At 41.7% G+C, this 113,689-nt stretch overlaps 3 protein-coding genes across 8 annotated transcripts; all 3 read right to left on the bottom strand.

The window, feature by feature from the left end:
- Positions 1-5,715: 5,715 nt before the first annotated feature.
- Positions 5,716-45,959, bottom strand: tbc1d1 (TBC1 (tre-2/USP6, BUB2, cdc16) domain family, member 1). Of its 5 annotated transcripts, none has more exons than XM_062387610.1 (23): positions 45,819-45,959; positions 44,336-44,972; positions 30,662-31,252; positions 29,277-29,366; positions 29,089-29,193; positions 27,861-27,993; positions 26,721-26,812; positions 26,067-26,204; positions 25,741-25,866; positions 25,379-25,527; positions 24,725-24,979; positions 23,624-23,740; positions 23,342-23,455; positions 23,059-23,189; positions 18,359-18,559; positions 14,225-14,386; positions 12,689-12,847; positions 11,099-11,199; positions 10,830-10,973; positions 9,747-9,906; positions 8,687-8,856; positions 7,314-7,490; positions 5,716-7,211 (listed from the first exon to the last, which is right to left on the bottom strand). In XM_062387610.1, the coding sequence occupies exons 2-23, from the start codon at positions 44,933-44,935 to the stop codon at positions 6,960-6,962; spliced, it is 4,167 nt and encodes a 1,388-aa protein (XP_062243594.1). In that variant the 5' UTR covers positions 44,936-44,972; positions 45,819-45,959; the 3' UTR covers positions 5,716-6,959. The 5 variants fall into 5 exon arrangements, with proteins under 5 accessions (XP_062243594.1, XP_062243595.1, XP_062243596.1 ...); XM_062387611.1 differs by having other exon boundaries at positions 26,076-26,204; XM_062387612.1 differs by having other exon boundaries at positions 26,085-26,204; positions 45,819-45,958.
- Positions 45,960-49,281: 3,322 nt separating this feature from the next.
- Positions 49,282-56,441, bottom strand: pgm2 (phosphoglucomutase 2). The gene is made up of 13 exons (XM_062388058.1): positions 56,284-56,441; positions 55,525-55,692; positions 55,113-55,304; positions 54,251-54,334; positions 53,912-54,105; positions 53,566-53,755; positions 53,353-53,450; positions 52,685-52,865; positions 52,439-52,532; positions 51,500-51,629; positions 50,850-51,042; positions 50,401-50,534; positions 49,282-50,071 (listed from the first exon to the last, which is right to left on the bottom strand). Exons 1-13 carry the CDS (start codon positions 56,356-56,358, stop codon positions 49,969-49,971), a joined length of 1,836 nt encoding a protein of 611 aa, XP_062244042.1. The 5' UTR covers positions 56,359-56,441; the 3' UTR covers positions 49,282-49,968.
- Positions 56,442-57,421: 980 nt separating this feature from the next.
- Positions 57,422-104,225, bottom strand: zcchc7 (zinc finger, CCHC domain containing 7). Of its 2 annotated transcripts, none has more exons than XM_062388636.1 (10): positions 104,145-104,225; positions 99,566-100,161; positions 97,924-98,155; positions 76,994-77,046; positions 76,593-76,730; positions 76,333-76,503; positions 73,926-73,961; positions 60,598-60,693; positions 60,177-60,294; positions 57,422-59,894 (listed from the first exon to the last, which is right to left on the bottom strand). In XM_062388636.1, the coding sequence occupies exons 2-10, from the start codon at positions 100,061-100,063 to the stop codon at positions 59,284-59,286; spliced, it is 1,953 nt and encodes a 650-aa protein (XP_062244620.1). In that variant the 5' UTR covers positions 100,064-100,161; positions 104,145-104,225; the 3' UTR covers positions 57,422-59,283. The 2 variants fall into 2 exon arrangements, with proteins under 2 accessions (XP_062244620.1, XP_062244621.1); XM_062388637.1 differs by having other exon boundaries at positions 97,936-98,155.
- Positions 104,226-113,689: the final 9,464 nt, after the last annotated feature.

Raw genomic sequence — 113,689 nt, 5'->3', positions numbered from 1 at the left:
GATCTCACTTTGACACATATTCCAAAGATATTTTTAAATATGTCAAAGAACAAGTGTAAAAATAGTTTTGTTATGGTCATGTAAACTTTGGTCTGATACTATTAGCCATCAATCAGGTTGTGTTTTGTCCAAATATATTAAAAATAAGACACTCCTATACTGAAAATGTAAACATCGTTAATGTTATTTACTTGTTTACAGAACTTTTTTTATCAACTTAACGAAATGTTTAGTGACAACATAGTAAAAAGACAAATGATAAAAATCCTGGATCTGTTCTTTAGAACAACACTAATGCAGTTTTCAGATCCGACCTTGGGTTCAAATCCAGGGAATTGGCTACGGAGTTTAAACACACACGCCTTTCACACCTGCACAACTCTGCACAGACGCGTTTTACAACAGCAATAAATCCTCGTCATTATTCAGGCGAGAGGTGGAGCAGTCTGGTGCAGCAGACAGAGGCTGGGAGTATTAGCATTCTTCACATCTGGCTGAATATTTGAGATAGACTGGTTTTGAATGACTTCTAACACTTTTTAAATGATCTACCGTTTGGTGATAATCTTGAATTATTTCATAGTGGAAGAACAGGCCTACAGGTGTGGTGAGGTGCTGGAATGAAAGCAGCACCGGTCTCCCTATTCTTAGTCAGCGCATCATCTACTTAATTTCAAAGCTGCTATTTTAACGTAAAAAATTTAAATCGACATCTGCATCAAACTATAATGGGTTCCTGCAGCACCATCCAGCGTCTGAGTTTGATGGAACTCGTTCAGGTCATTATTTTTTATGTCCTGCTGACAAATAAACCAACAAAGAGACACCACTGAAAACATGGAGGAGATAATAAATGCATCACGTCCCATGCAGCAGCAGAGACACGCTCGATCATAGGTTGAGGAGGAAAGAAAAAAAAAAACGTTCTTGATCTAAATCACTCGTTTGACACGGGTTGGTTTCGCTATGTAAACGTCCTTTCACTCCGATTCCTGCTTTAAAGCCCAGGCCGATGTCAGAGGGATGTGACTGAATGCAGCCGTCACAGTGTCAACAGGCCCGTTGTAATCAGGAGCCGACTTTACAGCCTGCAGCACCCTGAGTGATCCTGGCACTTAAGGTGAAGTAGCTGCTTATCAAGATTTAGTGCGGCAGCGCTGCTTGATGAGCTGTTAGCGACACTGCTTGACCTTTTGTTCTGACCAGCGCACTTTCATCTCAGCACTGGTGATGTGATGTTATGTCTCTTTACACAGCAGCGTCATTAATGATTACATCCACTTAATGACTATATACGCCAAATAAAAGAGTGAGGTCAATTTTGGTTGGACTAGAGGGAGACCTGATACAGCCTCATTATTATCATTGTTTTAATATTTAACCCGCAGGGCGGTGTGGCTCTATAGATTTCCCCCGTTCGGTCCAACACTGTGATCCAGTCTGGAATAAACCGAATCAAACCCCTGTCTTTTCCTCTAGCGCCACCAGCAGGCATCATCCAGTGAGATATCTTAAAAGCCACTGGATGGATCAGCCCTTTGTTCGACATTTTATTGTGTTTTTAATGGCAGTAAAAGCTACTGTAAGCTACTGTAATTACCAGTTTACAGTATGACAGCTTTACTGCAACTTTGGTTTATAGTATGATACAAAAGTTGGGTTTTACAGCATAACGTTATAACCATGGTAATGTACGAATATTTTGCAATAATCATTTAAATGTCATAAAGGTTAAATTAGGCTAAAAAAAGTCAAGAAAGCAAGACGTCTGTGAACGAGAGGTGAAAAGTCCACTTGCCAGAGATACTATGATCTAGTAAAGTGAAATTCATGGTTCCCAGAGGATGAGTCCTAATGACTTTGATCATCACCTCGCTTTGTTTCTAGCGCCACCATCAGGTTCAAGTTTGTAGTTTTGAGTTAAACGTCACAACAGCAACTGGATGTATTGGCACCAGGTAGAGCTCCTCGTCCCTCTCACCCCTGCTTGTCCCCTTCGACCTGCTGACCAGCTGGTGTTCTCAATAAAAGCAGATTACTGTAAGATCTGCTCAACTGTTGACACTCCACCCTGCCATTAGTGCCTCTTGAAAGGTGCTAAATAAATTCAATTCAAGTTGTTATTTAGGGGTGCTAGGGGTGGGTGGGTGTTCACTCACAATGCTGGTGGCCGTGCAGCGCCCAAAGCACACAGTGATGCAGCCGGTCTCCACGGTGCCTCGGTAGAAGGCGCACGTGATGGTCCTCTAAGCTCCCTTCAGCTTACGGAGGAAGTAGAGGCGCTGCCGAGCTGAGTTGAGTGTTGTCCTTCATATAGTCAATATTAATCTCTTTTGTTTTTCCCACATTCAGGGAGAGATTGACATCCTTGCCCCACGTGGCCAGCTGGTGTAACTAACTCCAAGTGGTTGGTGCTGTAGGTTGGTGCCCAGTCGTGGGTCAGCAGGGTGAACGGCAGGGGACTGAGCATGAAGCCCTGTGGGGCCCCTGTGCTCAGCGTGATGGAGCCTGATGTCTTATTGCAGATCCTCACATACTGTGGTGGGTTAGAGTGAGGGGTGCAGGCCCAGTTGGTCCAGTTTCCCAGTCAGCTGCTGAAGGAGGACGGTGTTGAATGCTGAATGAGTCTCTTTTGTCAAGGTGGGTGAAGGCAACTTGGAGGGCAGATGATATTGCATCATCAGTAGACCTGTTGGCCATAAGCATACTGACGGGGGTCCGGCATGTGAGGCAGTTGCCTCCCTCCCAAATATCTTTCTATATTATGATAGATGTTTTTTTTCTGTGATCAGATTTATATTTGTCATGCGTGAAGGCAAAGGAAATTAATCCAGCGCTTAAGAGAAACGATATCTACCTTGAATCCATGCATAAACGCATAATTTTACATATATACGTTAGTGGCTTTCGTAAGTGTCCTTCTGTGCCCCCCCCCCCACACACACACACATGGATGGAAAGGAATCAGACCTATAACCTCTGATATCACACTTACAAGCTACTGCACTGAAAATCCCTGTCAGGCTCCCTCAAAGTGTGTAGAAGTCAGGCTTGGAGGAAGGATTCATGCATGTGGTTGAGCAGGGCAGGGCAGGGCAGGGCTGAGGTGGAGTGTGGAGTGTGGAAGGGTCAACACATGCCAAGTCAAATAAAACAAAACGGCACAACCCCTGGCAGTGTGCTCCGCCTGGCAGAGAGAGACAGACACACACACACACACTCGCTGTTTACACACTGCACATGCAGCACTCTGAACTGAGGAGGGTGTTCCTGCACACAAAAAACTCCATGCAAGAAGCTACGGGATGTTTGTGCCCTTTTCACCCTGGAACAGCAGGAGCTCTGACACGGCAGGTGCACACACAGGAACACCAGTTCAGATCCTAGAGCTGTTGCAACACTGCGTGAACACCGAGGCCCTGACACACGCTCACAGGAGATGGGCAGGGCTGCTCGGTCAGGGGTTATGAAGCTGAAAGAAAATCCAGGAGCTCATCAAAGATTAGCTGCATCAGGCCTCTGTGAGGGCATTTATGGTCCGTCTGCAGGGCGCGGCCTCACACTGAGCAGTCATGCAGTTTACCTGCTGATCAGTCTCATTAGTCCGGGGAGGTGGCTCCAGCTCCTGGTTATTATGTAAAGAACCTGACTCCCTTTGTTGCTGCCTCATGGAAATCTCCATTCAGCTCAGTGTCTGGTTTGGATTAAGACGGCGGCTATGTATCGTAGAAACGGAATGATCTGCGTACGGAATTAATTACGGTCTTGACGTCAATAACAATGCGATTCTATTGTTGGAGAAAGTCTTTTGTATCCTACGACGTCTGAGTTCATTTAGAGGGCAGCATCTCTGTAGCTGGTGCAGAGCATCAGGTAAAGTAGGAAGAGAGAGAGAGGAGACTAGTGAATGGCCCGTAACAAAAAGAAAAACATGTTGTGTTCACATTTGAAAAGTGTGAACACAACATCCGACATAAGAATTCACAAAATAAATCACTATAAGCCGTCCAACCATGACATGACCCTTCTGGAAAGAAACAAAGTCAAAGCAAATGCTGCACATGTCATGTAATAATGTCTTTTGAGACTGTTTGTTTTTTCTTTGGTCTGATGGCAGATGGATTTGAACACATCACAATATGAACGATTTCTCATGGGTCATGTATTTTATCTTAAATTAAATGTTCATACATTTAAGGTTTGCATGTCTAGCCTGTCAGCAAACCGTTGTTCATTTCTTTACACATCCAGCACTTACACATTTACTTTAGGTCCTGTAACTGGCCTCTTGATGGATGTATGTTCAATATTTACTCTCCTTTTAGCACAGTTTTTTTTCTTAACCTCACCGCTGATCACTGACGTGGTGTGGCTGCTGTTTGTTGGTGAGCAGGTGGAGAACAGCTCTGAAATCGACTGCTGAATGTGTCAAACCAGCCCTCATCATGAGAGAGAGCCACGAGGTGCAGGATGTAAGACCACAACTAGACAGGTGCTAAGAGAGTGCATACCTACACCGAGGCTAACGCCCTATCGAGCCGCGTTCAAGAAAAAAACAAAACATCCTGGATCCGCCCATTAGCCCGGATCCGCTGTTAAATTCAATGACTTTGTCCTTGGGTTGTGCCAAACCCCCAAAAAAAATGTTATAGAAACGGTGTCAGTAGTTTAACCCTACAGACAGCCGTGAAAACATGGCCTCCTTGCATAGGTAAAAATGGGGTAAAAGAAGTGTACTGGCTTACAGGTGATAATTGGAGCGTCTCCTTTCAGATGAAATATATAAATCTGTCATAAAGATTTATTTATGAGGACTGTATTTAATATAGATATAGAGGCAGCAAGCATCTTGCCTTGAGCAGAAAGGTGAAATGCACCTTTCTGCTCTTGTTAAGCAGAAAGGTGTAAAATTAACTTTTATGAATCTTGTCATCTCTCTTTTATTTACAAATATTTACTGAACGTCAAAAGCTGCTGGATTAACCACAATTTGAGCAAAGTGCACCAACTAATCTTTCCAAGAAAATGTAAAGAGTATTTCGATGCAGAGGCGGACACAAGCAGCTGTAATGACTTGATGATAGTCATTTGTGTAGCTTATGATAACTTGCACAAAAAGGCAGCTCCAGCCTGAGCAGCTGGTTGATGAATGGGTGCACTGAGAAGATCTCAGAGAACAGGTTGAGGAATGGGAGGAGAAACGATTTCTCTGGGAGCTGTGTAATTGTATCCTCCTGTTACTTTGAGGAAATTCATTCTTGAACAAAACAAAAGGAAATCACATTGTAAAACCAGGGCACTTGGCAGGTAAGGCCAACATGTGCAAGGAAACTGAGACGCTTATACACAAATATGTTTTATAAAATGACAGGAAACTAATACTTCTTGTGTTATCGTGTACCTATTTGATTTTGTTGGTTCTGCTGCTGGAGGTCTGTCTGTTGCGTACTCATGCAGGGTAACAGCCACAACTTGCCCCAACATGCTTACTCTTCGACCTCAGAAGTTTTTGGAAACAAATACATGTCTGTGTTTTAAATACTGTGTACAGTACATTTCCATATGCCTGAAACCGTATATCAAGCCCAAGCATTCAAAGTGAGTGGCATGTTTAGACAAGCGATTGAACAGTCTACACCCGTCTGTACAGTCTGACACATGTGAGTTCATATGGTTTGCACACAGAGAAACAAAAAGAGGAAGCTTCAGATGTGCTGAAAGGATATGAAAAGTATTTTAAAGTACATAATGACAAAATTAATAATCAATAAAACAACAAAATACATGTGCAAGGAGAGTCAGGAGTAAGAGCGACACATCTTTACAGTGTGAATCAACACATTTGTTGATCGGTGAAGTGCACGAGCACGCAGACGCACATTCAGACGTGCATGTGGATACACGCCAAGCGGCAGCTCGGGCTGAATGAATTCAGTGTGTTGGATACAGTAAAACGATTTACAGCTGACAGACTGTCTCAGCTGCAGAGGTCTCCTGTTTGAAGTTTCGGACATTCGTTTGTCTCCCAGCGATAAATCAATCCAAAAAAAAAAAGGTCTGTTTTTTCCCCTCACTAGAAAAGTATGACTACTTTTTTTATAGTTTTCTGCTGAAACTGCATCTATTCACCTTCCTACACAAACGTGTTCAAGGGTGAATAACAGGATGTGAAATGAACAGGAGTCACGGAGTTACTCTTCCTGAAAGCTACTGAAACGAAAGGAAATTTGAAACCAAACTGTGGAAGGGTCTGTCCTCTGAACACGAGCACCACCATCCAAGATCATTTAAATTAAGTCCTACTCAAACTTTCTAACAGAAGATAACTATTTGTCATGAAGTTTATCTCTTCACCTGTCCCTTCGTTTCACTTTCTCATCCCACTTTTCTAAGAACATTTCATCTTTGTATTTGAGGAGTGTGAGGGGGAACAATAACATGTTGTTCTAGGATAACATCAGAGTATCTTTGTTTGAGCGTGTTTTACATGAATAGACTTTGGCTACTTTCGACACTATGCAGTTAAACAAAGGCATAAAATACATTCAGAGACACAAATGTACAAGTACAGGTGCAAATGTAACTGTATATTGTTTTCGCAGCAAGTGAGACAGTGCTATCTTTGGGGATGTTGGTCAAATCTCTCTTGTTCGTTTCTATTTGTTAGAGAGTTGGAAGAGAGCGTCTGTGGAGTTCTGGGATAATACTCAAGGGTCATACTTTATTTTCTTTCTTTAGATTATGCAAACTTTTTGTTCTTTCACCCGCTACTCTTCCTTGATCTGTCTCTCCTAGTTTTACTAAAAACATTCTGGAGCCTGGAGGAGGACAGAGGTACAGCTCATCTCAACGTCTCCCTTGACCTCCTCTTCCTGTTTCCTCCACAGCCAGCCCCTCCACTCATTGACCTTTCTATTTGGACATTTTATCATTTGCAGTCATGAACTCTCTGGAAGAGCCTACAGGTGGAGAAGTGATTCCACAGTCTGGTTGGTCGTTGCTGCTGCTGCTGAGGCAGCTTGGGGGGCTGTGTGTCCATCAAGGGAGCTTTGTATGCCGAGGCTGGTGAGGAGGTCCTGGAGCTGCGTGACCGTGCTCAGCAGCTGCTTCTTCTCCTCCTCCAGTGCAGAGACTTGCTCCGTCAGTCGACCCTCCGACTGGACAAACTCCTCCACTCGGCTCTCGAGGCTGCGCACGTGAGCATGAGACACCTGGTGGAAGACGACCGATCGAAGGGTAAACGTAGAGTCCACAACTTGTGTTCTTGCATAATACATGCGTGTATGTGTGTGTGTTTGTGTGTGTGTGTATACCTGCAGCTCCTCCAGCAGGTCGAGGTTCTGCTGTCGGAGGCTCTGATTGGTCCTCTCCAGCTGTGCAGCTCGCTGGTGCTGGTTGAGAGTCGGGGGCGTGTCCAGCAGCTCATCCTGCAGGACGTGGTACTCCACCTCATAGGCCTGGAGCTGCTTCGACACGTCCATCTCACAAACCTGACAGACAAACACAAGAGACGGTGGACTAGTGGCAGAAAGTTGAACTATGGGCAGAGAATCCAACGGTGGTCTCTGGTTCGACTCCAAGGAGTGACAACACAAAAACATACCTGGACGGACAACACCTGGATCTGTTCCCCACTGTCTAAGAGCCTACCCCACCCCACTGTCTAAGTGCTCCTGAGCAAGGCACCTTACTCCCTCAACACCTGCTCCCCGGGCGCTGTGCATGGCTGCCCACTGCTCTGTGTGTCCTCCTGTGTTCACTAGATGGGACAAAAGCAGAGAACTAATTTCCCCCAATTTGCATGTCATGTGTGTGTGTGCATGTGTTTGGGACCAATAAATGTATCTTAAATCTTAAATCTCTTAAATCTTAAATCAATGTGTCAATAATGTAATTCACAAATACACACAAGCGAAAATCTTTTTTTCTATCGAGTCCATAACAATGGGACGTATGGACAACCTGAAAACCTAATTTCACCAGCGCTGAATCAAAAAGACTATGACCAAAAGGTCAAGTGAAACTGGATTTTCACTTTTCACACGCTTCTGTAGTCCTGTACCTACATGCTGCATATTTCTACATCATTAAAAACATACAATGGCGAGATGTTCTTTATACAAGGCTCCGAACATCCGTTTTTTTGTGGTGCGACTGTGAGTCACATGGTAACGTACAGACACGTTTCAACACCCTTCTGCTATCACATGCAAATTATAAGGTGAACGCATACTTCCTTAACTATAGCGTAGCATGATAACATCTCAGTGCATGCGTTTGATGCAACAGACTTCAGTCGGCTCTGCCAACCTCCAGGCGAATGATGTTCAACATTATCACACATGTTAATGCTGAATGGTGTTATCTTGACATCAGTTTACATTGGCTCGCCTCTTAAAAACCACCTGATACATGGAATTCTGAAGCTGGATTACTGGAACCGCTCAACACGTGAGCCTGCTGTTGTTGACGTTCAGTAGTTTTCCTGTAATAAGCAGGAGGTGTGGCTCACACCATTTAGCCTCGTCACTCAAGGAGAATAGCATTCTCCATTTTCTTGTTTACTATGAACTATGATCTCTTAAATAAGATCAGGTCCATAAAAACAGGCAGAGACAAATGAGTCATTTTGTTTTGCTTTGTGTTGCAGTCACGAGTCAGTCACACATTTGTCTCCTTTTCTAACCTGGTTGATGGTTTTCTCCATCTGCACCAGGCCCAGGTTGGGCAGCGTGGTCTTGATGAAGTCCACAATGGACTCCAGGCTGTCGTGCTGAAGGATCAGAGGTTTGTGGCTCCTCAGCAGACTCATGGCCACCTTGAAGATGACCTCTGACCCCTGCAGGAATAACATGTCTGACAAGGAGGAGTTTGAAAAAATAACAATGAACCAGAGACAATAGGAATGGTGGTGACATGACATCTTTTTAAATGACGCAAGGTAAAATGAATAAATGACAGGTGTTGAATGGTGACTTAAAGGGCTTTTCAAATGATAGATGGTTTGACGTCAATAAAAATGTTTGAGTTAATACAAGTCAGGCTGAGTGTGGAGTGTCAGAATAGGTGTGTGTGCTTTGAACGCATCAGGGTGGAGCACCACTGCATTAGATCATACAACAGATTAAGGAATGGGAGTGGAGGTGCGGAGGCCCACACGTGATATCAAAAACTTCACAGTGATATAATGATGATGCCCTCGAAAACACAAACACACACGCACGCACGCACACACACACACGCTGTTATGCTCAGATGAACACAAGGAGCCACTGAGTCTGGTTCAGTGACTGAGCCCTGTCTCAGACATTTGCCATGAAAACAACAGTAAGGAGGAAATGAGGGAGAAAAAGCAAAGACATCGGTAAAGGACGCACACAAAGAGGAGGTGTGATGTGATTTACACCATGAGGAATGTCAGCTAAGAGGAAAAAAACACAACATCTAAGTGACTAACAGACGCAAATGTGTCTGGAATGTGGACGACTCACCATTACTGCCCTTATTTCCTAGAAACTGGACAGTTTTGATCATTATCATAAAGCTTCAGTTTACACTTTTACAAAATAAAAATCCACTCACGTTTTCACTGGCAAATGTACTAGTCTTTTAGGTGCATTTAACTTTCTACTACTTCTGTTTTGTTCGGTTTTTACCATGTGCATTTCCTAATTTTGTGTATGACTAGCTAGAACTAAAGTAATGTCTCTGAGTGTAGATACAGAGATACACGGACCAGTGCTTACCGAAGACTCTGGCCACAAAGCCGAGGGGGAAGTGCGAGGCGAAGGCAGTGAGGAACCAGGGGGTGGCGTATAAGCTGGGCCCGATTTCTTGCTGCTCCAGGTGGCTGTAGAGATCCCTGTGGTAGTCATGGAGCAGCCGCGACAACTGGTACATCTGAATCTGACATCAACAGATAGAATTTGTTTTACTGGTCTGACTGGAAGGATGTGGTCAAATGTATGGAGCTTTTGCTTTAACGGTTTTCTACATGGTTTAAATGTTAGTGGCTCACCAGATCCCATTAGGAGACCACAGGAACCGTTAATGGGCTGCCTTTGTTTTTTTCTACAAGTTCCTGATGCTGGTGTAGTATAAAGTCAACAACAACAATCTTCAAAGAAAGCTCATATATTCAATGTCTTTGGGTAACATGTCTCTAGTGAAGCCTTTTCTTCTGTAAACCTTCTGCTGAGTTCCTCAAAAAGTTAATGTTCCCCAGGGAAAATGATCAATGTGGAAATGATAGATAGATGGATAGATAGATGGATACTTTATCAATCCCGTGGGAAATTCAAAATGTGCCTTTTCACTGCAAGTAAAAAAACAATTGCACAACTTTTACATTAAACAATCCTCCCATCGCATGTACTATTTCACACATTGATTGAAAGACATCTTGGTATATAATTCAAGCATGTAACTGCTTATCACATTCTAGAGTTACAGTATTTTTGCAAAAAAAATGAAATCCAGCTCTCAACTATAAATCAAAACGTATGCTGTAGGTATCAATAACAAGACTCCTGGGTTAACCCCTCATGCCAGGTAAAAATATGGCTGAATTCTCATCCAAACAAAGCATCAGTAACCACATCTCAATGCCACCGATGGTGCGGCACCTTTTCAATCACTTTAAGTCACTTAGTTTAAACATGAGGTGTAAGCTGATCACTGGATCCTGAAAACTTAAAGGAGGGACTGAGATGCATCGCATTTCACATAGATGATGTGAGATGAATGCACTGATTGATGAATGGACCTATAAAAAGATTGTGTGTCTGTGTGTGTGTGAGTGTGTGTGTGTGTGTGGGAACTAATCTTACCTGCAGGATAATCATGTCAGGCCTGTACTGTTTACGAAGCCCGACATCATACATCAGAAATTTGAGCATGTTGAAGGCGTCCTCCTCCTCCAAGTGTAACAGCAGGACTCCAGCTATGAAGGACAGGCCCTGGCAGTAGCCCACCTACAACAACAACAATAACAAACTTGACATCCGCACACAGGGAGGGAGGCAAAACTTAAGACTGAAAGACAGTTGAGAGTTTAGTCAATCAAAAGATGGAGAGAAGAAAAAGCAAGAAATGATACCTCAGGGTCCAGCAGTGAGTAGGCTTTCAGAATGTTGTACAGAGACAGCTGTCCTGCCCCCAGCTGGGCTTGGAAATATGGATGAGTGGGAAATGTGCGACCTTGGACAAAAGAAGACAGTGAGACTTTATCTACATTGCAAAACATCTACACTATTTATAGTCAGTATGAAACACTATCCCACACAAGCATATATTGGGTGGCTAAGATCAACCTGATAAACGTCTAAAAGCACAATAACAGCTTTAATTCATTTGATTTACTTGTATTGCACCTGACATACTGCCTGAAAGAATCTGAATGAACTACAATAAGAGGCCAAAGCCTTTGGGTGTGTAGATGTGTTTGAAAGCATAAGTTCTGCCGAACTTTGCCTGGGGACCCTAGACTTCACACTTTGCCGTTGGTGTCGGGAAAGGATCATGTGGCAACCTGATCGAGGCGGGGATGCTTCCAAACATGTTCCACCAAAACGCACAAACAAGAATGAAGCTTTAGACAAAGACCTCATACCCTCCTGCTTCAGAGCTTAACATGTAAAAGCACATGCTACATCAACCTTTCAGAAATGACAACATAATGAGGGCCTGGTATCAGTAAAAGAACATTCTTAACATTGACAGGCTGGTCATAGGCAGATGTGTATGTGCTTGTGGCCTAGTGAATGCGGTCCTTGACTTACAGCGTGTGACAGAACAGCTTTGGGAAAGACAATGACTAACGTGTGAGTTGAGGGAAGGCACTTTATATTTGTGTACATAATGGCACAACACCCTCCCTCGCCTGAAGGAAAGTACCTGTGAGTGCGTAGTACTGTTATGAGTTCTGAATGTTAGGCGTGGGAGTAGTGACCTCCACAAGCCTTAATTCTAAACCTCCTTCCTCTTGCCTTACTTACAGTATATCAATAATGCGAAACATCTTCTACCAACAAAGTATCACAATGTGTTTTCAAACTAAAGAATGTAACAGCTTGTCAGCAAACATCACTGTACACGCTGTTAGCTGGCCCCACCCACTTTAATGTGGCATGAACATGATCATGATGGCAGATGAAAGACACAAGGTCAAATACAAAAACACAGGCGGTTAAGCACTACAGGGATTAATGTGCGGGTGGATGTGAATATATGTGTTTGTGGGTGTTAAATGGGTGGGGTGTAGGAACTGTGTGTGTGAGAGAGTGTTTGGGGTAGAGGTGTTTGGGAGCATTTGTGAACGTGTGAGAATGAGGTTCAAACTTTGTAAAGTACTCTGCAGACTCTCTGCCATTTTCACTTAATAAAACTTAAAGATTTTAAATGCATATTGGTCACAGAATCCATTATATAACAGTATAACGCCTTTTAAAAGATCAAACCTGTCTGTAAAACTAGATTACGTTATGTGTGTGCATTAGTTATGATGCACACACAGACACACAGAAATTACAGTGATATAAGTAAGTTTATGCAACAGGTATTCTTTCACTTTCCTTTCCATATGTCAGGTTACCTTCAAAATGAAGCATTTGAAAATGGATGTAAGTGGACAAATATTGTCTTTGTGTGTAAGTGTGTGTGCGTCTGTGTGTGCATCTGTAAGCATTACCCAAGTCTATAAGGATGGCATGTTGCTGCGACGTGAGCTGTTTCAGCAGCTCTTTGTATGGAGTGGGGTTGGCGGGGGGTCGGGAGGGCACCGTCTGCCTGAGCAGATACTGCTCGGAGAGAAGCTTCCAGATCTCGCCTCGATGCATCCTCGGAACTCCTGCCAGAAATGACATGGTTGAGGGAGGTAGAGTCGGGCGAGGACGTGCAAAGGTTGTAAATCATTTTTAATGGTCGTATCTGTCGTCAAAAACTGGTTTATTCTATTTTGTAGTTTCTGAAAAATGTGTCTGTGTTATGCAAATTATACGGTAATGTGTTTTCAAACCATAAAAACAAGGAGAAGCGGCTCAACTGTAAAAATGTCTCATGTCAACCCAGTAATTAGTTAGTCTGAGTGGCAGACAACAGTTTGAAAATGTAAATGTTTCTACATTGAATAGTGAGGGGAGCCATTGTTGTACAACATTTTCTCTTTTGCAGGGAGATTCATTCTTAAACTTGGATTATCTGATAAGTGGATCGGGTAAATAAGTAAATCAGAACCTTGACTTTACAATATTTATAACAAATATTTTCAGATTGTCTGACAACATTTTTTAGTTAATCCATATTATAATCCCATGGACTCTGATATGTGCACTGCTTAATTTACAAGTGGTTTGGTGGAGCATTGTTACGCATTTATTAGATTAAATTAGATAGCTTAGAAACACATATATTTTTTACTTTTAATTTTCCTTGGTAAGTTTCACTGAGAGCAAGCTCTCTATTTCGGTGACATCCTGTTCACAATCCACACTCATATGCACATTCACACCTGGATTCAACCCAGTGAGACCACAATCAAATCAGCAGAGGGAGGTTAAAGCTACAGTTCAACATTTTGAGAAATGCACTTAATTGCTTTTGAGTGATGAGTCAGATAAGAAAAGTGATACTGTGGCCTGGGTTAGGCTTAGCTTTGCATAAAGACTGGAAATGGCGTAAACACTAGGACTGTCTGCTAAATGGTCGACTTCACGGAACAATAAGGTAACTGTTTTTTTGTGAATAGAGCCATTTTCAGTCGTGTGATAAGATAAGCAGCAGTGGTGTAGCCTGTAGCCTTATGTGTAAGACAGACATGGGAGTGATAATTATCTTCTCATCTGACTCTCCACCAGAGAGCAGATAAGCTGGTTCACACAATTTCTAACTCTTACTTTAATAGCCTTGGTCAAGAGCACCTTGGTAATTTTAATGAGAGAGGTTCATCAAATAATTAGTATTATAATTAACTTGCTAATACAAATTTCATCAGCATTGGGCCTTTAAAATAGAGAGCCTGATTACAACCATCAAACTGTCAACATGTAAAGATCAAACTTGAGACGCTGACTTCTCCTGTCCTATCAGATGATGTGGTCAGAATTTAAGTCATAACTTGAGGCTGATAATAAGGAGAAAGGTTACTGAACATTTTCAGGTGATTTTGAAAAAGAACACACATTTAGAAGGGATACTGATACAGGCATTTGTGGAGCTAAATATGTACCTTGTGCAACAGCAGCATGTATGGTCTCTGTGTCAAATTTGACCCTTGCTCTACCAGGAGTTCCCATCATCTTCTCCCACACCAGAGTGACATCCTTCAGACATGGAGTGATCTCCTCGTAGTCCAGCTTCAGACGCTTGTTCTGCAAGTCGCTCTCGGAGGCTAAGAACATAAAAACAAGGACCACAAATGGGAATAATGACATACACACCCGTTGTTCTGTTACAACAGTAATAACTGTGTATAGGAGAATAGGTGACAGTGACAGTTGTATATATAAAACCATCACTTTGGCATAAAAGAGGATTTTAGATGACATCAAATTTATTTCATTAGTGAGGGTGTCATCATCATCATCTACAGAAATGTGTCTCAGTTGGGAATCCTTGGAGGCAAGCAGCGGCAAGAGTCAGCATCAGCTGGAAATGTGGGATAAATAACTACAAGAGTAGTGCTGCTGGTTAAGTACTGTGACCTGTAATAACCTTTATGGACACTGAAGGGACATCAAAAATTGTTTTAAGCACAACCTCGACACATTTAGTTGAGAGTAGTAAAAATGCATGTAAAATCATTCATTTAGAAATTGCATTCCTGCCCACAATTCAGTATCACTTTTCTTTTTGCTCCGTTTGGATATACAGGTGTATAGGGCCATGAAGTTTACATATAGTGTGTTTAGTTACATGACATGTAACCCAGTAAACTTAACACAAACGCACACAAACTTTGTTCCGTTGCAACACGCTGACACCAGTGATCAAAGAAGGTGAGGGCACACCCAGCACCCCCTCTTCTGTTGCTCTCTGTTTGACAACACCCTTCCTCTCTCCCTCCCCTAATCTCTCCCCCAACAGACCATCTCTTCTTCTCTTTCTCTTTCCTGCCAACACTCAACTCTTTCTTCTCAGTCAATCCCACATTTGTCTCATCTGTTAACCACGCTCTCCCTCTCCCCTTTCTCCCTCCTGGACGTCCCCACCCTTCCCCTCCATGTGTGGTGTCCACCCAGTGACCGAGTGCAACTTGGCAGAGCTGAACAGATTATGTCATCACTAGTGGACAGGAAGGAGACACTGCACTAATACCTTCCAGGAAACGTTAGGGGGAACTTCGCTCAACGCTTATATAACAGATAAAAGAAATAGCAAAAAAGCTTTAAAAACCAAAAGGAGGATAAGTGTTAAATTCAGTGCCCTGCAAAAGTTGATTGCTATACATAGAGGAAGTCCACAAACATCTCATGTATAAATGACCTAGATCTCAAGAGGTCTGAGTGCCTCTCATGAAATGCTGCATATCAGAGCCTCTGCAATCAAAGACAGAAAAGTAGCGGGAGGGACCTGAAGGGCGTATCGCGCATAATAAAGGGAGAAAACATGGACGGAGCAGATAGCTGACACACCCAGAGTAAGAATAGATGCTGTTGGAGAGGCTGTGGCTCTGCTGCCTGTCTTATCAGTTGTCTGGAGCAGGCAGAGTCTCGTCTATCAGGATTCGCCCCAACTGGCCCAGTTAGTGCTAAATCTCTCCGTTTCTCTCCCTCGCTGCTGCCGGAACACCCTGGTAGTGATCAACCCACAACGGGACAGGATACTCCACCCTGGAGCTGCAAAGATACACTCACACTGATGGAGGCGCGTGCACACACACTTACACAGCTGACCAATAAACCAGTCAAAAGTGAGAGAGATAAACTGATAGAATGGAGGACAGAGAGTTGTGCTCCACCCAGACAAATAAGAGATAGAAAGGTGGAGCGCACACAGTGGGAGGAATAAAACACAATTAAAACATGGACGCCAAAGAAAGACGTCACACGCTTGAGATGTGAATAGCGGCGTGTACAATGTGACCAAAACAACTTATCACTATTCTTAATTGTGTGTGTGGGAGAGGCTGAATAGAGGGATTTTCTTACATCAATATTTAACTATATTCCTCGATCCACACCCTACTGCAGAGGCATCATTTCTATCTGTGTGAATGATGAAGTGTTGCGTGTGTGAATTAATGTTTTGTATAGAGTGCACATAGTTATGGGTGTGACGCATAGGTGTGTGTTGATATGTGCCAACTAGGTCAGGACAGAACTGGTGAACACACCCTTAGAAGACAAAACACCCACGCACACAAACTATTTATTATATAACCTTTTCATTTGTGGTGGGTAAAAATATTCAAAGACAGAGAAACAGGTGTGTACTTGATTACCTAACCTGTGTGTATGCAAACCTGGAAAGGCATGTTGCCAGAGATGAGATTAAAGGAAGACGTGCTCTGTTATTTTGCTTCGACAGAAACCAACTCATTATGTTTCTTCAACAGCATTAGAAAGAGCTGGCAGCTGCTCTTGTTTTCATGGTGAAAGCCAAGAAATGCAGGCAAAGTTTACAAGAAAGGGTACCAGTAAAATCTCTTGTGGCTCAATAATATGTTTTTAATATGGCCGCATGCTTTACCATATAAACTCTCGATTACATTTCTTTTCCATTTTATGCAGACATTCTTAATTTAAGCTCACCCTGACTCACAGTAACGACTCATTGGTTGATCCATGTATTATAAGATTATCACAATTTGGTGTGGCGCTAATGTTTGTGTTAATGCCCATAATTAATGTGACATTACATTGTTCATTATAGTGAGTCAAAGAGTTTATGCTTTCATCTGTGTTTGTTTGTTAGCAGGATGCTGCAAATACTGCCATGGAAAGATGCAGTAAGGGTCAGGCGGAACCCATTGAAATTTGATATGGGTCGGGATCAGGGGGCAAATGCAAGAATTAATTTTTGTCAGTACTCAAAGAATTACATTAGAAAAATTCAGACATATATACAGTTTATATTAGCGATGTCAAACGATTAAAATATTTAATCGCGATTAATCGCATTTATGTCATAGTTAACTCAAAATTAATCGCGATTAATCCCAAAATTTGTATCTATTCTAAATGTCCCTTCATTTAATTTTTCTCCATCATTTTCTTTCCATTTTAATGCTCTATCAACATGGAAGTGTGCATTGGCTTGCTTTATGCAAATGTTTTATTTTATGAAAAACAACATTGCAAAACAGGGCGGTACAAAATAAAATTATAAAGTGTACATTTCAGGTAAACAAGGACTATAGTGCAGTTAAACCATGGCTTAATATTTTATTTTTTTCAAGTTTGCTGTGAACATAGCAGTCAGGACTCTTATTTCAGAAACAATGAACCGTAACAATTATGTTACCAATAAAAGGTAAGCCTACTACTTCTTTGCTTTCAGCCAGCTACTCAAACAGACAACGGCAAAATAACAAACAAACTAAATATACAGTTAAGTGTCGGCCTACTTTTAGATAAATTAAACAAAGAACTTTGTAGGGCTATTTGAGTCCTCCCCATATTTGTACATCTTATTTCATACATTTATGTATGAAATAAGATGTACCCTATTTTGAAATAAATATAAACATATAGCTGCAGCCTAATAGCTTAAAAATATATATTCTGGTTTGCGAAATATTAAAACAAAAAGGGAGAGCAGGTCAGATTGGAGCCGAACACAGATACTGAAGCTCGGTAGAAACCAACTGCAGCTTCTGCTCTGATCAAGAAGCTGAGGCGCTGATCTCTGAGCAGCTGAGACCAGAGACACTCTGTGTTTTCACTGTTTACATAGTTAAGAGGCAGTTAGTCACTCAACGGCTGCTTCACATGAACGAGCTCTGAAGTTCACTATGTCTCTTTGAGTGAGTGCGCGGGGGCGGACCCCGGACCGGTGCGCTATCTGGGAGCGCACACACACATTCGCCCATTCCTGGTACTTCATGACGGCCTGATATGATGATGTTTTATTGTGAATATTCAACCACCAACATGCAAAAGCGTGTGTCACACGGCGAAAGCGTGAGAGTTGGCAGCTCTGCGCAAATCTCGAGAGAAAAAAATTGACGCCGTTAAAACGTTTAACTGACAGCACTAGTTTATTACCGCAAATGTAATATATATAAATATATATAGACGTTGATATTTTGAGTGTGTGCAATTTTGTGCATTTCCAAAGAAAAGTTAGTTTCTTTGAGGTGTAGGTTTTTTCAGTCTGTATAGTAGCAAAGGTAATAAAGGTCCAAAAGCATCTGACTCACCCTGCAGTTTCTGGTTCTCTCTCTCCATCCTCTGCAGCAGGATTTGCTGCAGGATGGCCTTAGTCCACAGATCCCTGAGCTCCTCTTTGCTCCTCTTCGTCCTCTCCTCAGGCAATGCTCTCATGGACAAGTCTCCACTTCCTCCAGCTCCCCCCGGGCCCATGCAGACTCGACTACCATCACAACAGGAGTCCCCCCGCTCTGAAAGACACATGAGATTCCCCATTAGACACATTAGATTACACATTAGACACATTAGATTAGAGGAGATTAGGTACATTAGGTGCAGCAAAACAGACAATACAAGAATTATATGGATGATACAGATATCTGATATGAAACAAGTAGTATTCTGATTTTAGATCCACAGGTATGAAAAACAAATACTTGTCTGTATAACACTGCTGAATAAATATATATATATATACAGACATAAAACTGATTCAAATGGGAAAGGTTTTCGATTTAAAACAAAATGACAAAAAACGTAACCAAATTTAAACACCAACTGTTTAAAGTAGCTTCCATTAATTTATATTTTCAGATATTTGTATACTAATTTACAAATGTATGTTTTAGTACCGCAAATGTAATGCAATCCCACAGCTTTGTGATTTTGTGGAATGAACCTACATATGGTGATAGCTGGCACCATTACCAAGGTGGAAAATGAAAGACAAAAAAGGGGAAATGTTTACGGGGATAGAACTACAACAAATTTACTTTGGTATTTCCTGAGTCTAACATTGTCATCACAGCTTGACATTAATTGGTCAAATGGACAAAATGAAGAACCCAATCTGAGCAGTTTCAGATCCGGACACAGAGCTCATCATCGAATGAGTTAAAACCACAGAGGGGCTGTCTGACCTTTCCCTCTCTCTGTCAATCCCTCAGACAGTCATGCAAAATAAAAGGAAAATCCTAAACATAGATATATTTGACACAGTTGGGTGCAACACACACACACAAAGTAAAAAAAAGTGTTTTTGTGACTCCACCCAAAAGTACAGGGTGGATCCCAAACCTCAAAATACCCTGTGTTGTTTAGAGAAAGGACATAACAACTATCCAGATAGAGACAAACGCGTGCGCAAACACACACACAAAACCTTGTCATTACATAGACTTAAAATAATTTAGACTAAGTCTAACCTTAACATGAACTACTGGTGCTTAACTTAACCTTCAAGCGTTTTCACCTTAAAATGTCACAACATGAGCAATACCTATATAACACACACACACAACTATGTGACTTTGATGCCAATCTTTCCAAAGATTCTTCTCAGGAATTGTTTTAAATATGTAAACAAAATCATACACTAGAAACGTTCAAGGACAAAGCCACATACTTTACATGAAAACATTACATACACATTAGGCACACACACACACGCACACGCACGCACACACACGCACGCACACAAATGCTCACACACAAAATGATGTGTATCTTCTTCTTCTTCAGGGTTAAGATTAATGAACTCCTTTGTGTGTGTGTGTGTCATGGAGACTGTGAGGCATCTTGGAACCATGAGTCTCTAAACAAACATATGGCTCTTAAGTTAGTAGAGACATGAAGACATACCAGACACATGTATAACATAGACTCACACAGAAAAAAGGTAAATGCTTTTAACAGACTCATGCTAATGTTAAATAATCACAGACTGTTGCGCTGCGTTAACAGAGACTTTGCTTTTAGACGTGAGAAAAAACACACACACTTGAACCGCATGCACAAACTTATTCTGTGATTCTTGTGGGGACTCTCCACTGACATTAACTCCTTAACCCCATATCTTACCCATAACCAGATTCATTACTGTAAATGCTTAATCCCTCCCATCTCTCTCACACCCACACACACTCGCATTTGTACAAAAGTGGCACAATCCACTCCCTAAGCAAACACTCCACCTTGGCAAGAACCGAGTCCCAGTGCGCGCACACACAACATGCAAAGAGGGTCAACAAGGCTGGCGTTTTCCTCTGGCGCTGTCTGTGTGTGGACTGTCAACATGACCTTGACACACCGCCACCCCCTCAAACACACACTCACACAAATGCACACAAGCGACACACCCATGACCTCATGCATGTAAGCACACACATAAAAGTACACACCCAACTCCAAACCCAACACTGCATCGCATTTAGGCAGCACGTAGCCCATCGCACTAACCTACTCACTGGCAGTCGACTGTCGAAATAAACTTTAGGAGTAAAATGTTTTAGTTTTTTTATTAAACAAGGACAATGCACAAAAGATTTATCTCAAAATGAGATGAGATGATTTATGCCAGATTTAGCCATCAGCTAATTTCCATCTGTTAACGATTAGGAGAGCATGTTTAGCTGCTGTTCACCTGTTCCACTTGAATGGGTCATTTACACGTCTACACCCAAATAATCTGTGATCAAAAGCATATCCATTGCAATAATGTATTCCTTTTCATTTCCAGAAGGAGTTTGTACAGGAGTGAATAACTGAATGTTAATACTTATCAAGATGTAACTCAATCAATTCAAATCACTTTCCCTGCCCTCATAAAGGTTGTAAAGTTGCTGCTGAAAGTGGATCAGAGAGCTGATGATTGGATTAAATGGAAATGTTGCTGTGTGGCTGCAGTGTGTAGTTAAATCCTTGATGATGGATTTGAAAAGGTTAGGTTATGGCACCCCTCAGTGGTAGCATAAGCATGGCTTTTAAATCATGTAACATATAGAGTCGACTAAAACTCTTTGCTGATGCAGTTTTTCTTGTTTGACCTTTACACTTTCTTTGTGTGATTTATCTATTGTCCTTTAAAGTTCATATGGCAGCTACAAAATAAAAGTGCAGGTGAAACAAACATCTTGTGACAGAAAAGGTGCCGCTGTTTAATTTTCTGGTTCGATGCAGGTTGACACTCTGCATTTCCTTGTTACTGTATCTTCACATCACTGCTCAGTTCTTGAAATAACACATTCCTAACAAACACCATGAAACTAGAAGCAACAAATGATGTGTTCTTCCGAACTCACGTGGCTCTAGGATCTGAGGACATGCAAGCACAAGCATGATTACCACTGTCTGCACAGTCAGAGAGTCACATACACACACCTTCATGTGCATACACTGAGACTGCCAATTGATTTATATCACTAAATTGTAAAAACGCCCTTTTCTATTATACTTCATCAATCAAAAATAAGGCTGTCAATCTGCAGACCAACAGATTATTCTTACTCGCTCAAGGCATTCAAGCTTTTCCTCAAGCTTTCTTTCACTTCAGGTCATTTCAAAACTCCAAGACAAGCCCAAGATGCCACAGCAACTCATGTGCAGATCAATCTGAAGTCTAAAATTAAAAGGAACTTCATCAGCTAAATGATTCTGATTAATCTTACCAAGAGACAGGGAATTAAATAGCCAATAAACATGGCCTGTTTTGAATAATTTGATGAGATTTTCTCAATTTCCTTAATGTTATTTATGCATGACCTTTTTCTTGAGTCTTCAAACGTAAATTAGTTGTCGATTCAGATATTGAAGATCAAAACTAGTGGGGAATAATCAAAACATTTCTGCCAGGAGGACGATGATAAGAGCCAATTCAAGTTGATACAGGAATGAAAGAGGTTTGGTAAAATACATTCTCACTACCTTCCTCTTTCCTGAATAAACATGTACCATCATGTAAATGAGAGAGTGACACTAAGTGGAGAGGATTTGTCACTGTACCTCTGTTGACACATACGGATCTAGTTGGGATGTTTGACGAAGCCCATTTGAAGTGCTTTGCTCATGTTTTTTTATTGGAGAAGGTTATGAAGCATGCATGTACGCATTTGAGTACATGTGTTTACACGAGTGTCTTGACCTGGAACTTCCTGAACTTCCTGAGGAGAAGAGGTATTGTTAATTTCAACTGGAGCATGCAGAGTAATCCCTCTGCTTTGCTTGTAAAAGCTCTTACCTACACACAGACACTTAGACTCACCAAGTGCATTAAGCTTTTATTTTTGTTGTTTTAACAGGGAATTTAAAAGAGGCATGTGCAGTATTGTTTTGTAACGGTAAGCAAAAGGTCAATAAATCAGTGGAATTAAATAGTATCATAGAATTAGTTTTGTTTTCACTGATTAGGATGTCAACTTTATTTTTCCTAATTAGCCTGGATAATAACAATCATAATCATTTTATCCATAAAGTATGTCAGTAGTAGTAAAAAGGCAATACTAATAATTTAGTATTTGGGATAAAAAAAAAAAATAATAGACCTAATTTGTAGATCTAATCACCTTTGCCAAGGAGGTTCTTTTCATTAAGTTTGTGGATGGGTGTGACATGACCCAGGGAAGAACTTTAGCAAATGCTAAAGCAAATGCTCTCCAGGCCCCTTCTAGTATGACAATATTTATACCTATAAGAACACAAATTTTATTTGATGCATTTTTAGACTATTGTTAACTAGTTACATTTTAACAATCCTGCTCTATACTTTGTTTGTGTATTCAAATAATATGGAAACATACTTTTCGTTTCTTGTAAGAATTGCAAAATGCTTTTTGGGATCGACGCCTAATCAAAACCTGAACTTTCCATACGACTGATAAAGACAGTTAAAGTTAATGTCAGTGTCTTACTACGGGTTATGCAGTGTAGTACTTTGTATAAAGACAAATACAATTGTAAGAATGTGTGCTCTAACCGTTGGGGTCTGTATTTTTCTGAGGTGTGGCGACCCGTAGAAAGATCTGCTGCCTCCATGAGTGGCGGTGGCGCAGGGGGCTTTCACCCAACCAGCACGCCGTGGTTGATGTAGAGAGAGCTGCAACATCACTGAGAACACAAACACAAACACCCACAGAAGAGTTAACATGCACCATGATTAACCTTCAATCAGTCGGCCATAATGTGGGAAAGAAACACAAATTATTATTATGCTGGACACGCTAACATGGCATGATTCTTTGGTGTACATGTGTATGTACCTGCTCTTTGGCTGAGGACAATCAATCTCTTGGACAGGGGCCAGAAATGGAAATTTCAGAAAGTTAGGGACAGAGGAGGAGGAGTGGAGACGAGCACGAAGACCAACCAAAGGGCTGAGATGGAGAGATGGAGGTGGAAAAAGGTGGCACAACACATGATGAAAAGAGAAACTTGGGGCCAATTCACGCAGCCACATTTTGCATGAAAGAACTCAATTTGTGCCAACATAGAAAACAGAGATGATGTATGAGCTGAACAGAGATCCAGAGCAGGATTCTCACCTTCTCTTAATGAGCCGGGCTCCAGAAGAAGGGGAGGAAGGGTGATGAGGGAGCAGAGCAGAGGAAGTTGATGTGCAGGGAGGAACAGGAGGAAGGGTAGAGTTGGCTGAGGCATGTCTAAGGATCAGTGCAAATACAGTGAAAGGAAGAGAAAGAAAAAGTGCAAAGACAGTCACAGAAACTGAAAAAAAGCATGAAAACTAAAAAGAGGTGAAGAGAAAAAGCACAGAAAAGGGAAGAGAAATGTTTTGAAAGTAGAGCTTGGAGTTTGTGTATACGTGAGCAGCTATTAGTTAGAATTTAATCTGATTATCACAAACTAATAATAATCTGTAATAGTAGTTTATTGTACAAACTTCTACTGTTGTTATTTGTCAGGAGATTTTTTAAGCAGACATACAAGGGAGAAATTGCAGAGATCCAATAGGTTGATACTCATATGTTAAGAGACGTGGCTCAAACACTTACATAGCTGTACACTCCTCTATGTAGCTATCACTCCTATATAGTTACATATTCACATGCAAATTCCTGCTCATAGCCATTCGACATTGAACTACCGGGCTCATTTATGCTGCAATTACATACAAAAACAGATATGTCCAATTCAAACGATGTAACTGTCACCATTTACATTACACGGTTGTTAAGCAGTGCATCCACTAGAGGGCAGCGCAGAGTCAAGACTTCATTACATGACAACAACAAACATGACAACGGTGGAGGAGGTTGAGATAATATTCCTTTTGAGAAAGACGCAAAAGGTTCCGTCTGTCCCTTTGCCCACATGAAGAAAGATCATATAAACAGCTGTAGTTTTTTACCAACTCACTCTCCTCGAATAGTTCTTCCTCCTGTCTTTTGGTAGTCTCGTTTGAACTATTACTTTTCCCTAACGTCTCTTTTAAAACTAACAGGATCTTTACCAACCCTACAATTACAAAGCCACGTTGTACCAATACCCTCTTAACCAGGAGAGAAAGAGGTTTGTGAAGTTAGACAGTGTGACATCAATCTATTCAAATCAACCAAGCTCAGGTGTAAGGTATCTTTGTTTGTGCTGTTGTAGACACACAATGTGGATACAAACATACTCCTTACTTGCTTTGGTGTGGCGTGTCAGTGCTGACAGAGTAGTGTCGTACGAGCTTGGGCTTGGTAGCGACGGTGGCGTCCTGTGGAGTGTGATTTAGTGTGTGCACCGGTGAGTTCTCGAGTCCTGAGGAGGGGGTGGGAGGGTGGCTGAAGGTGCTGGCCCGTCGACGGAAGCCCTGCGGCTGCGCATCGCCAGGTAGAGAGGAGGAGGAGGGAGACATGCGGAGAGAGGTGTCAAGGTCCCCTGTTGAGTTGTGGCCCCTGAAAAAAAATGACGAGGCAAGAGAGGGAGTAGAGATCAACAATGTAGACGTAATCTGGTGATATATAACGCAAGCTCGTAAAAACGTCAGAGAAAGACCAGGACAGCATTGCATATTTTAGGCACGCCGTTGAGACTAATTCCGTTCAGTTGTCACACCTCTGCATTTACTGGCTGTGTCTGGCAGCTTCTCTTGCAGCTACTCATCTGATTCAACTCACCACCAGGTAGTGAACAGTTGACTGCTCTGTAGGCAGATGTCAGGACCCTACTTACTAGTCCAGGCTGAGTGTGACCAGGCCTAATGACAAGACACCTGACGTCCAAGTTAAACAGGTCCAACCGTTCTGAGCTGAAACATGAGTCAGTGTATGGTAAGTGCATTCAGGTGTGTTTACCTGAGTGGGCTGGTGGGTGGTAGCATAGAGGGGGACGATAAGGGGTCATCTAAGCAGAGCTGGTCCTGGCTGTTGTTGAAAGTAAAGATGGAGGAGCTGCTCTCACTTCCTTCACTGTTGTCCCTGCTAATCCTGGCTTTGCTGCTCCCCTGTCAAGACCACACACACACCAAGGTTAAGTAACTTTATGCAGGTTTTACATGTAACCACTACAAACCAGGATGCATTTTCATGCCTCAACATTTGCCACACCACCTTTTCTAGGTTTTAAGATGTAGTGGTAAATAAAATCTACCATTTGCATGCAAGTAATTATAGCATTCCCTAGACACATGCACACCCTTGTGCAGCAAAACAAGTACCTTCCAGATTCCCTCCAGGGACTCAGTGAGAGAGCGCTTGGCTCGGCTCTTGAACTGTTCAAGTCGCTGCCGGCTGCTACTCTGCTGCTGCGCCTGCACAGGAGCTGGAGCTGCCTCCTCACACACCTACAGATACATTGGTAGAGAAAGAAACAGACAGAAAAACCATGGCAGTGCCTGAGTTAGGGGAAGCCCACATAATACAGATACATGGATATCTGTATACATGGAAGAAAAATGCCTTTTTCCATTTTTGTCTTTCCTAGTTGACACTTTTGAAGAGATATAAAGCAGAGAAACTGCTGGTAGATCATGTGAGTGTGTACATGATATACAGTAGTTACTTGTTTGCTGCTGTCTCCAGGCAGTGTGTGCTGATGGCTCTTCTGTTTCTCCTCATACAGATTCCTCAGCCAGGCCATCACCAACTCATTCTCTTGCTGATCATTCTTAGGACGAGCCCTCTGCAACACACAAAAAAACATTTGGAAAAGCTGATTCATATTTGTTTAACACTGGCAAATACTAAAGGTTGTTATAAAAATCTGTAAGCCAAGAGAACACTGAACAGCTTTGCTGCAGTGTTGCAATTTGGCAGCTTCACCAGCAGATGTCAGCAGAGTAATAAAGAAATACTCATGGGCATTCATCTCATCTTCTTTATCCACTTCTAATAAAGTCTACTTTTACTCTACAACAACATTGGGCAATAAAATAATATCATTAGATCCAAAGATTATTATCAATGTACAGCTAATCCCATTGGTGCCTCTGTGAAGAAACAAAAAAGGGAATTGAGCCAAAGACAGAGACACAAATTGGAGTAAATACTGAAATATAAGGACATGAGAGACATGAGTCCCACATGGAAATCTTGTGATACCACAGTGTATCAGTCTTGAATGTACAACTTGCAAACTGAGGAATTCACAACTTGTTCTTCAGGTGCACGGACAGAACAGACAGAACAAACACACTACCATAGTGTTTTCAAACACTGATGCTTGCTCCTGATTATCCAGAGAGGCCAGATGTCTCTGAAGCTCCAGTTTGGTTTTTGATGGTTGTAGACCTGAAAAGGATAAGGTTTTAAAACAAATTAAAAAAAGCCTATTTTCACGACACATTTGTTTGATATATAGTATATGCAGGTTTACAGGGTATCCGTTTCATTGTTTCTTGATTGCATATCTATCTATCTATCTATCTATCTATCTATCTATCTATCTGGTGATGTATAGATAAATTGTACTTCTGCTATTTTTTGTGAGGATGTAAACACAGTAAACGTATCAACCTTGCCTCGTTGAGAACAGAGCCTTGTACACCAAAACAGTTGTCGAATTACCATTATTGTCAGTTATTTTGATTATTGAAGTTATTTACCAAATAAAATTAAACAAAGAACATTTCCAACAAAATGTGACTGCTTATTCATATAGAAAACAAGTTCAAATAGGGTTGACTATAATTACAATGAACAGTTGTATTTATACATCCTGATATTTGCCTCAAGGGGCTTAACTGATAAGGAAAAAAATTCCCCCCTCCTAAAAAAACATTTAAGAAGGGAAAATCCGGAGAAACCTCAAGGATATACAGAATATTCCAAAATGGAGAGACATGCAAAACTTTTCTAAATGCACAAGAAAGCTGTTTGGTATCTTGTAACTTGAAAACAAGGTAATCTGAATTGACATGTATTCTGCTGGAGGGCTCTTTTATGAAGTTATGAAGCTGACAACTGTGCTTCTTCTTCACTGTCAAGACCACCCTACGATACACAGACTCTATCTCTCCTTTCCTTCTCTTATTCACCTCAGCAAGTTGCAGATAAAATGCATTGCAGTAAGTATCTATACAATGCTGTAGGTTCATCTTTTTGCCACTACTTTAAAATAGTTAATTTCTTTACTGAATTTGAAGTGATAAGACGACCTGAAAGATATTAAGCTTGGCTTTATTGTTTTTTTAACCTTGGCAATTATATGGTGGTACAGGGTAACAACCTTCTTGTATTTCATTAAACTAATGTCAAATATATCTATCAATAGAGTTATTTTATTCTTCCCTATTTTTTCACTTTTATCTGTAGCATTAAAGGGCCCAGAGACACTGACCTTCTATCCTCTCACAGAGTCTGTGTAGCTGCTGCATAGGGCAGCTGTCGCACTGCTGGCTCTGGGTCTTTGCACTCTGCTGCAGGGCTGCCACAGAGAACGCCTGCTTCAAAGTCAGCATGATCTCATCCACCTGAAAGATCATAAGAACATCCCAATATGTTTTATTGTCTCATCACACAACCTTCAAAAATTTGTCAGTGCATTCATCAGTTTGACTCCACTGGTATTTATTCGTTCTGTTACTGTGCCTAGAGCTCACCTTAATCAGGGTGCGTATTTAATACAAGGGAGAAAGCTGGGTCTTTGTAGAATTGAACTGATAGAATAACAAATGTATCACAATAAAGAGACCATGTCACAATGAATTGGATATGCAGTTTTTTCTCCACAGGTTGTTTACTCTGGCAGCAGAGACCAAAGTGTCTCTTCATAGTTAAAGCTAATCACACTGCAACATTAGTTGTAGCTCATTACTACACAGTAGAATATATCCATTTAATGATCAATACTGTTTATCAACCTGACAGTCCATTAGGATCGTGTTGTCAGAGGTGCACCGTGAATCAGTGGAACAGAGTTGCCCTGAATCATGAGTCTGAAGCAGCATTTACTCTCCATTGATTGAAAACAAACATGGTGATGAATAGCTTTATGCTTGTGGCACTCAGAATTAAATCATAAGTGTTCCATTAGACTGAGTGAGCTGATCTGATGTGAACAGGGCATGTGAAGCACTGATAAGGAAATAAAAGAGAACCAGTTAGAGAGAAAACACCATCCATCTATAAATGGAGGAATCTCTGTCTGTCCGTCATCAGTATTTCAGTTTTCTCGACAACCACTCATCTGATCAACTACAAAGTAAAGGTCCTTACCTTACGAGAAAGGCAGAACTAAACTGCGAGGACAATGCAGTACCCAATTTACAGTGTGCACATGCCAACGTTTTTTGAAATGTTGATCTCAATAGGATTTTATTTAAATTTTTGCCCTGGATATTTTAAAGGGCATGATTTGAGGAGCCAGTTTACAAATCTGAGGCCATGGACACACACTAAATTTGACCGATGCAGGCTAAACATAAGCTGTTATTTTAGGTGAATATAAGACTAATAAACCTGATTCGTAAATTTTTAAGATTGTTAATACTCCTACCAGGTTTGTGCTTTGCCACCATATTTTTTAATTATGAATGCAGGTAAAAGTGCACATGACACCAACTCACCAGTGATTCGTCTGTACACTGGAAGATATAGCAAACAAAATGGCAGCTCCCTCCTTCCACCGTCTCTCTGCAAATGAACCCAAAGTGATCCACGTGATGAATACCCTGAAAAGATAAACAATATGGATTTAAAATCAAACACAAATATGACAGTTATAGACAGTATCTAGAATCATGGTGCTTTATACCTGTGAGCAGAAGGAGATTTCTCTGAAGGTCTTCTCTATGGCAATTTTCTTAGTGTCTGGACTTACCAAGAAGATCTGAGACCTGCCAACCTAAAACACAAAAGTAATAGTTAGACTCTATAAATGGACGTGTTTTAGTGCAGATGTGTCTTCGTAGGTGGTGTGTGTGGGGAGATTTGTTTTATTTCAGCTCAAAAAGTACTGTTGCACTTTAGAGCAGGAGAAATACTAATTCTCACCATCATAAGACCATGAGTCACCATCACTCCTCAATAAGGGATTCATAACAAGCAAGTCTGTTAAATCAAAGCATAGATAATCTCCACTCAACAAGTTCCTTTCCACTGTCCTTCAGTATCAAGTATGAACTACATAATCGGACTCTGGAGGAAAAGAGGGAATTCATGAGTCTCTTCAAAGCCGTTGAGAAACAATGAGACACGGAAGTCACCAGGGTGAGGTAATCCTGACTGCTATCTATGGCAGCAACAGGATGTCTCATCAATGTCAGCAATGTCCCTGCTTGTATCTCCTGAGGGCCACAGCAACAGGCACTGGTGGTTCCGGTGCCAGCGGTCACCATTTCCCGTCTAGAGGACAAACAGGAAATCTCCGGTTGGCAGCAGGTCACCAGGGTCAACTGAAGGTCAATCTGAGGAGCGTGACCAGGCTCATTTTGAGCAGCAGTCAGCAGTCGCTCTTGCTGAGTCATACGGGGATTTAGATTTTTTCTAGGCTTGTTTTTGAGGGAGTCCAAAATTGTGCTAAACTGCAATATTAATTACTCTTCTTATTTTCAACAGAGATGTCTGAGAGGACCATTGAGTGCAAGCTGGTAGAAGACCTTTCATCTGAAAAGCAGTGTTCTTTGTAACATTGCATTTGTTTAAAATTTGGAGCAAATCTTTCTAGTTTGATGTTTCTTGATTTAACCAGTAGTGAGCTCTGTAATTGTGTCGTATTGATGTGTTGAGAGAACAGTATTGTTTAAGGAATATTGATCCTGTTTTGAATGCCTTTCTACACTATATGACTTCATTATCTGACATCTCTGTAACCTCTTCATAACATCTCTTATATGGAAGGGAATATTCTTTTCTGATCATTAAGGCTTCAGATTGTCTCTCTAGCCTTATCATTTGTGAAGATGTCTTACAAAATGTGTTTTTTCAACCATATCTTTGTTGAACTTGACCTTGACCACTGATCAGCTCCAAAGATGTATCATTTGCACATACCCTCCCGAGTAATATTTATGCAGTTTGAACATTGGACCAAGCTTATCAGCACAAATAACCCTGCTGCACCATTCACACAATCATATCGTACTTCTCTAACTAACACATGTCAGCACAGTGTTTATAGAGTACATCTCTGACATTTACCATGAACAGCATGGTCCTGTTCTCCTGCAGGCTGGTGGGCTGTACTTCAGCGGAGCGTGTGAGTGCATCAGTAGTGTTGGTGTGAGAAATTTCAGGTGACAGTCCGTTCTCATCCAGGCCCTCTAGACTGGGAAAGCTGAGGTCTCGATGGAACAAGGCAGGCCGCTTGCCAGTAGTGGGGCTCCCAGCGGCGCCATTACCAAAAGCACCGCTCCCCAGTCCATTGGTTTGGAAGTTTAATGCCCTTCTCAGCCCACCCACCAATCCCCCACCATTTTCTCCTTTATCGGTTGTCTCTGAGCCATGTAACTGGCTGAATTTCTCGATGCACTCATCGATAAGGGCGGGCGGAGCTTTCCTGTGAGCAACGCTCACACGGCCACAAAATAGCACCTCAAACTTTTTAGCAAAAGCTGTCGGAGACACAACCATAGTTGGTGCTGTGGAGTTTGACGATGTGGAGAGATGAGAAGAAGATAAATCTGAAGAATCACTGCCTCCGGTGGACGGTTTCTTGGAAATGGTGACAACATCATTGTTGCGTGCAGAGCTCTTGCCAGCCTGCCTCAACGTACTGATGATCTCAGGGACCTGGAGAGATAAAGAGAAGGAGACCTATAACAACTATAAAGAAACATTGAGTGATTCCATATCACTAAATGTACAAATAGGAACTGAAGAAGAAAACAGATTGTGAGAGTGGTTTGAATAAGATAACATGAACATGGGACAAATACAACTTGACTATATTGTGCTCAAAGAACATTAGTCTTTAGGCTTGGCAACCCATGATCCAAAAAATGAAGTAAAGTTGAAACTACAATGATGTAGCAGCTGATCAGTCTTCACTAATTTAAAAAATTGAGGGGGGAATTAGTTTAGTTTTGTGATATTCTCCTCCTCCGCTTCTTCTGCCTGTGACTGTTTGTAAAATCCCTTTCACTACAGGAACGAACAACAACCTCCACGAGAAACCCACAAGCTAAAAAGGGCATGTTTTGACAAAGATTTGGATTGTGCAATCACATCAACAACGCGACAGTGATTGGAATGACAAAATACAAACAAGTTTTTTTATTCATGATAGCAGAATGATAATGGGTGCCGCCAGATCGTTCAAGCTAAGTGAGACTAGGATACATGCAATAAATAAGCAGGACACATTAGTAGAGAGGACCACAGCTCTGCCTTTATGTCCCGCCAAACGCTTTCTGTCAAAATAGCTGCTAGTTAGAAAAGGGGAAATGTCAAGTTGAAAAATTTGAATTAATTCAGAACAAACTCCTTTCATTCATAAACTGTTTCTTCAAATGCCATACAAATCTTATGTACTAAACTGTTGTTGTGTTACTTGGCTGTGAATATAGTTTATATAACAAAAATACAAATATATATAGGTCTTTTGTTTTTGCTGGACTGCTGTTGAGTGGACAGGCTAGAACAAATAATCCATAATTCTGTGCTCTAATTTTCATTCACAAAAAAAAAACAGTCCTTCCATGACTAACACAGGTTTTCCATGACCATTAAAGCAGTGTGCCAGTTTTAGACACAAACATACATTGGACTGAGAAATTGTAAAAGTGCTTAAAAAAAGGCTCGGACAAAAAGCAGTCAAGCTTAACCAAACCTTGAAGTTGCAAATCAAGCAACAAACTCTGATCAAAAATGTGCTTCAAATAGTCAGAGAGAAAGAAATGTGACTAAATACACAATTTACAATCCCAGTCAGCACTGACACGTTCCACTTGGTTTGATATGAGACATTAACCACAATCGTGTTATCTGCAACAAAATTTGTCTGAAAGGAATATGATAACAAGGACAAACAGAGCTCAATATAGCAGGGGTTTTGCCTGGTAAATAATAAATACTGCTACTGTGAAACCATCAGCAACACAGTGAAATAACATGGAATTCAGTTCACCACCAGTTTATTGTGTTCATCTATCTGTCGTTTTAGGGTCAATGGAGACCTGGAGCAAATCCGATCTGACAGTGGGTGAGAGGTTGGGTACATCCTGGCCAGGCCACTAATGTATTTCAGGGCCGACAAATAGAAACAAACAACCACTCGCACATACAGCCAATAGAGTCTCTAATTAACCTAACCCAATCTGCATGTCTTTCAACTGAGGAAGGAGGACAAATATTTTTGTTATAATGTCTTCATTGTCCTCTATGTAGCTCCTAAATGGAGAGTAAAAAAAGGAAAAAACACAAGAAGTTAGAAATTAGTCTTATTTGGAAGTTAGCATTAATGTTGGCCCATATTTATGGTATTATGAATAAGAAATAAAATAATTTGTTGCTCGTTGTTCCGGACGATAACGTTGCTATTAATACACTTAACAGCTGCACAAAACCACCACAACAAAAACAACATGAGTGACTGCAACACACTTTACGGTACACATGCTTCTACTATTGTGGTCCGAGTTTTCTGACCAGACAAAGGAACAAAAAGGAGGAAGCAGACCAGCAAAGCAGAAGCGGGGCTTGAGTCACACACCAGTGATGTCATTTATGTGGGATGCCTTAGCAGCTACTAAATATGCCTTCGCACTGGCACACTTCCATCCAGGTCCTGCTGTGTCTTGCCTCAGTATGAGGTGTGCTCACCTCTGCTCCTCATCAAAAAAACAAGTACTCCATTATCTGTAAGCTGCTCTGGATAAGTTTGTAAGGTAAGTGTTCAAGATGGCTTTGACTGATGAAATGACATCCACCTCAAACAGCTATAACATTGAAATGTTGCTTACATATAAATTAAGTGTTGACAACAAACCAATGATTTGACCTCTGTTCCAGTTAAGGTTTGTTAAAGTTATAGTGGTAATTAAGTGATGTCACCAATCTCAACATACCACCAGCAATAAAGCTACTGTTCATCACTGGAGGCCTCTTGCAACAGAGTCGTTCAGGTGATGGAATGTTTTCAAAACCTGCTCTGTCTGCTTCACATCAGTACAATTGTTTTGGAATTCTTTCAGTGGCATTATGTGGGGACATGACTCAACTCAACGAGATGTCAGTGCTGTGGGAGAAAATAAGCATTATTAAGCCTGAAACATGCTTCTGCGTTTTCACGGGCCCGTTAGCGCAAGAGCCCTTCTGGGTCCTTTACATGCTTATGTATCGCTTCTTACGTGCTTACGGGCGTCGCCCCATTTTTCTAAAATTTACGGCAAAGCTCCGCAAGCTCACTCAGCCCGCAAGGCTGTGATTGGTCTGCTCTACATCCCTTCTGGAGCTGCATTTCCGGTTTCATGCCCCATAATACAGGCAGAAACAACGGAATATTTTAAAAAAGAAGAAGAAGAATGTTGTTCGGTTGGAATCGTGAATACACTCTCTGCCATGGTTCACGTGTGTTTGTAATGGAGAACACGACTGGTAGAAGGTAAATAAACAGTCAACAACGATTGCCACACCCACAAAGAAGGCGTCTCTCAGGTCGCCTTCGACAAAAAGCATTACTCCGCCTAGTGTTCTGGCATGGAATTGCTTTGTAAGACGCGCAACGGTTGGGGAAGCATGAATGACAACGAGTCTTGCGCCACAGCGGCGTGAAAAGACGCAGACGCAGTCGCAGAAGCATGTTTCAGGCTTCAGTCATAAAGACTATTGAGGATTGGAGCAGTTTCAGGTATATACACACTTGTTTTGTGTTTGTTTCACTTGTTACTTTTATATGCAGATCCCGGAATATTTTCGTCAAGGAGGACCCATTGGAATGCCCCATTTATTTGTTGCACTTAACCAAACAAGAAGAAACACAGCCTCCCTCTTGTGGGATTTTAGATCGCATGTTGTCACTTTGAAATTAAAGCTGTGACATGTCCTGCTGTTCAGGCTCTTCCATTTACACACATTTACACAGTAATGGGACGACTGCCACCATGAAGGCAGAACAATGATCCCGTCCCAAACCTGGTTCATATATATACAGCAAGCGGCAGGTCAGGAATTTAACAAAAACTGCTCAAGTGCAGGCATGGAGGGAAATTAAAACCGTCTCTGCTTCGCTCTCATGTTCTCATGTGCAGCACCGGGTTGCCTATCAAATTCAAGATCTTACTGCCAGCCGGCAGCAGTGCCCCGCATATGCAGGTGGTAAGAGACAAGAGGAGAGCCTTCCTCTGGTCATCTGCACACCCTATGTAACGACCTCTGCAGCAGCTGAAGTTGTGTCAGTTTAGAGAAGAGCCGTTAACACAAAAAATGACAAAGTGGATTTGTTTCTCAACATTGGTTGCAAACTTTTGAAGAATCCGGAGCACTCGCTTTAGACTTCTTAATTTCTTTGACATTGGAAGGAGGTGAAGTTGTGCCAGAAACCCCTACTACAGTTAACATAACCTATTTAAAGGATAGGCAGACTTACAACAGTATGCCCTCTCTGAAAGCTTTCTAGGATTATTGTAAAAGCTTTTGTTCAAGGGAAATCCCAGTTGTTTTGTGACAAGACTGAGAAACCTGTGGTCGAGGGGGATGAGAAAAAACACAATAAACCATGCATTCCTTCTTATCCAGTTGGGCATGTAGCCTGGCTGCTAGGTCTGTCTGTCAGAACATGACCTACACTGCTCTGTTCTGCTTCAGGATTAAGCTACTGTGGATACATAAACAGATTCAACCTCTCATAAATGGAAAGACACTGGATATAAGGTCTTTAAATGTCAACAAAATGGAAAAGGTAAAGAGAGACTAAGAAACATAAGAAGAAATGAGAAAAACTTGCACTAATGCTGAGTTTCAACATGAATTTAAATAACAACTATTTGACCATTGGAAAATTTTGGTAAATTGTTGACACAAACAGATATTATCTCTGACTGACATATTTTCTTCAAGACATTATTCCAACCAGATATATGATCATCCAGGTGATTAATGAGATGTCATGACCCTGTTGAAACTGCAGGTTAAACAATGAGTAACACATACTTTCACTGAATAAAGTCTAATGTTGCTGACTGCATTACAATTATGCCAAAAATGGACATTTCCAATTTATTAATTTGTAATAACTTTGTGATTTAAGGCAGATAAACAGAAGACACTTGGTGATTCTACATGAATAATAACTTGTGCATTACACTGCACAACTCTCATGTCTTACGTGTTGCAGGAGGTAGATATTGTATTCATTAAACTAGTCAAAAATGATAAATTTAGCCCAAGATCATTTCCAAACTTAGCAGCAGAAAGACAACATGTTCTTTCTTTAAATACATCTGTTATTTAAAATGTCCCTCTCATTGGTCTTAAAGATGAGCTGAACATTAATCATTCACTGGCTTCTCTCACATGTCCTCAGCATCTATAGACACACTGTTTCTCACCCTCAAGCTTCTAGAGTCTACTTGCTTTTAATCATAGTGGCATGAGAGCGGAGTCTGCTATCTGTCCAGTAACAACAGACCTCTATGTGTTCAGCGTACCCCTCCTCCATCTACCCTTTCCTCTTCCTTCTGCTTTTTGACTTTCAGAAGCACTTGAACCGACTGATACTGTACAGTGACTCCCTGCTCACGCCTCTCCTCTCACTCCTTCACTCTCGTGTGTGTGTTTCTGGTGTTGAAGACAGAGAATTAGGAGGAGAAACACCATGAGGAGGAGAAGGATTGTTTTTTTCTTTCTGTCCTGGTCTAACCTTTTTTCTTGTCAGCAACCAGAACCCAGCTTCACTCCCTCTGCTTTGCTTGGCTCTGCTGCACCTTAACTTCTCAGCATGATGATGTTATCACTCTCCTCAATTTTCTCATACAAACACTCCCTATCCAAAATGCATTTTCACTGGAAATCCATTTCAGATTTACTCATCACACACATGCCTATTTAATATATATCATACCGAAAAATGTTCCCACTTCCTCATTTGAGAAAGGTAAACTTGAAAGCGATACATAGAAGAAACAGTCAATCAATCCATTAGATGATCAAGAGACAATTAACTATCACCAATTTGGATCAAATAATTAATAATTTGACTAGGTTGAATTTGAACATTGGCTGGTACTAGCTTCTTACATATGAAAAGCTTCATGTTTTTGAAATATGTTTGGGATTAGTACCGGTGGGCTGATCAAACATCAAATTGAATTCTCATAAATGTTCCCAATCTTTAGATATTTTACATTCATTTTACAATCTTGCAAATTAAAAGAAAATGCCCCAAAAAAATTCCTGGATCCACACCTAAATTCTATGGGCTCTTTTTTGGATCATATCCATCTTTCCACCAAGTTTCATAGAAATCCATTCAGCAAACCAAGAACAAATGGGCAGGGTCTAAAATATCCTCCTCATTATGTCATCATTCTTGGATTTCTTGTTCTAGTTCTTTCGCTTTATGTAACATCCCTTCCTACAACTTCCCTCCTTTTAAAGACTGCTGCTGGTACAAGGCTAAAAACATCTGATCTTGAGCTGAGGGTGCTAAGAGAGGATTTGCTCCTCAAAGAGCAGCTTTATTGCACAGAATCTTGCTCAGTGACACGTTTACATGAGGCTGATCTCAGACAGGAAGGCAGCTGGACACTGCCTTGGACTGTGATCCAGAGACTTGGCCTCTCACAGAGGAATAACACTGAACAAGCACAGCCTTTCTCACGAGGCCAGAATCACACAGAACTACTGTAATACTGAGCTCGAAAAGAAGGAAGTTACACAAGGATCCCCAGTAAACGAGAAGCTGCGATTCAGTCCAATACAAAAAATAAACTTTTCAGTGTTTGTCTAAGAGAGGAATAGGGTCAAAGGTGAGGATATTATATAAAGAGCATAGTCAGTTACCAGGAGCCAAAATATAGATGAATGTTCCTGAGACTTTAATACTCTCTAGCTTCATCTATTTTTCTCTACTGGCCCTCTAAGCTAACTGGTCTTCTGAGCTGTTTTTAAGGTTGACGGACTCTAAAGTCATGTGTCCAACATTTAGGGTTTTCCCCAAACAATGAGGAAAGCTAGTATGAAGAGACCAGACTCTGAGGCTCTACCCAAACAATGCAAATTTACAGATTTAACAACTTAAATGTAATTTTAACAGTTTTAAACAGGGCAACACCAACTACAGAGAAAATGACTTAAATTAATTAAATGTATTTCAAAACATACATTTCCCATGTATACACACTACTAGAGATACAAGGTAAAAAGAGGTGGAGAAATGCCACCGAACACCCACTGACATACCAGCCTTGGGAATCAACAGCTATGAGGAACCAACTAAGAATCCAGGTTCTGCACTTCCCATGGTCATGTGTCTAGGTCTTGTGCCTTGTGGACTGTAACCAGTGCTCAGCAAGTTCAAAGTTCAGGAGCTATGCATCACTGACAGAGGGTGAAGCACAAAAGAGAGAAGTGGGAAACTTTTGAAGGACTATGAAGCAGGAAGTGTAACTGAATGGCTGAAAATGGCAAACACATTGACATCGCCGCATATGGATTGAGCAGCCACTTCACAGCACAGAGACAATATGACAAACCCATTCACATGTGATAACAAGGACACTTAAGGGGCTTGTTGTGAAAGTGCAACGCTGAGTCAGAGCGAACTCTCGGTGAAGAATAAATTAGATCAGGAAGGCTCAGAGATAACCACAAGGCTCTCACCTCAGAGGACTGAGAGAGTCTGTGTTAGGAGTACAGCAGCTCTAACACTTACAGACAGGTGAGACAAGCAAAGTGAAGGACTGGCTTGTTTTTATTACAGTGTGGGTACTGTGTCACATGAATAGGGGAGTTAAGTCACATAAAAAAGAGGGAGTGGAAAAAGCATGTGAGACCAAGGGATTACAAGAAAAAGGGTACTGCTGAAAAATAAGGAAAGGAGGATTAAATATCCAAGCGGTTCAGTCTCCCACAGACGATTTAGGTGATCATTGACCCAAATCTCTAATCTAAGTTTGCCTGTTGTCCAAAATCGAATTGCTGCTGCCGCCTGTATTTTCCAGGCTGCGATGTACGGGAAAGGGGTTGTTTTATTAGAAAGGTGTAAAGTCAGCTCTTTAAACACAGCAGTCGGGAAATGACAGAGACTTTCTGTACATCAACAACTTCCATTCAAACCTAGTAAATAAGCTAACTGTTACAGTTTTTATCACAATCCAAAAAACAAGGAGAAAAAAAGCAAGAAGTGTAACTATCCTTGATATTCTGCTGTCTAAATTGTGACACTACAAGACAAGGCAAGAGAGAGCTTCTCTCAGACTTTGTGCCTGATACGGTATACATACATGACTAAACACCTCCTGTTCCTGGAGTGACATCTTGGGATAAGCACAATGACTCTGGAGGTGATATCGCCATGACTCACTTGCACACTCACTCACATACACCTACATTTGGCTTGTCTACACAGCTAAGCTAGGCAGACAGGATTTTTCCTGTAACCCAGCTTTCTACAAAGGGTTAGTAAAACGCTTCTTAACAGAACCACAAGCTCGAACAACGTCCAGTTGAAGAAAACAAGCCTGTTCTTTTACTTAACTGTTTCATTGTTTCAAAAACAAGGTCGAGCAACATCATGAGGTAGGAGGAAAAAGGAGGGATCCTCCCAGAGTGTGACACACTGTGTAGTTTCTCTGAAACATATGGGACTGAGCAAACTTGTCAGATGACTTTTCACCAATAAGTTCTCAAATCATTACTTAATCATTTAGATCAGTGACTCGTCAGTCAAATCGGACTTTACTTCATATAACATAACCAACAGCAGTGAAGCTTTGACAATATTTGTGACCCACTCATCCATACGCAATACTCTGCAATCAGTGATGATTCATTGATTGACAGAAAATAAGCTGGCAACTATTTTGCCAGTCGATTAATCAGTTTAAAGAAACTTTAAAAACAAAAATAACAAATATTTGCTGGTTCCATCTTCACAGACATGGGGATTTAATGATTTTGTCCATTGTATAACCTTGTAACCTGAATAGCTTTAATTTTACGATAAAGACTGTTGGATAAACAAAGCCAAAACATTTTGAGACAGGGTGTCAATCATTTTCATTCATCATTAATCATTTCAATCATGTTTCCAACAAAAAACGCCAAATATTCTCTGGTTTGCATTTCTCAAATGTCAAGACTGGCTGCTTTTCTTAAATCGTATCACCTAGTAAGTGTGAATCTATCAATACAAATAAAGTTAATATATCACATTGAGCTTTGGGCAAGTGTTAATGGCATTTTGTTGTAGTTTACCAACATGTTAATGGAGACAACAGTCAGCAGATCGATCAATAATATAAACAACCATCAGCTGCAGGAGTCAAAAGCCAAATGGACACGTTCTGCTTCATCCAATGTAAACACACTTTGATTCAAATCAAACGTGCCCCATGCAGAAGCCGAAAACAGGGCCCTGAATATTGACAATGAGCACTTGTTAGTCAGTTATGTTGTGTTGTGATGTGGGGACATCACAACACAACAGGTGGGGAGCACACAGCAGATCCACATGGTGAATAACTCTGTTACACCTGTGATTTACCTGGTCCAACACGCAGGTGAATGTGGCGTAAAGGCGAGAACGTACGTCAACTAATTTGCTTAATAAAAACAAAGTTTAATTACGGTGAAGGCGTCATTCGGCGTAAATATAGAGAAAAATACGTCACAGGACATGTTGCCTCTGCTCTGCTAACATTAACCACAACTTACTTATTTAACTTAGCTAACCGTAGCCTGAGCTAATTGGGCTAAAGTTGGCTAACTGCCCACTTAGCACGGAAACCCAACGGCAGAGCTCACACAAGAAACTTACGTCTCTCTGCTCCTGTTTGACATTGAACAATTTGAGCCGCTGGAGCCTCGCTTTCATCCCATCCGCCATAAACCTCACAGAGACACCACGGAGTCCGAGACGGAACTGGTCAGAGCCCGGGTCCTGACAGCGAGAGGCACTTCTTCTCTGTCATGACAGTGGAAAGTTGATTTCTGTCCCTGAAGCAAAACGTCAAGTTCGCCGCCCTGAAACGGAAGCACTCTTCGTTTGAACCTTTTCAAAGTAAAACGAACTCGTTCGCTTCATGCAGATTTTACTCGCTGTTTGGCGTTTATTGTGAGGGCAAATCTACGCACTTCCGTCTACATGTCGGCGAACTCTTGTTGGCTTGACGCAGCCTGGCTCCACCAATCAGAGGAGAGGCTGGTGTGGCAACAGTTCCTGTCCCGGGACACTCAAACTTCAACGTGAAGCTTATCTTCACTGGTGGGACTGAACAGCATCAACATTTCCTGTATTTCCTGTCATGGATTCCTCTGGGAAGCAGATGAAAGAGAGCTGGGAATGAACTTCCCCACCCTGAGGGTTTTATGTCCCAGTCCCGTGTGTTTCCACCTCCTGAGAGCAGAACCAATTCCACTTTATAATGGAGCCGCAGCATGTCAACGGCATGGCACATATAGACAAAAGTAATAATAAAACAGAAACGAAGAATTACATTAAGTCAGAACAGAATTTTATAAACATTAACTGTACTGTACTCATACTCCCTAAGTAACTGAAAAACAATAAAGTACTAGAACACACAGTAAAGTTCTATAAATAATAGAACAACTGATGCCATCAAAGTCTCACGTCTTCAAAATAATAATGAGAGAACTAATGTGAGACGTACCAGCAGCATTTTTGAAAATCTTTTATCACAAATGTAACTGGTGCAATTAAAGTGTGAATCAATTAATCAATCCAATTTATTCTGTTTTCTATATTTGTATTTAATTGTTAGCAAATTATTTTAATTGTCTAACCCACAGGTTTATCATATAGGATTCATTTAAATATTGAATAAACTTCTAATTAATATTTAATTAATAACTAATAATAAATACAACATTAAAATAACATAAGTAAGTACTCGTAAAAGTGATTGAATGGGCTTGTAAATGATCAGCAATGACAACAAAAGTTCACGTTTGACGACACCCAGTGGTTGCTGCTTCATACTGCAGGAGCAACAGGGGGAAAACCCACAGACCCTCTGAGACCGTTTCTGTCCCCTGACCCAGAAGGGGAAGTTCCTCTTTATCTCTGCTGTTCTGAAAATATGCACTACTGGGACATTAGCCTTTGTAGATTTTTTTTTTTATTACAAATAAAAAAATGTTGGGTGGGAAGACCTTTTCTTTTTAAGGCTTTCCTCTGTTTTTTACTTGTTCTTTAATACACACTTACATATCCTTATTAAATGTGTCAATTAAAGTAAAAAATTTGCTTGAAATGTTTCATAAAATATAAGGACCATTGTTGACATGATGCAGTCCCCAGCTTTGACTCCTATAGATGTCCACTTTACCCTAAAGAGAATCCCTTCAAAGCCTTTAAGGAAGCGAGAAGCAACGAACACTACTCTCAAAGTCAAAAACTCTAATCTCTCCATACAAATAGAGGATTATAAGAGCACGTCCACATGCACACATACATCTCAGAATTGGAACCCATTCTGCAGTCTCTGTTAGGTGGGACGGGGGTTCCTATCCTCCAGGCCACACTTTATAGTTGCCAACTGCATCTTTTCATCTACCTGCAACAAGCTTCACCAGGATGGCACTACTCACATGGAGGTGCCCTGACCCAGCAGAAGAAATCACAACAGCACTCTGCCACCACCTCTGAATTCAGCCTGTATTGGTGCAAATGCTCAACTTTCACTTTCAGAAATGTAATTTCATTATCACCTCCCCCACCTGAAAGTAACAATTATGCAGAGTGGGACTTAGTGGGTGTGTGGTGCAGTGTTTCCTGTAGAAAATGTTAAGAGATGTGATGGTGTGTGTGTGGTTTGGGTTGTGAGAAAACCGAGATACATCTAAATCCCCCTGTAGCTTGTTATTGGTTATACATGTTTGCTGTATAACACAAGAGGAACTTAAATTATTTGTACCTAACAATAAACTCATAAACTCAAGCAAGAGCAGCACTAACAACAGGTGGAGTATGATAAGGCCCACGGCGGTGCCTGGGGATTACACACATAATCAGCATGCGTGCAATAGTGTGTGTGTGAGTGTGTGTGTCTGCTCGTTGGAACCGAACTAGAGCGACAGGTGGTCAGACTGAGATCACCATCACAATTTTTGGAGGGGCTGAAAAAGAGTGCAAGATCAACACATACACAAAAACACACACACAAACACACAATCGCACTCACACAATCATATTATCAACCAAACAGGCACTGTGCCACAGGAAGGGGTTTCCGTGGTAACATGGCTCTGCATCCTGCTTGGTCGATATAACACAAACTCATTTGCTTTCAATCAAGAAAACTTACAGTCACACAAACACACAATCGGAACAAAAACCTACAAGCACACACACACACAAGAAAATTCCTGAACAAGCTTATGTTCAGATGCCATTATCTGTATTTGTGTGCAGTTACATCACATACAGTAAACGCAATGATACACACACACGCACACACACACACACACAGTTATAATTACATTATTCATGCTGGCTGTTCTTGTGTGTGAGGTCTACGCAGCTTTGTTATGCGAGTCCAGGCATGTGTGCATTTGATTCAGAGAAAGAAAAACAGATCCAGCTGAGGCTTGTTATAAAGTCTTCTGCTTTTCCCTGACTCATGTAATCTGTTTAATATCCTCCATCATGTCCAGCTCCCTGGCTTGGTCGGCTCTTTTGAGTCTGCGGTATGTTGGGCCTGGCATGCAATGAAGATGCTCTCAAATGTCACCAGCCCCATAACACCAGCTGCAGCTTTACAGTGCACACACACACACACACACACACACACACATACATACACACAAACAGGCTGCTGGCACAGGATGTGGAGGAGAGTTGAAAGGATTAGAGGTTAGCGCAAGGTATGTGACTCAGCAGACTGCGCCAGTGTGTTGTTTGTGGATTGGTTGTTGTTACTTTTGTTGTTGAATGGAGTTAAAGCCCAGTCTACATTAGCTGCTACAACACCGTGGCCACGTCCAGTGTCCGTTGGTGGGTTTGTCATGATGAATTCTGATAGGGCCAAACTAAAGAGCTCCGGCAGCTGTTTATCAGTAAGCATGAGGAGAAGATTGTTGCAGGGCTGAGTCATGTTACTCTAATCGTTATTTACTTACAGTATAAATGGTGTTGGTGTGTTTATGTTTGATGTGTGTTCTCACTTAATTTTGAAATTAGAGGTAACATTTTGTCTGTTAGAAAAAACAATGGAAAAGCACTGAACAGATTACCACAAAACTCCAGGGATTGTTTTACTTTCTTACTGTGAGATAGAGATAGTTGTGTATTTATTTATTGGATCACAGATGACTTTCTCTCTTTGCAGCTCTTTTAATTTTAAGCGAGTTTTTGCTGGTGTTCAAGATTCTTTTATCGCTGACAAATCCTTAAAATTGGTTTATATGTCACAAAATGTAGAGTGATGGTTCGGTCTGGAGCACACAGATATATTTAGAGCCTTCTTTACAATGCTCAACTGTTTAAAAATAAATACTCATCTCTACAGACCTGACCTAGATGGTTCCTGTCTACTGAAGCATCGTCTGAGTTAAGATTTGGTCGATATGTGGAGATTCTTCCACACTTATAATGTGAAAGACTGTTGTTGATGTGATTGTATTTTTGATTGAGTTACCCCTTAATATCATAAGTATAATCTCAATTTTTACCCACATTCACACGCCTACCTTGGTCTTGTCCTGGCACTGGAAGACGTAGCAGGCACAGTTCGGAGTCATTCGGACCAGGCAGCCAAAGCTGCTGGGCTCCTGGCTGTTGTGGATTAGTTTAGTGACCTGGTGAGGTTGACACTCAAACAGCAACGTGTGTGTGAGAGGATCCCAGACGACTCCCTCTCCCAGAATGGACATGCATCGCAGCCATGATGCTGAGACACTCAGAGAAACCTTCTGATGGGAGGTAGAAGAGTCCAGCTGTCCATCTGCAGGCCCTGCACACTGAATCCCCGTGCCCAGCTCCTTCCCTGCAGGCCGAGACCTGCTGATCTCAGCCACCACCCAGGGGAGCATGGCCATGGTCGTGAGGTGGTGGACCGGCCGAGAACCAATCAATGTCAGTTTGTATTGTATCTCCTCCTCTTCCTCCCCCTCTTCCTCCACCTTTGCGGTCCTCTCTGCAACTATCTGAGGACAGCGTGTAGAGGTGAGACGTGAAAAGGATGGACAGGACTGGCGGTTTGGGGTTAGATTTGGACGGGGTTCCTCAGAGATCCCCAACCTACACCGCTTATCTCTTCTGGGCTTCACTTCAAAGTAGAGTCCTTCCATGATTGAAGCCAGAGGAAGCTGATTGCCTCCACTTCAGCTGCAAAGACACCAGTTACAGCACGGAGACATTTGAAGGAAATGTTAGTTTACAGAAGCAAAACATAACAAAGAAAATGTTTATTATTGCTGCAAGTATGTTCCACTTTGTCATTCGTGTAACAACAGGGAAGTGTCCCCTGAGAGTTATGGTCGTCAGAGGGTCATTTAAAGGGTATATGACCAAATGACCACCTGGTGTTGTTTACCAAACTAGACCACTGCCATATAAGCTGTCAGTCTCAAGGACACACACATACACACATAACATGTAGAGTTAGGGTGATCACATTTGGAGACTGGTGTGTAAGACAGTGATGAGAGAGAGAGGAGCAGCTGACCTCTCCTGCCCTACATTGGCAACAGACTCACATTAGACAGTGGTGTGGCAATAAGGTTGGTATGTGAAATCAATGGAGAACATGCAATTACCTCTAGACATTAATATAGGGACGAGAAGAAAATATCTAATTAAACACCAAAATCTCTACAAAACCAGAACTCTTACGAACACACACTACTGATTAATAAACCCAAAACGAACGGCTGCTCACGCACAGGTCGTGTGTGACCTTGTAGAGAAAACCCTCCACTTTTAACAGCTGGGACAGTACAGGAAACATACTGGTTGTTGTTCTGCACCATAACACTGAACATGGAAATGAAAGCTGCATCGTATTGCCTATGGGTGCAGCCCCCAAATACCATATTTCACACGTAATCATCATTTTACGCACGGAACGAGTTATTTTTACGCACGAGGTTGCGCCAACAGCAGAGTGCGTAATGCGAGCTAGATAGGTATTTGAGGAAAGTCAGTATTATTAGTTGACTGCAGTCGCCTTACCTGTTCACCGTCCTTCCCGTTGCGTGAAGTGCTCGACAAAGGGTTGTAATGTTTGTCAGAGCAACTCAGAGACAGAGAGAGGGAGCTCCACTCAGCCACAGCTCTCTACACTTTGAGTTAAATATAGAAGACGACGCCGACACAACCTTCCTCCTCTCCTCTCTGTGCTCAGATGGAGCATGACAAGTGCATGCTGCCTGCACGCGCTGCAGGAGGATGCAGGGCTGTGTGTGTGTGTGTGTGTGTGTGTGTTTGTGTATGTGTGTGAGAGAGAGAAGGAGAGAATGAGAGAGGGTGAAAATATCTTTCCACGCGTGTGTGGACAACTGTTGTGGAGACATTTATGCTTGGGACCGGGGGAAGTTTTTTATGAAATTTAAAGGCAAAATTTGCTACTCTTTTATTATGACACTGATAATTTGCTCATAAGAAAAATTATTTTTAGAAAGTCATTGTTCATGGTGACCCCCACTGTCTGAATGTCAAGTTTCGGTGATTTTACTGAAGAATTATGATTTTACTTCTTCATTGTGGCACTCGTAACTTGCTCATGTTAAAAAAGTTAAGAGTTTACTGTAGATTGTTTGGCTACTTTTTCATTATGGCATTCAAAACTTGCTTTTTATTAAATATTATAAAAACAATCCTTGAGAGGTGACATAGGTAATTCCCTCACACACGTTCATAGTGACCCCCACTATCTGTATGATACGTTTCAGATGATCTTAGTATAGAATCATTATGGCACTCATAACTTGCTCATATTCATTTTTTTTTTAAAGAGAAAACCCTTAAAAGATTCTTCACCTCACTCTTGTTCATGGTGACCTCCATTGCGTGGAACTCAAATCAACTGTTAATAATGATGTCTGCCTGTACCGTATGACCACAAACAGACACGCATCATTTTTCAGAGTGCGGCTGAGGTGACCGGGTTTTCACAAACGAAGAAGAATGTCCAATATGTCAATAATCTTATATCCCCATCTTCACATCTGCACCCACATACACAGTTAGAAACCAATTTTTATTGACTGTAACTGTAACAGTGGAACAGTATTTTAGAATTCTGTATATACGAGGAAAAGTGAGGTGCAGGTTAGTCAACATCATTGAAATAATGGTGGTTAGTGGTTGTATACTTCACTTGGTGTGGATGCAACAACTGCTCATATAAAGTAATACGATTTGATAAATGAATACTCAGAATCTCTCCTTCCTTATAATCAAAACTTAAGAAGTTCAGTGTGTAGACTTCAGTGACATCTAGTGGTGAAGTTTCATGTTGCAGCTGAACACCCCTCACTTCATCCATCCTCCCCTCACAAACATAGAAGAGAACCTGAGGTGGCCTTCAGCTGTCATAAAAACTCAAACGGTGTTTGGTTTGTCCAGTCTGGGCTACTGTAAAAAACATGGTGGCCTAGTTAGAGATGACCCACTCCTGATGTAAATATAAAGTATTTTTTAAATAAAAAGGGCCCATTCTAGCAGTTTTGTGCATGAACGAACGCAAAAGAACGCGCTCATTGAACGTGTCCACCTCTATCAGAACGATGAACTGAACGCAACTCAATGACAAATAATGAATTTGAACGGTGAACACGTTCATATTGTAGCGTCCTCGCGTATAGACAACAGGAAACCTCTCTTTATGTGTAACTTTATTAAAGTCCAGCGAACACGACACACTTCTTGTTCGTAACTCCGACACTCCTGTCCTATGCTCCTGTCATCCACCACTGTATTGCTCACTCCCCTTCCTCATTCACCCGTGATACGGAAACTCATCAGCCAATGAGAGCCTGGCATCTCACAAAACCCTACAGCCATTGGCCTAGAACTATCACGTGCCCCACCCCTACCTGTCCACTGACCCTCGGGACATTTCAATACTTTCTCCTCAGGAGAGACGCTGTCTAAATCGAATGCTTTCACTATGTCGTTGCTCAGTGCCCGTAAACTGTCCGCGATTTAGCCTAACCGAAACCAACTAACTCGACTTCGCACTACGTTACCCATCACTCATGGCACACATATGCAGACCAAACAAGCAACGTATTCCAAGTGTTTTCTTCTCTGGCCAGTGTCTCGGCTCCGAACCACACAACTTGGTAGAAGGAAGCTTCATTGATCAGAGATCTGTTGAGCCGTATAGTGAATGAATCTGGAATCTTCTCTCCAAAAATATTCCCCCCCCCCCACTGGGCTATTCTTCAACATAGGTTTCATCAAGTACCTAAAAGCCAAAAATATAAAAGTAACTTTTAAGTAAGGCGGTCAAATATATGTAGTAAAGTAGAAAATATTTTCTCTGAAGTGTTTATCAAAAGCAGCATTAAATGACACCGACACACACACGATAATTTGTCCATCGTGTTGATGTGCTTAGTTCGTTGTGAAAACCATCAGCTGAAGTGGCCTAGTTGGTAAAGCATTCGCTCTCTGAAAAGCGAGACCCAGGTTAGAATTTCACCCCTTCCCATTTTCAAGCTGGCAATATGTGAAACTCTTAATATTGGCAGGATTTCTCCTATTAATTGCAAAAAATCTTACACAATGTTAATTTAAATTAATTAAATATAAAAACAGGGAAAAATTTAATTAATTAAAAAAAAAAGAAAAAAAAAAACTGCACGCACAATTCCTGCGCAGTGGGCCTCTGCACTTTTGGCAGCGCTTCTACCTCCGGTGCGTCTCCGGGGTTAGAGGATGATGGTGTGACGTTAATGTATTGTTTTTCATTGCATGTGTCACGTCATGAGAGATCAGTCTCCTATGTCGCCTGTGCCAGGAGCCGGTCACCAGTCACTGGCTATCTTGGCTCGCTGTCTGGCCGGTAACCAGCCGTCCGGACCGCTCCGTGAAGAAGGAGGAGGAGATGTTTCTTTACTTGGAATGCGGCCACTTCATTTCTCGGATATACAGCAGGAGCAACACTCGCATCCCCTCCAGTTGGTCCGTCACTTCTCCTTATAAACACACTTTAGCGTATTTTCCCACAACACCCTGGTCCACTACGTCACACACTACAACGTTCCTTAAAGGGGCAGGCCATACCTGCGACACAACAGCTCTCGGTCTCATATACAGATGCCAAGAGAAAGCAGAGACGCAGACTCAGCAACTACATCCGAGATCCGATGCACCTTATTATTATCTGAGGGATTTTTACACACTGTCTGATAAACATTCCGACAGTAAAGGCAAGGGGTAGTGATGGATAAGGTTTTCTTTAACAAGTTAAGTCTTTCATTCTCAGTTTCCACCTTTAAACTATGAAATGATCTGAACTACTTCAGAATTTAAATGGTGAACTATGAACGTGAACTATTCATGTTCACGTGTATGAACTGAACTTTGAACTAGTTCATGAGAGGTGTGAACTTGCACAAAACTGCATTCTAGGGTAAAGAAAACAACAACTCATACAATTTAGATGAAACACACTAGTGAGAACGTGACCAGGATTATTATATATTTAATTTCTGCCAATCGATCCCTTTCACCTAAATCTTAAACACTGAACTTTATATTAATATTCTTCTGTCACACTCTGTGTTATATTCTACTGTTAAATTTGATATCACACATTCAAAGTGTTTACAACATCGTGGTCACAACATCACACTTTCACCCTTCACTCATCTGTCGCTGTTCTTGTTAGCAGCCTTGTACTTGATGCTGAAGCAAAGTGTGGAATGCATCATGTTGAATACACGTGAATATACAGAAATCTGTGTATCCAACACGCAGTCAGGAAGTAGGAATGATTGCGGCTGTAAAACGAACATTTCTGATTTAAGCACCGTGATAAACTGTAAAATCTGCATCATGTGGCTGAGATGAAAACCTGACACTTGACACATAACTACACATTCAATACAGGTTGATGGCTAAACAAACTCAATCTTGGGTCATTGAACACAGATTATCCAAATTAAGGAATTCATCAGGAATATTCAGATCTCTATTAAGTTCAACTAGCAAAAACAAACTATGTGGTAGAATGGTCATCGATGTGGTTTTAGAGCTAAATACAACCTATATTTAACCAAGAATCCCTTCTGGAGCAGATAAGACATTGTGTGAAATGCTGGTCAGATATAAGCCACAACTAGTCCCGTTGTGTTTGTACATCTAACCAGTGCTACTCTGGTTTAGGCTGCAACTTATTTTTCTTTGGCTCGAAGAAGTTTTCAACGATGGCATCAACCAAGTCGTCCAGCTCCTTCTTCAGGTGCGTCACGTCACTGTTTGAGACACAGAGTGAGAGAGACATTATAAAACTATATCATGAGGTCACTGTTGAAATAACAAGGGAGTCCTATTATTGGTTTGTGAGTGATCATGAAATTGATTAGTCCGTCCTTTACAATGTGAGACCTTGCTGTTTGATATCATTGTAAATTTAATATCTTGTCTCTTGGATTGTTGGTAAAACAAACCAATACACATAATGTGGGTGGCCACTTACGTTTAATGAAATTGTGATTTTTATAATACAGAGAGAATCAATATATTCAGCCTTACAGACATTACATGTATGTCTGTTGTTGAGCTGGTCTCCACGGGGACCTACCTGTTACCAGGAGCAGCACAGAGCTCAGTGTAATATTTGATCTTTGGCTCAGTGCCGCTGGTCCTCAGGGTGGCCACGCCCCCGTTAGAGAAGGAGAAGGTGATCATCTGACTCGAGCTGGAGGTGGGAAGAACCTGAGAGACGAGAGGAGCGAGTGACACATGAACAGAAGGACAAACTGTTATTTGGAGTACCAGCTAATGTGAAAACACAATTTCAGAGTTGGCTTTCATAATCTGACTTCTGAATATATATGTTTGCCACTGCTGCAGCAATAACTGTCATCTGAACATCAAAGTTTATAAATTCAAGTTGGAAAATGTGAGTTTCTGAATATTGTATTTATTTAATTTCTCCATGTAGTCTCAGAGTACGTCACAATCCTCTGGATAAAAAGCATCTGTCAAATGAGTGAATGTGACAGTAGATAGACAGGATTGTGCTCTTACAGCCTTCTTATCAGGTTGGTTGCTGTCGTAGCCGGTGGTCAGGTCTCTCACGGCAGAGATGGAGAAGCGACCGCATTCGCTGGGATACGAGTCTTTCTGGCCAGGGTACTTGCGCAGGCGCTCGAACAAGGAGCGAATCACATCCTGGTCGTGGCAGATGAAGTAGGAGTTCTTACTGATGTGGTAGCCATACCTGACAATGACATGTGGAGAGAGTCAAGTGTGTTGAACGTTTGCATTTTTAATCTACAGCGATCAGTATTGAAGCGATAACTGGGCTTAGAGTTAGGATTTAATCCATTTGAGTTTACTATATTAGATAACTTCATTATAAAACTTACAAACGCGTCTTCTAACATCTTGCTGCTGCTGTATTTGTAGGAAATGCACTGTGCACTGCCGTTTTAATATGAAAGGGTTTATAAACACGTCGCTGCTGTTTGGGTAACATCTCCGACAGATCCACAAAACGAGAGAAAACTACCTCCAAGCCTTTTACACACAATTGCTCACAGTTTCAAGCAAACATGCGTTTAACACCAAAGCAAAAAGGAACAAAACGTTTGAAGGTGCCCCTGGTTTTAATGTTGTGGTTATAGAAATCAATGTCGGATGAGTACAGTGTGCGTATGTGTGTGTGTGTCTCTTACTGTTCATAAACATTAGTGAGCTGTTGAGAAAGGCCGACGTTCTTTGTGGCCAGATAGGAAATCATCTCTCCTGCTATGGCGGCAGCACTGACTCCATCCTTGTCCAATACACAGGGGCTACACATATACCCTGCAACACACAAACAGACACACACACAGACAGGCTTTCAGTTCATCCCCATTGTGCGTTTATATCCTGCTGCTGCAGTCACTTTACTAATAGTGAGCGCCCCAGCAAGTGATTCCAATTACAGCATCATAATCATGTTACATGGGAATGCCCTCAACTATGTGATGTTTTACGTCTGTCCTGTTATCCCCAAACGACCTTTAACCCAGTTCATCCTGTGTCACTGAGGACCAAGGATCTGATGTTGTCATTCTTGAACTGATATTAGTAAGTAACTCATAGATATACATTGAGGTGTATGATGTCTGCTATAAGCTTCAGTCTGCTGGAGTAAACTACAAAAGACAGAATTTGAAGACTGCTGCGTTTTCGTGGTCACCAACTGGAGCCCAAACTGGAGAAACTTCTTTGCTATAAGTCATAGTGGGTATACTGGCATCGTCAGGAGGATCCGTGAATCCTACTGTAAAGCTTCTATAGAAGGTAATGCTTCTGTTTGACCTGAAAGTGCAGGAGATCATCTCCTTGGTTTTGTGACTGAGGCCAAAATGTACCTCGGATCACTTCTGAACAATATGGTAAACTGTAGTTGGCCATCAACTGATTCCAAATTTACAAATATACTTCACGTGAATACCTTCAGTCAGATCAAATTAAATTGAACTTGTGACATCGTGGAGATCATTATCTGCACAACCCCTTTTTAATGTGATGCCACAGAGAATCTATAAAAACGGCTGTATCTCTGTAATTATGGCACTGGACATTAATGTGTGTGCGTGTGTGTGTGTGTGTGTGTGTGTTTCTACCTATGGCCTCTTCAAAAGCAAAGACGACACTCTTCCCCTTGTCCAACAGGTCTCTGGCTCTGTTCCCCATCCACTTGAATCCGGTTAGTGTTTCCTGTCCAAACAAGTTAGTGACAGTTAACTTGAAATGATTACAAAGGTGACGCCTACGTTCAGCTGCATTATTTACATCCTGTTTAGATGTGGTTTGCTGGTCTCAAGATTCACATGTGCGTGAAACTGCAGTGCTGAGTTGGATTGCGTTACCTCGAAGTGGAAGCCTTCCTTGAGAGCGATGGCGCGCAGTATCTTGGATGAGACGGTGCTCGACAGCATGTAGAGGTTTTTAACAGCATCGGCGTCAGAGTTTTGCTGTTTCCAGCAGCGGAACATCCACCAGCCGAGCAACGCTCCCAACTCATTACCGCTGAACACTCGCCACTGTCCGCTGACAGGGAATAAACAGGGAGAGACACAGGTTGATACAAACTCATTCTCCACTGCAGGTCATGTCCATAATTCCAGAAATGCATGAATTCTTTTTTTGAATCCATCTGAGAAGGAGTTCAGAATGTACAATTCCTCAGAAAATTACACACGATCGGGTTTTTTCCTTGGGGAAAATCCAATGTCAATAAAAAGAGGGAATTTAGTATTTTGTTCTCTTGAATTACTGGATATTGTTGAGTGAGGAGACGACTTTTAAACTGGATTTTAGATAACGATGCTGTTAAAATAATTAAAGGATTTTTGGTAGCTGGTATAAAAAACAAATGGTGTTTTATAAGGTGTAATTCAATTTCTCTCTCTACCTTGCCTACAGCCCTGGTTCTAACCTTTACAGCCCTTACATCCTTACAGCCCTACATTCAACCATTCATTCATTTGTGAGCATAATACAATCAATGCAATATCACCGAGACACAAACACACACCTCTCCTGCTTCTCAGCAATGGCCAGACGATCAGCATCAGGATCATTCGCAAGAACCACGGTGGCCCCCTCCCTCTCGGCCAGAGCGAACGACAGTGTCTGCAAAACGCACAAACACACATTACACCTTCAACCGAGACACACCATCTACTGTTCAGTGTATTTGACTGCATGTGATGAGTGATGGCGTCAACATGTGAAGGTCAGAACGTACCAGGACTCCCTTCCCCTCCTCAGGATTGGGATATTTGACTGTGGGGAACTCGGGGTCCGGATCTTTCTGTTCCTCTACAGCGTACGGAGGGCGGAGGTCAAATGCCTTGAAAGCTGACTGGACAAACGTGTGGCCAACGCCGTGCACAGATGTGTGCACTATTTTCACCTCCGAACTCTTGTTTATGTCCCTGCGAAGACAAGCTCAGTTAGAAACATGCCGGTTCTTTCTCCTACGACATGTCAACCTTCAAATTGGCCGAAAGTGACAGATGATGACTAGAATCAGATTATCTAATTGTACAGCACGCTCTTGTCTTCACTCAGGTGGAGTTATCTGCGAGCACCTGTGATGACAGTGTTTCTGGATGGCTTTGAAATATTGCGTGTGGACATCGTGGTAGGGGTCTTTCAGCAGAGGGCTCTTCAAGGCCTCCTCTGCCTTCCAGGACTCGGGCCAAGGCTCCAGGTTCTCCTCTATGGCTTTAGAGATTCCTTTGTCATGAGGAGACACAATCTGGGCACCGTTCTCCCAGTAAACCTGAGACAGAGCAGCAAAACACAGATGTGGCGGCAGATACAAAACAGAAGGAAGCCCAATGACACATGTAGGCCCATCAGCAAATTTTGAATTTGAATCCCTGCCAGAGGCATTAGTAGGAAAAGAAAAGTAAGAGAAGTTTTACCTTGTAGCCGTTGTCCTGTTTGGGGTTGTGAGAAGCAGTCACCATGATACCAGCACACAGACCCAGGTGGGAAACTGTGAAAGGCTGCAGGGAGGAGAGGAACATAATTACTACTGTATATATATATATAAATAAAGACATACATGGGGACATGAAAAATTGATTAAACTGATGTTGACGGATTAAAGAACAAAACGAAAAGGCTCACTGTCCCTACAAGGACACAATAGAAATTCTGAAAGGCCCCAGATATACTTCTTCATATGGCTGGTGGCCTGTGAATCATTCTGAATTAGTTACTCTAAGGAAAACTGCTGCAAATTTTATATCACTTGAAAGTAACCTGGGATCAGGACTCAATCTCTGGGCTGCAGTGAGAATATAGATAATGTTTGTCATTCTCTTCCCATAGAGTCCTTAAACTTAAGATGAATAATAATTATTAGATTTTTATTGTGAGAATTATCAATATCAACTGATCTTCTTGATAATATCTTTTGCCCTGTTGCCCCATCCCGGCACAGACACAAAACAGTGTTACTTTACCGCCACAGGTCTTCAACTGAGTGTAATCTAGTGAATCATATACACATTATGCAACGTTTAGAACAGCACACACAGGGGAAGGAGGCTTTTTGAATGGAGTTTGCCCTGCAGCTTCTGTCCCTCTGTCACTCGCTCCACTAACAAACATGACACCAGAGTGACTGATCGGTCACCAGGATATGGTTTCTTGTATGTACATACCACAGAATGTTTAAAATGTAAATGTGATACTTCTGTTTTAAGGTGTTCATTTCATCCAATTCTGTGGTGGATAGAAAAAAAGCAGAAAAAATATGAAGAAATAAACTTTGGTTACCACAAAAGGCGTCGGGACGATGTCAGAGAAGAGGTGCACAGGAACCCCTCGACTGATGAAGACCGCCGCAGCCAGGCTGGCAAAGCGCTTGCTGTTGCCCCCGCTGGGAGGGTGGGCCCGGGCATCGTAACCAATCACAACCCCTCGCTCCTTTAGGTTCCCAAGACTCTCCTCCAGGTAGTGACAGAAGCCCTTTCAGGAGAGAACACAAGACAGAACGTGCTGACGTGCAGTGGACATTTACCAGCAGTGACAGGAAGCCGGGGGGGGGGGGGGGGGGGGGGGGGGCAGTGATTGGTGGCATGTGAGCGAACGCAGCTCCGCAACCATGAGACTACAATCAATAATGTGACTTTGCATGTGACTTGAATTATAATGTGTGGAGGCCAAAGAAGTTTCTCCATTAACCGACCTGTGTGGTCTGGATGATAGTGAGGTCATTCATACATGAGATGCCAGGGCCCATGGCTGCTCTCAGGCCGGCCGTACCAAACTCCATCCTGGAGGAGAAACCCTTCCTCAGAGCCTCCACTGCTCCGTCCTTCACCAGCTCCTGCACCATAGACACTGTTTTGGGGTTCTGGGGAAGAAGATACACTGTGATTGATTCCTTTCATCTCTGATACACGTTTTCATCGAAGCACAATAGAAGCAGATATAAAGAATCTTTTAAATCAGCTGTGGTGCATTTGGAATATAAAAGTAAAAACTTTAGTGAAGAAGCAGTGTGGTTCAAACGATGTGTGGACTGAGTGGATGTGTGGACTGAGTGGACGAGTCCTGTGTCTCTTTTATGGTCACGAATGACTCTGTGTTGAATGGTCCGGTTTTATTCTACAGGTCTGTTATTTTCAGCTATTTTCCCCTAAAGCTCCTATAAAAATGTTTGTGATTCGGGAAAATTATTCTTATTATTGTATTGCTATTATAAGAATAATGCAGTGAACCCTTGCAGTGAGCCCTTGCTTCCATTTAAATTAATTATTAAAAGTGCATATTTCTCTATATGTTGTATTGCTAACTTGCCTGGATACAAACTAACATTTCTAAAACTTAACAAACAAACTTCAAATCTCTGTATACGTTAGAAAGTCTCATTAACCAATAGTAGATGATGAAATACACAATTTCAATGTCCCAGCACAGAGCTAGCTGTTAGCACTTAGCTTACCTTGTCATACTGCAGCCACAGACCGATCGCCTGGTCCAGATCCGCGTCCCCGGTTGTGGTCGAGCCGTTTTCCATTGTTCTACTCTAACCGAGTCCAGAAACCAGAGATCACAACATTAACTCACCCCGGAAATCTTTGCACCGAGGAACACCGGAACACGCTGTCAAGCAGTGGCAATTTGTCACCGCCCCTCGGGAACCACCCCTTGACTCTGATTTGTCAATAAGGGGGTGCGGCACGGGGATTGGTTAGGGAAGGGTGAAATACCAATCAGTAGGCAGAGGCGGGTCTTGGGCCGTGTGACAGGTGCGGGTGGAGGCGGAGCGACGTGAAGCGTCACGAGTTTCTCATCTGATGCCTTCAGGGACCGCCGCATTTGTGGTAAATACTGAGAAATGCCCACTTCAGGGACATTTCCTACCATAGACTGTTGACTAAATAACTTTATTCATAATCTATGATTCCATCGAGTGGACAAATATATAGAGCATTGACTGCATATGGTGTAAGTAAAGATTAATAAAATTGTGCCAGGGATACAAAGGTGAAGTAAAATGATATCTTTAAATAGTGGAAATTGTATCTAGTCAGTCTGTACTTAAATGTCAACACGGTGTTTGAAGTAGTTTTAATATGCTTTTTAATTGTATGCAATTGAATTATTCAACTCCTCCACAGAATATGTTTTGTATTAATTTGTACACATAACTTTGTTTTAAGTAATTTTAATATTATGATGAAATGTCATAGTTTGAACGAACTACAAGTACAGTTGCCTGCACACTTGTTAACATCAACTTAGAATTTCTATTTAATTGTATTTGATTTAATTTATTGAAATAAATGAATGTGGGGGTGACAATATGGAGATTATCCCTTCTATGTAAAAATGTATGTAAAACATGTGGTAAAGTCAAAAATTACAGCTTGTAAACTATTTCAATGGCCAGCGAAAAGAGACATTATCAAATCTGTACATTATAAAGTTAATTAATATTAATAATCAGTTAATACATTATAATATAACACTGGTCAATTACATATTCTACGTTCAAAGCATTGGGGAAATAATTCGAATAAAAAGTGATAAAACTGTAAGTGGGGATAATGGAAGCAAACTATGTAGATGTAGCAATCTGAATTTATAATCATTTGTGACTTGTGTTTGTTTATTTCCACAGATAAACAAGCAATAAGGAAACACTATGAACCAAAACAAGAACAAAAACCATCAGTGAGACTCTAATTTCTGGCATCAGTGCTCCTGAAAAGTGAATAAATAACTGAATTTGGGGAGTTTCATGACATTAATTTGAAAGCTTCTAATAACACTTTTAATTCTGATGGCATGGATATTTTTATATTGATAATGAGGTTATTTATAATCAACAGGATGACTCAGTTGTAGGATCATCTCTTCTTCATCATCAGTTCTAGTTAGGAATACAAACTAATGACACACTCCAGAGATGACAAAAAATCCCATTAGCTTATGATAATACAATTATCTATCAGAAAAGGCAGAAATTAAGTGACTGGAATCAAATGATTATAACGTATAATTTATAAAAATTATACAACGGAGAATGAAACGTGAATTTCTCATTGAAAGATTAAAAGTTGTACAGTAAATAAAAGTCTGAAATGAAAAACTTTCTCTTCCTGTATCACAGAAGTAGTCAGATGAAGCAGATTCCAGTTTTATTTTTCCACAGAGATGTTTGTTAACCAGTGTTCATGTTATCTCATCTTCCACTCTTTCATTGTGTGTTATCATGTTATAACATCGCAAAAATAAGATAAATAACTGAATTTACATAGTGGGCGTATAAAAGTTACAACCATCAGGGCTGCATGTCAGTGATCCCACAATAACTGGTGAAGAGACACAAATAAGCAGCTTTAAAAATATGTATAGTTTCTTCCTATTTTCTGATAATTCACTAATTAATGGATGTTGTTGAAAAATGACACCCTGTTGTTTCTAAATGAAGAAAGGATTGTAATCCAAAATTAGTTTTCAAAGAAATCCCCATCCTTTGGCTGCAACAACTTTAAAATGATGATCAGAGCAGAGGCAAAACACAATACTGTACTTCAATGAGCCATCTGTTTTTATTCAAATTCACAATGAGCAGAAATTCCTGTGAACAAATTGAAAGAATATGATAATGGCTACAACTCTTTTCTAACCATTATCTATTAAATTATCCATTGAATTAGGGTGCTGCAACTAAATTACTAATTCTCTCTTTATGTCTATTAGCAATGTTGTTATTGAACAGAATTACTGTTTAACTGTATGAACTCCTGGTGCTGGAGCCAAAATGTCAAACAGTGATTGGAACACTTCTTAAAAAGGTCATGAAGCCATGCCTCAGTTTAAATAGGCGCTGTAATTCTCACATTGACCACAGGGGGAAACAATGGAAAGGCCGCTCGGACTACAGAGTCAAACGGAGGAACACAAAGATGCCTGGTCATAGCAGGAAAGCACGGATATTAGAATAAAGATAAGTAAAGAGTTAAAGTTAAGATATTCTCCCCAGTGTTCAAGTCAGACTTGAATCTGGGGACAAAAAAGATTAACTTTCAAGTTGCCAAACTCTGATGCTTCATATTACTTAGATGAAGTTCCTCCACAGATTGAGGCCATGAATTTATCTCTTACATAAAATATACAGAAAGAATTTTTGATATTTTAATGGCCAGTGTTTATATCTTTGTAATACACATTGTAATTGGGAAAATATCCTTTAACAATGTCTCCAACCGAATCAAATGTCCCAGTAAATCAGTGAAGCCAATATGCTGTCAAGAATAATTTGATCATTTACATCTGTGCTTTTCCTGTTGTGACCTGTCCGATTGTGCACCATAAGCCGAACTGGTGACTGGAGCAGTGAGATCTGAGTCATGTGATAACACATTATCACCACTGATCATATGGATCACAGCCCTGACAGCCCCTTGACACCCACACCCCCCTCATACTGATGCTAACTTTTGCGTTTCCGTCTCTGTTTGATGATAAACAGGTTCTCATCGGTTGGATACATCGATGAATCATCGCCTTTTTGTTTGTGGGCGAAGCTTCGGGCACGATTTCTCCTCTTCCTGCTGCTCTCTCTGACCTCCTGCTTTGAGCCGGACCCCTTCTTCGCACCAGTTACAGTCCGACAGAGACGGTCAGGTCTGCTGTCTCTGTGTCCCTTGTTGGGGGCATCGTTTGTTTTCTTCATCTTTTTCCTCTTGCTCTTCTTCTCCGTGTTCTCTCTCTGGCCTCCTCCTCTGGGAAAGTCATCTGCTTCATCAAAAAGGTGCTTCTTTGACGGGAGCGGGTCTCTTGACGTGGGCACGGGTCTCTTGGGTTTCCACGGTTTCCCATTGCCAGTGCCTTGCTGGGGTTTGATCTTGTTGAACTTATTTGTTTTCGGTGCTGTGTCCCTCAAGTCATTGTCACTAAAAAAGATGTGGCTGCCACTGGGCTTGTGGCTGTGAGGGGTTTGCTGGTGGTTGTTTTGGTGGCTGAATTTCTGTCTCTTCTTTGGCGGTCCTGGTGTGACAGGGGTCTGACAGGTGTTGAATAAACAACCGTTTTTCTTTAATTCTGGGGGAAATACAAAAGCACAGAGGATTTAATGACTTATTTTATATTTTTTCTCAACATGCAAGGACGTAGCCACATCATCACGGACATGAATTAATGATTTTACTTATTGTAGAGAAGTAAGGGTAAGTATGTGGAGATCATTCTTGATATTGAGGAGGTAACAGATCCATGTTTAAACTGCAGCAGGTCAGAGATGTCAGCAGAGTTATAGATTCATTTTACCTTGAGCCACAGCTTAAAGAGAAGTTAGAACTCTAGTGTGAGTGAAAAGGGATTTACCTTTAACCCTCATCTTGAGCCTGTGCTGTCTGCGGTTGATGTCCTCCGCCGAGTCGTAGTGGTTGATGAAAGGGACGGAGGCAAACGACCCGTTGAACATCCTCTGTCGTGCGCATGTCTGAGGTGAACACACATGAATGCACAAATACACAAATATCACATATAAAGACGACAAATACATTTCAGTGATGTGATAAAATTGTGGACAGTACCATTAGTAACAAGAGGATGAGGACAAAAGATTTATTTTCATCTCATTTAGAAAGTAAGAGCAACTAAATATAAATAATGCTTAGAACTGAATTTTTTCAACAGTGATTTATCCTCTGCTAAAGAAACTTTGATTAATTCTACTCACAGAATGGAAAATACACATTTACCATTGCAGGATGTTCAATAAAAACCTAAGTGAGCGACTCACGTGTCCAAAGTGTCCTTTCCTGGAGCAGTTGTAGCAGAAGGCAGGAGACCTGCCATTGTCCTCTTCCATCTGCTTCACAAGAGGACCCGTCTTGTTCTAGGAATAAAGACAAATTATGTTTAAAAAGGCTGTCATTTGAATAAATTCAACATCACGGATTCAATATAACAGTGGTTTAATAGACCATTTGTCTCCTATTCTCCCTCTTTCCTGCCATCATTCCCATGCACTCTATTGATATGGGGTGCTGTGTATTGTCTGTGAATATGGGAGCTGATATAAACCAGATTACCGGGGCTATAGTTAGAGGCCTGTAATGACCCTGTATGATAAGTAACCGTCTGTGTGTGTGTGTTGGACATGGGGTCCCGTCCCCTATAGGCCAGTGTTCTGAAAGCCTTCCATGCTCCAGTGCCCACAGCAAATATACACCGATAAAGAGAGAGAGAGCATTTATTGCTAATGCTGCACGCACACACACACATGCATCATACTATTCTCTCTCTCTCTCACACACATACACACACAAACACACACAACACACACACACCTGCAAACACTCATCTGGCGTCCCCTCCCTCTGCCCTGATTCCGAGATTACAAATGATTTGTGTCCCATGTCATTTCTTAAACATAGCTTAGCTAACCTCCTCCTCCTCCTCTTTTCTTCTGCTCTCCCTTCTTCCTTCTCTCCTCCATCCCTCACACTTGTCCCCCCTCCCTCCTTCCCTCCTCTATCGCTCTCTCTCTCTCTCTCTCTCTCTTTTCCGCTTGAGCAGTTTTGCGGCAGAAAGGATGAATGCTATTAGAGCGTCGCGTCATTATCGGGTCAGACCGGCCGGGCCCATCTCCATCACAAAGGCCAGGAGATCACAGACCTCTTGCGTATGTGCGCACACACACACACACACACACACACACACACACTCACACACACACACATTAAAATACAAACAAATACAAAACACACACACACACACACACACACCCCTGCATGCACGCACGCCCTAAGGAGATCACAGTCCCTGTCTCAAGCCCCCCGACTTCCACCCTTCCTGCCCCTCTTCCCATTCATCTCTCATGTAAATTGGAAGTAGGTCTGCATGTGTCTCTTCCTCCCTGACCTTGGGCTTGTGTTATCTCCAAGTACTCTGATCCAGCACATAGACAGAATGAATGAAAGCACAAGAGAGGGAGAGAAAGAAGAAATGAAATCCCCTCCTATTCTCCCATCAACCTGTGATGGTTGTCTGAAAACCTGGAGTGAATGCGCGTCTGTGTGTTGTCTGCCTCATACAATATTAATTAACTGGAGAAAAAAAAAGCCTTCATCCCTCTCTCATTCCTGCTCTCTTCTTCATCCGGCGCTTCCTATCAGAGGCATCTAAATAGCTAACAGGGCGAGGGCCTGAGGGATCAAATCAGTTTGTTTCTTTTCTCAGGGGTTTGGAGAAGAGTCGGGCTGTGCAATGGAAGTTAACAAGACAAAGACGTACGCCAACATTTGGGGTGTGGTTTTCTCAGGTTTAACGTTGATTTAGCATCTAATTGCAATTAACTCTGAGAAAACACCAATGTTTGGATTTCTACTGGAATAAAAATGGCTACTCCTCTGAAAAGGTCACATCTCCAGAAACATTTATCAAAATTAGTTTCAGATTAAACCTGAAGGGAAACAGGCTCTGCCAATTTGAAGCCCTCCATTATTTGACTGCATATTTACTTTATTCTTCATTTCATAAGGTTTAAGCTGTAAAATCAAATAGTGATTTGGTAGAAAACAGGCAAATTAAAGTAACAGAAAATAGTTTTTGCTGTTTTGTTGTTTAGACACCTGTGCTGGTCATCATCTTTTGACTAAAGATGGAAACCATTGACCTACACTGTCACCAGAGAGCACTCAGCAGTTTACATCATCAGTAATGCTTCACTTGTTGTATTAACTTCTTCTGTCTTTATTATCTCATGTGTGAGTAATAATGATGATGCTGAGGTGAACTCAAAAATGTTTGATATTATGATATAATATTTTCTATTTTCCATTTCTTATAACCAAATGTTTTTTATGGCAAAGCAGAACCACTACTTGATTAGTAGTGGTTCAAATTATTGATTTTATCCTGTTTTATTTATAACACTGTCTCTGCTAGAGGCTTCTTAGGTTGCTTGATGTTATTAGTTTTTTGTATTTATGTCTTGTTCTGTGAACGTTTGCAGTAATCAATCTTATCTAATACCTCGATGGGCTCTCAGGGAGTGCACACCTCCACCAAGGATAATGCCCTATCACACTATGTCATAGTAAGTGAAAACAAATGCTCTAAATCTGACTGTTTATCCACCCCCTTATAACATTTTATAGAAATCAGTTTAGTAGTTTATGCATTATCCCAATAAAACAAACTTGATAAACGTGGTGGAGGGTAAAATAGTATCTTTACACTTTTTCCAATTTTCTTTTTAAGGCCCCAAATCTGTTCATTCTTGAACTTGTTCTACACTTTGCAGCATGGGGAGTTACAGTTAGAACATCTGTGTGTGTCTAACAGTCGTCTGAGTAGGGAGACAGAAGTAGAAATCCAACTCTGACTCGCTACCTGCAGATAGGACACGAGGAGCTTCTGAAGCTGTTCACAAACACCTTTCCATTCAGACAGACAGAGGACTCAGGCTACGAGGAGGACTCAGAATTTAGTTTGGGTGTGTTTGAGAAGGTCCTGAGGGCTTCACTGTGTGGACACAGACAACCAGCCATCCGTGGCCTCTCATGCATACACACAAACACATGGGCGCACTCTGTCTTACACACACACACACACACACACACACACACACACACACACACACACACACACACACACACACACACACACACACACACACACACACACACACACACACACACACACACACACACACACACACACACACACACACACACACACAGTGTTTTCCCACAGTTGTCCCTACACATACACTGCGTCTCTCTAAGCTCTCCTCTGCTCCTTGCCTTAGCTGCTGGTGGCAAAGCCGTGATAATCCTTTGGCCAACACAAAGCTCAGACTGTTACAGACCACAATCTGAAGGAACACACACACACACATTTATCAAACGCAATCCTAGAAGCAAACAGGCTTGTGTGTGTGTGTGACAGAAGAGAGGGGGTGGGATCTGAACAGTACGGGTGGTGGTACTGTGAGGGCCGAGGCCAGTGGCGCTGTTTTGCATATGTTATTGCAGCGATGGGGAGAGGTTTGCATATGTTACTGGACCCACTGGGGACCAACTCTGCATGCTTTATCATAGGAAACAGCCTCGCAACACAACACAAGACGACTGGGCTCATACCAAAACAAACAGACTCCTGTGTGTGCAACATGCCAGTATGTACATATTAGGTTAACATGGAGGGTTAATTAGACAGTTGTGAGTTAGAGATGAAATGGCTCGAAGGGGAACATGCAGCCGAACAGAAGCAGCGGATCAAAGCGTTAATACTCTTATTTTCATGTGGGAATATGAACTGTGCTGTTTCCAGAATTGTAAAGAAATTAATTACCATGTTTACTCTCACGAACAGGAAGGGAAAAATAAATCCTTCTTTGGAGACAGTTAAAAGTGGAGGTGTGCGTGTGTGCTGTTCAGGAGGAGGCGGAGGAGGAGGCGGAAGAGGAGGAGGAGGAGGGGGGAGAGCCCCTAAATAACCAGATGTGATTCCTGCCCCCTTTGTGTCTGTCAGTTCACAAAGACTCAGACCAAAGCCCTAACCCCGCGCTCTGCGAGGACTCCTACTCGCACACAGTCCAATTCCCAAAGGCTCGTCCTATCTCCTCCAGTCAATCGGTCTGGAGACAATCAGTAGGAGTCCTGATTTTCTCTTTGGAGAGAGGAAATTCTCCTGGAGTGTAATGATAATGTGATGCAGGGGTGAAAGGCAGCGGGTTGCCATCTCTTGAAGACACCCCCCCCCCCCCCCCCCCACCACCCCCTCCTCTAACAGGGGCAGTGACTGGAGGTAATCTGGTCACACCGTGGAAGACGGAATAGAGGATACAAGTTAATCTATTCAAATCCAGGCCAAAGTTATTCACTTTCTGTTCTTCGGACTCACTGCTGCGTTCAGAGAATTCTCTCTAGTGAGGCCGTGTTTTAAAAGATATTCCCAGCAATTAGACGGAGCCAACACATGTGGACATGAGAGACAGGGATTCAGATGTGCTATATACAGATGGACTGAGTGGCTTATGCCCTGGTCAGGATGGTAAACCCTGATTTCACATTTCAGCCAACAAATCACAAAATGACACACACTCACACACAGACACACACCTGCACAACAAAAATCGACACCATCCAGCTAAGCGGAAATGCACAAAGACCTGCAAAGGCTGCAAAACCTCTGATAACACTCCACCTGTGTGTGTGTGTGTGTGTACATTCCTATGGCTCTGCATGTACATCCAGCAGTGTATGTGAAGACACCTGTACCTAAGAAAAATCTGTGCAGTGTCCCTGTACTCCTCAGTAATGACAGTGAATTACACATACTCATATTTTTTATCTATTTATTTGATCTGTTTTTCTGTGCAAATATGCTGTGCAAATAATAAAATGAATATGTACCAGTTAACCATCATTCCCTGCCATGTTCGGAGCTGCTTTCTCCTTCATGAGCTGAACTACCAAAGTGAACTTGACTTTCTCTGCCCCCATGACCTTTAGCTGCTAATAAAACCCAAAATGAAGATGCACAGAAACCATTTTCTTTTACAAATGTACCTTCCCCTGCCTCCTGGGCCTGCACTGTCTCAGTCGGAGATAATAAAGAAGTGGGAGCCTTTTGAGACGGCAGAGGTGAGAAGACTGGAGGAATCTGTACCGCACAATGATGAGACAGCAAAAACAGCTTGCTGAATAGATGTGAATTTAAAGGACTTTTACAGAGCGCCGTTTGAATTGAGCACATTCTTGTACGAGGAATGACAAAAGGAGGTCGGCCAGGCAGAGGGAAGCAAGAAGAGGAATAAAGGTAAAAACTTAAACCTGTCATTTCAGGTTCAGCGGAAAGAACAGACGAGTTACAGACGGTACGGTTCATCATATCCTCCTGAGACCCAGACTCATTACAGTGATTGGTGGGTGGAGATGTGAATGAGCTGTTGCTGCTATAATAGATAAAGGTTTATTTTTCAATTGAAACTTTGTCTTTGGTTGCTTGTTTAGTTTCCATTCTTAATGTTGCTAGTCTGTGTCCTATTGTTTAAACTGTAAATATTATGACCTTATTAGTATTGTAATTGTACAACTAGCAATTTAAAATCATAAACCATAGCCACTGTCATCAGGTAAATCGTACTTTACAATGGGGAGAGGGATCATTACCATTGATAAACAGTACCATGTTTGTGTACATGTCAAACTGATAGAACTTCCTTCCTAGATGGATTAGAGCGCAGATTTCTATTTGACCACTGAAGGGCGCTACAACCCCATTTAAAAAGCTGAAAAGGGTCCCACTACAATTTTAGCAAATGTCACTAAAGAAGTGATTTCAGTTGATAAGAGTAAAGATCTACTCTGTCGTTAGCATTAACAAGTAAAAACCAGTTCCTTCTGAGGAGTTTTTTGAGAATCATTATATCTTGTATTTAGTGTCCTGACAAAGTTCAGCCTCAACTTAATGCACTGATTATTTTACTGTATTAAAGATAAACAGTTCTTATCTTATTTATATGACAAAATAATTTGTATTGAGCTACTTAAGTTTGTGGCGAGTCTTGTCCTGGAGTTCTGCAGAACAACATGATTTGAGCAGGACCAAGAATGAACATGGAACACAATGTACCACAGAGAACCACACGCTTCACCATTAAACTGAGCACATGACTGACATGTCTGATAGATGCAGAGATCATGAACATTTGGGCAGGGGCAAAAATAAACTCAATTGTATTCTATCAATTTAAATATATCATCAATTCCTAACCCTAAATATATTTAAACATAAAACAAAATCCCAATATCCCCAAAAATGCTAATGCTTTTTTTATTTTTATACATTTTTAACAGTGCACTACAGACTCCAAACACTGTAATAGTGATTAGTTTCGTTGTTCCTTGAGAGGATATAAAGTAAAAGCAAAACATGTTAGGCATTATTACACCATTGGGCCACAAGCCTGTAAAAATCCCCTCTATATGACAGTTACTAATACTATGTTCACTCTAAACATCTATAATGTATTTCAGGATCCAAATCAAAGAATTAAACTTCAACCTCTACAAAACAATCATTTCATTGAAACAGCTTGAACACAGCAGTGAGATGTCCTGCAACTGAGAGCACAATTAACATCTGGTCCTTTAAAATAAAATCTAAGTAAAAAAGCTGAAGAAGAATCAAACAGGTTTGTAAATGTGTTAGATCAATTATGTAGTGCTTCACTAAACCTCTGATTCTTAATGACTATTTGAAAGAGTTAAACCAACCTAAGAAGAAGAAAAAGAAATGCACAATATTTAACATTACGCATAATATTGCTTGACCTGGACAAACTCGGGAGGGCTACTTTGTCTAAATACTTTTTTCTAAGGAAATGTAAATGAAAAGAGGATTTTTAAGGACGAGCCGTCCTAACCTTGAGTTAACAAAGGCATGTGTGAATCGGGCATACAGCAAAGAACCTCCAGGAGAAAGACGGGGGACAATAAGCTATAAAATGGTAAAACATAGTAAATGGAAAGGAGAAAGCCAAGCAGTCAGGTGAGAAAAGAGGGATACCAAAGGGAGTTTAAGCAGAGGAGTTAAAATGACTTAATTTCTGTGTTGAACAAAAAGGTCAAGACAGTTTTCTTCCGGTACCCAGAGACACTGACACACACAACGACACACACACCCCTGTCCCTAGGGAAAAGATCGATGAGCACACACACACGCACACTAACACACAGATACCGCCTTGAGGAGAAAATCCGCTCGATACACACACACACCATACACACACACAGCCATGGGCAGAGCTACCGATCAATAAACACACGTACAGGTGTCACCGCTACTATCTAAAGAGAGGCCAATCAATGCTCACACACCACCACAGTACCTGTACCAATCAGCTGCTCTGCGCTCAGATTCACTCACTGCTCGCGCTCCCCCGTTTGATTCACTCCCCCCTGCTCCTTTCTCTCTTCTCCCCGCTCCACTCATCCTTCTGAATCGTTTACCTGCAGCCTCTCCAGCTTTCTGTAGCTTCCCCTCGCTGTCTCTTCTACAAACAGAGTGCATATCTGTTGTGCAGGCGAGTCGTATTAAATCTAATGTAACGTCACAGAACAACATCAGAGTTTCAAGAATTATAAGGTTCTCATTTGGAATATCTGAGTTTGTGCATGGGAGTACGTCTTCACTTCCTGCCGCAGCCAGAGGGCGGCGCTCTGGTCTTAACCCTGCACAGCAGGGTCCTGACAACACCAACAGAAGGAAAAAGTCACTTGTGACATGTGTGTTGCTGGCATGCACACATTTATGCATGATCTTTACATGCATTAATGCAGCCTGTGCACAGACAGAAGGTCAATAAACCTGCTCTTCGGCCTCTGCAGCTCAGTTTCTATCCATCCTTCCAATCGCTCTTTCATGACTTCCCTCTTCCCTCCATGTCCTCAAACCTTTTCTGTTAACGATTGTTATATGGCTCTTTTAGCTTTTATCGTCTTTCCTTTCAAAATATTTCCCCAAAAAACACAAACGTTCTGTTCAAACTCAATAACTGGGGTAAAAACTATTCATTTATAGAATCAGCAGTTTGGATCATTTATTTAATTTAATTAAAACAAAATTGACTTATTAATCCCTCAAATAACTAAAAAAGGTACATTACCAATGTGTTTGCACGCCTCCACCAACCAGTCCAGTTGCATTATCTATGGCTTGGTTGAATAATGTCAAGAAATGTGTTTTTTGACCTTTGGAACATAAAATGTCATAACTTTAGGCATTTTTGTTGAATTTTGTCATGATTGGCGAGGGACGTAAAACCAAAAATGGGTTGTGTGTCGTCACAGTGACCCTCAAACAGGATCCTTTCCTCCTCAAGTCCAAGTGAATCTTTATAGATATTGTGCTGACTAGAGTTGGACAGTCGGCTATGGTGAAATTAAAATACTGATTTATATTACCAATGAAAATAATTATTAGTTTCAGGTGCACGCTACATTCGTGTTATTTCTTTGTGTTGCATTTTTGTGTGTTTTATTGACACTGGCAACATGAAATCGCTCTGATGCTTTCAAGAACATTTCCAGTCAGAGAAAATCATTACAACAAACTTTAGGTGTCACCATCTCTGTCTGGCACTCACAGTTTCGCACAAACACACAACCATCAGCAGAAAGGAAATGAAACAATGCAGTGAAATGTGAAAAGGTGTGTTGGTGTGATCTTGAGCATGCATTGATAACAAAACTAACACAACCCCACATCCATCTTTGCTAAAAGTAAGAGCTTCACGGTTATGGGCATTCTCGGAAATTAGGGAAAAACCTAAACACAGACAGAGATGATGTTCGCTGGAAGAAATGTTAAAAACAACAGTGAGAAGGCATCATACATCACACTGGTGATACTGGGGATACTGGTGGGTATCTTTAGGATTTTGCCAAGGATATTTTGTATGTGCAGGATTTAGAAGAGGCAAGAAAAAGGTGAGATGGGAGGAGGTAAGGAGATGGGGTCCGCAGGGAAAGGAGCTCCCCCATGCTGAGAATTTGTAAGCAAAACACTGAAATGTTTTACTGTGTGTGTGTGTGTGTGTGATGCCCTTTTGTGTAAATATTACAGTTGTGTAAAATATTTTTCAAACCCCGACAAAGACTAGATGAAAATGTTGTGGATCACCTTTTACTACATTTACTGCTCTATATATATTTGTAGAGCTGTGTGTTTGTGTTTGTCCACGTGTGTCAGTACCTTACTTTCTCAGTAAACACCCCAGGGCTTTGTGGTCTATACAGTGTGGTTTGGAGGAGTTTGTTAGTCGAGGGCCAGGTGCAGGCAGACAACACATACACTCACGGAAGATAAACGGACCCCGGTGCGTGGACGCGCGCACACACACACACACAAACATGGGATAAATGGACCCAGTAGCAGGGAGGTCTGACAGAATGCCTTTTCACACCTGGCTGAGCCCAGCGGAAGGTGACAGAGTCGCATCTCCCAAAGCGGGAAGGCGGATGCGGACACACACACACACTCTCTCTCTCTCTCTCACACACACACATACACATACGCCTCTCATTGGGGAGTTCAGGGTCATAAACAGCATCATGAATAAAATGAGACTTTTAAACAGAAGGAGCACAGTGTATGCAGGTGTGTGTGTGTGTGTGTGTGTCCCTAACCCCCATGCCAGTTTGGATGTGTAACGACCTTCTGTTCCCTGTGCTTAAATGGCTTAAATACTTCAATTAGACCTGGGTCACAATCCTCCACCCGTTAAAGCACACCGACACACACAAACACACAGGAAAATACACATACAGAAACACACAGAAAAACATGCAAAAAGGTAGGTTTCATCATCCCACGTGTGGACCAAGAGAATGTGTCAGTTGTTCCTTCGTCAGGGTCTCCTCTCGTCTGTGGTTTGAAGTGAAACCCTACAGTGGAACATATCGCGTCCCTGTCCTACGTATGAGCAACAATTAAAGTCGGCTCCCGTCCTCTCTGCCAGCGTCTCCCCAGGAACTTCTCTGCACCGCTCCCTCCTCCTCCTCCTCCCTCTGTCTCTCCCACCATGCTACCCTGGCTCTAACGATGCTGCCTTTTCATTAGACAGCCCCTGCTAATTAATCTCCACAGAGGAGAGTGACAGACCTCCCCCAACACACACACACACACACACACACACACTCACAAAGTGCACGCCAAGATATATGCAAACACACACTCTTCTTCCTTCTCTCTCACTCCCTCGTCCCGCGTGGCGTTGGCAGCCCATTTCATGCTTTATCACGTCTTTTAATTGACAAACAAGCTGCTCTTTTCTCTTAGGCTGAGGTCTATATCACCCCCTTGCTCAGATGCGCACGCACACGCATGCACGCACACACACACAGACAAGAAAACTAGTTATCTTTCAGATTTTGGATTAACACACACACACAGAAATAAGCAAATGCCTCCCCGCTGACATATGGCCCATGTGACTGTCACACAGTTTTCTACTCTTTGACACAGTTCTCTCTCACACACACACACACACACACACACACACACACACACACACACACACACACACACACACACACACACACACACACACACACACACACACACACACACACACACACACACACACACACACACACACACACACACACACACACACACACACACACACACACACACACAGCGAGAGAGAGCACCATGGATGTCACATGTGCACTTAGGTTGAAATTAAGCTAAAAAGAGTAAAAGGTAACCGTCACTCTTGGCACCTCCTTAATCTCCGGATGTGTTTTTTTCCGCCATGGTTCAATCATCTGCCACAGGGCAAAGCCAATAACTGCCTTATTGATTTTCGCCGATCTGGTGACACCTTCGCCTGCACGATATAACCCAAAACTCTCTATCCTTTGGCTGCTTGGAACAGCCATACGCTAAAACTCAGAATGCTCTGTGAAGGCCTTGTCACACTGCTCAAATCACTGACAGCAGAAGATGCTGGAGGAAGCGTAAAGAAAGAGTAAGGTGAGGGTTATCACCCCGAATGCTGAGGTCACCAGAGGGGAGTGTTCACTTTGATAAGCCAGCCTATCCCCACTAATGCACAACCGCCACAACCAGTATAGATGAGATTTGAAATTTTTTCTTTTTCTGATGAGGCACGTTCTGAATAAAAAAAAAAGATTTAAGAAGTGTCACCGGCTGCAAATGGACCTTTTCCACTGAGCTGGTGGCTTAGTCCCCCTCCTCCACTGGCCCCACACTCCTCCTTTACATTTCTCCGCCTTTTAATTGGGACTGTGCGAAAACTAGACGTCAAGTGGGATTTTGCCAAATTTGACACAGGTTGACTCTAAACTGATTCTGCATATTTAAAACTTTTTTTCAGCATAGCGCTGAAAACACATTTGCTTCATTTGCCGTGTGTGTGTGTAGTGGGACTTTTCATGTAAAAGCTGTGGTTTGGTGACACGTATTTAATTGCTAATTGTTTTTTTATCATGAACATATACTGTACACTACAGTCTTTGGACAGAGTGGCCAGTGGCCACGTGTTGCTAAGAAAATGTCTCCTGATCTGGTTGTTTGTCTTGAAACATTTTAGAATATAATGTTTTCCTGCCCGGGGACTCCAGATTCCAATTAGCTTTATACCCAACTCTGGCTTAATGGTTGTGTTGGGCATGAACCTTGTAATGTAAACTAAAAACAACTACTCTCATAGAGAAAGGACTGGCTCCATATTCAACATTTCCACCAACTCAAGTTAATACCTAAATTATTTACATCTTAAATTTTCCATACTCTGTCTGTAAGATAAAGGTTTTGCGAACACACATGTCCAGTAAGTCATACTGTGATCACAACAAAAAAACCTAAAAATCATTGTATAATTTAAAAACATTTGAATTTTATCGACAACCTATTGAATTTCGCCTACATCTATGAACTCTTAACCGTCAACGACTTTCCTTTTGTAAGAAAAAGTTCAAAATTCTAGAATACAAAGATCAAAAAGCTTGAAAATTAACATATCATGTGAAAGGAAACCTTGTGACACATTGGGAAACGTTGGAGACTTCACCCCAACGCATTTACTATATTGACAAATGTACCACGATATGTCCAATGCATAATTTCTAAATGAAAACACTCTATAGAGCAGTGATTCTCAAATGGGGGTACGCGTACCCCTGGGGGTACTTGAAGGTACTCCAGGGGGTACTTGGGATTTTTTTTTTTATATTTAAAATTATCATCCATTCAAAAATCCTTGAAAAATTGTTTATTAACAAACATTCAATAAAATATAAGTGTAAGTTCATGAACTAAATTTTATATTCAGTAGGCTTTTCAATTTAATTATCCTAAAAAAACAGAGTCTCCCCCATACCGATGGTTTGACCCAACCTGGCACACGCCACCTGTCATCACCTGTCATCAGTAATCACCTGCCTTGAAAACTTCAACAATGGAGTTGAGTTGAAGTGCAGCAGCAATGCTGCTGAAACACGGAGGGACAAGTCCCAAAGAAGGCGAAACCAGAGCAGAGAGCCTTCCCTAAACAACACCGTGAGAGCTTGTGCCTCTTCGGAGGGGCGCTAAAACGTAAAAGTTTTCCGTTGTGAAGTTAATGATTCATGACAAGAAGTCCGCGTCTCTACCGGTACCCTTTCAAAATAAAAGCCTGTAATACAAAAGCGGAAATGAAATTGTATGAGCTTAAAGCGAACAAATATTTCACAATAAAATAACAGAAAGACACTTCACCAATATTAACATTAACATAGATTGGGTTATTTACACTTTATGTTTTTTCTGTGGGGAGAGATTAGCCAGCAGTGGCATTAAGCCACCACATCTTCAGCGGTATCTCCAGACAAAACATGAAAGTCATGTTTGTAAGCCACCTGAGTTTTTTAAGAGGAAACTTTCTGAATTCAGGTCATCTCAAGACACGATGCGAAAAGCCTCCCAGAAGCAAGCGGAAACAAGCTACCTGTCAGTATTCTTTTCGATCCTTAAAGAAGATATTTTAAGATGATAAATATAAAAAAAAATATGTTTTGAGCTAATCTTTTATTTAAAACCAAGTTAATGATTAATTTTTTGGGAAGAAGTGTTTAGCTATAATTAAGTTCATGAGTTCAGTTTGAGAACATATCTTTATTATGATCCCAAAAGAGGTCACTTTAAGTTGATAATTATTTTGATGTGCACAAATCTTTATTTATATTGAGATAATAATAAAAGTCTTTAGTTATTTTTATATCTTTTTATTTCCAAATAGTTCAAGAGAGACCACTACAAATGAGCAATGTTATGGAAATTGATGGAGTTTTAAATTTGAATGTGTCTAGTTACAAGGATTAATAAATCACATTACATCTTTCTTTCAACCAAAAATGCTTTGCGCTGGTCAGGGGGTACTCGGCAGAATTTTTTCTTCAAAGGGGGTACGTCACTGAAAAAAGGTTGAGAACCACTGCTATAGAGCATTGTGATATAGATCATCCACATCCAGCTGAGCTCTGCACATGTGTGCTGATGGAAACACTGAAGAGAAGCAGTGCTAAGGTGAAAGTGTTGGTTACTCACTGTGATGTGGTACTGTCTCCAGATCTCTGGACAGGCCTGAGAAAAGAAAACACACACTTGATAAGGACATGAAAGATAAAACAGACCCACATTGGGTAAATACACACTTTAACAGAGCATGTAAAAACGATTAAGAATATTAAAGATAGGGGAATAAAAATATCTAAAATGGAATCTGCGGTGTGTTTGTGGGTCAAACAGTCGGCACAGACTAAAGAGCCAACATTTAGTTTCAACAGTGGCCAAATAAAATTGATCACAGAAGGAGCTGATAAGTAGTACGTTTTTTAAGACACACAGAAAGAGAGGGAGGACAAGAGGAACCGGAAAAGCAGCATGACGGTATATATGTTTGTTAGTCGTTTCCCCCCCATCTCTACCTAAACCTTTATCAGTGTCTTGCCTCAGTCCGTTTCACCCTCGTGTGTGTTTCTGCAGTCACTCACTCAAACAGTCAGTAAGTAAGGCAGTCAGTCGTTTTGTCGCGCTGTGGCTAAAGCATTATCTCCGGGGCTTCGCCATGCTGTTCCTTAAGCGTTCCGACATCCTTTCCCAACCGCCACCACTTCCCACTGGGAAATTGAAAATGCCGCAGTCGCCGCAGGCAACGAGATTTATCTACTTACACACCTACTGAGTGAGAGAGACAGAAGGAGAGAGAGGAGGAGGAGAGGGAGATTTAAGCCTGCTCTGTGCGTTTAGTTCTCTCTTGCGTGCCCTAAACAAGTTCCTATAGAAATTTGCAAGCGGTGCAAATTCACTGACTATTTGGGACTAAAGTGCTCGTTCAAATCTTGGCCTTTAAATCACCTGTACAGAATGGGAGGCAGGTTTTCTGGTTTAATTTGGACTGTTCAGATTTGAATACAGAGATGGACAAATATGAATTTTCGACAGCTGTATCTTCCTCCACCTCTCATCTAGCTCTCTCTTTTCTTCAACAACCCCCCTCCACTCCACCCACACCCTCCCGTCTTCCCTCTCTCTCCAGTCCGCCGGGGTAGAGTGTTGTTGTCGAGGGCGACAGGCGAGGCGAGCGACACACTCGCGCTCCGTCAACCGTCTGTCTTTAATGAGAGACACAGAAAGACCCAGGGGACAGAGACCTGACTCTCTTTCTATCTCTCAAACACACACACTAAGACATACAGTGTAATTTGTGAGGGTGAGGATGGGGGGGGGGGGGGGGGGTTATGCGTTCCAAAAAAAGGGGTAATTATAATACCACACAACTATGCACCTTTGTTTGCTGCTGAAAACGATATTCAAAAGACAGTGTGTGTGTGGTGGGGGGGGGGGGGGGGGGTGGACAAGAGAATCTGGACGAAGAGGTGAGGAAGAATAGGTGAGAGAAAAAACGAGAGCGGGAAAGAAAGAACGAACGAGGGCTGTGTCCTGGCCTCCCCTCTCCCTCTGGTGTTCACCTGGTTACTCATCCATTACACAGAGAACAGTACATGACAGAGGGAGAGAGAGAGAGAGAGAGAGAGAGAGAGAGAGAGAGAGAGAGAGAGAGAGAGAGAGAGAGAGAGAGAGAGAGAGAGAGAGAGAATACACACAGGGTTTTCCATTCTATGGCATTAGTGTAAATGGGCAAGGTAATGAACGTTGCGGTGGGATAATTGTCATTGATGGTCATTAGATTCACCCTTCAGTGTCAATACACACACACACACACACACACACGCGCCCACAGCTGGAATATGCAGCATGGCAGAGACATAAATAAGCTGTAATTGCTGAAGTGTATCAATTAATGTGAACAGCAGCGTGTGCTGACCCGGGTCACTCATTACTACTGGGAGAGAAAGTGGGGGAGAGGAGGGGAGGGAGGGAGAAAGAGGGGAAAAGTAAGTGAGAGGAAAGAAATAAAAGCAGGGTGCAAACTTTATAAATAAGCTTGGTTGATCCTCTTGGTCTAGATTACAGGCTGAAGCTCACACACACACACACACACCTCCATATCTTTTCTATGCATTTCAATTAATGGGTTTAAGTAAATTAACCTTCATCACTTACCTCACATGTTCCAGTTTGTTTTATATGGGGCTGAATTCTACTGTGATAAATAGACTAAGTGCCAAAATGGACACTCACACGTCCCACTATGTATCATGGTTGGATTTTGTAGCCCACCATTATTCCATAAGGTCCATAAGTCCATAAGGGAACGTTGAACCCTGACCTTAATAGTACTGTTGGGACTGAATGGTAGAAAATCCTTGCAACCATGTTCCAAAAGCTTCTTGAGAATATTTTCGAGAGCAGGAGGATGTTACAGCAGCATATTATTATGTATATTTATTACTTGCTACTTTAGGCCATGTGTTACCATTTGCTGAGATGCAGGCATGCTTGGTTTTCTTAGTAAATATGCAGACCTAATAAAAGAGGATGCTGCACTCACGTCAAAGAAGTGTCCCTTCATGCTGCAGCGATGACACTGTTTGTGATAGTACGGCCTCTCGCTGCAGGACTCGTACAGGTGACCCGGTAAGCCACAGTTGTTGCAGTGCTTATTGGGACACTCAATGGCCATGTGGCCGGGGGTGCCACACAGGTAGCATGTCGACAACTTCTGTAAACACACGCACAGAAAAAGATACACAAGTTAGTGGTTTTACGTACTTGTGCTCAGCATTTTGTATAAAGTGTGGTGGTACTGACCTTGGGCTCGGGGCAGTTCTTGGAGAGATGCCCGGTCTTGCTGCAGTTTCTACATTGGACGCTCTTGTTCGTATAGTATCTGTTGGGCACCCGCTGCGTCACTATCTTGGAACCCTTGTCTTTGTTGAAGATCTGAGCCTGAAACATGGATTATGAATTCTTCATTACGTCACGTTGTTCAGGCTCAATGGAGTCACCTGGATGTTAGTCTATAAATTACATATTACAGCAATACACTCTAATTACAACAAATATTCTTTATAGAAATCTGACGCTTCTCACGTATTGCTAATATAGCCTAATAATCTCATATACACAAGCACAAACTACTTTGTAAAATGTTAAAGTGTCTTAGAACACACTGTATTTTACACATTATAAAGTCGTTCATTGCCACCTACGTCTTTGTCCTTGTTGGAGACCACCCAGGTGCTCTCCTTCTCTTCTTCAGCATCTGGCAGGACAAAAAATAAAATGCATTTTAAAATATCGTAAAATTCTTTTCATGTTCCATTTATGTTTGTCAATATGCAGCTTTATTTAAAGAAGGCCCAATGGTTCTTATCTAGTACATATAACAAAGCAGGAGACACATTTGGAATCAAAAGTGCGTGGGAAGCAGAGCTACACACAACTCTTATTGGAATGAAGTGCCACTCCATTCATCACTTTTCCATTTTTAAAGAACACATTGTGTTTCATTGAGTTGCTCTGGTTAAACCATCCGAGTGTAAAAGTTTATTTTGCGCCGAGCTGTCACTTTTTGTCTGATAGGTGTAAGGGGCACTTTCATTGCTTGTCCCTTTCAAACAGCATAACTGTGTTGGAGGACTTGGACCCTAACATTTGCACCTCTTTGGTGTATGACTGCCATGAATGTTTTAAAATTGTGCAAAATCGGAGTTTGTTTCCTCATTTTGAAACTAAAGAAACTGGATAGTTTTATATGTTGAGAGATTAAAATACAAAATGTTAGGCAGCGATCACATATTTGTCAAAATACGAAATCCACTACTTCCAAAAACAAGTACAGCAATCTACAAATGTAATATAAGTCAGTAAAAAGCTCTTCTGTATCTTCCCCAGGATGAGGACTGTGACTGTGCCATTTTCATTTTTTGTCTTGTGTTGGATTGGTAGTGAAATATGCTTTTTCAATGTACTGATTACTTCAAGTGGATTTACAAGCATATATTCAGAGCAGAGCCAGGCTCATAAGTGTGACTAAGTAAGACAAATGTCTGTGAATAGATTTAGATAAATTATAAATCTATTTTTGCATTCAACAATTTTTATCTTACTTTAACAATATGGCAAGATATGGAACCAGGAGTCAATAAAAACAAGAACTGATACAGTCTAGATAATATTCAGCCCAATAAAGAAGTCTAAACCCTGAGGAGTAAGATCAGTTTCCTGTAAGAGAAGGACACACACACACACACACATACAGAGAGAGAGAGTGAGAGAGTGAGAGAGAGAGAGAAAACGACACTGTGGCAGCGCAGCACATCTGTATGAGAGTGGCACTAACAGCACCCTGAGGGAGACCACTGTATTCTCCTCAGGCCCACAGAACTGTAACTGACATCCAGAAGTCAAAATGTACACACACACACAAAAACACACACAAACACACACAGCATAAATTATGTGCTCATAGCAATGACCCGCACAGCCTCACATGCTTTCACAAACACATACAGACACACCCTCGCATCGACCCCTGCGATTAGCTGGTTGACAGTCTTTAGCCTTTGGACAAACATACAGCCTTGAGCCATAATCAAATATTACACTCTCCTTTCCACCTCTCTCTCCCTTCCTTTTCCCCTACTCTCTCCATCCAGCCCCTTATCGTAATTCTGCTCATCCCTTCTTCCTTTGCTTTCGCTTTCTCTCCTTGTTTTCTATCTCTCTTTACCCCCCCTCCAGGGTGTGCGGCTGCTGTGGGAGGTTATCACCTCGCTTCCCTGTCAAACAAATTAAAATGGCTGCTGTTTGGATGGGGCTTCTTTCCGCCATGACCTTCACCTCCAAAAAACACACATGCACAAATGCAAGCAAATCAGTGCCACTGTCGTATGACAACTTATGACTTTACTTTAGGGGAATTTTCTTTAAGTTTCATTTTGGGGCTTTCTGGGTTGTTGTATTTTTCCAAAATAAAAACATTTAAATGGACTTAAGGCTGATGGTTTATCTTAAAGCAAAAGAGTCTCAGTTTAAACGTATTTCTCGTATCTACTCATTTTCCCAAGTAGATAAACATTTTACCAATTATCAAAACTGTTTCAGTTTTATGATGATTGCCCAATCAATGTTTCAGCTTTTCTTCAGTATAATAGATGAGTTTACCTTGAAAAGGAGAAATACAGGCTATTATTGGTATTTTTGAATATCTGAATATTTCTGTGTCTTTTAGAGCAATGCGATGCTGATGTTAGAATTGTTTGGCTGGATGAGCTCATCATGATCAGCTTCCACAGTCGCCTAAGATCATCGCAAAAACATCACAATTCAATTCTTGCCATCTTTCTTTCTTATTTCTTCTGGAATTTGTGTTTGAGAATATCTGGACAACATAAACCTGATATTAATCTATTTGCACCTTTTAGTGTCCCCCCCCCTCGTTTAGTGTATGTACCTTATTTTTTCTACTTCTCTGATGATGAACGTTTTTTTCGAGACCTCATGAGATACAGATGAGTGGGATTGTATAGCCTGAGTGAAAAACTTGGCATACTCCTTAAGATGCTTCCCTTTAAGTTGGTTCAATGGATGGTTGTCAAGTTACATCCAGAAATGCCGACCACTGGCAAACAAAGTTCAGATAACTTTGCATTGTGAAATATCTGATAGTGTATAGACAAACAGCTGCCACGCTATACTCAAATTTTGTTGTTGTTGGCAACAGCTCCATCTGCCATCTCATGTTGTTTTGTTTTCAGAGGTGTTGTGTATTTAAAAAAAAAAGTAATATATCTCAGCCAATCAGCACAGCTCTGTTGGTATGCAAAAGTAGGGTTTCAAGTCATTGTTTCCAGTTGAATACTTTCCCCTGTTGTTGTTTGCACCTCTGTGATGCCTTTGAATTTAAAATGTAGAGTACCACTGTTTTCCACCTACTAGGAGAATGTATATGAATGTGAGTTGCATGTATTTTTTACTGTCAGGCTAGAGTAAGGGTTACTCCAGTGTAGAAAGTATTTGGTTAGTTGAGTTAGTGTGTGCAGGAAAGCTCCGCAGCGCTCACCTAATGTTAACAGAGTGGGGGGCCTTGTGGGGTGTGTGTGTGTGTGTGTATGTGTGCGAGCGAGCACGGGTAGCTGGTGTTACACAACAACCAGCACCCAGTCAATGGGCAGCTTGAATAAAAGGCAGGGGTGAAAGGTGTGCGTGTAGAAGTGAACATGTGTGCGTGTCAGTGACTCGACGAAAGTCATTCCCTAAGCGTCTCCTGGGGGGACTCCACAAATAAAGAGCAGGAAGCTTTCCCTTAATCTAAGGGCCCCCCATCTCACCAACACACACACGGATAAAGGGTGAAGCCTTTGTCACGGCCGAGGAATCAAACACATGGGGGGTGGAGGCGGAGAAGAGGAAAGGGCGGTTGGGGGGGTTGCCGTTGTCTGTGCGCTGGGTGAAAATATGCTAATCATCCTTGAGGCCCTGTTCAAGACCAAACCATCAGAGCCGCTCGCTCCATCGTGGCCCAACAGATCTGAAGGTGTCTGGAGCTGAATAAGCAGATGGCAGCAGCTTCACCGAGCAGCTGAATGCACTCGAGAGGCCTCCGCCATGTTGACGGAGAACATTACAAATTTTAAAAGACCCAATGGCAAAGTCTTCCAAGCACTCTTAAGATTGTTAATAATAATGGGACTGATTTATGTAGCGCTTTTTTAGTCTTAATAACAGCTCAAAGCGCTTTACACTACAATTTAACCATCGGAGTCAATTTGGGGTTCAGTGTCTTGCTCAAGGACACTCCGATAAGCAGACTGGAGGAGCCATGGAACAAAGCCTCAGCGACTCTGTATGACGACAGCAGATAACAGATGTGACCAAAAACATCAGTCTCCAACTGTGTCTGAGTCGCCTAAAATTCTTCGGAAAATACTCATTCGCATTCCAGTTTTCACAGATTTCGATTCTACGGGACAACTCGCACATTATCACATCACTCCGCAGTCGAGGGGAATTCGACACAATGGTGAAGAAGAGGGGGAGACGAAGAAAAGCAGAGCGGGAGAGAAGGATCAAGGGAGAGAAGGCGACAGATGCTACCTGTCAGTCTCATAGGTACCCTGATTACTAGGAGATGAGGAGGAGAGGGGAGGAGGCTGCGTGCCAGTTCATCAGAGCCGGCAGAACAGAACAAAACAGAGGAATTGGGTGTGGGTGTGCGTGGGTGAGGGGGAGCCTGTGTGTGAGTGTCTGTGTGTGTGTGTGTGTGTGTGTGTGCTTTGAATTTGTCCCTTGTACCAGTGAGAACAGAACGGAAGTGTACGTGTGGCTAATGAACCATGAACACCCGGCTCTCCTGGGGTAAGACACAGAGACACAGAGACACACACACACACACACACAGACATGTTAGGGGAGCATGAGGAACATCCTTCTCATGGGACAAGGTCCAGACAGGGTGGTTTGAGTCTGATAACCCAAGGACGGGATTGAGAACGTTGAGGCACACACCCATCCTTTAAAATGTCAGTCAACCTTTGACTGTAGGTACAAGCCTCTTTCCTCAGCCGTGTGTATTTGTGCTTGTGTGTGTGTGTGTGTGTCATCGACAAGCTGTTCTCCCCTCTGTCTTAGCAGCATCAAAACCTTGGTCTTGGCCTGCCTTGCCCCTCTCCCTCTTTCCCTGTCCTGACACTTAAACAGGCATCCCCAGCCAGCCCGCCCATTGTAGCACGCTGTTGACCGGGCCCATTAACACGCCAACCAGCTCGCACACACAGACACACACAAAATGGGAGTGAAAGAGAGGCCTTGCCCCCCAAATAGAGGTTATGTTTGATACTGAAGCGACAGGGCCGGATTAGCAACACTATACATGACAATGGTGAGGGTGGGAGGGAGTGTGCAAGCTATGTGTGTGTGTGTGTGTGTGTGTGTGTGTGCGTGTGTGTGCGTGTGTGTAGTGAAAAAAATGCTTCCTTTGTGACATCACCCTTGCCCTAGAACCTTGCCCTCTGCAAGGTTAAACACACCAAAAGGTTGGCCAAGTCAGACGCACGCAGAGACGCAGCTTTTCTTCGACTCCGCTCTTTTGTGTGACATTAAAGTCTGGATCGAGGGTGTAAAACACAAAAGCTACGAGAGCAGTAGGACAAGTGAGAGGAAGAGATGAGAGGGTTTAGGAAGAGAGGAAGAGGAGGAGGTGTTGAAAATGAATGGGCCGATCACATTACAACTCGATAAAAGAGAGGCTGGCAGAGTCTGAAGCCCGCTGGACAGCGAACAGCATCCAGGTACAGAGGAGGTGCTTGAGGGATTAATGGTGGAAGACAGTGGAGGAGTGAGGGCAAATTAGAGAGAGAGGATGAAATGATATGCAGACCAAGAGGGAGAGAGATAGACTGTCGGAGTGCATGAGAGTGTGCATAGATGTTCACCATGCAGGACATAGATCAATAGCTTTACAGGCCCATTATAGATTAAAGCAGCAGATTTCATTTAACTTCATTTCATGCTATCTCTTTCCCTGCACTGATCTCTCTGTTAGACACAGAAGGGGAGACAAAGAGCCCAACCGCCGAGGAACCACTAAAATCCATTTCCAAAGACTTGCTTCATTCACAAGAGGGAAATCGCCCAACTGTCCGGAAAAAACGGGGAAAAAAACTCTTAGGGTCACAGATATCGCATACCGCCGCCAAGGCGAGTGTGTTGTTCTCTGGGGAATTGGTGAAATCGTCAGAAACACATCTCATCTCATTATGTCAAAGAAAAACAAAACCCCTGGATACGCCACATGATCAGGATCAACACCAACATTTAATGGGTCCTTTCCTGACCTATACTACATACGTCCACCATGTTTTGTCGAAATTAGTTTCGTAGTTTTTGTGAATGTAAGAGACAAGCAGACGGAAGTCGTGAAAACATAACTTACTTGGCGGAGGTAAAAAATATGAACTTTAAGATACTGACAATTATCTCAAGGCCCAAACCCTGATCTTTTTAACAGTTTGTAATGTGAGCACAAATATTACTATATGAACAAAAACTACAAACCTTTCATATATTGAGTTTGTTTATCTCTTGATTATGACATGAACATAGAAGACCATATATATTGTGTAATACAGAGAATTTTGTATGACCTAAGGTTTAATGGAGAAATGAGGAGACTTTACGATAATTGTTTCAATTGCAGCTTGGTGAAGAAGTGAAACACAAGCAGATGCCATCACCCTGGTTCGGCCATCACATATTTCATCGCAGCGGTCTCTCCCCCCACCCAGCCTCCAGCCCGTGACATGTTGAGCGTTCATCCCTGCCAGCCCGTGCCACCGCCTCCCTCATTCCCCTTCACCCCCTTCCATGCCATGTTGGCAGCCGGGGCAGGGCAGGTGGCCAAACCTGTCAGTCAAAGCACGGTCGCCACGCGGCAACACCACAGACACCAATTACCACACAGCAGGGGCGCGGCCTGGCAACCGCATGGCAACCACATGGTCCAATCAGGGTACACAACAACAGGGACCAGAGAAGGCCAAGAAAAGTGAGCGATGCAGTGTATGTGTGTGTGTGCGTGTGTGAAAGTGAGTCTGTGTTTAAGTGTGTGTGCGTCTGTGAGAGTGTGTGTGTGTGTGTGTGTGTGTGTGTCTGTGAGTGTGTGTGTGTGTGAGAGTGAGTGTGTGTGTGTGAGTGAGAGATTACGGCAGAATCCTGTTCAAGTTATTCAAAACCAGTGTGCAGGGTTGACAAAAGACAGGTAATCATTGAGTCTTTTTAATATCCGTTAAGTTTCTGTTGATAATCAGAGTGCTTCTAATTAAACACTCCGTCCTGACTCATGACCAGTTCTGCTGGTCTCACCAATCACCCATGTTGAAAAATCAGATTTTTTTTACCTTCCCCAAACATGCTTGGATGGGTTGTGCCAATGACACATTAAAAAGGACAAAAGATAAAGATTTCCGATAATGAATTTAATATTCATATTGATCAAACGACGACTGAGACTATGATTAAAACAGTGACTCAGACTTTAAGTTGAATGGTTTTGAAAATGAAATCAACCTGAAGATCCCAAAAGCTAATCAGGGCTGTGAAATCACGAGTTAATAAACCCGCTCTTGGATATAGCCTGCACACATTTGATTTCCATCATAATACAAAACAATATTACAATGTTTATAATTCAACATGACTTGCACTAAAATTGTAAAAACCCAATAATGTGTTTATTCATTTATTAATTATGGAAATTAATCAAATCATTTGTGTATTTTCAAAGGTAAAATAAGGTAAAATCTACTTTTTCAAGGCTTCTAAAATATGTGATGAGTTGTAGGTTATTTGTGTTGCTTGATCTATCTTTGAATTACAGATAATCTTCTAACGCATAGTGATAAAGAGAACTGTGAGCCACACCTGAAGTTTATCCCATTTATACTTACATATGTTTTTAGAACAATTTTATACAGTCGTCATCATTGAAAAAAGTAATAATCTATCATTGGCCCCATGTTTTATTCCATGTGCTATTTGCATTGAGGTGCTTTTTAAGTGTTATCCTAATGCAGTACGCTGGCAGAGCAGCCGACCAGGCAACAAGTGTTTGTGTATTAAGGCCATAGTCATACTTGTGTACACCGACAAATAAAAGCCGCTGATAACACTGACCAAATTATTGCTGGTGTCCCTTTTGTCTTCTAAAGCGAAACACAGCAACACACAACATCTGAAGGGGGCAAATATATTTTAATAAAACCAGTGAGTTGCAACCTCAATTTCATTTTGATGAATTTCCTCCTGCGGGAGTGAGCCAGGCAGTGGGCGGGAGGGCGGGAGAGGGAAGTGGGGTGACGGGGGCTGGGAGGCAGATAGAATTTTCATGATTGTTATTTTTGTTATTATACAGAGAGAGAAAGCGGGGGAGGGAGGGGGTAGATAAACGCTGGTGGTTTATCTGAGGTATTTGTGGAGCGCTCCATTATCGGGCAGGTTGGGCACATCGTGGGGGTTATTTTTCCGAGGGATCTTTGGCCCCGGTAATTAAGCTCCATTCACCGGAATCTGTTCCCCAAATTAAAAATTTGTCATTAAGTGGAATTTAACATAATGCCTTTTTATCTGCGGGCGCTTCAGCATGCATGGGTGTGTGTGTGTGTGTGCCAGTGGAAAAGGGTAGAGGTGAAGGAGGGGCAACAAAAAAGGGGCAACCAATAAAAGGGTTACACTGTGGTCATGCAAGCACACACACACACGCACAGGAGAAAGAGCAAATTGAAAAACTGAAATAATCCTGGACAGAAGCAAACATTTGCATACACACACACATCAATCCTTCAAATCCTCAGCCTTTGGGGTAATTAAATAATGGTGCTTTAAAGTTTTAATTTAGATTTGGCCTTTTCCTTCTTCCTCCAACTGTGCACACACACACGCACACACACGCACACACGCACACGCACGCACACACACACACACACACACACACACACACACACACACTCTCTTAATAAAGCGAGATAGCCCTCCATGGGCAGGGTACATTAGAGAGAGTGAATGATTGAAGAGCAGAATCTCTGTCTCTGTAGGCTTTATAAAACAATACAATTATTAGTCTTTAATTAGAGCGGCCCCTATGTGGGACAGGGGACAGACAAAGAACATTAACGGATTAGACGTGGAGCTCCTAATATGGCTCTTCTATCGCCTGATTCGAATACAGTTCATAACTGCATCTGGCTTTTCCTTTTTACCTGGCAAATTTGGTAGCTGGCAGCAGTTTTGTGAGAGAATGGAAACATACAAAAATATTACCCATTTAGCAACGCAACTAGTTAGTATGATTATGCTAATTAGTCATTTTAAGATTAGGTCTTTAAATCATCAATTGTCAATAACATTTCTCTAAAATAATGGGAGGCCCTGATGGGCTCACTGTTTTATGTTGTCTGACCATGAACCAAACTATCCCCAGTTAGAGTCTAGCCCTTCTCAGACCTGGTGTTAACATTCATTTCAGATGATCTGATCACAAGTGGACAGCATGTGGACACCCATGGCTCATCGAGGACACATTTGAGAACTGACCACTCAGGCTCTGAACACACCCGGTAGCAACATGTGGTTGTGTGATCTGATCACAAGTGGACAGCTTTGACCTGACATTAGAATGTGTCCCCAAATGCGTCTCGAGAGCAGATCTCACCTGCCCGCTCTACACAAACAACAAATGTGTGTGTGTGTGCATGTGAGATAACTTGTGTGTCTGTGTGAGACAGTTTGTGTGTCTATGTGAGAGAGAGTGAGTGAGTGAGTGAGGTTAAGGATGAGTCTGAATGAATCTGGTGCAGATGCGCTGTGAAGAAAGTGTTAAGGAGAGTATCAATCGTTATGTGAATATCGGTGTTGATATTGACAAATATGTTGTGAATGTGTGTGAAAGTATGAGGAAGCCTGATAATTGAAGGTTAATGTACGAAGCTTAGACCAAAAAAGTACCAGTCATTTGCTCGACGAAGATATTGAAATGAAGCAGATCCGAAATACTGAAGTCACACAATCGGGTTGAACTTGTAAATTGGTTGCAATGTGGTATTCAGCCTTATTTCCAGTTCTCACTTAAGATTAGTAATGACAGTGTGTGTCTGTCTGTGTATGCGAAGAATAGATGGGCCTGATTAAATCCACACTGTCGATGCTCAATATGAATTGAGAAAATTCAAGCTTTGGGCACTGACCCTCCTTTACTCCTTCCTTTGACTCTCAAGGTAAACACTTAAGACCCCACATCTCTCTGAATGCCATCTGAAAGGGGGAGTGGATAAAAGTTTGATCTCTCCAGGAAGGTTCTGGGGGGAGAGGAGGAAGCGCAGATGAGGAGGAGGTTGAAAAGGAGAGAGGAGGAAGGGAGGAGGAGGAGGGCCGGACAGATGGCAGAGGTTATGCCTGGCTGACGGGACGAAGCTGTTTGGGGTGCGTGAGGATATACCACACTCAGCCATCACTTCTCCACATGCACGGTTCATCCTTATGCCCCCCCCCCCCCGTTCATTCCTTCCATTTCCCAATGAATGTCTGACCGACTTTTCCTTCAATATCAAATCCAGTGCTTGGCTCAGTCGATTCCATCGTGACAGGAGATGGTATTCAGTGATGAACAAAATAATTAGGCCTTCCTGCATCTGATTGGCAGGTGAAAGAAAGGTAAACTAGAGATGGAGTCGAACAAACACATGCTGTCAGAGTCTCCAAAATATCATCCAGGGAGGAAGGGAAGAATGGCGGGGGGGAGAGATAGGGGTCTTATTTACTGTCGTTTAATTTGCTCCCCTCTGCACTGTCCATCCCTTGGTTTTTCTGACAGGTAATAAAAAGCAGGAGCTCCCTGACAAGCCCATTTGAATTTGGATTGAATAATATAACTGTAGGGTTTCCCACAGAACGCTCTGTCCAAGCGTGCAGTGCTGCAGACACTGGCAGCCCCTCTGCCTGCCAGGGTGTGGGGTTCTTGAGAGTGTGTGTGTGTGTGTGTGTGTGTGTGTGTGTGTGTGTGTGTGTGTGTGTGTTTGTGTGTGTTGTTCATCTCTGCATGCCCGCACGTACACAAACACAGAGGTGCTTACGTCATGGTAGCTAATAAACAACAAAAATAATGCATTCCTGCAACTAGCCACCACGCCACTCCCATAAGCCAAGCTCTGGATCTTTGCCCGACCTCTGCTTCTCGCTCTCCTCAATGCCCTCTCTCTCTCTCTCTATAGTCTCACCTTGCCTTCTCCACCGCCTGAGATCCCTCCATCCCACCTCTTCTCGACTTACCTCATCCAATACTCATGCCTCCTCTCCCACCCTCCCTCTTGTTCTCGGTAGCTGCTGAAATCCCATTCCCCGTGGGGCAGGCTAAATTGAATTTGTGTGTTTATATGAACAACAGGGCCGTTGCTTTAATATACCTTAGAGTTTATGCCTAATGCCTCCCTGCTAATACCGCTGGAGCTCGCCGCCCTCACACAACACACGCCGCTTTTAAGGAAGTCATAAAAGAAAGAGAGGAGAATGGAGAGATGCTCTGGGAGTGTGTTTGTAAGCGAGGAGGAGAAAGAGAGGAAGAGGTGAACAGCCTGTTAATATCTGAACAAGTTATCCATCTGTTTTATCATAACTCTTTGACAGCATCCTACAGTGTCCCCACACACATCACTCCAGTGTGAAGCATGAATGAAAAGAAAGGAGAGAGAGACAGAAAGGGAGGAAGATTTTTTTAGATTAGTGAGTAATGCTGAATAAATATCCGGAGATTTGGTTGAGGGAGTCGGTCATGCTCGTCGACTTGCAAACATCCGCCATTTTCTCTAACCCCCCCCCCCTTCTTTCTTCCTTTTCTTTCTCCCCACTGTCCCCCTCTCTCTTCTGGCCCGGTGTCGTCAGCCTACAAAAGGGCCACAGTACAAAGGGAAGAAACAGGCTTGAGACACTCAACCCGATTACTATTGATCAGTCTGCAGTCAGAGGACAGACATGCGCTCACCTGCACATGCACACGGTCAAACAAGCGCACACCAAACACACACTAATCTGTGTAGGTAAGGTCAAAGACAGGTTTTTTTTTCAGAGCAGATGTTTTTAGCAGTGACCATGTAAGAATCTTAAACAAGAGTCCAAATTGGTGGCTCATTTTCAAATGTTTGGTGTAAAAACCATAGTAACACAAAAGGAGTGTCGATAAATCTATTGCAACTTTATGCATTTAGCTTTATTTGGTCTGAGTAGCAAAACAAGAGCTTGGGACAAAGAAGTAAAATATAAAAGCAAAACCAGAGAATGAGAAAAAGCAGACTCACACCTCAAGCTGGTGGTAGAGTGTCGCTTAAGAACAGATATGTTGTAGACTGTGAGAATATCACACAGTGTTAAAACAATGAAATGAAACAATTGAATGCTGGTGCAGTTTGGATATTTGAACATTCAACACAGATTTCTTTCCTCATGTTCCCAAAACATATACGTTTCAGTTCCTTGAATTTCTTTACTTGTACAATATGTAGAAGTTACCATTATAAAAAAACAGTTTAGAACAAATTCATCATTAAACCATACACCTATGAAGGGTTGAAACTGATAGATTTATATTTTTTTTAAACACCCATCTTTCTTTAGCTTTAAGTACATTTAAATCGGCAAAGAGGTGGGAAAACTAAACAAAGTACTTGTATTTCTTATTAACTGTAGCTGCCATTTAATATGTTTTAATTCATTAGCCACGGAAATTCAGAAACCCACCTTGATCAAGAGTTAATAGGATTATCTCAAATAAAAAAAAGGAAATTCTAATTTGTTTTTAAATTGATTTTTTTCTGGGAAGACTGAATGAATAAAGTAACATATATATATATATATATTTCAGAAATAAATTGCAGATTAGATGATGAAAAAAAAGAAGATTATCATTAATAATCGCTGTGAAGTTTCAATACTTGAAGGAGAGACCTGGAGCTGCAGGAAACCCTGAGGACATTCCAGCTAATCCACATAAAGAAAACACTTATTCAGTATGTGAAGACTGCACAAAATACCTTCTATTTGAAAATGTCTGACCAGTCCCTTTAAGAGTTTGCAAAGCCCTGCTTGTAGCTTCATGCATACACTCATAAACACACAAGAGTGGTCTCACATTAAGGGTGTGATGAACTCTGCATGTTGTCTGGAAGCCTGCGCTGAAATATCATTGACTAAACTCCCCAACGAGTCGGTAACTATCTCCTTCACTCTGATTTTATCCTCAATAATTAATTTTCTCTCCCAACGCCGACTTCAGCTTTATCGCTCGCTCGCTGCCAGAATCTCAGCATTCCATTTAACCATAATCCCTCAGATAAAGGGGCAGCCTAGGTGTGCTAATGCACAGGCATGTGTGTGCGCGCAGGGAGACGCGCACCAGCAAAAGACAAACTTCAATCGCACACCCGATGTTATTAAAAAACAGGCACACAGATGTGTTAGGTGAACGAGTCGGACCAGTTCTGGGTTATTTATCCGACACAGGAAATTTACCCCATCGATAGAAATCACCATTTATCACATTCACACATCAAGCCTCTCTGCTGGACGTCTAAATAGGGAGAATGAGGACACAGCGCTCACCGTCATCTGTGTGACATCTCCAACTAATCTCAGAAACAAGCTGCATAAGCAGAGGTAACCCTACAGCATCAATCTCGAGCCACAGGGCCGGGCATAGCAACTGCCACATCAACCGGGTTTGCTCATGTTGCATGGAAAGATGGTTGGGAGTGGGAGTTGGAGCATGGATGGAGGGAGGGAGGGAGGGTTGAGGCTGCAGGGTATGGGGAAGAAAGGTGCGGGTAGAGTTACCCTCAGTATATGCTGAATTAAAATAAGTTCATTCAATAACACGCAACACATGTATTCTTTTCTGAAATATTCAACACAGGCCAAAAAGGAAAGGTTACCACGCAAGCAAAATCAGACAAGCGGTCAAATACTTTTATATTTGGTGGATAGTAAATATAAGGAAAGAATAGTAGGCAACCGACTGAAAATCCTTGTTAATCAGATTCCTCAAACAAGTGGTGTGATAACTGCTACATATCTTTTTACATATAGGACCTTTGTCCAGATGTGGGACTTGTCTGAAAAGAAACAGTTGCCGACTTAACTGTTTTGATTTGGCAATTATCGCTTGTGTATTCAGCACATTCCACCAAACCAAACACATAAATCCTGGTATTTAAGGGACTATTAACTGGAAATCTCTCTGATCCTAATGGGACTCCTAATTACTGCTTTACTGAAGGTAGGTGTAATGGAAAGGTCAACCAGTTAAGCTTTACACTTGTCGTAAACCGGGGGAGTATAGGCATTGAATAACAGCGGTGAAACGATACATGACAATTTGTCAGAATCCGAATTCAATCAAGAGAACAAACGGAAAATAAATCAATGAAGAAGGGAGAGAAAAGATGGCGCGAAATAGAAAGAAAAAGACATGAGGATGAGGGGAGGGCGAGACTGACTAAAATGGTGGTGAGTGCCAGCTCGGCCAGACCAAGCCCAGCTGGTCTCTGTCTGAACAGCACCTTAATTAAGAGACATGGGGAGAAGCCTTGGAATGGCCACGCACACACTGCCAGGAGCCTCTGGAGAGGAAGCTGCTAAACAGGCATACTTGTGTGTCTGTGTGCTACACTGCCAAAAACACACACACAAACACACACACATCGTCCTCTTGGGGCCTTGTGAAAAACACTGCCTCGCTATTATTAGGCAACCCTTTTGCATACTGGAGTGGGTGTTCTAACCCTAAACATGTGTCTTTTGTGTGTTTCTTCTTCTCCCTCTTATCCTGTTGACTGTTAAACTGAACTTCAGATTCCAAAACAGCTCTCACCCCTGCTGGTGCCACTGCCCACAGAGAGAGAGAGAGAGAGAGGAGCCGAACAAGGGGGGAGAAGATCGAGGCCAATGGGGAAGGGGTGATTTTGTGGATCCATTACTGCCTTTGCTGCATCCCCCACGCAACCTCCCATCCCCTCTTGCCCCACTTCCTCCTGTTCCTCATCCCAAATACGTATTAATATTAATACATATCCCTCCAACCCCTTCCCCTCTACTCCTCTGTTGCCCAAAAATAGGGGAAAAAAATATCACCACCCTAGGCTACCAGTTAATAAAGCCCTCTCAACGACCCCTCCCTGCCCAAAAGCCAAGGAAAGACAATAAGCGAAAAGTTCTCCGGCCAAATAAAAGGGCAGAAATTAATACAGTCCCACGGGACATCCCTCTGTCTCTCTGTCACCCCCCACAATAATTTGATTTCCTATTAAGTGATTGCTTAATTATAATGATTATTATTGGTAATTGTAATTGACATTTTTTCCCTCCACTGGTCTCCTCTTCGTCCCTTCCCTCCTGTCCTCTAAGGTCTGATGGTGGGGAAAATGCACAAGAAAGAGAAAATGGGGAGATGGGGAGTTGAGGATAAAGAAAAAATACGATACTGTAATATTTAAATACTGTTATAGTCTCATATGTGCTGTCCACCATGCAGCAAATGCAGTCTGGGATTAAGGTGTTGAGCTTTAGAAGTTTTATTTAATCATACATGAGTGGGTGTGTGTGTGTGTGTGTGTGTGTGTGTACGTCTAGCCGTCTTATCCTGTAGCTTCAGGGCACAATGTCTGCTGCAGGTCTCCTTACAAAAGAGATTCTTGCTCTCAATGGGATACCCTGGTTAAATAAAGGTTAAAGCAGAAGAGTGGGGATCCCTAATCTACCCCCCCCCCCCCTCCCCTCCACAAACGCACACATAAAACTACAGTAGGGACCCTCTGGTCTCCAGTTTATAACCTCTTTTCTCCGGGCTACAGTTACTGTGAACATGAGGTTGTGAGCTTTCACTAAAGAAATTTATAAAAAATACCCAACGAGCCTGCCACCTTTGTCAGAACATTTGATATTTTAAAATCTAACAAAATAGCTGCACATAAAAACCATAACATGTTGAAGACCATTTCATTTAACGTCACATTCTTTCTCTATTCGGAACTAAAGACGGTGAAACTGTGTTCCAGTGGGCCCAGGCACGGCTATTGGGTTCACCTCAGGCGTGGTGAGGCAGACACCATCTCACACACACACACACACACACAAACTTGTCTTCGGATATACACACACCTTCACACCCCAACACACACAACATCAAACCTCACACCACACATTCACTTTCACTCAACAATGTTTTTTCATTTCCACAACAGAAAATATTAGACAAGTCCACAGTCAATGATAAATATCTACGATAACATTTATAAGATAAAACATATATCTTTATATATAATATAAATCATTATTAGAATGTTAAACCAACTTAAAATCAGAACCTAAATGCTGTCCACCGACAGATTGATGCCAGTTTTAAAGCAACTAAAGCCGAGATACGTGATGGTGTGTGTGTGTGTGTGGGTGTATTTGGGTGTGTGTTAACTTAACCAAACTGCTTTCTACTGGATTATATTTAAATGCTGTCCCTCACTTACTGTAAAGAGCAAACAGTGAACTATAATACAAATGAGCACCTGCAGCAGCGACCACAGATGTCTGTGGGTGTTCCAAGAAAAAAAAAGAAAAAAAAGAGAAATTTTCATAGATTATTTTGACAATAATTACTTTCACACAGGATGTCTCATCCCTTCCAGATGCACAGAAATAAATAGTCTGCATTTCAACGCACAAGAGACATGAGCACTCTCTGCAAAAGAGCAATGGCTAAATATGGAAAATGTCTGCAACAGCTAAGGATGGTAAATCTACCATTTGAAAGTGAGGAGGAAAATGGTTGAGATAAATAAATCATACATTCAACCTTATTAAATGTAATTTTTGGAATTATGTAAAATAAACGTTTTTAACGTCTATCGCATTGTTCATTGTCACAATTGACCAGAACCATGAAGAAAAACCTTACACCAATCCAATGAGCACAAATTCATTTTAGAACCGATCCATAACATCATCCCCACTACTCAAAATTTAACTTTCAAGTTTCCCAAGAAACTAATTTAAATGTTGCCGACATGTTGCCAATTTCAAAGGGATTAACAGCAGTTTCATTTCACTCAAAGAACTTGGCGTGGAAACCAGATCGGCGGTCTTTTTTTCGCCACGAGCGAGGTCGACTGTAGAGAGATCCGCTACACACATCCACAGCAGACAGACGGTGCTGGATGTGCAAACAGAGATCCCGTCGTGTTCGAGCCGTTCTGAGATCTTAGCCTGGAGACAAACCGGGCCTGACTGACAGCAACACCGTGGCCGCTCCTTTTCAAGGCCTGTCTCTTCCACTTTGGCTTACCCGCTCTCGTCTCTTTCTCTCCCTCTGTGTGGTGCTGAACCCCGCTGTCCGTCCTTCCGCACAGATTTCTTTGGAAACAAACTCGAGTGTTACTTCAAATTCCTTCGGGTTGGAGCAAAAATGTCTACTTCCTCCTTCATGAGGAAAACACAGGGAAATGCTATGGGAGGTTAAAAGACGGATGAAACAAATAGCTGCAACTGAATTGACGGTGAATCTGTTCAGCGATGACATGAACTAAAAAGAGCAACAACAGTGAAATGAGAACATGACACTTCCCTCATACTATTAGTGAAGGTTGAGTTCACGCTACTCATCACGTACTAATGACCACGTCAAAAAAAAAAGGAAAGGCAAATGACCAAATGTCAACTTCAGCCAAATATAATCATCACTAATATCAAAATGACATCTTTTCAACAGGCACATTTTTTTAGACATTGAGACACAAAGACACTGAAAAGACACAACATAACCGAGGCTGCAGCCCACTAACAAACTGCGGTTTCATTTTCCAGATTACGGCTGAATTTATACGATTTATTTTGCAAGCGCCAATATTAGGCGTACTGAGTAGCCTCATCTATTTTGCATGACCGCTGTAAAAACTGGATAATACAAGTCAAACTATGGCACAGCGATTACATGGCGAGCGTGTGTGTGTGCGTGTGTGTGTATTTGTGTGCGTGTCTGTTCAAACACACTGTGTGGTAGTGTGGGTGTGGCGTTACACCTCGTGTGGCACTGGGCAGCCAAGATAAGAGCTGATCCTATCCATGCCTCCCTTCTGCAGCGCCTACCCGCCCACCCACACACCCACAACGCACACACACAGACACACACACAGGCCTAGCGTGGCAACCAACATGCCACTGTTATCTCATTTTATTATCCCGATGCCCTGGACATAAACACACACTTTCACTCATAATCAGAGCACAAACACAAACTAAATCCAAATTTCACCTGTTCTGACCTGTACAGTGGCATTTAACTAACAATGACACACACCTGAAAATATACAAAGGCCAACTGAGTTCTGAAGAGAACACACATGAAGCTCCAGAGAGAAAACACTCGTACCACAGCTTCTTTAGAAGAGAAGAGCAGAGAAGAGAGGAGAAGAGCAGAGCTTACCTTCCTCGTCTGAGAGAGAGCTAGCTAACCTTTTGGTACAAACACACTCTTCTTCTCGAAGGACTTTTAGTGAAACACACACAGACACACAGACACACACACTCTTACACACTCTGATGTGATCGGCCACCCTGATAGTGAGCCAGAGCTGACTCTAAGCCTCGAGCAAAGTTTGGTGAGCACTGACCAAGACCGAGTGGACAAAAAAGAAGGGGAAAAAAAGAAAAAGTGTGACCACTGAGTGAAGTTTAACCACTTACGATTCAAGTTTAGCTTCAGCGAACCCCGCCTACACCCCGTATTCATTCACAGGCATGTACACACACACCTCTCCGGGTGGGAGAGGCACTGAGCTGGATTTTGGGAAGCCCTGCTTTTTCCTCTCTTGTTCCATGTCGCTGCTGCTGCATGGCTGCCGGACAGGAAGGCGGCCCTCGCTCATCCCCCTTTTCTCTACTATCTTTTCTCTTCTCCTTATCCAGTGTCTCTACAGATCTAACCCACCAGCAGCTGCCCCTTTACAGCCAGGTGACAAGATAGCCACTCGGGCTGTGACATGTGTGTGTCTCCAGGCATTTGATAAAAAAACATATTGTGAGGGAGCGAGAAAAGATTGGATTGTAAAAGTATGTGAACAAGTGACACCATGTAGGGGAGAGAAGGAGAGACCGAGAAAGAGGATGAAGGGATTCAATTTCTGCGGGGGAGAGGGGGAGACTAAGTGTAGTGAATGTGATTTGATGGGGATGCTGAGATGGGGTTTTGGCGTACAAATACTATTAGTCACTCCTGCGCGAACTTGTTACGCACAGAGACACACACACAAACAAACACTAAAGGTTCAAACACAAAAGGGAGGCAGGAGTAAACACACACCATGGCCTATAAGGAACAGAAAACTATCTTTAGATCCATCCATCAGGCCTATAGGCTGTGGATGTAACGGTTACTGTCAAATTCAACTAAACAAATATCAGTGACATCACATTGGACATTTCACCTGTTTCTTTTCAAAATAAAAGGATCGGAAGAAAATAGTCCTGATTATAATTCAGACCATATTCATATCCAATCTATTTCAAACCATATATACCCTTCACCAGCAGAGAGTAGAAATTATCAAGACTGTGTCCCAGTTCGCTAACCTCATAATTATATAGTATAAGGTGTTAAGTTATTTTGTTGTCATCGCTGCCAATGAGGTTGTGTTTTCAGGCATGTTGTTTTGTTTGGTGGTAGATTTTCCTTGACTTTTTTGTAGCAATCCTTTCCTATGAGAAAGTACATTTATTTTATCTCCAAAAAACATTTGAATACTTAAATTTTACTAAATCTTTTCTAACAGCCATCACCCCAGCATCTGCTGCTTCATTTCACTGATGAAATGTCTCCAGAAAAGGCTCCATCAAAAGTCTAGTATTTATTTTTGTATAAAGTACATATTGTTTTGAGTATAGTAAAATGACAGGGATGTCAAAACCTACTGCTCTTTTGGTTTACTTAATAAATGTGTACTCATTTTGGTGAATTTGTCAGAAGTGATATTTGTCTCTTTTTTTAACCATAAAAAGACTAAAACCAGTAATTGTTTAAACTGCCAACAACATTTAATATCTTCCCTATCTCTCACCATAAAGAGAAAATCATATAAAACAGGTCCCAAATACATCCTTTCTTTTCCAATGAAGGGTTCACACTTTTGGGCACTGTGTGTTGAACAGATGTTCTTAAACCAGGGTAAGGGGGGGTAAATAGTGCACGTCCATTTTTACTGCAGCAAGAAGGACTGAAAATAAACAACAATATGTTTAATTTCAGCATGTGAAACAATTAAAACATATCAATGATCCACACTGAGGCAGGGAGGCATAGAGGTATAATATATTCCAGACCTCAGACAATTCTTCCAAGAATCAATTAACATTTGGTTTTGGGATTTCTATGAGGTTTATAACAGTAAGAAAAAAATATTGTTTCCCCTTTTTTCACCTAAAACCTTCTTAGAACCAGTGTGTAGTAGAATTGGAGCACAGCTCAAGACTGTCGAGGCTCGTCCCTAAAATTTCCTTGCTTTCATTTCCTTTTTTTTTTTTAGGAAAGAAAAAAACCTCCCCCATCCCTCCCACTTTAAGACCCCTTCCACACCACACCCATGGCCCCCCATGTGCAGACATGAGGTCAAGCTCCAAAGATCACAGAGAGAAGCCAGACGAAAGAGAGGGAGAAAGAGACACAGAGACCTAAAATCCTCCTTTCCTCCAAAAAACCAGGCCAAAAACCTCAAGCCTTCCCACCAACTCCAGACCCCCTCCTTTAGCCCAGTTGTGTGTCAAGGAGGCAGTGGGCACTCTTGCAGAAACATCAGCCCAGGGAAATTCAAATGAGGCAGAAACAGCGAGCGAGAGACAGAGAGAGGGAGACGGGGAGAGAGAGCACAATAGTGAGAAAATAGGATAAAAGAATGAGATGGGTGAGCTTTAGGTAGGAGGGAGGGGGAGGAGGAGGGGGGGGGGAGCTGGAGAGAAGCTGGAGAGGTTTGCTGAGGCTGCAGGTTAAGATAATGTGTAGATCTGAAGAGATTTGCCGGGAACATTTTTATTCATTTTTTGATTACTCCCATCTCTGCCAACCTCCCCTCCCTCTCCTCCTGCGTTGTTGTCTCTCCGTTTGTTTGTTTATGGCATTAGCGTCACGACTGTTGGTATGTGTGTGTATGTACACATGCATGCTGATTAGAAGTGGAATATTTTATAAACACAAGTATTCGAACTAGCACAAGCCTGCGCGCACATAGCAATACATAATGCACGCAAACACACTTAAAGATGGACCGGACTGGGAAGAGAGCGACTGGGCAGACAGTGCCAGGAATGTTAAGAGCTTACAAATTGTGTAAACATGCAGACGCAGATGCTGCGTATGTACATGCAAACATGCACGCACGCAGATTGCTCCCAGCGTATCTCAGCCCCGAGACCATATTTATCAATGAGCTGCACGTAGGATAAGTGTTCCGATTGAGCTGGACCACGCAGAATTACCCCCCCCCGCTTCTTTTTTCCTGGTCGCACACATGTACTCAAATGCACAGAGACATCTCGCACAGCTTTGTACAGTGCACGCACGTACCCAAAGACACACCTGTGCTGCTGTTAGACCCTCCCTCCAGGTTGAGTGAGATGGACAGGTCTTCCACATCCTTCCCTCGGCCCAGGATCATCCAGTTCTCCAGACATTCTGAATCCGATGTTTCTGAAGAGTCAGACGCCGACTTGGACTCCGACTCTTCTGAATCCGAATCTGAGCTGCTGGAGTCAACGCTCACTGGCACATTGAGACTCGTCTCCCTTTTCTGGCTCCCCTAGATCACCAAACAACAACCATATTGTGGATGTCCATACAAAACTTTCAGTTGCATCATTATGCATCCATTGTTAATTAAAACAAAACAATATAACAGTCCATTCAGTCACTGTTTCACATGCAGCCAGCAGCAAGTCATTCACTAGCATTGCCACACTTTATTTCTGAAGCTCAACCCCAATGAGTCAGCTGGCTGAACTGGCCACTGGAGAGTAGCTTGACAAAGTAGCAGTAATCACAGTTAATTCAGAGTACAGGGAACATAAACCTGTCTAAGTGGTTAATGTTTGGTCAAGAACATAAATTAACAAACACAACATTGTTTAACTAGGCCTGCTGAGCATAGAGGACAACTGAAGGTCTAATTTTCTTTTTTTCTTAGCAACCGCAGAAAAATCAAGGATTCACTAATTGTCCTGCTTAAGGACAGGTTCAAGTCTGTCTTAAAACAATAGTTGCAGGGCCATAGATACATTGATTGCTGTAACCATTCCCCTGGACATTAAAAGAACCCTTGCTGGGCAATGTGCAATTTGAACAGTGGAAGACAGAACATAAAGTAAAAACTATAATCTGAATTTTATCTAGATATAGTTAGGTTACAGCAGTGACGAATGAATCAGCAGCCTGTGAGAATGAGGCCTTAACATTAACACTATGTGGTTTATATGATGTAGGATCTAAAGGACAGTCATATAGAGGAGCAGGTCTTCACTAGAATTATATAAAGACCATTAGCCTGATTGATACTCTTTCTTACTAGTTCTTTTTTACTGTGCAGAACATGATAAATTCAAAAGAGGATTAGAAGTTATTCATAATCTTAAGAAACAAAACATTGTTTCAAGAACATCAGTGATTTTTTTTTGAAAACTCATTAAAAAGGGTCAAATATCTCCCTGGGAACAACTTTACAATTTGAATCGTTCATAAAAATGAATCATGTCACTTAAATTAAAAACGAAGTAAATAGAGAGTATCTCCTCTTAATCCTCTCTCTCAAGGCTGTTGTGTAGTCACTGCTACAGTCTGTCTAGTTATTGTTGGTAGAGGGAGGGTGGGCTGGTATGGGAGTTGGAGGAGGGGCTACTGTCTCAGCCAATAAGTCAACAAGAACTTTCCAAACTTTGGGACACATGACTGATTTGGTTCTCCATTTTGTGAACAGCTTTAGTTCAAGCTTCTTCATAACTTGCCTTCAGCCCATTGAGCAAATTGTGGCTGAACCATTGAGGAGTGTGAGAATTTTCTGTGAGCTTTTCTGCATATGTACAGTTGAACGTATGTTTGAATAATTTACTCTTATAGTTGTGGACAAATCATTTTATAACTGATATAAAATTACTTTATAACCAGGACTGTACACAAAGACATCTACGTTCATAGCAATGGAAGCATCCCTCTCTACCTGATGTGTTGGGGTGGACGTCTGCAGCCGGTGCAAACCTTGACCCTTCATGATACAGACGCCTTCATCGTCAGCAGTGTCGTCCTCAGAGATGGAGATAACATCCGGGCTGGAGTCAATGACGATGACCTCCTCAAAGACTAAAGATGATGACCTATGACCTTTAGGATCACTCTTCCCCTTCTTCTGCTTATCACGTTTCTCTCCCACCTTCTTCTTCTTCAGGAGTTGTTGTTGTTCCGATGATGGAAGTCCACAATCTTCAGTGTGTACCGGTTCTCCGTCAGCGTCTACCTTCACCTCCGGCTGCTGGCTGTCCTGCTCCTCCGGTGTCTCACCTCTGTCCTCCATGTCCCCAGCATTGGAGGAGTAGTGGAGCTGGCTGTAGAGGCGGAACTCCACCTCACTGTAGGCCTCCGACCCATCAGAGTCATCATTGTCCTGCTCTTGGTAGAGATCATCCTCCAACTCCTCACGGCCTTGATATGGAGAGTACATCACCCCGGAACACCCTCACACCTCACCAGCATCCACTCCCACATCCACCCACACACACACACTCCAGGGGTGACGGTGAACTCAGTGGCTGAAGCTTACTGCAGTGATGAAAAGAGATACAAAAATAGGGTAAGAGTTATCAACTCGAGACATTTAATCAATTATTAATGCAGGGGTAACATAATATTTTATTAAATTGGTATTTAAAAGACTATTTTGTACATTTTGTATAAATGATGTATACTTAATATAGCTGCTCATCAACCTATCTATAATCTATAAAATATCAGAAAAAAAAGAGTAAATTTCCTTACCGGGTTCTAAAACCCTAAAGCAAGATTGTTGATTGATTAACTGTATTTCAATGAATAATTGTATCAGCAAATTATCTAAACATAGACTATTTTAACATCACTGTCAAATTTCTAGGCAGAGTTTCCACTTTAGCAAAATCAGCAACAGATTATAAATCAGATTTATAAACTATCCTTGCAGCTCTCAGTTAGCGCTTCCCTTAAAGATTCTGTATGTTTAGATTAATGCAGGTGAAAACAGAGACTTCCAATCAATTATTATTATTAATTATAATTTTTTATGTATTACAGCCTTGCTTTTAATATGCCCCTGCCAACTAATCAAATGGAAGGAAACACAATCACAATTTTCCCTTCTGGTCCCGAGTGATTGCTTTAAAAAGATTATGATGCCGCAGTCAAGTTGAACTTTGACATTTGACCTTTGACCTTTTAGATATTAAATGTCATCACCTCATCGTTTCATCCTATTAGAAATTTGTGTAATGTTCTAATTAGTGTTTGAATTCTGGAGCTGTGGCCATTTCAAATCATGTTGATGAAATCTTGCGATAAAAATTCAGACTCAGAAGACAAAGTTTGCTCTAAATATTTCCCCCAAAATCATGAATGAACCTTGGATTCTTGTAGATCCTGAAGTCAATTCTACTGTTGTATTGTAATTGTTTCACCTATATTAACATATTTGATTCTTGGGTCTCCAATTTAAAATCATAGCTCAAATCTGAAAAGTCACTGCCTTAATATGTTTAATATGAATTGCTCACTTAAATGATTGCTACAAAATTAATGAACAACAGGAGATATAAAGATATGAGATTTAAGATACGAGTTTGCAAAAGCCATTTGTTTTAGGCGAAAAAGCAAAACATTTGTATGTTCTAGAATAACAAATATGTGGATTTAAAGCTCTCTTTTGACACATGACACTAAACTAAATATTTAAAACAACAGGTCAGAAAAGACCTGTTGTTTTTAAGCCTTTCACATTTTTTTACTTAAAATGTAAGAGGCTCTTAATAAATTATTTTCAGACCATTTAGACAAAACTCCTTTATTAATTGCTAACAAAAATCATCTTTAGAAGCTAACTTCAAAAAGTTGTTCTACACAATTTCTACAGCGGTGAAGTTGACACAAGACAGCATCCATTACAGGAAGGGTATAGTTTTCAGTTTTGTTCTGAAATCCATAAGGGCTTGTTAACAAAGCTGAAACAGAGCATGGTTCAGTTGTGCCGATTTATTTTTTAACCTGTAAACAGCTTGGATCCAGGTCCATCATCTGTTTGCTGCGACTTCAAAATACACCTGACATGACAATCTGGGGTCCACTTGTATTGATTGAGATAGAAACAGTGAAATCATTCACTTATTACACTCTCTAAAACCTACTGGATTGTTAATTTTCCCAAGCTCTGCCTCTGTAACTCCCTCTCACACTCAAACACACACACACACAGAGCAGAGAGGGAGCATTGGCCCATTGCTCTGTCCAGTCCTGCGTGTCTGTGCCATGATGGTTGGAGATGATTGGCTCCCAGGCCGCACACACTGTTGAAACGCCACGCTAGACAGTCACAAGCTGCCCACCGGGGATTAAAGGGACAGAAAGAGGAGTCTGGGGTGAGGCTGTGCGACATTTGTGAAGTTAAGCAGCGCACATGGACCTGGACCTGACAAATGACCGACTGTGTCTTACAGTGGTGGAATTTAAAGTACTGGACAGTCACGGTCCAACAATAAAGGTGTTTTCAGTCACTAATGACAGCCCAGCTCAGGAATATGTGGGCGTATGCGCGCACACACACACACACACACACACACACACACACACACACACACACACACACACACACACACACACACACACACACACACACACACACACACACACACACACACACACACACACACACACACACACACACACACACACACACACACTTCATATCTCTTCCTGTTAGCTCGCTTGCATCTGTAAAAATGGGATCTCTCACATCTCAAACGTACATTTCCGTGTTACACAATTTGACATGTTCCGCTAGAAGAAGCAGAGGTGTAAATTACAGCAGTAGCTCCTTAACACTTATGCGAGTATCAGCGTCAAACATCCAGCATTGATTAGACTACCTTTACATTTATACTCCACTGCATTTCAGGGGGGGATAGGAATACATTTTATTTTCAGCCGTAGAGACATGCTGCTTTGCAGATTGAGGGTTTACACACCAAAAATGATGTTATTGATTAAACTACCCAAAGGCGTAGGATTCAGTTAAAAGCAGTTTCATCTCGACCATCAACAACATTAAAGTATATTTTAATGTTTGAATTAATCAATAACAATAATTCGAAATACTAAAGTGAGACATTCAACATAATGAGCTGTTTTATTTGTTATCATTTCAGCATATTTTAAGATGATCAAACACTATAGAACGTGGTATGTGGCACATTGTCATAATTTCTCAGACTCTGTAGAGGGGATAATTTTTATTTCACTGACCTCTTACTCAAATTGCTCTGGCTGACATAAAAATAATCTCTGGTCGGAGACATTAACACGATCACCATCGTGTTAATGTCTCCGCTTCGACAGGAATGATTTCAAACACCATTTCCCATCTTGGAGAGATGAAGAGAAACCACAAACATGGAGTCAAGTCCACCTGAGCAATAGTCCGTACTGGAAAAGCAGCAAAGAGGCCGTCGAAAATAAGTGACAGAGCAGACCCTACTTCATGGAGCAGCTTATCTAGAAGCCCCAGATCTTTTACTAGTCTCTTTTTGACAAGTGCAATATTCTTCACCGCATCAGAGCCAGCGACACAACAAACTGTTGACCATCATGAAGAACATGTCACAACTAGCTGGTCACAAAGCAGACCATCTTCAGCAGGAGCATTGTGGAGCTGACACGGAGCGATAGAGTGAATTGTTCCTGTCAGGTGCCATCAAAATCATGTACAATGACTCAGCACTTCTCCTGGAGAGGGGACACCTCTGATGACAAAGCCCCTTTCTTCATATCAATACAGACTGAAACAGGTCTATTATATATCCAACTGTTAACATATTGTGTAAATGATTCATGAGTTGAATGGACACTGTGACATCAGCTGTCTATTCACCTTCATTACTGTATAGTGTATATTTGACTCACAGTGTAGTCTCTGTTCTACAGTCTGTACAGCATGTTGTGTGTCTGTCTGTCATCAGGAGAGGTGACTTATTGGATAAATTCATTGTTTTGAAGATGCCGTGTTATCATGTTGTTCGGCTGCTCAAGAGAACACGTGACAGACTGAGGTCCAGAGGACACCCATCACCAGCTCACAATACAAATAGCAGGAATCTCCGTGTGTTGGTTAAGTAATAATCCACTATGGCTGAAGTTAGCATAGTGCTAGCTATAGCTAGGATAATGCTAACTAGCTAGCAGGTGGATCGAGGCTCACGTTAGCTTCGCGTGATTCCAGCTTTAAGTGTCTAAATCAATATTTCGCCCCCAAACACAGAATAACTCAAAAACCCGTCCCAGAGCAGCGACAGTCTCGGGTTATTGCCACATGTCGACCGGTCGTGCTTAGCATGTGACCCTCCTGTGGGTCCACGTGTTTCTGAGCAGCCGGGTCGGATGTAAACAATGAGGCTCCACAGGCACAAACACGCACGAAATGAAACGAACACGCGGAGCCCAAGTCGCTGTAGTCCCAGACATCACTGTGGAGGGTTCACTTTAAATGTCAGAGAACTGGGGCTCACCTTTATAAAGTAAAGAGGAGAGGATGGCTGCTCCTGCTTCGTCCATTCAGAGGGAGAGGGACAACCACTTCCGGGTTTGTACTTCGTAAATTGGTTGGTCGACCATAACGTTTCACTGGGTAGTATTCAAGTCGAGCTCAGACGGATCGATTGTTTTATCCGAAGTTTCATAAAATCCAAGTAAACGGATCAAAAACCAATTGAAGCATTAAATAGAATTACTTTTTGTACACTTGTCTTTTATGTATTGTTTTAGTACAGCATCACAAAACCACATCGGTTCATTGTAACATTGATTCCATAAGATATTGAAAACCTTGAGATTCCGCCCCATGATATTATAATGCATGGCATTATTTCTGCAGACTTTTGCACAATAGTTTAAATTATATCTGCAGAGTTTTCAAAACAATAGTTTACATTATTTCTGATGATTTCCAATCCACTATATCTATATCTGGCCATATGGAGGACCTGCTGGTCAAAGATTGCTGTTTGAAAAAAGGATTCGAAGAACAAGGACATCATTGTTCTGTCTATATTAAAACATTTAACTTCCTCAGGAAGTACAACTGTTGCCATCCCTGCTTACAAACTACCTCAGCATTTACATAAAATTTCAGTTTGATGTAAACGTTCCAAGATACCTGTACTGTTCCACACATTCAATACCAAGGCCCTTAATGAAGGGCTGCGATGGTGGGTTGGATGGATAACCTCTAAAATCAATGACCATGTCTTTAGTGTTTGCAGTGTTCAGTCCTAACTACCACATCTCAGAGGTGTTCAACTGGACTCAAATCTGGTGTATGGCAGGGCCACTGAAATACCTGTTTGACATGACTTTAGCCTTGTGCCACAGTGTATCATCACGGTAGAACTAGCCATGCAAAGATGGGTCAATTTCGGCCATAAAAGTCTGTGACATTTTACTCTAATTTACTGGTATTATGGTCCCAAAGTGTGTCAGCAGTTAGCGTGAGTCTGTGCCCACTGTAACCTCAGGATTCTGTTGGTGCCGGACAGGAGTGGAACTAATGTGGTATTCTGCTGTTGTAGCCGATTCAAGGTTCAATGTGTTTGCACCACAGTTGCTGTTGCCACATTATAATTATGTGTGTTAAATATGTGTGCACGGGTTCCTAACTGGTGAATAACTGAACAGATCAGGTCACCAGGGCCAATACACAAGTTCACGCAAACATTGTTTCATTTTCAGTTTCAGAAAGAAACAACACATTATTCAAAAGTTTGTGGGAACCTCGACTGGTGTGCGGACATTTCTTGTTTTCCCATTTTCAGTTTCGACAGGAAGGTTAAATGAACGTTGAAAGAAATGCAAACAAGCAAAACAAGAATGACTAGCAACAATTATTCATAATTTTACTTTGTCTCCTGAACAAACATATATTTATGGAACTCTGTGTGAACGATGAGAAAAGCAGTAAAAAGTGAAAGATACATTTATGTTTGTTTGAAGACATAAAAATTCATTTTAATTTGTGTTGACATTGGCCTGGTATCTTCAGAGGTGATTTGGTATGTTCAGGGTCTGTGCATATATGCACTGCTTGTTTCATCAATATTGCTTTTATCCTCCATCAACATTATAATATTAGAGCCATCCTAGACAACTGTCCTGCTGTGATGTAGAGTTCTTCTAAAGCTGTGGGATTACCAAACAGTTTCATCAGGTCATTTCTCCGTTCATAATGTCCCATAATGTCTCTCTCCCTCCCTCTCTTGTTCTCTCTCACTCTCTCTCTTTGTGAAGTGCGTACTCTGATAATAAAATGTCATTATTGACATGGAATTGTAAACTGGACTTCTTGACTTCTGAGCTCACGTATCTCGTTCTGCAGACAAAAGGTCATGTTTTTCAACGCATTTACTATATCATCAGTCTGATGGATGCACAGCATTTTCACCTTTCTCAATGAGGCACAAATATTAGTTATGAAATGTCAGAATATGTCTGTGTGCATACTGGGTGTATGCATGCATGTCTGAGTGAATAGTATGGACCTTCAGGCCTGTGCTATTATTACATGTTGATGGGAATGTAAATCTATATGTAAATGTAATTCAACAGACTAGCTATCGCCATCAGTCATATTTATAACACATAGCAAAATTATGCCATCCTGGCACTCCTGCAGACTGTGTAGCATTAACATCCATTTTTTCCTCCTTCCCCATATCATGAGAATAATTGTGAACTCTGTATAACCAACTATGGGCATCGGCATTGTAATGATAGTGAGCGGATGGCGTTTTGATAGCGAATCAGAGAGTGAATGCCATCTGATTCCATGGGTTTCTCCATGCGTGTCAAAACAGGAAAGGCCATCATGGAGCTGGATTGTTTCCTTCCAAAGGTTAGGCTGCACCTTATGTCTCAACACTATCACCTCTTTTAGCCCATGTATACATCTGACACACACACATACACACACTTCATATCCTGCAGCTGTTTTGTTTTTGGGAAGTGCAAACGGGGGCCCCTCTCTGCCTCCCCTGCTCCCCATATCTCTCTAAATTGGATGCAGGTTTGGGATGCCTCAATGCCTCAGTGAAATTGTGATGTGGCTGCCTGATTTTGGGTTCCATGCAATCGCCGGTATTTACTATTATTATTTTAAAAAAGGTGGACGAGGCTTTCTGAATGGAAGCATCTGGTTCAGCAGTTCATCTCCGAGTGTCCAGCCCAGTGGCGTGTTGAAGATGGATGGAGTGTCTGGGACAGGGATTTAAAGTCCCCTGATTTCCAATCACACATTCCAAAGGGATGGTTCTGCCTGATGAATGATCTTTATTGAAGAGTAGGAGTTAAAAGAAGCATGTCATTGCTCTCATGTCTCATCTGAGGGTGTTTTTATGGGCCATGGTAGCTCCTGCTTCCATTTGGCAGCAGATGTTACGTCCAGCACAGCGATGGAGTGTTTTATCAAAACGGGATTCTCATCAGCTGCTGTGCTGTATAGGCAATGGTCTCCGCCTGATGGTTTACACAAGTGCTCATCTGAAGACTAGAACTCAGACTTGATTATTGGCTATTTATTCATATTATTTTATAACTGCTATGTGTATGATTTGGGCCGGTTCAGTTTCATATATACAGCTTGTTAAATTTACAAAACCCATAAATAAATAAATTTCAGCATAAAAGGTTCTTTTTTTTGGCCTAAGGTGCATCTTCAGAAATGATGAAACCTAATCCAGCCACATAAAAGTACACTATGATTATGTAGATAATTGATTAATGGTTTATCCCATGTTAAAGTAAAAAATATCAAATTTACTGATGCCATGTCATTTGACTTTCTTGTTAACTTTCACAGTGAATTGAGTTTAAATGTAGCTGGTTTATGGCTGAGGACCAATTGTCGACTGCAAAGAATTTTGGATGGAGGGTTCTGAAATACCTCCATTTACTATTAACTGTAACCGGCACTTGCTGTCACCATAGTAACCACATTTTCTATTGAAATGAGACACAACCTTTCCATTGTTCTTTTTTCTGTGCAATTTGCTGACACCCCTTCAACCGAAATCCTGATTAACCGTGACAATAGTCTGTAGATACATAAAAAAAACTTGAATGTTAGTCGCAGCTCTGAAACCGATTGTCTGAGCATCTGCTCGGATGCAGATTCCAGCCGTGGTTGCATCAGCTTGTTTCAGTTCTGTAAGTGCAGTCGGCTTCGCTTTCTGTCGTTGGTGCAGGCTTCCTTGTTACTGTATGTATGTAAATCTAACCAGGCCTTGGTATCAAAACAGCCCGGCAGGAGGAATTCCCTCAACAAAAAAAAAGAGACTCGCCCTGGATCAGCGCTTCTGAACAAAAATGGCTCCCATGCATCACCCATATGGGGCCCTCTGCGCGGGAGTCATTCACATGTACCGGATGTACAGCATTTGTTAACCCAAACTCCCATCTCCTTTTTTTTCCTCTGCACCAAAGCGACCCTGTCATTGCTCTGCAGATAAAGTTTGATCTTTCAAGTTGCATTTGCGTAAATGCTTTATTTTCGTTCATTCTAATTGATACCACAATTAGCTTCGCAGCGTAAGAAACCCAGAGAGGTTCAGTAGATTCTGAAGTTAATATGCTAAGTGGAGCATATACTAATGAAATAATATTCGTAATCTTAAACTAATCACAGACTCAGCTGTAATACAGAAGTAAAAAAAAGATAAAACACACACACACACTCAAAATTCTGCAGTATGGTTCCAAGCGAAATGTTACTCTGCACCCTCTCTCTCTTTCTCTAGGGCCTTTTTCAGACATAGGACACATAACATACTGGGCCTCAGCTCTGGACCCCTTTTGACTCCACTTGCTTTTTTTCGGCATTTTTCCCCTTATTACGGAGCGCTCATGAGATAATGTTGAAATTAAATTGTGAGTGTCTTAAACCAGTGGTCTGGACCCCCAAGGCTTCCAAGAAATCATTCACATATTATTGTATCAAAATTAAATGAAGAGATAAGAACTGTTAAATAATTAATGTGATATGAAAAGAAAAAAACATTTCATTTAATTTCTGTTCCCACTTTCCTGTTGCTTTATTCTTTAATAATTCTGGACTTTACACTGCTCTAATAATGATGAATTATAAAGCAGCTTGTTAATAATATAATCAGATAGATGTGAATATCTGCTTCTCAGATTTTCTCAGAGACTTTAGTAGAGGCATAAAAATCAATCTATCAATCCCTCTTCATTGTAAACGTGGACAGGAGCTAAGAGCTCATGTTCAGCCCACATTCAGGTTTGACGAGAGGCCAAACGCAAACTTATTTTTCATCAAACCAGTAGTATTTTCCAAAACTCCGACCAGTACTGTGGGGAGAGTCTGACAGTCACACTTCAAACTACATGAAATACACACTCTCTCACACACACACACTCTGTGATCAACAGTCAGTCAGAAAAGACTAGAACAAGAGAACAAGCCTGATATCACCTTTTCAGAATGGCCCAAGTGACTTGTGTCTTTGGGGATTAAATTTGTGAACAAAAGCACACACACACACACATACACACACCCACACACCAGCACCACACGGTGCAACAACACACCTCTTTCTCAGCTGCAAGTATAAAACCACATTGACAGGAGCCTTGTCGGCTCTTGTTGAATGGTCACGCTGAAATGTTTACCTTTACATACAAATAGCCCGGTGTCATGTTGTGTCACATAATGTTTCATGGCCAAATAATATGTCCCATTTCTCAATCCGCCCAACAGCCCTTAAGCCCCCGTCCAGCCTCTATAGTCGCAGGGCAACACCCCGGCATCTTGGCTGCAGAAAGGGAACCTTGTGTCCCAACCGAGGAGTAGCACCCTGAATTACATTGCAGGTTTGCAGAGGTGAGCTCCCTCTGCACTGTGGCTCTGCGTGTGTCGAGGAAAGCCAAGGCATCTGCACCAGACGAGAGCTTTTATGTGATGTAAGTATTAGTACATATTTGTCTGTCTTAGAGGACTGAAAAAAAGATAGAAAATAGAGACGTGTCTCTCAAAAATGAGTACTGATGAAAGTGTCCAGGATGAGCTTCAACCAAAAGAGTTACAGAGACATTACAACCTTGCGTTGAGAAGTTAGTGAGTAAAGATTTACTCATGTTGATTTTATTTTTAATATAAGTAACAAATTGCTTCACAGTAAAAAGTCCAAACTCCACAAGTGCAAGAAAAATATAATTTACAAAACAGAATTAATAATGTAAGAGCGAAATATAAGTTAGGATTTGTTATATTTTAGAATGCCCGATGTGTGAGTGGTGAGGTTTAGGACCAAGGAGGACAAACATTCATTTGCAGCCAGACTCAGACAATGTTGGTAAAGGGCAACTGTCAATTTTACAAATTCTGTTTTAACTGAATTGTAGGGAAAATAACGGAAAATTACTTGAGTACATGTACACAAGTTCTACCACTATGTAGGATTTGGACCTTGCCCTTTTCTACTACTTTAATTTCAATACAATTCAAATGCAAATGTTCCCTTAATATTCTCAATTCAGTATTTTCTCACGGCACTTAATTATGATATATAATAATATAATGCAAAATATTGCAAGTTAATGTATCAATCAAATTCAATCAATCAAATTGTCTTTTGCATAGCCCATATGCACAAATTAGAATTTGGCTCATAGGGCTCAACAAGATGGGACATCCCTGGTCCTAGCAAAAAACACCAAAGAACCTGAACAGGGGGGAAAACGTAGAAACCTCAGAGAGCCTCATCTGAGGGTATAGTATCTGTGTGTCTATAATACTATAAGATGGACATTATGAAGATATAATAAAATAAGTGACAACATAATAAAAAGCACCATCTGCATAATAAAACCCTTAATTCTGGATCGATCCACAGTCTTTTGTACTATAAATCCGAAGATCAGACATTCAAGTCTTTCTTCTGGTCAAATAAAGGTGTCATGTTTGACTACATGCTCTGCACACGTTCTCCATGAATATTGAAGAGTTATAGAAAGAAGAAGACTCATGTGACGCTTTATAACTCGTTCACACGTCTTTCCTCTTGTCTTCTTCACATCATGTTTTTATTGGTCCAGACCGCTCAGAACTGCGGGTCTTCACACACTCGGTCTGTGTAGTTGACAGTGAGTGGAACCGGTCTGCTGGAAGCCGAAGGTCCCACAGAGACAGGGAAAGTCTCCTCCTGTGTTTACGTGTTTACTTATTGTTCCAATCGTCCCTTTAGTTCTTCTGTCACTCGCTTTAATGCGATTCTTTCCAGTTCCGCTCGGTCAGAGCTCGGGTCACCGATCCAACTACCCCCCCTTCACATTAATTACATTAATTAGCACGGGGGGGGGGGGGGGGGGGGGGGGGGGCAAACAAGTGATCGAAACTATGGCGAAATCTTTGAAAGAGGTTCTCATGGGCAAAATGAATGTGGAGCGACATGTCGCCTATAGACCCCAGTGACTGCAGAATACAAATGTTTTTAAAGGATGTTAAAAATATATATTATAATATTTCGGAACTAATAATAATACATTAGACAAGATGTTAGAATAATGTTTTAGACGCAATTTACATTATATAATTGTTGTAGTCAAAATATGACTTTTGAATGTAGTTCATTTAATTAGCTCTTAAAATGGTTAAGTAATTAATAAGCTGAAACTGCATTCATTTTGAAAGCTAATAGCAATCATTATTAGTGATATAACTATTATGACTGGATGTTACAATAATGGTGTAGACCATATTTTATGATATATACTTGTTTTAGTCTATGTATTGGCCAAATAGGAATTTTATCAGAATTGTTACATCTGTGTTGTTCTTCTAAACTCCACGATTTTTCGTTTAAAAAAATGAATAAAAGTTGGTTTCTCTCGTTGACAGCACAGGGACAAATGACCAGGTAAAACAAAATTAAAGGCCTTGTGTTATTAATCATATTCTCCCCTTACTGTGTCCATTTCTAATAGGAAACAAATAATGGAATCTTCCTTTTCTTTTGCTAACAGGGAAAAAACTAACCCCAAATTAAATTTTAGAATACAATAACTTGGTGTCTGAATAGCAGATGATTGCACAGTCTTCCCTGAGAGCTCACACGTTTAGGAAATGCACTGAATAATCCGCAGCCGTGGCCTTGCATACAGATTCCACTTGTGGGCCTGTGGAGAGATAAGGATGAGGCAGGTCTGCGGAGGCTTCGCGATCTTGTAAGTGCCGTGGAGAGTTAGACCATGACTCCATCGTTTCTACGGCTGAAAGAAGCTAGGAGAGCAAAACAATAGGTCTGTATATCAACGGTCTGACTCATAATTGACAACAGGGGGATAGAAGTTATTAATACGACTCTGTGATTTGCAGGTAAACGACTGACTTTATCCACGTGTCTAGCCGTGAACATAAAACCCACCTTGCCAAACATAAAAAAAACAAAGAGTTTGACTTGAATTCCCTCCTGTGACTTCCGCTCTAACTTCAGTCTAAATCGGTGTTGTTATTCCTCTGTGGCTCGATCTGTGGCCCTGAGGCTCAGATGAGCGGCTCCAGCGTCAGTGTTTCTCCCGCCACCGAAACAGGAAACGTCAGTGTCTGTGTCGTGATGTTGTGGGCGCGCGCCGGAGGTCAGGGTCGTAGTGTCGCAGCGCGAGGCTACAAGCAGAGTCAAATGGCTCCATGTCTCGCGCTTTGTTCCGCACTCAATTGTCTCGGGGCTGCGCGTGAACCCTGAGACCTGCAGCTGTCTGGAGCGCACACACGTACACACACACACACACACTCACACACACGCACGGAGGGAAGGAAGGATAAGTTACACACAGGGTAAAGACGCACAACCAGTGTAAAAAAAAATATTTTTGGTGAGATTCTTTTGGAATTTGTGATGGAATATCTCCTCCATCCAATGTTTTGTATTGTTATTTCTGAATCAATTCCTTATCTCAACATCCATTTCCCCCCCAGCAGCAAGTTGGATTTAATTTGGCTTTGACCTTCCCACATTTATCCCCCTGGTGTGTTAGGCTCACACATCGCTGATGTTTTATCTCCCTCTATCACCTCTGATTCAAACTCATCATCTCTGTAAGTTGAGATCAGACTGAACTCACTCATGCCTAACTAGTGAAATGTTTGCACCAAAGATAAACTTCTACAGTTCTCTTCTTCTTTCAGCTTCTGTCTCAAACTGGAAAGCACAGATACTCTCATATATCGCCTCAGGTTGGATTTGTGTTACCTTTCTTTTAATGGGTAAAAATGTTTTTTAAATACATTTTGTTTTCAAGCTGTGCACTTTTACGCATCTGTGTGAGTGTGTGAAACTAAAAAGATGATTAGTTAAATCAAAGAGTGAACAGGGAGGCGACGAACTATTTCTACTGATTCATAATTAACTCAGGTTAGAGTCAAAGTTGTTTTATTTTATTTTAGAAGGGCTTGGTCTGAGTTAGAGTTTTGTTCAGGCTTTGGTAAATCCGGGTTATTGGACTATAAATCTGTACTAAAAGGAGTTAACCTTCCTCAGTTGATCTAAAACGAGCGTCTTCAGTGAGCATTAGCTTTAATTAAACGAAAGAGCCGGAGAGAGACCACACGTGCTCATTGTTCCGCCACAGAATATAAAGTTCTGGGTGAGAACCAAACAAAGCCGTGAGTATCAGAGGACATTTTCAGTTGGCATATTCATATTTAAATGAAATTTTACGTGTGCAAAAGTGACCGAAAAATCAAAGACTCGTGGCAAAGGCTCGTACAGGAGGAGAAGAGACGCTCCCCCAACTACAGAGCGGTGAAGTTGTTGGCCCGGAGTCTGTGCACCTGCTCCACTGTCTCTCAGTTCGTGCGTAATGCGTTATGATAACCGTGCGTATCAGGTGTTTTCTGGGAGAGACGAGTAGAAAAGTTTGGGGAAACTCCTTTCAACGTGTTTCGTGGAAGCTGCTGACAGGACGTTAGACAAACATTCACTGAAGAACCAACTTTCTCTCGTTTATAAGTCACTGGCAACTTACCCACAACCTGCGCTGACATTAC

Source organism: Platichthys flesus, chromosome 5, assembly GCF_949316205.1.
Source record: "Platichthys flesus chromosome 5, fPlaFle2.1, whole genome shotgun sequence".
Taxonomy (NCBI): Eukaryota; Metazoa; Chordata; class Actinopteri; order Pleuronectiformes; family Pleuronectidae; genus Platichthys; species Platichthys flesus.
Note: the sequence above shows the minus strand (reverse complement) of the source record. Positions and strands in the feature narration are given on the sequence as shown.

What these genes read in the sequence shown, in the direction of transcription:
- tbc1d1 (XM_062387610.1), bottom strand. Translation starts at nt 44,935, where the DNA reads ATGGAAGGACTCTACTTTGAAGTGAAGCCCAGAAGAGATAAGCGGTGT. An exon ending in TGTCCTCAGCCAAAGAGCAG is followed by an intron (nt 23,190 to 23,341) that starts GTACATACACAT and finishes TTGTGTTCTCAG; the next exon opens with TGATGTTGCAGCTCTCTCTA. An exon ending in ACATGCTGCTGTTGCACAAG is followed by an intron (nt 12,848 to 14,224) that starts GTACATATTTAG and finishes CATTTCTGGCAG; the next exon opens with GAGTTCCGAGGATGCATCGA.
- pgm2 (XM_062388058.1), bottom strand. Translation starts at nt 56,358, where the DNA reads ATGGAAAACGGCTCGACCACAACCGGGGACGCGGATCTGGACCAGGCG. An exon ending in TCGTCCCGACGCCTTTTGTG is followed by an intron (nt 54,335 to 55,112) that starts GTAACCAAAGTT and finishes TCCTCCCTGCAG; the next exon opens with CCTTTCACAGTTTCCCACCT. An exon ending in AGGAAGGCTTCCACTTCGAG is followed by an intron (nt 52,533 to 52,684) that starts GTAACGCAATCC and finishes TTGTTTGGACAG; the next exon opens with GAAACACTAACCGGATTCAA.
- zcchc7 (XM_062388636.1), bottom strand. Translation starts at nt 100,063, where the DNA reads ATGTACTCTCCATATCAAGGCCGTGAGGAGTTGGAGGATGATCTCTAC. An exon ending in CAGCACAGGTGTGTCTTTGG is followed by an intron (nt 77,047 to 97,923) that starts GTACGTGCGTGC and finishes TTGTCCTGCCAG; the next exon opens with ATGCTGAAGAAGAGAAGGAG. An exon ending in TGAAGGGACACTTCTTTGAC is followed by an intron (nt 73,962 to 76,332) that starts GTGAGTGCAGCA and finishes TTCTTTTCTCAG; the next exon opens with GCCTGTCCAGAGATCTGGAG.